Genomic DNA, 136,274 nt, shown 5'->3' on the forward strand with positions numbered 1-136,274 from the left:
TGTATTTTTATAGCCCTGTTGCCTGAGATATTTAACTCAAATTTCTATTGTCGGCTGCAAATTGGGGCTCTGGAGAAGCCAAGTGAGCAATTATTATGTATGCCTTTATTTTGCCTGTTTTAGAAAGACTTTCAATTACATACCAAGATCACAACTTATTTGTAGATCTATTCTAATTCACAAAAGCTACATTCACTAGCCTGGCTCAAAAATGAGCAGGATAATCATGAGCATAAAATATTATCCAACTATTATCCACAGTGGACCAGAAATGCTCAATGGGCCTCTTCACACTTTAATTGAGTCAATTAAAAATCTGCCAATGTTTTCCATTGCAATTTTTTAGACATTCCACTTAATTGTATAGAAAATAAACATATAAATACATTTGTTTTTTGATGAAACATTTTTAGGAGGGGTTCAAGGTGCATGCACTTACATTATGAGACAGTCAAGTGATAGCCAAATGATATGTGAAGCAGTGCTTGTCATTCATTATTCAATTATCTTTCCATCAGTGTACAGCCTCCAGGCTTTCCACAACTCATTTAAAACCCAAAGAAAGACATGAGATAATTCATGTTTCATGTTCTTAGTTCAGAAGCGATGGAAGCAAGGGCAGCCTAGGAGGCTGCAGAATGATGGAAAAGTATGGGGGTGGAAATCCAACAACAAGGGCATCCTTGGCCAAATTGCAACTCTAGGTAAGCAAAAACCATGTCAAAATAAATTCTAAACCAAAGCTTGATCTTGAGTATCAAATGGGAAAGCAGAAGCCTTTTTCACAAGGGGGGGGCAACATTTTGCAGAATTGGAGGACTAGATTTCAAAACCATGACCATAAAGTGATCCAACTGTGTTGATGAATATATGCTTATCAGAGCCTGTGTTCCTGTTAGCGGACGGTTAAATAGAAAGCAAAATCATATCTAATTTAAAATCTCAGAATCTACTTTACATATAGGCTTCATAAACATTAAATATAGAAGTTTTTCATTTGTGTCCAATAAACTTGTACTAAAAGTCTGGAGTAGATTGATGAAAATATTTTGTTGTTAAGACAGATTTTTCTTGATTTAAAAATCTACAATAAAACAATACAAGTGAGCCAGGCAAAGACAATAATCCTAACTTTGAGTGATGTATACTCATTTTTTTCACTAAGATTCTTTATTTTAATTAGAAACTGATGAGCCTCCTCTTAGCAAGGCGGGAGAAGATATTATTCTTCAATTACCTGTTGACTGGGTTATTCTGGATGGCAGAGAAAGTGTGGATGACCATGGAATCATACGATATGAGTGGACATTACTTCAAGGTGCATCTTCTGTTGATATGCAGGTACATTATATTTTGCAATACAAGGTATATTCTGCACTTTTTGTGGAATTCTAGAAACAACAGAGCTGAGAAATATTCACTGTTCTTTCAGAATAAAGCAAAGTAAAGAAATATTAGAGACAGTCACTTGTTTTGTTGATATTTGTTTCTTGAAGCATGCATTCGTGAAACTGGGTTTACAGATGAATGCATGCACTGATCCTTGCACACATAGACAGAAAACATTTGAATTCAGATTCAGTGATGTTCATACTAAATATATTAAAATCAGTGGAATTACTAAACTCATATCCAACTAAGTTCCTTTTTTAAATAGGTCTGAGTCTTAGTTTATGCATCTTCATTAAACTATGGTCTATGTACTGACAATTTACTGAATAAATCACAGTTGGTTTCACACATGTTAAGCCATAAATCATGATTTATAAACCACAGTGACTAAGAACAAACAAAATTCAAGTCCACCCTCAGTCATGAAAATCTATTGTATGATTTGGGATTAGTCATTCAATCTTTTGAGCAGATTGACATGTTGTTTTATTGTAACTGATCTGTCTGGAGGCAAAATGATTCTATTCTCTAAGCCTTCAGAATGAGGGGCAAAACAAACAGTCCACACTAAAGGAAGGCATTGATATGATAGTTAGAAGTCAATGTGTGGGTCATGACTATCTAAGTGATAGCAAACAAATTGCAATAGGAGGAGTTGCCCACACAAACCAGATTACTCTGCAAATGTGGTTCTACCTTGCCTAGATGAATTAGTGGTTGGCTAATTCAACTCTAGTCCTGCTGTGATGGGAAAAGTAGTTGGCTTCTCCTATCACAGCAGGATCAAGTTTTCTCCAGTTTTACATGCGTAAAAGAAATAAAGAATCCCAATTTTGCATGTGTTATGGAATGTCCTAAGTGCACTTTCCTTCCACTCTGGGTACCTGGTAATGAGAAGATCAAGTCAGGATTGCTTCAGCTTTTCTCTTGCCTTGGTGAGCTACTGCTTGGTGTGGCATTGCAGAATATGAGTAATATATACTTGCTTGCATATTTAGGAAAATGCATGTTTTGGAAAGTGCAGGGCTCCAGCACTGTGCTCAAAGACAGGGGTGCCTTTTCTTTATTTTGAAGGCATGTGCAATGAGTGCAAAACTGAAAGAAGTTGGGGCAAGGGAAATGTGCACAAAGATAACTGACAGAAAAGGAAAGGATGGGTGCCTGGATGGCAGTGAAAATAGAAGGAATGAGGCACCTGTAGAGAATCCCCAGAAATCTGCCTTCTTTGTCCTTTTCCAGGCTTCATGATTCCAGGAGGAGAGGCTTGCAAAACAAGGTGTTTTTTATGTTGGATAGGGCACCAAGATCCCATCTGTGTGTTGGGGGGAGGTAGGGAGGTAGAAGGTATAAAATGCACAGAGAAGAAAATTGCCTGTTAGTGCTTTGCCTCAAGTACCTGCTTATGTCTCTTTTACTTCCTGCTTGTGTCCTGGAAAATTGTCGTTTGAATGGGGAGGCAGCAGGACTGAAGTCCAGCAGGGCTCCAGTTTTGCATGCATAAAAGGGATAATGAGTAAGGAACCATTTTGATGCTAAGCTGATCTCTGGCACTCATTATAACAGGGGAGACATTCCTTGCTTGATTACCTCACCATTTTAGGCCTAGGACCACAGATTTTGAGAACCCATGTTTAAACAAAGATTCATCAGGGAAATCTATGAGCAAAACAACTGCATCTATTAACATTACAAAATGTCACTTCCAGGAATTGATGTAGATACTCACATCGACAAAGTACGAAGTATTTATAGGAACCCAAAGGTGCTTTTTTCAAGAGGCAACTGGACTTTCTGTTTTTTTCTTTGAAGACGTTTCGCTTCTCATCCAAGAAGCTTCTTCAGCTCTCAGATGACTGAGAATCTCTGTAGATATTTATAGGAACACTTCCCAAAAATGTGTAGTTATTTATTGCATTCAGGACTTGCCTTATTGTCATCATATAGATGCAGCCGAAGGGGTACTACTACAGTAGTTATTACTTTATTATGTTATTATAAATAACAATGTACTGCAAATATGTACTGCAGTTGTATTTTGCTTAATCAAAGCAAACCCAATATTGCAACCCCTTATCTCTAAAGGGGTTGCAATATTGTTGCAATTCTACTGAAATATTAATATTAAAAGGGTATGCCTATGCTATATCTTAAACTATTTGGCTCTTTTATTGGTGTATCTTGTAAATTAAATTGCTACCTGGAAAAAAATCAGATGGCAAACCCCAAGCATAAATAAAAATATTTCACTTTAAATTTAGCAGATTTCCCCCCCAAACCGAATGACCTTCAGTTTGCTTAAATTACCTAAAACGTTTTAGACCTGAGATGCAGAGAGTGGTTGCCTCCTAGAAGCCAACACATAAAGCCTGATTACAGTTATTGTTAACATAATTGGGGTCAGTTGCTGATTATATTTGCTCACCGTAACGTTGATATTAATGAGTTAATTTTCTATTCTTCAGCTCACAATGGTGAATAGAACTGTATGTTTGAACAAGATAAAATATGGATGCTTTGTTCAAGTCACCTGAATTCTGAGTAAGCAGTGGTATAAAGAGAAATTAAACATATCACAGTGCCCTTTTGGAAAGACCTACAGCATTTAGATCAGGGACAGCTGGCTGGAATAAGGGCAACTTGTATTGTTTCAGTACGCCCGATGCCAAGGCAAATGACATTTTATTTTGTTCGGTTGATTCATTTATTTATGTGATTTATATAGCTGCCCACTCAGCACATGATTCAGAGTAGCATATCACCAATAAACAAATCACAATTGAGTGCATATAAAAACAACACAATGATCAAAGAATCAGAAACCCAACAGGACGTAAAATGCTTGGAAAAGCTTCAGCCAATGGGAGCATACCTGACTTAGTACCTGGGGAAAGAGCCAGGTTAATAATGGTTTTTGAAAAGCAGGTAGGGTCAGGCCGACCATATCTTATGGGGATGCTGTCCCAAAGGGCAAGAGTGGCAACTAAGAAGGCACATCCTCTACATTCTGCCAGATGACACTGTCTAAGTGACAGGCATGCCAAGATGTTACTGGACAGACTGAAGTAATCAGAGGTAACAGTTGTACAAATAACATGGCCCTCCTCCATGAAGAGTTTAATACATGAGAACCAACATCTTAATTTGTACTCCAAAGCACAGAGAAGCAGTGTAGCTCACAAAGTAGACATTAAGTGGGTATATTGAGATACCCCCATAACTATCTGTAATGCCACATTTTGGACCAGCTACAGCTTCCAAGTGGTCTTCAGGGACAACTTCACAATACAGCCCATTGCTATAATCCAAGAGGTGATCAAGGCATCAGTGATTATGAACAGGACCTCCTGATCCAAAGTGGGTTCAGTATAATTGTAGCTGTGCAAAGGCCTTCTGAGCCATGGCTGCCACCTGCTGTTGAAAACTGACAGAATAGATCAGGATTTCTCAACCTTGGCAACTTTAAGACACGTGAAATACAATTCACATTTACTGGCTGAGGAATTCTGGGATTTGAAGTCCACATGTCTTAAAAATTGCTAAGGTTGAGAAATGTTGGAATAGATTCATCCCCTGTAGAAGAAACAATATTGTTTTGTGATTTAGTCGTAACAGGGGAAAAATAATGCATTTCTTTCTGTAATAATCTTTTCAGTAGAACTTGTTTTTCTTATATAAAGCCTGCAAAGATTTCCCTGCCCTTTCTCTGGAGTGCTCTTCTTAAAATGCCAGTGAGGTGCTAAGATTCTAATGCTTCAGTCTTATGCACAACTATTCAGCATAGTTGAAGTTACTCTTAGTGACAAGGGAAGATGGATGTGGGGATCTGTAGAATAGGAAGATTGGTTTAGTTGAATCATACGCAGTGAGGATTGAATACACAAAGCTTGCATTGTTAGCCAAACTGAATTCTCAGATCTAAAAAAACTTCTGGAAACAACAGAATAGAATCTAAGATAAAAGAATCAGAGTAGAATCAGTGATAAAAGCTATGAAGAAATAGCTTCTCTGTGCCAAATATCAGATGCCTGGTTATATGGAGTCCTGCTTCATGGGATTCTCATCCATTCATGTGTACACACCCAATCACACAAACTGCTTTTATTTTCTACTTTTGTGAGGATGATAATTTAAGTGAGGTTTGTCACATATTTTCTGAGCCAAAAATAAAATGATGCTGCTTCCCTCCAGTTGACAAGACTGGCAAGTGAAACATATTTCATTGCTAAATCACTTATTTTATCTTCCATCATACCGGAATGTGGACTTGTGGCTTACAGTGTTCTTCATTGTGAAAATGTCTTAGGGGCTTGAAAGAATACCTTCCTGCTCTCTGCTACTTGAGAAAGTTGGCTGATTCACTGAGATGTAAACTATGAATTTCCTCTTTATATTTTGAGATTTAAGATTTTAAAACGAACAACATGACAGCAATCCTGGAGAATTTCAAACACGTTGCTCTTTTATGATAGCACTGCACTGAAATGTGTACTTTCTCAAATCTGTATTTTTTGCTACACCATCTTGAAATCTAAGGATGCATTGATCCAATGTGGTGCAGGGTGGGGGACTTACAAATGATCACTGTATTTGTTTCCAATATCTATTTTACCAATAAACCCTAGACTTTTTTTGATTTGCTTTACCTGTGTTCAGGCAACCTAGGCAGGAATAAAAAGGCATGATGCCTTTAATTTTACACTCTCCTATGTATATTATAGAATGTGTGTGTATGCATGCATCTCAATCCTCTCATGATTGTATGAGAGTTGTACCTTGGTAGCTATAATATGAAGGATGGGATTCCATCAATGCCCTATTTTTTTGGCTCAGGTACCTCAGCCAGGAACACTGAAGCTCTCTCATATGCAAGAAGGAAAATATACACTGCAGCTGACCGTGACTGACACAGCTGGCCAAAGGAGTTCAGATAACGTCTCAGTGACAGTACTTCCAATGATTCATTCTGAATTAGGTGAGAAAACTGCTGAAATAACCGTTTTCTTGTTCTGTGGTATAGTTGAGAATGAGACTGTGTATGTCTGTAATTAAAATCACAACAGAACATGCTTTAAATACATTGCAAATAGGGTACAGGTCTTACAGTTTAAACTACCTTAAAGAGGCAATTTGCACAATGTACAATATCCACCACATTTCCTTCTACACCAGTGCTTTTTAATTCGGGCAACTTTAAGATGTGTGGACTTCAACTCCCATAATTTCTAATTGCCAAGGTTGAAAAACACGGTGCAAAAGCCTGTTCTCTTTTTCATTTGACTCTCCTGGCATGCTATTCCCTTCATTCCAGTAAACTGTATTACAGATGTAGTCTCCAAGACATAATTTTGCCATTATATGTGACACCCACTATAGCAGGACCCACAATACTAACCTGGGCAGAGATCTTGCAATTGAGCAACATGTTTAAGCAACTTTATCTCAAAAGAAAGTAGTTTTTCCTTCTATATACAATACCAAGAATGCTTCATTCCTTTTGACATAATGCACAATCACTCCAATCATCTAGTTAAATGAATCCCATATGGTATTTACTCCAATTGACTCTGGGTGGTTTACAAATAGTAACATGAAAACCAATGCCAGCCAAAAACAAGATGACATCTGGGCACAATATACAAACAGAAAATAAAAATAACAAATATGCAAAGCATTTGTTCCAGCACTGTTCCTGCATGCCAACTTTGTTCATAATTCCTACATTTCAATCCTGTCTTAAATGAGCTCCTAGAGAACTCAAGACACCATACGCAGTCCTCCATTTTTTCCCAACAAGCAATCCTGTGAGGTAGATCAGGAGCTAGCAATGGAACTGTCCAAAGTCATCTAGTGAGCAACCATGGTTGAGGGTGAACTTGAATATGGATCTGGCTACTCTTAGTCCTATACCTTAGCAATTACATGCTCTGGCTCTGTAATGGTCAGTAGGAATATCCTTGAAAGACAGAAGGCAGAAGAGCTGGAAGCAGGGCAGTGGTGAGATAAGAGACATCTCAGCCTACAGAAAGAATGTGGAAAGTGTCTCAGAAGGGACCCTCCCTAGTTCCCTGGAAAGTAAAAGTGGGGGAGAGGAGAAGCATTTTCAGATTTTGCCAAGATTTTGTTATTGGACTCTTACAAGAAAGGTAGTGTTAGTTTCTTCTCTGGATTACCTTGAAAGGCTGACAAGCTTTTACTTCCTACTTCTGAATCTCTCCCAAGTATATAACCAATTCCAGTAGGAACCGTCTCATCCTTGAGTCACAACCAATGGTCAGATTCAGATGTTGGGAACCAGATTCAGGAACCATGACTTACAAGGTGCCAAGATCAAAGGATACCACAGCCTATCTGTTCTGCAGATACTGCATCTCCCTTCTCCTCCCCACATTCCTCCTGTCTCTACCAGCCTAGGTTGCCCCAGTCTTTGGAGAAAGACTCCATTGTTGCACCTTGGGCCTGGCTCATTGCTTTTACCTTCTCGGCTTTGCTCCATTTTCCCTTTCTTTCCCTCCAGGTTTTTACAACCTCTCCAGCTCAGCTGTATTTTTTCCCAACATTCTAATCACCATAGCAACCATTGCTGGGAAGTATCCTTGCTCTCCTGACCCTTCTTTCTCCTATTATTTATTTATCAGAATTATGTTCTCCACTTTTATTCAGGAGCTTAGTCTAAATATTTATTTTGGGTTGCATGAGGGAGATGGAGCTGTACTAAAAATTCAAGAGAATTACCAAAAGGAATCTGGTCTCCTAAGGTACCAGTTGCTGGCAGATATTCTAGGGTTGCTCTGATGCTTATAAAGAGAATTACAAGCTTGATATACAGGTGGCCCTTGACTTACAACAGTTCGTTTAGTGACCATTCAAAGTTACAACGGCACTGAAACAAATGACTTATGACCGCTTTTCACACTTAAAACCTTTGCAGCATCCCCATAGTCACGTGATCAAAGTTCAGATGCCAACTGACTCATATTTATGTGCCGTGTCCTGAGGTCACCTTTTGTGACCTTAAGAGCTGTAGTGGCGCAGTGGTTAGAATGCAGTACTGCAGGCTACTTCTGCTGGCTGCTGGCTGCCTGCAATTTGGCAGTTTGAATCTCACCAGGCTCAAGGTTGACTCAGCCTTCCATCCTTCCGAGGTCGGTAAAATGAGGACCCAGATTGTTGGGGGCAATATACTGACTCTGTAAACCTCTTAGAGAGTGTAAAGCACTATGAAGCGGTATGTAAGTCTAAATGCTATTGCTATTCTGACAAGCAAAGCCAATGGGGAAGCTAGATTCACTTAACCGGGTTACTAATTTAACAACTATAATGATTCACTTAACTGTGGCAAGAAAGGTTGTAAAATGGGGCAAAACTCACGTAACCATCTCAACGTTGGGTATAAATATGGTTGTAAGTTGAGAACTGCTACCCTATTTATGAAGCATTCAAAAGGCCTAACCACAGACCAAGAAAGGAGGAAATGTTGCTGAGCACGTCCTCCCTTATCAAAATACCAGAACCCAGAGAAGGAGGAACCGATATCTAATCATCACATTAAGCAGCAATGAAAGAAGAACAATACCACTAATCATCACATCCTGCCCAAATCCAACAAGGCTGGTACTCTAGACTACTATATCTAAACAGACAACAAAGCTCACTCCTAACCCGATAATGAAAGAGTTGCACAAAGCAAACCAAGCTCAGAGAACACCAAGAATCCCAAAATTCAGCCCTGAGCTACATATAGACTTTCCCCTTGTTTAGCAACTGAGTCCCATTCCAACTACCAGGAAAGTTAAGTATTAAGCAAAATGAAATGATTGTTATGTGAACACATGAGATGGGGGAGGGAAGGAGAGAGAGAAAATGCAAAATCACTAGTTGCTGTCATCTCATTCATATGGTTCTCTTACACAGCTACACCAGCATTACTCTCACTTCAGCATGTACTGTTGTTAGATGCCCAAAATTTGGTCATAAAGGCGCATATTGGTTGGAAAATGATTTTTATTACCATTCATTATCATTATGTATGCAAATGGTTATTAGCTGAGATAATTGCTAAATGGGGAGTGGGTGTAATCTCTATTGTTAAATATTTATAATTTCTCCAGGAAGAAATAGGAGGGCTACATACACTGCCTTCAGCTTTCAAACAATAGGCAGGATATAAATCCAATAAATAAATGTAAGGCAATAAAGGTCATATAAAATTCAACAATTATGAGCAATTAACTCAGAACAGCAGCTTCTAATAATAGAATAGAATAGAATAACAGAGTTGGAAGGGACCTTGGAGCTCTTCAAGTCCAACCCCCTGCTTAGCAGGAAACCCTATACCATTTCAGATAAATGGTTGTCCAATCTCTTCTTAAAAACTACCACTGTTGGAGAATTCACAACTTCTGGAGGCAAGTTGTTCCACTGATTAATTGTTCTGTCAGAAAGTTTTAGGTTGCTTCTCTCCTTGATTAGTTTCCATCCATTGCTTCTTGTCCTGCCTTCAGGTGCTTTGGAGAATAAATTGACCCCCTCTTCTTTGTTTCAACCCCTGGTTGAAACACTGCTATCATGTCACCCCTTATCCTTCTTTTCATTAAACTAGACATACCCAATTCCAGCAACCGTTATTTATATATTTTAGCCTCCAGTTCCCTAATCATCTTTGTTGCTCTTCTCTGCACTCTTTCTAGAGTCTCAACATCTTTTTTACATCTTGGCGACCAAAACTGGATGCAGTATTCCAACTGCGGCCTTACCAAGGCATTATAAAGTGGTATTAACACTTCACATGATCTTCTGTTTATGCAGCCTAGAACTGTGTTGGCAGCTGTAGCACACTGCTGGCTGATATTTAAATGGTTGTCCACCAGAACGCCAAGATCCCTCTCACTACTATTTCTTACTATAGTTACTTAATAGTTACTACTATTGAGTGAGGTACCACATATACTGTACCTGTGCATTTTGTTTTTCTTGTCTAAATGTAGAGCCTTACTTTTTTCACTGTTGAATTTCATTTTGTTAGATAGCGCCCAATGTTCAAGTTTGTCAAGATCCTTCTGTTTCTTAAGCCTATCTTCTGGAGTGTTGGCTATTCCTGCCAGCATGGTGTCATCTGCAAATTTGATGAGTTCCCCATCTATTCCCTTGTCCAAATCATTGATGAAGATGTTGAAGAGTACTGGGCCTAAAACAGAGCCTTGGGGTGCCCCACTGCATACTTCTCTCCATGTAGATGCAGTTCCATTGAGGACTACATGCTGAGTGTGGTTGGTCAGCCAGTTATGAATCCATCTGGTGGTGATGCTGTCTAACCCATAGTTTTCTATCTTATCAAGTAGTAGATTATGGTCTATTTTATCAAATGCCTTACTGGAGTCCAAATAAATTATATCCACAGCATTCCTCTGGTCCACTAATTTTCTCAGCTCAGCAAGTAGAATACAGATTATGTCCCATGTATGCTGAATTGGTATAGCGGACAGAATTTAGTTTTAACTGGTTGCTTTTTCCCCTTTGTCCAGAGATAACATTTGTTGAATGGTTTTGCCTTATTCTTCTACCTGAAATATTCATAGAGTCATTTTATGAAGGACAGGGATGAAAGGATGCAAAACAGGAGGGCTTCCATTGCTGCAATATCCACAGTAAACAGCTGCTTTTTATATTTTGCAATTTAATTTGTCTTCTAACCTGAGCATTGGCCTATTGCAGGTTGTGTTGGGAAATGTTCCCGATACCAGTTCCTCTGTGATGACGGCTGCTGCATTGACATCACTTTTGCCTGTGATGGAGAGAACCACTGTCCTGATGGGTCAGATGAAGCTTTTTGCCATAAATGTGAGTAAACAGAATCTGTCCATTTAAACATTTAAAAAATAGCTCAACAATAATAATAGTTCAATAATAAGTGAAGGCATGTAGATTTGAAATCCTGCATTTGAATCTTAGGGTGAGGAAAATATCAATAGCAATAGTACTTAGACTTATATACCACTTTATATGTTTTACAGCCCTCTCTAAGCGGTTTACAGAATCAGCATATTGCCCAAAGCAGTCTGAGTCCTTTAAGTGTCTATGGAGATTCTCAGTCATCCAGGTCATGGTTGTCCCAAAGGTGCTTTTTCAAGAGGCAACTGGACTTTCTGGACCAGTTTTTCAAGTTGCCTCTTGAAAAAGCACCTTTTTCAAAAGGTGGGTCCTCATTTTACTAACCTTGAAAGGATGGAAGGCTGAGTCAACCTTAATTTGGACAAAATCAAACTCCTGGATGTGAGCAGTGAGTTAGCCTGCAATACTGCATTCTAACTACTGTAAACCCAGTTAAGCTTCATTTCCTTTTTTAAAATGCTATCATTTGCACACTAATATTGTATTGATTGTTTCTAGGTCAGTATTTCTCAACCTTAGCAGCTTTCAGAATTCCCCACCCATGCTGGTTGGGGAATTCTAGGAGTTGAAGTCCACACATCTTCAAGTTGCCAAAGGTTGAGAAACAGTGGTCTAGACATATCAGTGGCTTAAAAAGATTAGTTGCCTTGGGTCCCACAGGCACAGGAGGCTTCACCTGTCTCCCTTGCTCTTTCCTTGCCCCATGTTTTCAGCAAGGCTAATTTGTACGGTGTATAGCTACTATATTTCGACTGCAAGTTTCCAATTGGCCAGTAGATGCCAACAAAGATCTGGGGTTTTGACTATCACTATGCTATCCTCTAGCAATTGGGATCACCAACATGATCGCCAACGTCCGATGACAGATATGGCACAAGAAGAAGATGCTATCCTCTAGCAATTAGCTAGATTGCAGTCCAGGCATTTTGGGTCCACAAAAGAAAAATTTTGTGGCAGGTGTGTGGACTGGATTTTTGAGCAGGAAGGGGCGAAGGTATACTTTGAGTGAGTGAGAAAATGAAGATAGCCCATCACAAAATGACATGTGACTTTCATTTACTTTGTCTCACCTCAGTGGTATCTGGTTGATCACTATGAGAAGCTAAACAATGAATTAAGTTGGACTTTGGCCTAATCCAGTTGGGCTTTCCTTATGTTCTTGTGTGTTTTTTTTACACTCAGATAATTCAGGACAGAGTGCAATAACTCACATAGACACTATTCAACAAAAATCAGTTGAATTTATGAAAAAAGCCAATAAAGACCTTACATTTGAAATCACCCAGACAAGTACATTAAGCAGTCAAGTACTTGAACCAGAGAAAATCAAACAACCACCCTCTCAGGGACCAAAGAAACAAGTTACAGGGTTTATACCAGGTAAGATTAACAATATGATTGATTGATTGATTGATTGATTGATTGATTGATTGATTGATTTTTAAAATGTATTGGCCGCCCGTCTTGCCATAAAGTAACTTTGGTTGGATTACAGTTTTAAAAATATATCTACATTAAAACACAAATAAATTAAAACCAAAGATTAAAATCTAAGGACATGTGAGGAGCAGGGGAGGGTGGACTAGAAGGTGGGGGGAGGTGGGATCTGTTGTTACTCAATCGACCACCTCCACCTTTATATTTTGAATACATTGTTTTTTTCTACAATCCTATGAATTGGAAAAATGCTATTATAGTCCCCAGGGCACTGCAGTCTAAGCATTCATATGATGTATGAATACGTATATTAATGCATTACAGTACTAGAGTGTATATTAATAAATAGGCTTACTTACAAAGTTAAGTTTATTTTTGCTCAAATGTGGAGTTATTGTATATAGTCATGTATAAACCTATCCACAGAATAAGCTGACACTTAAAATTTTAACCAAAATGGCACTTTTGAAAAATGTGCCACTTGTGAATAAGCTGATCCTCAAAAAATTTTAAGGCTTAATTTTCACAATTGTTCCTTGAGTTGACTATAGAAATTTGTTAAAGAAATGCATGCAGTTAATTCAGCTACAGCTTTGGGAAAACAGGTGATTTCCACAATTTGATGAGTAATACTCATGTATACAATCAAGGTTGGGTAGAGATGGACGGAAGATAGATCATAATTTATATATGTACCTCAAAAACACCAGTGAATGAATCAATGTTTTCCCCTATATATTTTGCACAGACTTTGAAAACAAAAATATAGAGCAGCTATATTCAGTGCTATTCTTGTATTGGAGCATGCTTTCATGTGCTTATCTGGTTTCCTCCTATTCATGGCAGCCCTTTTGTCTCTGCAAAGCTGCTCCTGAAAATTAAAATTGAGATTGAGCAATATTGCATGAGAGAACATAGGATGGAATTCCTGAAAATGAGAGGCTTCATTTTATACAAGCAGAAGTGTTTTCTACTAGTAGTATACTACCGCTTGGATGGAATCAGTAGAGGTAGTCCTTGAATTACAACAATTCGTTTAGCGATTGTTCGAAGTTACAATGGCACTGAAAAAAAGTAAGTCATGGCCATTTCCGTCATGACAGCATCCCCATGGTCATGTGATCAAAATTCAGATGCTTGGCAACTGATTCATATTTATGACGGTTGCGGTGTCCCAAGGTCATGAGATTACTTTTTGAGACCTTTTGACAAAGTCAATGGTGAAGCAAGATTCACTTAACAATCGTGTTACTAACTTAACTAACAACTGCAATGATTCATTTAACAACTGTGGCAAGACAGGTCAAAAATGGGGCAAAATTCACTTAACTACTGTCTTGTTTAACAACAGAAATTTTGGGCTCAATTGTGGTCATAAATTGAGGACTATTTGTAATCTCCCTAGTTTGTTATATTTGAAGATAAATTACTATTATGGAATAGTAATAGCACATCATGCCATGCAACACATGAATAATGTTCTATCATGTATTCAAATTTCCCTTCACTCAAGGGAGAACCACGGGGACATTCTGTCATTAGACTACTTATGAACAAAGTGCCATCACCTCATCCTTCCTGCTGTGCTTCCATGGCTTCAGAATTAATTGACTGGAATATGCAAGGGATGAATGCCTTATGTAGGGAAGCAACTTCTTCAATATGAAGAACAGTGAATGAAGTGGGTAGAAATAGCTAGATACTTCCAGGTGTTGGATTCTGTTAAATATAAGGGGAAAAAGGCAACATACTTAAATGGATGCATTTGGGAACTGTGGCTGGAAAGATTCTTTTCAGGTCAACAAAAGGGACAAGGGCAAGATTCTGTATTCTGTTATAGCCCTTGTTTAAATTACGGTAATGTATTCCAAATATATTATAAAACCTAACTGCTGTCTGATTTTCATATGCTAATTACAAAGATTTAGAGTTAATCTATTTTTCTTCTTATAATTACAGAACAGTGCTTGCTCCCCCTAGCCACTGGCTCATGCAACAGACACCTCCCTCGCTGGCATTTTGATGCTTTTTCAGGCACTTGCATGCATTTCATCTATGGTGGTTGCAAAGGCAATGAAAACAACTTTCTTCAAGAATCTGACTGTCTTGCTGAATGTGTAAAAGTTCATGGTAATAATCAGTCACCTGGGGTAGGGAAGTGGCACAACATAACATAGCATAAGATAACACTTTGCTCTGTAGTCCCACTGGAATGCCAATTGTGTTTTAGCAATCCTTCTATTGATGGAGAAAGATTTGGTAAAAAGCTTAAGAATATACCGTAATCTCTTTGCAATCTGCTAAAGTGCAGATCTGGCTGTCATAAAATCTATCATAGTAATGGATAGATTTGCATGGCATGTAAATATTGGAATGGCATCAAATACTGATTATTTTTTTTTTGTACTTTATCTACATGGGCTTGGCAGTATTTGCCAACTTTAAAAATTTATCATTTAACATTACTAGTTTGAAAATGGTCATCTCACTCTCTGGGCCCCCAACATTTACTTTGTCTAAGGTGACCATTTTTCAGTATTTCCAATTTCCAAATTCTAAGAATAGAAAAAGAATATGTAGACCAGTCAGCAATCATTCTTAGGTGGAACTACTCAGTGGTAGGTTGCCCCCGGTTCGCACCGGTTCTATAGAACCGGTAGTAAAACCGGTGGGAGGCTCCGCCCACCAATCCCGACATCATCAAAATGCTTCTGCGCATGTGCAGAAGCTTCTGCGCATGCACAGAAGAGCACACATGTGACCCCGCTGTGAACCGGTAGTAAAAGTAAGTAGAACCCAGCCCTGGAACTACTTCTCCAAGCTTATTGGTCAAGTTTATTTGACTAAACTAAATTGTGCTGTACTCTGTTCATTTTGAAAGTGTTACTTTGAAGCCTCCCTACCAAAGCACTCATAATCAAGACAGTTGTTCTGGGCTAGTTTTCACATGTTAAATTATAATATAATCATTGCTTTAGGACTGAATATGTAAACTATGGCTTATTTAGTGAACAAATGTATGTGGTGTAGCTAAACAAATATATGTGGTGGGAGCTCAGCTGCATACAGTAAAACTAAGTTTCTGCTTTTGTGGCTGTGTTCTTAAGAACAACCAACTATTTTTTCCCATGTTAACTGGTTCAAGTTTCTTGTGTTGGCACAATTTATTCTAAGGTTTCTGTGTCCATCTCTCAATACCCATTTTTTAAATTTTTTAATTCAACCACTGTTAAATAAGTTATCATGCCACACCCTATGAATTTTACATTCCCCCCCTTTTGAAGAGTTTTTTAAAAAGTGGTGCATCCAGAGTCACTGCTACAATAGGCAATCAGATGGAGGTTCTTACTTCACACCTAACTCTGCCTTTTTCATGTTGGTGACATCCTAGTCTCAGAAGTGAGCATCAAGTAACTTCCCAATAAATAATTCATATCAAATGGAGGGATTTAGCTTAGCCCCAAGCAAGTCAATTTAGTTAAAAGCACCATGATCCAGTCAATTGGGGCATGCAAAAAGGATCATTTAGTTGTTAAAATCTCAGCCAGAAGAGGATCTCAGAGTGCAAATATGATAGTCCACAAGTAAGATATTTCTTTACAAGCTGTAAAGATACTAGTTTTATTACAGTAACTAGCGCAAGTCATAGTTCTTGAAGCACACTTGAATGTTGTGATGTAATTTATCTGCTATTCACAGGGTGTCAAATTGGCGACCCACAGGCCGGATACATCACGGGCAAGCCACACTCACCCCTGCTCTGCAAAGGCAAAAAACATCGTGATACGTCACGTGACACGATTGAGTTTGACGCCTGTGGGCTACTGAGATATATATTGATGATGCATTGTTTTGTTTTTACAGATTCTAGAATCTCAGGGAAAGACACAGATAAGAATGACAATGATATTGTCAGCTTCAAGAGCACTCAGATTGAAAAGAGCCTTCCAGTCCCAGAAACAGGTAAAGATGTGGGGGGTAGGGTGTTCAACTGATTTATTCTGTGTCAAGACACAGAAATATACAAAAGTGAATCATCACGAAGGAAAAGGTATCATCCACAGTATATGAACTATTGAAATGTCATATACCACTCTCATGACTATGACCTGATAGAGCAGATATGCTCATCTCCCCTTAAGTGGTTTTGTTTTGGGAAGACCTCAGAAATGTAAATTGTTTATTTGGATAATATGATGCTTCTGTCTTATCTATGAATTGGCTGCCTACTTAGGACATTCTGCTTCTTACTCTTTTTAGGTGCTGTACTTCCACTGGCTTTGGGGTTAGCCATCACCGCTTTGCTGCTACTCATGGTCGCTTGCCGTTTGCGGTTAGTCCGGCAGAAATTAAAGAAAGCGCGACCTACTACATCTGAGGAGTCAGATTACCTCATAAATGGAATGTATCTCTAGACTAGAGCAAGATTCAGGATACTTTTTTTGCTATCAAGCTTTCTCACAAAAGTGTGCCTCTTGCATCTCACAATTCTTTTTAAAAGTGAAAACTGTGTTACTAAAATAAGCAGCCATCTTCCCAAAATTTTCTTTCAAGGTCTATGATAGATGAACACCATGTTTTTCAAACTTGGCAACTTGAAGACATGGGGATTTCAACTCCTGGAGTTCCCCAGCCAATGTGGAATTTCAAGAGTTGAAGTTGACACCCCTTCAAATTACCAAGGGTAAGAAACACTGATGTACACAGTTGTAATGGCATGCGGTAGTTTTCACCAACATGGTGTCCTCCAAGTGTTTTGATCTACAATGCCTTTCATCCTCAAGCCAACTGAAGGCTCTAGTATGGAATTACTTTAAGAATAGCCTATAATGGAAGTATGAGCTAATCCGATTTATCTGTTGCAATCCCACAGAAACAAAATCACATTACTGGTGAACAAGTGCAATGCCACTATAGCTTAAAATACATTTAGTGTACAAAAGATTTTCTTTTAAACTTATTCTTGCTTTACACTGTTTAGCCATTTCTGTTTTGCAAATTGGTTTTGTATGGTGATAAAACCCAATTTAAAATACTGGAAGCTAGTGGTTAATCCATGCTCCTGCAATAGCATGATGTTCTGTTGCAGTGGCCCACATCACAGCAGATACCAATACAGTACTCACATCTAATTCAAGTATGTATTTTTATTAGAGCTTTGACTCATTATAGGGCATTACTTTCCAAACTCTTTCAAGTAGAGCTCGCTTTTCTTTTAATGCAACCTTATGATCTGATCAGAATATTTTCCCATGAAAAATTGCACTTGGGATATATAAATGAAGACTTGGAATTCACGCTTCAGCTTCCTTTTCTACAATGAATGCGGGCAGACACTATACACCTATAAACATCCTATTGGTTTCCACAGGCTGGGGTGAGAGGATGCAAGGGAGATTACATGATAGAAATGATGTACTGTGCATCATGTGTAACATGTTGAGAGTGATAAAAATGACACAATTTGCAACCTGTGTGCAATGTCATTACACCTGAAAAATCATGTTGACTTCAGTTGGATGGCTATGAAGCAACCCACTCCTCTTAATTAACTAGGAAATCAGGCATACAGTTCTCATTATGTCGCATGACAGTTCTGACATCCACAGTACTTTGCCTTGTTCTTCTCAGTGCAGCCAGACTCTGCTTGACTGTAATCAGACAGTACTAGATCTATGGGAAACTGCAGTCTTGACTTATGCATTGGAAATCTTTTGTTTGCAGAGGAGCACCAATTTTAGTCTCTCTTTTATCTCTGAGGAAGGCACGACAGTTTCACCATATTACTTAAATTAGTTGCTCTATTTTAAACTTCCAATGTTGGAAATAAATATAACCTTAGGCTTATATTTCTTTCTCCTTACAGGTTTTCAATCTTTTCTATTTTCATTTCTGCCTTTTTCAGACACTTTAAGAATATCTGTAACTCTAATCTTCAGAGTACACAGGCATGTGAATTAAGTACTGTATGCGTCCACAATTCTTTAAAGCAGCCATATGTAGGCTCATGGGAAGCTGCAAAGGAAACATACATGTTTTAAAGAGTTGCAGATAAATCCTTTATTCAATGCTTTTGCTTACTCCAAAGCACCTTATTGAAACTGAATCTGAAGCACTGCATATTCCTAATTAAAAGTAGCAGTACAAGTAAGCCATCAATAAATTAGCAGTACAATTTAGCCATCATTTTAAACTTGTTAGTAAAAAAAACCAATTGAGTTTATCTACTTATTTAGTTTATATAATTTCAAATGCTGAAATAGCCAAGTCAGAAATCTTTTGTTTACCTGCCTTGTTCTTTTAAAACACCTCCTTACCATTCTATGTGGGTATTTACCTTTTCCATTGAAATATATATGGTAAGTAGGCCAGGCTTGTATCGGCAATAGAATCTCAGATTACTAAGGGCAGATAGCAGACAACAGGAGAAAGGTACTCTATTTTAAAAGGTTCCTTTAAATACTAAATTCCTAAAACCTAGCATTTAGATAGGGAGCTGAAACTCTTCTCTATTCTGTAGTTATTCAGTTGTATGGAGTATTGCTTCTATCAATAAAATAATATGCCTGAAATTTGTAATACTGATATTAAACCTCAGGACTGTTAACTGTCACACAGAAGTAGCTCAGAGAATAACTTTAGCAACTTATTGCAGTTTCAACTAGTAAACTTTTCAAAAAGCTTTAAGTCCTGGTTATTGAATCCTTGTAACAAAATTGTAAAGTTTCATCAGTTAAAAAGTTAACCCAATTGTCTAAAGGACTAAAAGTATGCCTTGGCTTAAGCATATATTGCAAAGTATTTATTCTATGTATCAGTTATTGTAAGCTATATTTTCTCTTCACCAAACATATAAATATGTTATCAACTGAGGGACCAGGTACAAATCAGTTCAGGAAAGATGTTCAAGAATTTGGTATGTCTTATTTTAATGATCACATTACAGAGGTTGAGCTGAGAAACGTAAGAAATATATCTGTTTTAAGTCATAATACCTTTCATATCTAGGTTCAACTTCTTGAGAACTTTATTAATTTTGAGCATTTAATAAAAAGACTGATTTTGTATTTTTGAAGTCAGATGATTCATCTGGATTTGGAGATAAAGACAACATTAAATATGACAGCTACTTCCTAAATAATTAGGGTTGTAAAGCATTTCAGATTCAAAGGGAAAAAAACATTTAAGTATGCACAGGCCTGAATGTAACACTTGTTGACAACACATTAAGCTAAATGTGACTTTTCCCAGGATTGCAGTTATGAAAGACAATTGTACAGTTCCAGGAAAAGTCACAGCTGCTTTAAAAATTGTCAAGAGGTATTACATACATGTCTTTATGTGCTTTGAAGCCTTTTTCTTCCTCAGATCCAAAGTGCTGTTTAGTTCTATAAAGGTAGTATCTTTTCTTAAGTAATAAAAACATGTGCTTCCTAATTCATCTCCAATGGACTGGAGCATAAATGGAGGTATTTGAATAAAATGGAGTGACAGAATCATCAAAAAGTACTCTGACATGCTCAGTCAGGTTTTTCATTAAAACCTAACATGGAAAAGCTAGAATTGTAAGATAAAATCTTATATTTTTATTGATCCATATCAACACAAGTGTTGTTTGCTGCTTAATATATCATCACAGCTTCTGTTTTTTTCAAAGACATTGTCCATTTCAGTACTAAGACTCACTGCCCTTCTGTCAGGGTTTCAAGTCATCTTTTCACCTTTAAGCCTTCAGGCCTGCCACCTTCTCTATGTCAGCGCTCTCTACATTCAATACAATACTTTGTCAAATTATGCTGCACTGTGCACCAATCTTTTTGCAGAATAGTAGGAAAATAAGGAATCATTACACACTGAAACACTGATTAAAACTATAACTCTTTTAAGTCAATTTAAAGCAGAAAAATAATATATAATGAAGACTGGCTTGCCTAAAAGTATCTTTTTCTATTTTCATATATAACACAAAAAATCTTAGTAGGTCTATATGTAATGGAGAGTCCATCCTCTTCTATTTTCTGATGCTTTATATGTGCCACTAATTGAAAGCTGAGGATTTATACACCAAAACATGAAGAGTTCTTACAGAAACAATAATGCCAGTATATTCATCTCCAGATTTCAACATTCTGCACAATGATTCATATTATCTGTAAAACAATTAGTTCTTTATTTCCCTCAAAGGTTTTTTTTTTTTGCTTTTTTATTTCTGAGTGGCCATAGCAGATTTCTTCCCAGAACTGTGTAACAACATGAACTGTTTTAAATTTAAAATCTTTATAATGCTTATACCTAGCTATTTCCCCAAACCTGCATTAGCTCATGTTTTATAAAGGCCATATGAAGTCATGATTTCAATAATTCAAGTAATATTTTAAAGCTGACTCCTCTATAATTATCAAATATTTATTTATTTAGAATTAATTTATTATATGCAGGAGTAGTTCTAGAAAATTAAATAATGGATGCTACACCCAAAGTATTTCAGGTTACTTTTTACTACCGTATATGTCTATAAATGTTACATGGCTTCATAAATTACAGTCATTGACAACAAATCAACTGTTAAACAACTATGGTAAATTAAATGTATGAAACTATTTATAGAAGGTAATTGGGTTATTTAAATAAAATATATCTTTGTCACTCTAATTGATGATAATGAAAATGAGGGAGAATACGTTTTTTTTATTCAGTTAGGGAAAGAGCAGAATTTGCATCTCTTTCAGAAGATTTGAGGTTAAGGTTTTTTTTAAAAAGGCTTCCTTTTTCTCAAAGTTATTCTAGTCAAATCCCAAATAAATTAATTTGTCCAAAGCAATACACTAAAATGGCTTCCCAATTAGATCAGCAGTGATATAGTATTAACATTTTGGTGTATTCACATAGTTTTCAAATGACTATGAAGATGGCTTAAACTTGAATTGCTTTTTAAAATCAGAATCATTGGGCTTGCCTTGTATGATAAGTGTGTATACTCATTTTTCACTTAACTTAATAGACAAAAATCTTCAGAAATTGTTATAGAAATGTGTAGGCTTATTCCTCAATGTAATTGACATTGCTATCATATGGATAACAGTTGAATATAAAACACACACTTCTATCCCAGTATCTATTAAAAGTTGGTGGGGTTGGATTATTTATTCTTTGTAATATTTGTAGATGTTTTCTGGGACATTGCAGAAACTCTGAAGCTGGTTGATCAGTACAGTTTTTCCAATGCAAGATGAGTACCCTGGAGGAAAACTTCTATATTGGGGAAAGTGAACTATTGATAGAAACATTTTAGTAACCTCTCAACTACCCAAGATATCTCTATTGAAAACATTATTTGCCACACCTTTTTGCTTTTGATTTTATTTGGCAAAGCAGCACTGTGAACTGTTCAATGATTAGGACATAACTTACACAGTAATTGTTATATTACACTCAGATACTTCAAGTCTGTAAATCAGCTAGAAATAATACTCAGCTATGAATTTCTTAGCTATGCTACAAGGAAAGGAAGGGAACTATGTTAGTTATGTCCATCCTGAACAGCAACATAAAATAAATGTTATCCTTGTTGATGCTTCCAAGTGTATATACATGTCTGATTTCCTGTATGAGAAGAAAAGCTGCTGATTGTATATGCTACATGCTAGTCTATAAATACCACGTTGATAGCTTTGAAGAAATTCATCTCATTTTAGTAGGATCTAGGAATCAGCTGAACACAAATCTTAAGTGTGCAGATAGCATAAGAAAGTGCAGGTAAGCAGTTTGATGAACAAGCACTGGAGCTGAAATGGTTAGAAAGTTTCCAAATTGAAAAATAAAAGGAGATAAATTGCAGATACATCTGCTTATCTGCAGACATATATCACTAACATATGAAATTAAGGGCATATTAAAACGAAACAATTTGCCCAGGTTTAATTTTTTTCCATCAGTCCATTATCAAACTCGCATTAAACCTCTACAAAATTAAAAAAAACAAAACAAAACCACTTTTCCATGCTGATAACAGTGTAACACGGTCCAAAACAAGCCGCAATGCTGTTGGTTTGGAAAAAGCTTTTAAGAATTGGAGATGAGCAGTCCACTGTTAACACTATGTTTGGATCAGATGTTGTAGCTTTTATATTTCATCCCTGCAAAATTGAAAGAAAAAATTTTAAGTCTAGTTTTCACATATATTTCTTAAAATTCAGCTCACTTTCAGATACTGCTGAAAACTTAAGATTCACATACCGAACCAAATGGTCAGCATCAACATAATAGTCACATTAAACAAAGCAAAATATGATTTTTAAATGAAATACTCCCTATCCCTTCATATACTTCATGGAAATGTCAGTAAAAATGCCATCAATTAAAAAAATTACGTGGCTACCTTTGTTTTTCTGAAGACATGAATGTTGTAGCTATCTGCAGACCATTTACAGTAGAGATTCACTTGCAACTATTACTCGATACCTGTGCAAAAGGCTGCATAATGGGAAATCTGAGTTCAAAATGTTATTGCAGAATTTTGATAAAAGTATTTCCCTCTAGAGAAACTGGATTTTGCCTACACAAATGAAAACTATTATAAGATGAATTAGATTTAATATGGAAAAGGATCAGAAAACAGTAAGAAAAAAGGTTATCCCTCTCCCATCATTTGTACTACTCCCCCAATATCTTAAATAACATTAAATAGGATTGGTTGTCAAATTATTCATTAACACGGCCCAGTGTTTCTGCTTTGAAAATGTTAGTTCTAATTGCAGCCCCTCTGATTTGAAATGTTACTTGCCCTCTGTTACAGACACCTTTATTGGCAGGACAACAGCTTCTAAGCATGGACAGTTACACTGCATATATTTCAATGATAAAATATTATGAAATGTGGAAAATGGCTTTCTTATTCAAATATAAAGTATCAAACCAGTTTAAGTAACAACTATATTACTGATAAGATTTTAAAGCAAGGATGTGCAGCTTCTATAATAAGAGAGATTAAATACCATTTACAATAAAAAATGGAATAGTGACCAAAAACTTGTACTTGATTTTGTACTACTGCTGCCTTTAAGACTTTTCAAAATATAAATTAAATATATGATTACACAGTTTAGACCCCAATACCAAATATATAAAACAGCCCACGGAAGCAATTGGTACAGAGAGGCGTGTTTGTGTGCATGTGCGCGCATAACTGATACATACACATATGCATACACACCCAATACATTCCACAATCCAAAATGCATATACTTGTAAGTACAGTAAATTTATGCAGACTAACACATGTAAAACCGAACCAAAGGAGATAATTGAATGGACATGAAAGATGAGAAAACAGAATCCTAAACTATTACTGTTTTACAAAAGATTGAAAAATCACGTCAACTTTTATCAATGAAGTGCAAGGATGCTGTCCATGCTTTTGCATGAGGTCTCAATCAATTTTGAAATATGCCCATTGCAGTACATATAGAACAAAATTATACTCAGTAGACAGATACTTATATTTGCTGCAGATTCCCTACCACCCACCTTCCAAGATTTTTTTCTCTTTCCCAAATTCACATAAACTAGGATCACAATTTTTTGAGTAGTTGACACCATTGGATAAGTACATATGATACTATAGATTGCCAAAATAAAAAGTTTTAAGTCTAACATTTTAAAAATACCTCTCCCTCAAAATATAAATCTCAACAATAATATAGATTTACGGCAATTTTCTCTTTAGAAATAATACTGAAAGTCAGTGGTCAAAATCTGCCACTGTCAAAAGGAATAGTCTGGGATAATATTGAAAATTCAAAGAAACAATAATACAAATTACATCTGAATCTACTCAGCAGTAAATCCCAAAGGGCTTAATCTAGAGTTTGTGATCTGTCAAATGAAAGGACTCTTTTATCCACTAGAAGCAATGGATCACTGACAAAAAGATACATCCTTTGCTGATCTTCTTCCCCAAAGCATCTTAATTCACTTGTGATTGTATTTTAGAAAAAAAATTCAGAAAGCATCAAATGCCCAAAGGAAAAATAAAACCTTTTCATAAGTGGGAACAAAGACTGCATCCAATACACTGAATCTGATAATACTCACTCCAAGGAAAATGAGTATAAAATTACAATTTTAATTTCTCAAAATTGCATAAGATTCTTTCCCAAGGACCCTTAAATTTCAGCTATGAATCAAAAGTTCTCATATGGCTAAAGTATAATTCATAGCCATTTATTATAAACACAGATGGAGGTGCAATGAAGAGAAAAGGGCAGCATAAATTATGTAATATGTGGAAATTCCAGATTCCAATTTTAGGACAAAAAGGAAAAAAGGCAGACAGGGATACATGCAACATAATGATGACGAATGCTATCACAGAAAAAACAACAAGGGGAAGATAAAACAAGAGCAGAATGAAGGATTATGAATTTGAGGTTGTAACTTGTAGTCATGATTCTGTACAAATTGGTTTTTTTTAGTCACCACATACTGTATGCATTAGTTTTAAGTTTTGCTTTGCACAAGCAATGTATAATTCAGAAGCTGAAAACAAGAAGATACATTTTATTTCAATTCTCTTTGCTGTGGTTCAATTAAAATGTTTAAAAGTTTATGCTGAATCTAATAAAAAAATGTATGTTTCAAGTTTGTGAAATTATTCCAAACTATTTGATGACTAATGAAATGTACCATCGAAGTGGGACAGGTAAAGGCAATCTTAACATCTGTGTGTTTTGGGCTACAATTATATTTTCATAGTATCTTCCCATGGCTTTTCTAGCTGGCCTTTTGGGAGATACAGCCCAGAACACCTGAATGTCATCAGCTTCCCTACCACAAACTAGAATATTAGAGAAATTAATATGTGGACTAATCCAAACCTAGTAGGTCTTCTGACAAAGCTTTGAGCTGATACATGGCAGGAAGTTTGTTACTGGAAATTAAGAGACAAGAAACAATCTACTAACCAGTTTACCCATGCCATAATGAAATACTTTCATGAAATATTATAGTAAAGCTAAGCTATTTTCTTCACTACCTTGGTTGATAGTTTTTTTCTTCCATAGTATAAACTGATATTCTGTAAAGAGATCTTCTTCTACTTGGTTGGTTTCCAAGTTCTTTAAACAATATTTGAATTAATGGATGGTGTAGTATTTTTATAATTCAATCATCTCCAGATGCTTATCTATAAACATTTCGGTACTTAACTTCAAACCTGGACTTTCTGTTAGTCTTCAACAGGCTAAAAGGCTTCTGGCTCAAGTTTTCATGAAAATGAGGTATCTCTATTGCATGACTCAGAAAAGCTTTAGTTAAGCCACTTTTATAATTCCATAAAATAAAGCAATAATTTTGTGTATAAGAGATTAGACAGCAATCTCCCATATAACTACTAGAGTGAAAGACATTTGCTCTCTTTTTTCCATATTTTCCCTTATTAGCTACTGTTCCAAGTTACAATAGAATATTTCAAAAATGTCTATTCCTGTCTAAGACCAGTCGTGATATTATAAGCAGATATGCAACTGAGAGCAGAAGGATGAATGAGAGCACCATCTGTTATCAGTACTTATTTATAACGAAGTGAAGCACTTGTGTTACCTAAAATAGATATATATAGACTTGCCCCCTTCCCCCACCATACAGAAAATTAATTATAGCAACAATAAGAAAAATATACTTGGAAGTAATTGGTTATGAAAATATATTAAGCAAATGCTAAGATTTGAAATAAATAATATCTTACAAGCCTGCACTAGATATAAAAGCATGGAAGGACCAATACACATCAATGAGGATGGAATGTAATACCATATTAGTCATCTTCCACTATTGTCAAAGGATTGTAGCTTCAAGCACAGGATATGGATATATTTTATGCATAGAATAATGATTAATTAGCTTCACAGAATTTAGATCTCTGAGTCATGTAAAATGTACTGTAGTACATTTAGTATTAACAATTGCTGTATTTGTAGTAAATTCAACTGCTACACATTTCAAGAATTCATTGAGCACAGGTGCTTTACAACTGGTAAAAAGTCAGTATTATATAATTTCTAGGCCAGTAACAAAGTGACATTGCTGGTTTACTTATTTATAAACTAATAACTGACAAGTGTTTAATGCTGACTATACTTATGTCTGCTTTGTATTACTGGATAATTAGCAAGCTTGGACAAATCATCTGAATTATTAAAAAAAAGTTAAAAAGGAAGAACAATCTGTCAGTTTGAAGAAGACCACACAATATTTAATCACACTTAAAAATTTTGATACATGCTAATATAAAGAATTTGGCTCAGCAGTTTTTATAAGCATAACATGCTTCTCTAAAACCATCTTAGTTGAAATTAGAATGTATCATTTCTGTTGTTTCCTCTAGATTTCTGAACTGTGTTTCATTTTTTAATGACTGGGAAATAAATTGAGTTCATTATTTTCTGAACCTACTGAGGTTATCAAAGTCCATTTTACATTTTATTCTCTCTGTTGAAATCAGACCTAAGAAGGAAAAAGAGCTTTAAATTTAGGGAATACCTTTAAGCAATGGATATTATTATTTAGCTTTTACTACACAATTTTAAAAAATAATAAATTATACTGAAATAACATGCAATCCATGCAATTTTTTTTTTACCTTTTAATGTTGCACATTAAAAAATCTGCATGGTTATGCAGCAATGCAAAACTTCCAATGCATAATCAAGCACAAAGCAGTAGTGACAACAAATGATGCAGTGGCAAGCTACCCTCTTAAGAATCAAGACTGTTTCACCTTGTATATGCAAGTATGTGGAAGAAGAAAGTCGAACTGAAAATCACTTCCACCTGGACCACTGCTTCTCCTTATCTGTTAAAGGCACATATATCACTCCCATCAGAGGTTTCATTTTGACACTGCCATCTTCTAGCTTATCATATTGTTCCAGCATCTGGTTTCCTCCAGCAGGCCCAACAGGTAATATTAACCTTCCACCAGGTTTTAATTGATCTATAAGCTACAAATTTAAAAAATATTATTAATACCACAATGTAAAGCAACAGTCTTGCAATATATAGAACTGAAAAACAATAATACCTACTGCAATAATTACTGTACTGAAAAATTGACTGAAATGGTTTTCAGACCTAATAAGATTAGAAGAACAATTCCCTTTCTATTCTTTACCCCATTATAGTTGAAATATAAATTTGGGGAAATTAAAAAGGAAATGAAGTAGGAAGCAACTTGTAGAACCTTCATCTTATTCATGAACCTATATAAAAATGAATGGAATTTCAGCTGGGGCCGCTAAAAGCTCTTTAAAACTCAAACATATTATAGCCTCAAATTCCAGGAACATGATTTAATAAGCTTAGTATATCTAATTAAACTTCCATCTCTGCAATATATTTATGCTATTAAGAAATCAATTAAAACATATTTAAATCATGTGTAAGCAAATTCTTAACCCTCTTTACTTAAGAGATTTGGTGCAAAGTACACCTATCTCACATACATTCATACTTACTGCTTGTGGTACAACAGGTGCAGCAGCTCCAACATGAATAGCATCATATGGAGCTTCTTCTGGATATCCCAATCTTCCATCCCCCACTGAAAGAAAAATAGGACAAAGAATTTAATATCATTGGTCAAAGCACTAAATTTCTACTTAAATAGTTAAACATTTTTATGGAATATCAAAATTAGTTGACATGAAACTTCAAATGTAGTAAGAAAAATAGCCATTTAATTTTTGATAGTATTAGCAACTACAATTCATAGTGCAAATGATTAAGGTTGGAGAATAGCATAGTATAAATATTTCTAACATAATGCACGATTATGTTACATGGATAAATTTCATAAATAAATACAACTTACAATCTATAACTGCAGTCCTAGTCTGTTTTGGTTCACATTACCAGAAGGAATAAACAACCTTTTTAAATCTTTGTGAAAAAGAGAGATTTCAAGTGCTCTGGGAGATATGTCAGATTTGGAGGCCACAGAAGTTCATAATGATTGTTTGCTAATAGTTCGTTTCGAAAAAATGCTGTTTAACTCCACAATCTTTGAGATATCATCTGCTTTGACCAGTCTATGGTAAAGAACAGGGTCCCATTGTTTAAATAGTGTCATTTGGGAAAACATAGTTTTCTTTTTGTTGCTATGTCTGACTTAAATTTCCTGCAAAATTCAGATGGCCCCAAGCATTTAAAACTAGTTGTTCCCCTTCTCCCTTAGTCAGGATGTGTTATTTTCACTGATTATTCTGGCTGTCTTCGGTTTGTGTAATTGCCTTGTGTGATCATTTTTTGCTTTTTTTGAAAAAAATTATTAACATTCCTATGTTTCGGGGTTTTTTTTATCTGTATGCCATCCTGAATCTTTTTGATCAAGCAGTTATATAAATTTAGTTGATTAAAAAAACAAAGAACAAGAGAATGTAATCTAATTTATTAACACAAAATTTAAATGCTACACTATGCAATATAATCTGTATTTATTTCATTGTAATATTTTCTAGTACTTACCAATTAGTTTCACTCTTCCTGAAGACAGCAATAAAGGGTCATCCTTTTTGACGTTATTTATTGAGTCATCAACTAATTCTTTGATATGATCAATTCCTACAACTTGTCCTTTGGCACCAACCTGAAACAAAATCAAAAGGATTATTATTCATACAGGTAAAATATGTTGCCAGTTACATATATCCTTGCCAACTTTCTTTGCCCCCACACAGATGCTACTGAAACGATGTAATAAGGGTACCAATTGGCTTCCATCGATAAAAGAAACAGTTCTTATATTTTTACTAGAAAACAAACAGAAGACTAGGTAGAATTAAACATTTGAAATTATTACTAAAAATAAATGTTGCTAGTTGTACTTTCCAAGTCTAGAGATTACTGTCATAGGAGACGAACAGATGTTGCATGCCTCACAATGCACAGCATCCCAAATGCCTGCCTGATTTCTAGTTCTGAAATGTTTTGAATGAGACACTAGATACTACTTTAGTGTATAAATTACTTGGAATTTCTTACTATTCTTACTATTTATTTTTTAAGATTTTTCCCTTTCAAAATAGTGTAAACTATTAGGTGAGATTAACTTTTGAAAGTTAACCAATTTCGTTGTATACATGATGTACAATGACAATAAAGGCTATACTATTTGATTAGTTGGTTTTAGCTATTCCAGTTTTATGCATTTTCTTGAAGGAAATATTTTGTAGACCACATAACTTGGGTACAGCTAGTCAGAGTGCAAAAACACTTTATGCGTATAAAGGAATATTCTTAATTTAAAAAACTAAACCCTTGTAATCGTTTCCTAAAGTACTCTAAAAATTAAAACAGAGTAATTACTCTGTTGTTTAACAAAAGCAAAACATTTCATTTATTTGATAAAATAAATTTCTCACCATCCGGGCAAAGCATGAAGTAAGAATACCACTTCCAGATCCTACATCAAGGGCTTTGGCTCCTTCATGTAACTGTTCATATAGTAGTTCTAGAGCATATGCATGCTAACCAAAAAGAATAAAAAAACCTTATTTTACTTTGATTCTACCCACCATTAAATCAGTTTTTATAAAGATTTAAACATATTTTTAAATCCTAAAAAGAAAACAGTATTTAAACTGAAACAGACAGATGGATACCTCAAATATCATCATAGTTTTTACATTAAAATTTCAAGGCAAATTAATAAAATTCATTAAGTAAATGCAATTTAAAAATATATCAAATATAAGATCAGGGCTTAACTACTACATCTGAAATGGGTAATCTGAATACCCAACAGTTTATCAACTGAAAGAAAAGAGTACTTCTAAAATTCCCTTCCCCCTTTCCATCTAGAGCTACCCAATTTTAATCCATAAAGTAAAGGTAAAGGTTCCCCTCACACATATGTGCTAGTCATTCCCGACTCTAGGGGGCGGTGCTCATCTCTGTTTCCAAGCCAAAGAGCCAGTGCTGTCCAAAGACGTCTCCGTGGTCATGTGGCCGGCATGACTAAACGCCAAAGGTGCATGGAATACCGTTACCTTCCCACCAAAGGTGGTCCCTATTTTTCTACTTGCATTTTTTACGTGCTTTCGAACTGCTAGGTTGGCAAATGAGTACCATGGTACCATTTCATCCATAAGCTTGCAAAATACCAATGCCAAATGAACCTAGACCTAGAAAAAATGTTCTAAAGAAAGCTTAAAACACAAAAACCATCAATAAAGCATATTTCCAGAAGATAACCTTATAGTGCAAGGCAAGGCAAGGCAGCCAGGTAGCCAAGGGGGAGGCATTACCTCACTGCCCAGCAGGCAGATCACCCTGGCCAGCAGAAGTGTAAGATGCAGAGGCTTTGTGGTTCAGCACCTTCCCTTTCTAATAGAGCTCCTTCCTTTGTTCAGGGCAGTATACAAACTTCTTTGTGTGGGGTAGAAATGTACAGCATGTGCAGAACCCTCTTGACTGGCAGCAGGCTAACACTACTGAAGTGGAGTAGGCCTAAAAAGGAGCCTGACAACCAGGGAGGTGAGAAGACAACCAGCTGGGGGTTGCAGCAGCAGCAGCATACAGTGGTCTCTTCATCTGGACCATGCTGTGTAGGGCAGCCAAAAGGAAAGTGAAGGGGGGGGGGATAGGCAGATGAAGGGAGCTGAAGTAGATAGTTTGTGCAGGGCAGGAGAATGTGATCACAGGATGCTGTGACAATCGTAAATGCAGGCTGGTCACCAGGTGCCTGAATGTTTATTTATTTATTTATTGTTTATTGGTTCGATTTATATGCCGCCCTTGTCCTGAGACTCAGGGCGGCTTACAATGCATTAAGCAATAGCCTTCATACTTTTGTATATACCTGCTTAGTAGGGCTTTCGGACCCCCCTAAGCGGTGTTCTTTTTTATACAAAGTCAGTTTATTGCCCCCCCTCATTTTACCTACCTCGAAAGGATGGAAGGCTGAGTCAACCTTGAGCCTGGCGAGATTTGAACTTGCAGTAATTGCAGGCAGCTGGTGCTACTTAACAGCACTTTAGTCTGCTGCGCCACCAAGGCTCTTGCCTTGGTGTTGATCATGTAACCATAGGAATGCTACAAAATATACAAAAGTATGAAGGCTATTGCTTAACGCATTGTAAACCGCCCTGAGTCTCCGGAGAAGGGCGGCATATAAATCAAATTAAAAAAAAAAAAAGTACTAGTGAAATGTTAAAAGATATTTTTCTAGGCTATATTTTTGTCAATCTGTTTCACTCATGTAATTTTACAAGTAGTTTCAAATGACGTCTTCTATTTTTCTCATTTAATGTATTCCTACAGCTTTTTCTATTTTCTTTTTATTAAACAATAGAAAATTTGTTGAGGAATTATGTAATAACTGCACAATCCCTTTGGATGGTATCAATAGATGCTGTCCGCTTTGAAGCACCCAAGATCTTTTTAATTTTAGGTAATTAAGATGTGAATAAAGAACAGAATGACATAATGAAAAAGAAGTAGGCAGGTTACAGAAGAAGACACACTCCTCTAACTACATTTGTAAAGGCTTTCCAAACCAGGACAAAGAATATGCTATTCTGGAAATGGGTTGATTTGTGCTGAAATGAATAGATCTGTGGAATTTAGAGGATTAACACATACATTGCATTCCAATATTAAATGAATCCTCTCTCATAACATGAGACTTCTGTAACAATAAATTATTAATCTTTGAGGTTAACATAAGACCTTCATTACTTTAAAACCAATACATTGGCAATTAAAATGAGCATGCAAGATTTAAAGTATGGAATTGCAGTAGTTAGAAACCTAAGACTTACCATGTGTGGAGCACTGATTGTTGCTTGAAATCCTACAAGGCAAAGAACATTTTCTGAGTAATATCAAACATATTCAAGTAAATAGATTCAGCTAGCAGATGTGTTTCAGCCAGCTAACATATAACTAAATGAGTAAGAAAGAAAGAACAAACAAGTATCATTGGAGAACATGATCTCGAATTGGGAAATGTACTGATATTTCTTGTGCTAAATATTCATAAAGTATCAGAATCAAATTCAATTCCTAGTGACTTCATGTACATGAACATGTTGATATTCTTGGCAACTGCATCCTTTCCCTTACATTCTTTTTCAACTTTCTAAAATGAAAAATTATGTAACACTATTTCCATAGCTGTTATTTTCATTTCATCTTGTCTTATATCTATTTGATTACCATCAGATTTTAATTATTTATTTAAACGTATTCACAATGTCCACTTCAGCATACTTGTATTTTTAGCAATTGTATTATTTATTAGAAATTGCCTCAAGAAAAAATATCAAGACCTTTTTTCAACTAAACCTTTTGAATTGATTTAATAACAATTTTAGCTATTATTTTCACTAAAATAATATTTTAGCACAATTTTCCTAAGAATCCAGGCTGCTGAAAAGAAATTCTAGCATTGATATTTATAAAAAAATAATGTGCTTTCTACAGCAAAGAGCCAGCAACATTCAGAAAAAATATCAAACTCTGTAAAAAATAATAATTAACTGACTTGAAATGTAAACTAGCAGAAGTTTGAAATCAAAGACAGAAGCAGCTTCAACTTTTCTGGATGGAACAGTTAATTAATTCTGAGGCCATTTGTTAGCATTTTCCAATTATTTAAAATTAAAATAACTATATTTGCATCTATTCTTAGGCTTTTATTACAAACTATATCAAAATAATACATACATCATTACACAAATTATTATTACACAAATGATTATGTAACTGGATAGTAACTGATGCATCAATTATGCATTTTGTCATTTGTTAAACATCATGATGTGTTGTCATTTACCCTCACCTGTCACCCCATTGAAAGCTTATGTTTGTAGCATTAAAGAAATTTAAATTATGTATAAACTATCTACCACTACCAAATGCCAATACTAATAAAAGTTCATTTATATATTGGATTTATACATTTTATACACACACACAAACAGTCAAAATGCGGTTTGTTTGACTTAGTGTAATATATGAATATTGGGGTACTATGGCCCACCCAACTTTTGACTTTTTTTAAAAGACATAACTTTTTTTTTTAAAGTGAAAAGTTGGCTGGGCCATAGTATCCCAATATTCATATATTACTAAGCCAAACAAATCACATTTTGACTTAATACAATGTATGACTCCAGGCCAGGGGTGAAATGCTCCTGGTTCGGACCGGATCGCCTGATCTGGTAGTGATGGCAGCGGGTGGTTCGGAGAACCGGTAGCAAAAATCCCTGCCCCCCCCCATGCCCAGCTGAGCCCCGCGATCATCAGAGGCTTTTTTTTTTAAAGCATTTTTTCTACAACCTCTTCAGCCAAAAAAATGCTTTTAAAAGTAAAAAACAAAAAGCCTCTGATGATCGTATGGCTCAGCTGGGATCGTCAGAGGTTTTTAAAAGCATTTTTCTACAACCTCTTCGGCTGAAGAGATCGTAGAAAAAATGCTTTTAAAAGCCTCTGACGATCCCAGCTGAGTTGCCTGATCTTCAGAGGCTTTTAAAAGCATTTTTTTTACAACCTCTTCGGCTGAAGAGGTTGTAGAAAAAATGTTTTTAAAAGAAAAAAAAGCCTCTGACGATCAGGCAACTCAGCTGGGATCGTCAGAGGCTTTTAAAAGCATTTTTTTACAACCTCTTCAGCCGAAGAGGTTGTAGAAAAAATGGTTTTAAAAGTTTAAAAAAAAATTAGCCACGCCCACTCAGTCACATTACCCCACCACCACCAAGCCACGCCCACAGAACAGTAACAAATTTTACATTTCATCACTGCTCCAGGCATAGGCTTGTTGAATAATTCAAAGAAACAATTGCAATGAAGGAATGCAATCACTATTCTAATTCATACAGCAAAAACAGTTTATACCTCCGTTTAATCACTTTTCCATGATATATGTTCTTGGTGTTATGAAAAAAATCTTTCTGTAACTATTCTACTGTTCCCGTTTTGTGCAACAAAGGATTTGTCCAATACGACCTGATTTTGAAGAAGCAATCATCTTAAAATATTTTAAAATCTGTAAGTTTCTGGTTCTGTATGAGAAGGCACTAATTTTTGTTTCTTAATTTAAAAAAAAACCTCCATATATAGCCTCTGAAGTCTCCTTCAGAGACTTCAATGGAGAATATGAGTATGGGAAAAGGCTTTTCCTAAGGTATGCTGGTCAAGCCCATTACGAACATTATAAAGTTCACTGAACCAACCACTGTCTTGTCTTGACAGTTTTGCTCCTGAACTAGGTCCTGAATATTGAGAAAGTTTTTTCCTTTTGTTTCAGTATTGCAAACCCAAGCTGAAACCATACATTTTTGTTGGGAATATAAATATCTTCAAATTATTATCAAATTATAACTTTTATCATAATTAAAAAGTGATTATTAAAGAGAAGGTAGCGCTAGAGAATAATTATACTAACTATACTGATTTCCCAACTGCTTCATTTGTACATTGGGCAAGTACTATAAACCATAGTTACCACTATGTGGTAGCTTTATACCACACAGCTTTATATACACTAAATCAAAACCAAACAAATTACATTATAGCTAAGTGCAATACATTAATCCAGTCCATTTTTCATCCCTTAGTTTCAAAAGATGAATACCCAAGAACAAAGATTTTGCATCACAAAGAAATCAATATATAGGAATAAATGTGGGAGAGGTTTCTGATAAGTATTAGATTATGAATTTATTTTTCCAGCTTTTTGCTTCCAACAGCGACAGACAAAACATTCATGAATGAAAAAAAAATTCACAAGCAGAACATGAAGATAATGATTTGCTATATGTTCCACACATTCAGAAATATTCAGGGAGTTGGACTAGAAGACCTCCAACTCTGTAATTCTGTTCTATTCTATATTCTATATTGCCTCAGAACAGAGACTGAATTTGATCATTGTGACTAAATGCCATTGACAAATCTAGCATCTCATATAATTTTTATAACCATCTGGAAGCATGAATTCTAAATAATTAATTTGGGGGCTGGAAAAATGATTTCCAGTACTATCTGGAAAATACATTTCAGCACTTCTACAGTATAATATTAATTTCCACACATTTCTATTATGTTCCGTAGTTGTTTTTCCGCATTACTAATTTCTTGTAGTAAATACAGTATATTCTCTTATTTTAGCTTTTTTTGCACTTTTTCTAAAACCATGATACATTTTTGAAGCATACAGAAAGCAGACTCAGATTCAGAATCTTTAAGAAAATCAAACATTTAGATAGTTAATCTGACAGACTATATGTGGTTATACCTATTGACTGAGGTGAATCCATATATGGGTTGCATTTTGCATAATGGCTTCGGTCTGTTGTAAGCATTACTTCAAATACTTTATCCGATTTGATTATTCCGTTTTCTGAAAAAAGAAGATTTTAGTCAAAATGTAATTATATTAATGCTATTAAAATTGCAGCTTCATTCAAAGTTTATATACTATATGAAATGCTAAAATATATTTACACATACATTTATTCTTATAAAGCCTCTGGTGGATTTTAGGCAAATTACATTTTTATAATCATAGCCCTTGAAAATATAGCTAGCAGAAAATCTATTGATTATTTTTAAATCAATTTATGTGCAAAATAGAGAAAAGAAACTTCTGGTGTTTTGAAACTAATTTTTATAAAATAATCATGAATCAAGAAGAACCTTTGAGTTTGTGCCACTGTAGTAAACTACCTATTTTTTAAACACCAACATGTGTTGGTGTGCATACTGTACATACACACATATATATATATATATATATATATTTCACATTCAAATATTTCAAAATCAGTTCACAAATGACATCAACATTTATGAATATGGGAGGATTTTTCATCAGGTTCGCCTGATTCGCCAGTTGTGTCCCTTTCTGGATCGGGATTCCCTACACACAGTCACTCATGCCCTCGTCACTTCCCGCCTGGACTACTGTAACGCTCTCTACATGGGGCTCCCCTTGAGGAGCACCCGGAGGCTTCCAACTGGCACAGAGTGCGGCCGCGCGGGTGGTTATGGGAGCAACATGGCGCTCCCGTGCGACACCTCTCCTGCGCGAGCTGCACTGGCTCCCGGTGGTCTTCCGGGTGCGCTTCAAAGTTTTGGTCACCACCTTTAGAGCGCTCCATGGCTTAGGACCCGATTATTTACGGGACCGCCTACTACCACAAGCAGCCTCCCACCGGCCGGTACGCTCTCATAGAGAGGGGCTCCTCCGGGTGCCGTCAGCTAAACAATGTCGACTGGCGGCCCCCAGGGGGAGGGCCTTCTATGTGGGGGCATCCACTATCTGGAACGAGCTCCCCCCAGAGGTACGGAGAATCCCGGATCTGCGCACTTTCCGCCATGCTCTTAAACCTCTTCTATTCCAGCAAGCCGGCCTGGCCTAATTTTCTCCCCTATTTTAAAATTCTTTTAAATTAAAATTTTAATCTGTTTTAAATTATTGGGATTTTTAATTGTCTCGGGCTAAATTATTTAATCTGGTTTTAATTATGTTTTTTAACTTTTGTATCTATGTATTTTATTTTGTGCCTGTTCACCGCCCTGAGTCCTTCGGGAGTAGGGCGGTATATAAATCTAATAAAACAAACATAAAACAAACAAACATGAATTAAAGTACAAAAGAGAGAGAAATCAACATTCCTCCTACAAGACTAGGGAGGAGGGGAGCTCAGCTGGCTGGCTTCTTCCTTTGCTCTAATTTGCTCTTATTCTGGAATGAGGAAAAATAATATGGTCAAAACACATGAGGCCCTCAGACTTCTCTGAGAAGTTACTGTTTTCATTGCTGTTGTCAATCTGCCATTGATATTTGAAGGCCTCACATTGACAGAAACCCAGTATGATTTGCAGCTGCTTTCAGAGCAACACAGAGCAGAAGAGTTGGTGAAATGTTTTTCCGGTCTATGGCTTCATTTGTTCTTTGGAATCAGAGTGTCTGGCCTCTGAACAATGTATGATTTAGAGGAACAATGCCTGCCAGTTTTTCAACCTGCAGCTTTATTTGTTCTTTAAGGCATTTTAATAAATCTTCCTAGTTTTAACTCTTTGCTTTTGATCTAATGACTTTTATTTAGAAGTTTGCTGCTAGATTTCTGCAGCAGCATTACAATTTATTATTATTAAATTTATTTGCCACCCATCTTGTGGTTCCAGCTGACTCTGAGCAGCTGTGCGATAAAATATACAAATATACAAATAACTATAAATACAAAAACAGATGTTACAAAAATGAAAACAAACTAAAAAAATGGTTGATTCTAGCTTCTTAAACTGTCTATAATGCCTGCCCCCATTGTACCAGAATAACATTCTGATACAGTACATTCCATTTGCTAGCATAGTCTATTCTATTTTGATGCCCATTTGATTTCCTTGTTCTTGTTTTCTCCATATGTTCAGCTTTTCTGTTCAGCCTCCAGAATGTTTCAGTCTGCATTCTATTGCCCTCAGATTCTGAGAGCTGCAAATGACACAGACACAGCTGCAACTCAAAAAACAAAAAACAAAAATGATTTTATTAAGCAAACAAAATTCAAATACATAGAATAATAATGAAATGAAATAAATACATTAAGGAGAAAAAAATGCAAATAAATAATGTTGCTTTTACATACACCGATATAATATATATATATACGAAAACACATATTATTATTAATATCAAGCCAAGTAAATCTAATCTGTTATCACTGTTTTTTCAGTTTAGAAAAAGCAAAGAACAGCAAAGAATATGTTTCCAAAGAACAGCTGCTTTCATAAGCTGAGTGGCGATATAAATCAAATACATAAATGGCTCATTATCTCATTACAACATTCACTAAAAAAATGTCAACAGCATTCCCATTGAAGAAGATATACGGCAACTGATATAATTTATATTCTGTACTACAGAAGAAAAAATCAAATTATGTTGGTGTCTATCTAACTCAATTGTTGATATGAAACATTTTCCAGTTGCTACCCATCATTACTTTTTGGGAAATTTATAAAAATTCCAGATATAGTTGCAACATGAGGTGGTCTTTAAAATATGTTTGTGGCTATGTACAATAGCTATGCATGTCTTATTTAGAAAATACATCTTCATATTTGTTCCAGTGATTTGCCTCTTGAATTGGCTCCCACATTTAAGATTGATAAAAGTTTGCTTCTCCCTATAAACTATAGACCCATATTATTTAGGAAATAATGATTTCTCCAACATTTAAAACATAAGATGGTGTATATTGAAATTAAGTTTATAGTTATTTACTATAATACATGTCAGAGAACTTTTGCTATCTAGTCTTTACAGCTACTATGATAAGGAATGAAATGGAGAACTTTTGCCTGTAAAGAATATGGACTATATGAATATGAACTGAGCTATGGTCTGTCTTCTACAAATAATATTTGTTTCATATCTCACACAAGGACTCAGATTTCACTGAGTCTGAAGTTATGCCATTGGTTTCTTGGTACAATAGCAGCCATGTACAACATAAACTGCTCAGGAGAGAAAAAACAGAACGTTGATAAACATTAAAAACTACTCAAGGAAAGGAAAGCATTAAGCTTCTCCTTAAAATAATTAATTTATTATACCAATTTTATATTAATGCTGCAACGATTATAGCTATGTAACATATGATCCACATTACAGTACTGTTCTTTACTTTTAGTAGAACTTCCAACCCATTGTTATTACTATGAGTTTGGTACTTTGTACCAAAGGATTATTTAGGTTTGTTTTAATAAACATTCCTAAGCTTTTGTGAGATGTAAATAGGTAAGAGGAGTTAAAAAAATATTTTATGTAATGATTATCAGTTCCTAAAAAATATCTCAAGTCGTTTGCCTACGTATTTATAGTATAAGAACTTCCAAGATTTATATGATTACTACCAATATGTTCAAAATTAATAGAGTCCATAACCTTTAAATCTATATACTACTAAAACTTTTGTATTTGTAACATTTAACTGGGCAAAATGGTACACTGTAGGGCAAGACTTCTTGAACTAAGATACCTCAAACTGCTTACATCCAAAATCCTGAACCTAGAACCTCTGACTCTGATGGAATTGAAATTTGGTACATTTTATTTGGTAAATAAAAAAATTACAACATAAAATTATCATTAAACATTTTATGACATAATGCAAAATATCATAAAAATTTCTTGTGGTCAACTCCTGATGTTTGATTGTGCTATACAATTCAACATTGGCTATTTTCAAGGCAGATGCCTCTCTAAATATCTTCCTGAATTTTGAAGGACTTTTCCAATGAAGGCAGTACATTAGAAGCTCTATTTTTATTGAAGGTATTAAGGAATCTGGTAAGAAAATATATCTGAAACAATAATCCAGTTGATCATAGGGTGTCTATATATTTAAAGTACTTAAATCAGTTTTAAAAAGATGACAATGCCATTGAGAATCTGCAAAATAGCATTACTACTCTTGCAAACTTACAGACCACTAGAAGTGTGGGTTTATAAAATTCAAACCATTATCATGCTAGAGTCTGATCCAAGAACCTTACGTATTTATAGATGGTTCTCGACATAAGGCCATTTATTTGGTGATCATTCAAAGTTACAGAAGCAATGAACAAACTTATGACCCATAATCAAAGTTACAGCCACTGCAGTGCGCCCCCATGGTCACGTGATCAAAATTTGGGTGATTGGTAGAATGCCCACACCTACAATCACAAGAGTGCTGCAATTCCCATCACCCATCTCCCCTATTATCTCTGCCCTTTTGGCTACTGTGCATTCTGCTTTGCAGGTGGCAAGTAGCCCCAGAGCTACAGTGTACCCAAAAGCCATCTTGACTATATCCATAGTTCAGAACTGGCCAGGGATTGCAAGAAAAGGATCCAGCAGAACTGTTTCAAACTAGGATCTGGTTTTGCTACCTGCTTTTTCCTGTGCCTTTGAGTTCCTCTTCCCAACCCTCATTTGTCTATTGGGTTTTTCAAGGATAAAAGTAGTAGCATCCCCACTTCCCCAACCATATGGTTAGTCTACATCTGCAGACTTTAGGTTGCCCTCTTAAAAAAACCTGCTGCCAAAGGAAGATCCAAAGAAATGAGGCAAACTAAACTGGAATCAGAGTTCCACATCCTTCGGACATACACACATGTACACACAGCCATACAATCCTCCAATTTGGAAGAAAGACCTCAAAGAGGGTTCAAGTGATGGGCTCCTCACAGTCAATGAATGTGTGACTGGGGCTTGATAGCAAGACAAATGCAGCCTCCCATAGACCAACATTGCCACTATCTCCCAATCCAAGGGCAAAGTACCCATCCCTAAAAGGTCATGTTCAGGTTTGAACTGAACTCCTGCATCATGCTTCCCAGGGCAAATTCTTTTCGTGCTGCAAAGAAAAAGTAAAAGGCAGCAATGGCTCAGCTTCTCCAATTAACACTGGTTACATATGGCTTCCTGAGCCACCATACACACCCCGAGTTTTTCCATTGGGTGAAACCATTTTTGGCTTCCCCACTGCCTAACATTCTTACTTGCACTGCTCTGCTGGGTGGGGCGCAGGATGGTGAGGGCAACCAATCGGCTGGGGTGGCTATGCAGCTCTGGAGCTGCTTGTTGCCCCACAAGAACAGTCAAAAGGGCAGGGATGGGGGGAAGATAAAAAGATAGGGGGAATTGGAGGCAGTTCCTTACCTTACTGAAGCTCAGAATGGTTTGGATTGGGGTGAGTCCTCAGCTAATGACTGGTAAAATTTGCTTAACAACAGCAACGAAGATTGTGGTTGCTAAGCAATGTGGTCAAGTGATTTCTCATTGCATTTAGAAATGCAATCGCATTGTTTAATGACCAACATTTTGGTCCCAATTGGGGTCATAAGTCGAGGACTACAAATACTTCACTAGATACTGAAGCAAATATTAAGCTCAATTTAGCAACTGCAAACCCCATTAATACCAGAAAGAGCTTTTAGCTTTTTATTCCTGCAGCACCAAGGGGAAAAGTAAAAAATAAAATAATACCCACTACTACTTCTGTATTGTGAAAAATGCAGATATTTGAATATAAAGTATCATAGCCTTTCCCAACTTCAAAAGACAGGGAGTGAGATCTAGAAGGTTACATATGTTAGAAAGTAAAATATTTATATTTGACTAGTAACATAGGGCTTTTAAATTATTTCTATACTGGGCCAAGAAACAATGAATAGCCCAAAGTTTCTATGACTAAGACTTCCCCAGTGCTAGTCCCAAACCTGAAGCACTATACTGCATAAACCTTAAGTCCACTATACTCTTTTTTTAAAAATTAAGAAATGGGATAAAATATAATACACAAATCATTTCCTCCTATTCTTGCCATTACTTGCCTGCATTTCTACCCTATTCATTTACAATATCTTCACAAATGAGACAGTACAACCAGATTGGAAGCCAAATGAAGAGAGCAAACTAGATTTGTTGTAAATGATATTTTTCCATTTTATGAAAAAGGATGCATATTATTACGCCAAATTTATTTGTACTGAATATCCCACTGAATGGAAGGGCCAGAATCTTAATTGGCAACATAAACTTCAATGTTTCATAAAGAATTACACCAAAACACTATTTATTCAAGGCAGATCTGGAAGGCCAGGAACTTTATATGTGCACCTTCCGATGACCCTCTCTCTCTCTCTGAAAAATGCCCTGAACAATAAGGAAGTTCACAGAACTCCCAGATAAAATTATATTATAGTTGTATTACCTATTCTGTTTAGCTCTTCTTATTATAGGACAACGTGCAACATGTTTATTCCCAACAAGCTGGCAGCTCAAGCCAACGAAGTTCATTAAAATAACTGATAAGACTCACTCTAAGAGACGAAACGTTGCATAATAAGCAAGTGACAGAAGAGACAGGCCAACTGCCAGGCTTTCCGAAAAGCACTTTTTTTCCTCCTTACTCGGCAACCTGACGGACTAGAAACTTAAATCTGCCTAAAGAGATACCACCAGGAACCCTTCCGTTTTTAAGAGGCACGCATTAACAAGCGGACCAGAGTTCAGGAAACTACGTATGCGCAGCCTTCACCGCCCATGCAGCCCTAAAGATCCCTAGACCTGTATATAGAAAGAAGAGCCGAACGCCCGGCGAAGAAGAAATCCCACGAGAGGAGCAAAGAAAGCAAGGCTTGTGGGGAGGCAGGCTCCGGGAGCTACTCCCACCGCCGGGCCTGGCAGCGAAGCTATGCGGACACTGCCCTCAAAACAGGCTTTCCCCGCAGCAAGAGACACGCCCGACTAGCAAGCGAGTACAGCGAGTACAATTGCTCCTGCCATCCTCGCCCCGCAAAGAAGCCGCGAGCGGGAAAGTTCACCCCGCCCCCCACCCCCCGCTTTAAGTCTCCAGAGGTCGCCGAGTGACAGTTGGCTTTTTTCTCTTCCTCTCCCCCCGCCGCCGCGCGCGCCCCCCACCCCCAACCCCAGCGCGCGACGCGGAGGGCCAACAGGAATCCTAGCGGTCACTCCCTAGCAACGGTCGGGAGCTAAGGGTGGGTGGGTGAGTGCATGCCTGCGTCGGGTTTCAAGAATGGGCAGCACGCGCCCTGGCCCCTCCCTCTGCCTCCTCCCACTCCTTTCTTTCTTCCCCCGAGCCGGGCGCGCACACATACTGCGGAGGTTGTGGATGAGCTCCGAGTGGCTCGCGCCTCCAGACTTCCAGGCCATGGTTAGACAGACTCTGCGGAGCAGGTAGAGAGCCGCCTTCAGTGCCGCGACTGCGCACAGGAGTTTCCCCAGGAAGGACACAACCTCCAGCGCCGACACAGGCGCCGCCTCCTCCCCTCCCGCAGCAGCGGCTGCTGCTGCGCGTCCGCCGGAGGGAGGGACTGCTCCCCCGCCTCCTGGCGCCCTCGACATTCTGAACGGCCGCTGCCGCCGCCGGGCAACCGCGACCGGTATGCGCAAGCGCAGTTAACCGAATAAAGGGGACACTGGCGACCCAGTGAGGGAGGGGCTAGAGGTGCTTACTGAGGAGGAGGAGGAGGAGGAGGAGGATGATAAAGGTGGGGTCGTCGTAGGGAGGAAGATGTCTCCTTTAAACGGAAGCATGTGACTGACAATTCTATATATAACTAAACAGCAGCTTGGGATGCGAGGTGGAGTTTACAAAAAAGATTTTCAAACACTTGAAATAGGGTGATGCTAAATTAAACACTGCTTGTAGGCATATACACAGCCATGTGCGTCTTATGTGTGCACTAAAGCAGTGCACCTGCTTTGTATAAATAGTGCGCTGTGTTCACACTATGCAGTCTTGGATCAGTGTGTTGTGTGGACTTCACCAGTGTGTTAGTGGATGGCTCAAAGTGGGCAAAACACAGGCAATTGGAATACATGTGTCAGCTGAACATGGATTGTGTAAAACACCAAAGAAATGCTTTACAAGCATCTCATGGCAGGATCATAGCTGCTTCTCAAATTAATGTTGACCCAGGCATTTTTTTCCTCAGAATTATCACCTTTCCCACTCTCTTGTATTTCTTGCATCTCCACTTACATAATATAAAGATTGAGTGAAAAATAATGACTCCGATGTTGTCAATTGCCATGAAAGGTAGTAATGACATGTTAGAAATGCTGAAATATTATTTTATTTTGGTTGTTGGGAAATAGTTTTGAAAAAATGTTGGGTTGCTATTGTTTGTGAAATGGAAGGCTGTGACAGGTACTCAAGCACACTTTAAGCAATGTGCCATGACTGAATTTGTCAGTGCTGAAGAAGTCCCTTCAATTGAAATTCACTGCTGAAAGCAGCTTCTTTATGGTGGTGATTATATTGCCATAAGTATAATTATTGCTAGGCCAAAAATATAAATATGGTGAACCAGAAAGAGCTGATTTGTATGATCAGAAATGAAGTGAATGATGCAATAACATCATCAAGCTGCTGAACTGATTCAGGGCAATTAAATCACTTAACGGGAGATGCTGTCAATGCTGGTATTTCACAGGAATATGTGAGACACAGTATTCTTCAATATCAGCAGTACAGTTGTGTTCACAGTGACAAAATATTCTTACTGACAATGACAAACTGCTTTATTATGTCATTTTGTGATTTTCAAACATTTTGTACATTTTTCTGTGTTATCCAAGTACTCATATATTTGTTTTTTAAAAGGGTCTTGTTAGGAGGGCTATATCATTAATTTTGGAGGATGACTTGCTTTTAAATACTTCAAAATAGTCTTATGTCTTTCATTAGTAAATATTTAAAATTTCTATGTAAGTCCCTCCACCACAGTATGTATATTATATTCTAATGAGATACAAGTAACAAATCTAGTATTAATGTTTGCCATGCCATGGAAATTAAATATGTATTGTCTGATGAAATTAATTTCATATTACTTGTCACTTTAAATAAACAAAAATAAACACATTATGCAGTATTATTGTTCTTATTGGAGTTCTAATAAAAAAAATCTCTAGTATTTCAATCCTGTGTATATTTTCTTGAAAATGGCACCAATTAGCAAAATTGATTTAGTTAACCAGTAGGCCTGTTTGCCATGATAGTGAAGCTCCACAGAATCATTCACCGAAAGCTTGTTTAATTCTGTAGTGATTAGAATTTTACAAAATGCATTGTAGAGCAATTTTATAAACTTAATTTTTGAATAAAAATATTTTAAAGCAGTCATTGATATATGCTTGGTATTCTGAAGTTTCCAGATTTAATATTGGTGGTTCAATGAGCTGAGTAAGTGCAACCTGAGACATTGGAAAGCCACTGTCACTCAGGCAATATGAAGAAATAAAATGTAATGTCATTTAACTACCAACCCACTCCAGATGCCAGTCATTAAGTCTCAATCTAGTTCCAAGGGAATGTTGCAGTGAAAGGGAGTACAGTACAAGTTCCTCTGCCTTGGGTAATAAGCATAATAATTAGTAAGATTTATGTCTATATAAATAGTCATAAAACCTAATTATATGAATTAAATGCAATCTTATTCAAGGATACAAATTATTGGCAATTTTTTAAATTAAATGTAATACAGGTAGTCCTCAACTGACAACAGTTCATTTAGTGACAGTTCAAAGTTACAATGGCACCAAAAAAGGACTTTTGACTGTTTTTCACACTTATGACCATTGCAGCATCCCCATGGTCATATGATTTACATTTGGATGCTTGGCAACTGACACACATTTATGACGGTTGCAGTCCTGGAGTCATGTGATCCCCTTTTGCGGCCTTCTGACAAGCAAAGTCAATGGAGAAAGCAGATTCACTTAACAACCATGTTACTAATTTAACAACTGCAGTGATTCACTTAACAAATGTGGCAAGAAAAATTGTAAAATGGGGCAAAACCAGTGGTGGGATTCAAATAATTTAACAACCGGTTCTTTGCCCTAATGATTTCTTCCAACAACCAGTTCACCAAACTGCTCAGAAAGTTAACAACCGGTTCTCCCCAAGGGGTGCGAACTGGCTGAATCCCACCACTGGGCAAAACTCACTTAACAAATTTCTCACATAGCAACATTTGTGGCTCAATTGTGGTCATACGTTGAGGACTACCTGCATTTGTCTTCAGTGTTACCTCATGCTGCTGTAGCATTAAATTTCATATATAACAAGCTTCTTTCAGAATTGTGCAATTGTAATATACAGGTAACTGTCTACCTTTGGAAGTTTCTCTTTAGTTAAACTCAGCTCCTATAATTTCATTGATATGTCATTGTAATTTTCTTAGCAGTAGTATGGAAATTGTCATTGTTGCTTTGGGAGAATTTTTAACATTTTCCTATTAAATATACAGTAGTGAGATTCCCCAGTGGGTTCCTCTCCAGTTATTAGCCAGGTTCAACCCTCCTCATCTTTTTTGAGATCAGACAAAAGACAGCCAGGTGTACATCCCTACAAACTGAAAGCTAAATGGGAAAAACAGAAGAGTTTCAAAAATAATGTGATATAGTTTTTGAATATGTTCATTATTTCTCCAGGAACTGGACTCAAGGGAGATTATATCTTTTAAAAGGGAAAACAAAACACTGAAATAGTTTAATCAGCAAAAACATGTCTGCTTGATTCAGCAACAAGTATTATTAAATTCAGTGAAGCTCCTGTTGTCTTCTAGCCTCCTTCAAGCCGATTCGCTTAAGATCTGCACCACTCTATTGAGACTTCAATTCCCCAAATTCTCATCCAGGCATTTAAATCTGTTGTTTAGGAATTCTGGGCGCTGTAGTCTCCATTCTGCCAGGTTGGAAAATGCATTGCATGGATACTACTCCTGAATGTATTTACTGTAGGCTCCAATCATGCAATGCAGAGCTGTGCATATTGTATATAGATGTAAAACCATGTGCAATTCAGTAAGGCTTACTCCTTAATACATTAGTTCAGGATTTATAGTTTAATGACGTCGGTTTTTTCATATATCTTTTCAATTTGCTCGTGCAAAGCGACGTTGTGAGCTATAGTGCAGAATGTCATTCATACCAATCGCGTTGAGACAAATATTGAATCAATTCGATACTTTCGGAAAGCAGAAGCCTGGATAGTCAAGGGAAGACGCATCCTATTCGCGACACCATCGGAATTCTCATTCCTACAGAGATGGCTGTTCTTTAGGCGCAGGTACAGCGATTTTTGTCCTCCCTCGGAAGCCGTCTCCCGTGACGTTTGCGAGCCAATCAAGAGTGCGGGTTTGAAAGCCTGCGGCGTGATCTTGCTGCGCGGGAGCGAGTGTCTCTCTCCGAATATGGAGGACGTAGTGGGCAAGTATGTATCCCAGAAAATCAGTAAGACCCGCTGGCGGCCCGTATCGGCCACTGCCTTGCAGCCTCCCGAGATTTTCGCCACCGGCTCGTGGGATAATGAGGTAATTCGGACGCCTGAGTGACCGGCGACCCTCCTTTCTCAGGTCTTTCGACTTTCCTCCCTAACCATTTTTTCGACTTTTTCCCCCCAGTCGCCTTCTGTGCCCTCCCAACTGTCATGCTCGCGAAAACTTGGTGCGCTTGCTGTGGAGTCTTCCTGAACCACGGCCGTGACTTCCCCCTAGTTGTTGAGAGTTTAATCCTAAAGCTAATCCCTATTAGTTTGTGCACTACTGTTTTTGTCGTCGGTGAATCGACCCCTTTGTTTTACCCCTTTTAGTGAAGCACCGCGTGGCTAAGAATTAAGAATGCTTAGCAATTTTAAGCTTAAATGCTATTGCGTTCTTTTTAAATTTTGCCTCAGGGTTCAAAAATTGTCAACTGAACTAAATTACTCCTACTTTACTGAAATTTAAATAGTGGCAGACAGGGTGGATTTGATTTAAATCATGATTTAAATTGTGATTTAAATCAACTCGATTTAAATCACTAGTAAAAAGGCTTGATTTAAATCAACTCGATTTAAATCATAATTTTTAAAGAGCAACTCTGCTCTCTGCTACTCCTTTGACCCACTGTTGACTCACCGATAGTCCCAGTGTTGCAGAATATACAGCCTCATGCTACATAACTAAGCTCTATTTCATGCTGAATAAACTAAATTATTTATGTATCTTAAATAGAAAACTACCTTACGATTGATTTTTACCCCAAAAGTTTTTTATTAAAATAAATTCAATAAAAATCAAAAAAATCCGATTTAAATCAAAAAAATCTGTTTTTTTAAAAAAAATCGTTGATTTTTATCCACCCTGGTGGCAGATATACTGGAGATAACGGAACTATGTATTAATGCAAATTTATTTATTTATTTATTTATTGGTTCGATTTATATGCCGCCCTTCTCCAGAGACTCAGGGCGGCTTACAATGTGTTAAGCAATAGCCTTCATACTTTTGTATATACCTGCTTAGTAGGGCTTTTGCCCCCCCCAAAGAGGTGTTCTTTTTTATACAAAGTCAGCTTATTGCCCCCACAATCCGGGTCCTCATTTTACCTACCTCGGAAGAATGGAAGGCTGAGTCAACCTTGAGCCTGGTGAGATTTGAACTCGCAGTAATTGCAGGCAGCTGGTGCTACTTCATTCATTCATTAATTAATATCTGCTTTTGTTTTGGAAATGTAGCATTAAAACAACTTTTTTCAGAGCTACATATATGACTTCTGAAAATGTTTATAGAGTATCTTAATTGATAACCTGACATAACAAAACATTTCAGTAATTATGTATTTAGATATACAATAAAAGATATAGTACTTTGTATACATCATTATTTTAGATACTTTTCTAGATTATTTGAAAATGAGAAAATAGCAGGGCCACTGTAGAATAATAGTTAAAGCATTGGACTAAGAGTAGGGAGCTGCTATCTGTCTTGTCTGATAAAATATATTCTACATCTGACATTTCTTCAATAACATCTTTTGGACAAAATCTATACATAGAAGCATATGTCATTAGTGATCTTGTTGATATTGTAGCTACTATTTTCTGATAGTACCTACAGCCACAGAAACTCACTTGGTGGCTTTGGCATTGTCCTCCTTTCAACCCAACTTACTTCCCTGGATTGTCGTTATGAGTAAAATAGAAAATAGGAAGAAAAATGGGATGCTTTGAGCTCCTGTACAAAAGGTATATAAATCTAATAAATTACAAAATAATAATTTGTTAAATGATGAATACATTTTGTTTCATTAACATTGTACAAGAATATATATTTCTTATAATTTTACAGGAAAATAAGATTTCCATTTGGTCTGTTGGAGATTTTGCAGGCTTGGTCCCAAACGGTGAATATCATGGAGAACCACATTTGCTTTGTGATATCCAACATAGTGGTGATGTTATGGATATGCAGGTAAAAATTGTTTAAATACTTTTTAAGACATGCATTATCTTTGCTTTAGAAGCTTCAAGATATTATGTTGTATTAAGTATGTTCCACACTTATGAAAGTAGGTTTCCAAATTCTTTTTTGCCATTATAATTAATATATACACACACATAAAAATACAAACATGTATTACCATGCTAAATGTCTTTTCACTAAAGATGAAATCATTTATTGTATTAACATGTTAGATTTCCCCCCTAGTTTTTGGATCAGGAGAGAATTGTTGCTGCTTCATCTACTGGGAGTGTGGCCATTTTCCGGCATCATCAAAATAATCAGGTAAATGGTATTTGTTTTCATTATCAGATAAATGGCACAAAGACTACCTATGCAAGCAAACTTGAATTTAAACTAGATAAGCACTATCTGAATTGTGAAACCTAGATCTTTCCTCCTTGGTCTCTTTGGCAAAATACTTTGTTCAAAAAATATTAAGGAATCCTGTCTTTCACAGCTTTATTTTGTACATTCATTATTTATTTTGCAATTCATTAGTTCATCTAAAACCTTATGGAAGCAAAGCTGAATTTCTGTCTAGAAAAATTGGGTAGTCTGGTATTATTATTTTGTACACTGCCATGGAGCTATTTTTTTCTAAAATAAAGTTTTCCTGTCTTTGAAATTTGCTGTATAAAGGATTTATTTAAATCTGTAGCCAAGTTGTTCTGAATCCTTAAAGAATAACACAGACATATAAAATTTCTAATAGGGCAATCTTAATATAACTCTAAAAGAGCAAGGGTGAATATAAACTGTTTTACAGTTGATCCCACTGTAAATAAAAGGCTTTGTCAGCAAAGGTAAGACTCTTGAGTTGACTACATAGACAAATTTTCTACCACTGATAGAAAGTGAATTACAGTTAATTGTTTTACAGTATTTTGTGTGTGTGCTTTGGGTTTTTTTAGTTCCTTGTCTTGCCCACTGCTTTGGGATTTCAAAGTGCATTGCAGGTGTCTAGAATTGAATTGTACAACACTTATTAAGATTGTACTGATAGTAGGTTGCAAGATATTTTCACAATATAAATCTGAGTCTAAGTGAACAGTCTGAAATACTTAGTTATTAGAAAAAGGAAATTCTGGCTTTGTATAAGTTTATTGACCCAAGCAGAATAATTGAGAGCTACACAGTGAAAATCATTATTGTAGTTGTAATAATGCAATAAATCTCCCATATATATTATTTTTCATATAATATACAGATTGTATTTTTATGAATCTTATATTCTATAATTTCAAATATTGCATAATTTTATATTACCAGTAATTTGTATATAATACATTATTGTGCTTAAGTCTAGTCTGAAGTAGTACTTTGCTTGAAGCAACCTTGTAATTGAACTTTTTGTGCAATTAATGGGTAGTTTGATTCTTTTTTCTTATATTTTAGACTCTTTCCATAAATCAGAAATGGGAACAAGCACATTATTATGATCACTCCTGGGGAAGTACATCATGCACTGGGATCATTTGCAATAGCCCTGAAATTTTTAGTATTGGAGAAGATGGTAGGATAAACATGTTCACCACTGACCGTAAGGAAGCTGTACGTACTATAGGTAGGCAGATAAGTCTAATAATGAAGACGTAAATATATGCCAGCATATTGCTATAAGGTATCTGACAGGTTTTTGCAAATGGCTCAGAATAGAGAAAGTATCAGTTTGCTTACTTATCTTCCTCTTTTAGCAGGAATTCAATTTTCACTGTATAAATTTGGAAACCAGAGTTATTTTATTGGGATAACAATAATCATCGTATTTTAAAATACTAGGGGTCTTTACTAAATGGAATGATTTGTAGCACATTCCCAAGAAAATTAGATGACAACAGCTTCCATGAATAGAATTTCAACTGTGGAAACTACTTCCACCTAAATTTCAAATAATTCTGTACTGGTGCCCACCACATTCTAAATCCACTTAGTAGGGTGTCCTGTGCATAAGGGGAAGTATTTTCCTGTGGAAGGTAGCTTTCTATTTTTCAGTATTATATTCTCATTGGACAGACAATACTGTATCTCAAATCTTCATGCTAAAGAATACTGTATAGTTGCATTGACAAAGATTATATGAGAAGAATATACCAATACTTTAAAGTTTTGTGAATTGCCGTTATTGGCAATGTAAAGCTAATATTTCTAGTATGCAGAAATTTTGAAGGTAGCATTGTTTTCTCAACTGAGCAGTCACTGCAATATTGTGATTTATTGGAAAGAATGCTATGTAATGTACACTTTAAAATGTTTGCTCTTAGTTTAGGGCAATTGATTTCTACCTGAATCCTTTGTTGCATTAAAATTCACATGTAGAGTTGGTGCACAAGAAATGGAGATAGTGCTCAAATTTGAGACAATATGTGCAGTGCTGTACTTGCTAAGCAATTTCATTCTATAATATGGCCGTGTCACCAAATCTTGATAATTTTTTAAAGAGGCATTGTTAAATATGAGTGTTTCTTTTAATTTTTCATAGATAATGCTGATAGCAGTACACTCCAAGCAGTGACTCGACTTCGTACAACAGAGATTCTGACAGTCAATTCCATTGGTCAGCTAAAAATATGGGATTTCAGACAGCAAGGAAATGAACCTTCACAAATATTTTCATTGTAAGCATTTTGCTTTCATATAAAAAGCTCTGATGAAGCGAAATAGTTATACGATAGGGATGTGCAAAATGCCTGCACAGATAATATTAGGCAGTCTATTTAAACTGAAATATGTGTTTTGGATGTTTTGTTCTAGATGCAAATGAAATAAGATTGTTTTAATCTGGGTAACACCTATTTAGATGAGAGTGAGAAAAAGACAAGGATGTCAGATTTGGCTATGGAGAAGTGAAGGAGAGAAAGGAAAACGCTGGTAAGAGTTAGGCAGATCAGGCATATATTGCAAGCCTGTTCCTTGTTGTCACAATAAGGAAAAGGGATACAAATCACGCCAGTAGCAGCCCAGAAGACAAGAGCAGAGGAAAATATTGGGAAAATCTCACAGGCTGGAAATATACCAGATTGAAAGCTCTCAAGGGGGAGAGGTGGTACAGACCAACTTTGCCTGTTTAAAACTACTCTGGGGTCCTTCTGGATTTTACTTCAGCTAAAACTCAGAACAACCAAAAACTTCTGGTTTTATTTCTGCCAAAATGTGGCAGTCTGATACTTTTCAGCAGAAATTTGGAGGACATGACAGTTTGTATATATTTCCAGGGTTTTAAATAGTGTTTGACTACAACCTTTGTGATTTTTTAATGTTTTTTCTATGCAGGACAGGGGAAAGAGTACCACTACATTGTGTCGATAGGCATCCCAATCAACAACATATTGTTGCTACAGGTAGTCAAGATGGAATGTTGAGTATTTGGGATGTAAGACAAGGCAGCATGCCAGTTTCCTTACTAAATGCTCATCAATCAGAATGTAAGTGCCTAAACAAATAGGATCATAATTCTAATGTAGTAGTAACAACTAGGAGTACAATCTTTCATCACCAGTGCTTGAAAAAAATATCTTGTTTACCGTCCTTCTCACTACAAGGCAATTCTGGAGAAGCTTACATTAAAAGCACTAAAACTGTGTGTGTGTGCATACATACACGCTAAGAATAAAAAATTATGATTGATGGGAGTGAGCAGGATGCACAGCGGGTAGGTGGGATCTACTTTTGGTCCATTGGAGCCCCAGCCAACTGGCAGAGCCTGGTTTTCAGGCTCTTATGGATGGTTAAGAGGGTGAATATAGACTTGGGGCAAGATGTTCCAAAGAACTGGTGCCATAGCAAAGAAGGCTCTTATGGACTCTGCCAGCCAGAAATCCTTGACAGACAGGACCAATAGCATGCCTCCTCTGCTGACATGGATGGGGTGGATTTGTCACATTGGGATGAGATGATTTCTCCAGTAACTTGGTCCCATGCCATGCAGGGATTCAAAATTAACAATCCATACCTTGTATTGCACCTGGGAGGAAACTGGCAGTCAGTGTTGTTCACAAACAATGGTAACATGGGCCAGTCTAGGGGCCACAAAGATTGCTCATGCTGTTGCAGTTTACACAGGTTAAAGCTTCAGAATGCTCTTCAAGGGTACCCCGATGTGATTGCAGTAGTCCAAGAGTTAGACAATCAGGAGTTCAGTGACTGAGTGCAGGGACTCCTGATCCAGGAAAGTACACAACAAAGTTGTAGAAAGGCTGCAATTGCCATCTGCTCACAGGAGTCGTGAGTCCAGGAGAACCCCCAAGTGGCAAACAAGATCTATCTGGGGTATGACCGCATCCTGAACTAAAGATGTCAAAGTCCCAGATCTTGAATCTTCTTGCACCCAAAGCTATTCTGTCTTGCCAGGATTCAGCCATAGACTATTTTGTCCTTTTTACCATGGACCATGATATTGAAGACTGCTGAGGGGTTAAGGAGAGTAAGGATGATTGCACTACCCCCATCCCACTGTCGTTACTCTCTTCCCACCAGTGCTGTTTCTGTTGTTTCTTGAGCTTTTCCCAGAAAAGCTCAAGTGAATAGTGTATATACTAGGCAGAATCCACTGGATGAAAAAGTCAGAAAAAAAGACAAAGAATTGGGATTCAGATTTAATCCGATTATGGCTAGGTTCACAAATATGCTTTGATGGCTTATTTAGAATTTTAATTCCAAGGTGGTCAAAAATTGCTGATTTAGTTGGCATACTGACCTGAGTCTGGTTTGTTTAAACCCATTTAAATGTGGTTTATTTAACAATCTGTTAAGGACTACACCAAACAAATCAGTACCATATTTGGAAGTGATTGTTATTCTTAGTCTAAAGCAGGGATCCCCAACTCCCTGGCCACAGATCAGTACTGGTCAGTGGCTTGTTAGAAACTGGTTCATGCAAGCGGTGGGTGAGCAAGAATCTATGCAGAATCTAAGTTGTGTGTGAACCCCCACCCCCCATCTGTGGAAGCCAGTTTTTCTTCCAAAACAGATCCCTTGTATATACTGTAAGCATTAAACAATTTCAAGATGTCCTATGCTAACATAGAATATAGAAATATGCTAATATAATATAGAAATATGCTAATAGAATAACTTCTTGGATGTTTCATGTGTTGCTACTTCACCTTTCTGTACAAAATTACTTTTAAACATTTGCTACCATATTGTTGAAATGTAAATAACTTTTTAAAAATGTTCTACCTTTGCATATTATATTTTGCATGTATTTACTTTTACAGTATGGGAAGTACACTTTCATCCTTCCAATCCTGATCATTTGTTCACTTGTTCAGAAGATGGATCTCTTTGGCATTGGGATGCTTCCTCTGATGTGACTGAAAGAAAATCTTTTCTTCATACAAGTAAGATTTATCCAAACTTTTGATTAATGAAATAATTCTTTCATGCTGCTTGCAGACTAGCATAAAAATAGCAACTTTTCTGGGTCCATTGTTGGCCAGTAGTTAACTTAAACATCTCTTGTATTTCTAATGTAAAATGCTTTCATGTACTGTATAGTATTTTTCCATGCTGCCCACATTCACCACTACAGATTTTTGCAAGTGGAGAATAGAGGAAATGCACATAAATATTAGAATAATTGCTTTTAGATTAGCAACTAGTATGGCTGTGCATTTTGTGCACACAAATTGCAGAAATTCAGATTCAAAGGGCAAATGTACGGTAATTTGAAATTTGCATCTGTTGGGAACATCTTGTGTATCTTCCTGCAATTGTGCACCAATTGCGCAAACCAAGATGAGGCTGCTTGAAAATGCTATATACATACCCACTTGCTATATGCACACGCACATTTTGCAAGGAGCCCTGGCAATGCAGTAGTTAAATGTAGTATTGCAGGCAAATTCTGCCCACAGCCTGGAGTTCAATCCTGACAGGGCTCAAGGTTGACTCAGCCTTCCATCTTTTCAAGATGGGTAAAATGAGGACCCATATTGTTAGGAACACTAGGCTGACATTATAAACCACCCAGAGAGTGCTATAAAGCACTATGGTGTGGTATATAAATCTAAGCGCTATTGCTGTTTTAGCCTTCAATTCCAGATATCTACATAGTTTTAATAATAGCCTAACTTGAAAGGAAAAGACAGCGAACATGATTAAAATTATTCTAGAGCAGCAAAATGTAAACCTTTTTCACAAATAGCAAACCCAAGTTCTTTAACAATATGTATACTTTGATATTTGCCTTACATTTAAATAATTCTCATTTTTTTATCTGAAGATAACAAAAATTATTTCTGTGTTTTATTTTAGGCGGAAGAAATACCTCATTTCTACCTCATTCTACAGCTAATCAGTCCATAATTAGTGCATGGTTGAATAATGATCCTACTAAAGATCGCATTGAGATTACAAATTTAAGTTCAAATTCAACTTTATCGATAAACAGTTTAGATGTGTTAGGATCATTTCTTGTGTATGGAACTGACACAGAATCTATTTATGTTAAGAAGGACCTCTTTGTATAGCCTTATTTTTCCCAAAACAATGCTGTTCTGTAAATTTAGAATTCTTTTTCTAAAAACTGTAATCTATAACATTCTCTAGAATCATAGTTAAACTAGGATCAATTTGGAATACAACTGAATGTAATTCATGTTACAGCTCAAGCTTTTTAACAGTACATTTCTGTAGTTCTTCAACAGTACTATGTTTATATTAAAATATCCATTTATGCATTGTTTATTTTAATTAAATTACATTGTCTTTATTTTTAAAATATTATTTCAACTATTCTCCAATACAGATGAATTAATTGCAAGTTCTTTAGTACTCATACTAAGTATGGTATTGCCAAACTAGCTTGTAGAAGTATTTCCCTTGGGATTTTTTTGTGACGTTTAAGACTGCATTTTTATTTGAAATATTTGTCACTGATACTGGAAAAAATTGAAAAAAGCAAAAAACCCCCACCCCTTATTCAATTGTCATGGTTCTCTGTTGTTTTACTGTATACAGAATAGCCCTCCACTTACAATGGCAATTAGACTGGAATGGCTGTCACTAAGCGATGTAATTGTAAAGTATAACATGTGGCAGCATTGCGTACTGATGGTAGTCCTGGTTGTCATAACCCCAGGACTGTGTGGGTTAAATGGGAACAGGTGGGAAGTACGGTGGGTGCATTTGGGGTGTTGCAGGTAGGTGCTATGGAGCCTAGTGGACCAGCAGATCAGAGGTGGGTTTCAGCAGGTTCTGACCAATTCTAGAGAACCGGTAGTAAAAATTCTGACTGGCCCCACCCCATCTGTTCTCTGCCTCCCAAGTCCCAGCTGATGGGGAGGAAATGGGGATTTTACAGTATCCTTCCCCTGCCACGCCCACCAAGCCACGCCCACAGAACAGATAGTAAAAAGTTTTGAAACTCACCACTGCAGCAGATGCCACAGGTGGGCCAGGGGAGGGTTAACACTGGCTGCACACAGGTTGCTGCAGTCACACACAACGGAGGATTGCTTGCTACAGAATACAAGCTCATTGGGTCTTATACTCCATAATGGCTTTCTTATGAGAAAAAAGCAACAAGAATGGCTTACTGGGGTGACCTGAAAGCTTCCCTGCCAGCTTCCCCCATTGACTTTGCTTGTGGGAAACTGGCAGGTAAGATCATAAATGACAATTGTGTAACTATGGCTCACTGTAATATTCACAAGTCAGGCACCTCACGGGAATGCTGCAATAGTCAGAACTTGTATGCTCCATCAAAAGCTGCTTTCTGTGAGATGGGTCATATAAATTTGATGAATAAACTTTGCAAGAACCAGTTGTAAAACCATCCAGTTGCAAAAGCATCTTTTTCAGTGTCACCTTAATGTGGAATGGACAAGGATTACTTAAAATAACAGGCATACTTTAGGGAATAATGAAGAGTTTCCCTCTAAGGAGTGAAAGAGGTACTTAAAGAGGGGAAGGGGAAGATTCCTTACAAATATACTGCAGGAACACACAAAAAACGTGACCTGGATCTAAATTGTAATTTCCTTGTTGAAACCTTGGGGATAAATTAAAAGGACAAATATGCCCCAGGATTAAAAAAGGGAAGGTTGTTGGAGCTAGCCATGCTTGGCCCGCTGAACAGTAAATTTGGCTCATTTCAACGTAACAATCGGCCAACCTCTCCCATAAGCAACGTCCAATCTCCGGTCCTCTTCGCTTATTCCTCTGACGGGATACACGCCGGCAGTCCCATCTTTAAAAGAGCTACTTTACAACTCGGTGAAAAGCAACAAGAAAGGAAATAAGTTTCCCCTCGACGTATCTTTTTTTTGCTGCGCATTGTCCTGAGACGTGGTAGGTTTCATTAGCCAGAGTAGGAGATTAGGGACGCAGCACCGATGCGGGAGGACCGTAACACGCCGAGTTTATCGCATGGAGCCGAAGTACAATCCTAGCCTTTCTCCGCATTTGGCAAAGGTTTCTTAGAATTGCTATTCCCGGAGCCCTTTTCGGTCCGACGGTGCAGACGCGCCTCTCCCACGAAGCGCATCAAAGGGGGCAGAAAAGCCTGCAAGGCCGGCGTCCTCCAGAAGAGAGAGAGTGAAAGATCCCCTCGCCAAGCGCTGCCGGGTTCTCGCATTCCGGGCTGCGGGGTGTGGAGGGGGGGGCGAGGAGGAGGAGAAAGAAGAAGCCGGCGGAACACGCAAAGGAAGTCGGGAAAAGGTTTTATATCCGGGAATCTTGGGCGACAAACCCACCGACAAAATGGCGGCCCGGAATTGAACCCCCCTCAAAAAAAAAAAAAAAAAGGGTAGAAATTGAGGGGGGAGGGGAGCCGGAACGTTTTAGGCTAAACCGCGTAGCTATCGCTGGGAAATCCCGTCGTCGTGTCGTCGTCGTCATCTTCCTCCGGTTTGCTGGGGCTTGAGGCGCTGTCACCACCGCCTTTCCCCCAGGCAGGTGGGTAGATGGGTTTGCTTTGGCTCCGCCTCAGGGAAAGGAAAATTGGTGGCTAGTTAATGAGGAAGGCCTCGGAGACGGGGCACGCCTTGGCCTAAGGTTTTATGACACTCCGCCGCTTTGACGGGAATCGTCCCGTCTCCTTTGTGTTTCCCACTCGCCCATCGCTCGGGTCGCCTAAGATTACTTCGTTTGAAGGTCCCCCACTTACGTCGAGCGCCTGGCCTCTGCGTGTCTTATGCTTCCCCTCACTGCCCCTTAAGCCTAAATCGCATCTCTTGTAGGGTTTTAAAGGAGCTTTTTCTTTTTAAACGTGCACCGGTTTTCTTTATTTGCTTATTGCGGTTTATTTGGTTTTTAAACAATGGGAGGCATATCCCAATTTGGGGGAGGGGAATCATCTGATGTTCTAAGTTACAGTGAATTGTTTTTTAGAGTTTTATAATTTTTTTTGTATAGTTGTCCTTAGCGTAGTAAAGATAACACGAAAAGTGTTTATTGTTTATATAAGGCTTCTGAGGTGCTTGTTTAGTTATGAATTTTACCAAATTCCAGAATTAATAGCATGTTCTTTGAATATTATAAAGGTTCAATTCTTGTCTTTATAATAAAATAGACCATTGTATCCCCTATAGAAAAAAGATGTGAAAGAAAAGGGGAAGTGAAATGAATTCAGGTATATCAGCCCTATTAAAAAGAGAATAAAAGTAACATTTACAAAACGTGGTCCTCAGTTGCTTTAGTTCATGTTATTTCTGGCTACTTAAATATGTCTAAAGAATACTAGCTTTAAAGGACATAATGATTGTTTTAGAACAGGTTTTAACAACTCTTGCAAAAGCAAACTAACAGTATTAGTTTTGTTCTCCAGATTCATAATATTCCATTGACATAAATTTTTCAACTTTTGTCATTGCTTCGTATTTTCTTTTTAACAATTCAGTCTTCAGCTTATTTATTCATAAGTGCCTCATTGTATTAACTACAAATAGACTGAGAGCACAAATAATTTTAAAAAACTAACACATTAATGCATAATAATATATTTATGGTTCACTTCATCAGCTATATGGTTGCAGAAGATTAAATGATCATTATATGAGTTAGGCAGCCATATAAATCATGTGAATAAATAAATTAATGAATAAAATTATGTGAGATGTTCTACCAAATTATGTTTATAGGATTGTTGATTGAACTATTCTGTAGATGATGCATTATTACCATTTTGATTTTAATGCTGCCAAAGTCCAACTGACTGGGTGATTTTCAGTGCAGGTAAATAATACACAAATAACTCTGGATAGGCACAGTGTGAATCGTTTATCTAATTCCAACATGATTCAGAGTAGGAAGCACTAAGTTGTATTCAATATTGCTTACCAATATGGAGGCAGATGTGACTTTCTTCCTTGTTTCCTATCTATTTGCTCTCTTTATATGTGGCGAGTTTGCATGCTGAAACCCAGGGAGAAATTCTGTCTTCCTTCTTCTTGCCACTACTACTCATTCCAGCCACTATTTGTTCACTCTGAAGACAAATTAATATATATTAACAAAGGAAAAGAAACAGCTGAGCATCCTGTTTTTATAAAATAGAGAAAAACATGTTTTACTAAGCAGCTTTTAGATTTACAATATATGGTACAGAGGTTTATCTTAAAAATACAGTAATTTAATTATAGAGATGTGATGCAATAGAAAGTAAGGCCTCAGTACACCTGATATCTGAGATGTGAACTAGATGGTATTTGATATTCTGCCTGTTTCATTCTATCATTTTATTCATGTTTTTAATTAGTAACCTTCTATAAGAGTTTAGCCAATTTCAGCTAAAAATAAAAGAACTTTAAAATACTACCCGTGTTTCCCCAAAAATAAGACCCTGTCTTATATTTTTTTGAACCCCTAAATAAGCGCGTAACCTTATTGCCATGCACTCAAAAAGCCCAATTGGGCTTACTATCAAGGGATGTCTTATTTTGGGGAAAACAGGGTACATATGTTTTTGTGAAACAAAAAGAGGTCAAAATAATCTTCATTAGAAATTTATCTGATTTATTTATGTAACCATTTAAGATAAAACCATTTATCTTAAAGTTTTTGCATTATAATAAGATAAGGTGCATTCAAGAAAATTTTTGATATATTAAGGATTGCATTTTGAGAAAGCAGTTTTTTTATACCCTGGTTTTCAGTACAGTTAAGGCAGGGGTGTCAAACTCATAGCCCATGGGCTGGATGCGTCATGTGCTGGCCGTGGCCACCCCCATTTTAGCGAGGGGGGGAAAGTTGCGATACATCATGTGATGATGTGTCGTCACAAGTTTGACACCCCTGGATAAGGTAAAAATACTCTTATAGTTAAAACCTGAATTGACCTCTGAATCACCCCAGAGTTTTGTTACAATTTTTGATGGAGGATGGGCAGAAACATGACCATTATATTGAATCATAAGTTATCTCTTTTAAGAACTTCCATTGAGTTTTTTAATTAAACTATTAGTTCATGGGAATCTCTGCAATGTAGATTTGATACATTGGGGTTTACTGGTACATTTATTTTTATGATCTAAATCTCCCCTTTCTGTCCATAGAGCATGCAGGAAAACTAAAAATATAAATAAAACAAACAGTTAAAATATCATAAAATTTGTTTAAACTATTAAAAATAATACAAACTGAAAACGTTTTCTCTTAAGAGAATAAGAGGTAGATAGATACATACAGACTATATATATCATTAAAGTGTCCTTACTCTCTAAGCGTAATGGTGAAGGCCTTCTCTTATATTTCTTTCAAGTAATGGAATGACTCTTTTAGGAATTATATTTTTCCCATCTCTTTTGGAAAACGAATGAAAACTTTTTTCTTTTCTCTCTTTACCTTTACCTTTAATAATAATAAATTACAATGCACTGAACTGTATTTACTGTTACAAAATTCTGATGGTTAGAAAGGAACATTTTAGCTGTTGGCACTATCTCCCAGAACTAAAATGAAAGAGTTATATCAGAAGGAGAATGCTTCCTAATATAATTGTTGCAGCTGGCTAGTAGTTAGGGATGGAGATGGATGGAAACAGAGAAACTGATTGTTGGCTTTCTAAAGTGATTAATCAAAGTAGCAGTAAAATTTATGCAATATAATTACTATGCTCGCAGTAATAAAATAAGTTGCAATTGCTAATGCTTTGCTATCTAAGTTTAATTTTTATGCTATCTATTTTAAGAAACAAGCAAACAAAAGCAAACATATATTGAAATTGACAATTCCTCTAATTTGAATATTTATATAACTTTTAAGAATTAAATAAATACTTTCTTGTTTGAGTAATAGTGTGTAAAACAGAGAAGTCAAGAACTAGTTTCTTAAACATAACCAATTTCTTGCAAGAAGAGACCTGGCTTGCTAAAAGCAATCAATAGCTATGCATAAATGGATCTGACTTCTTTTGGGAATCTTTAACCAGGTATGGAAAGATTAAAATGATACTTCAACAGAAGCAAGTGTCTAATGAATTTGGATGGGTATCTGAAGGGTGTCATAATAAGTTCGGAGACAGTCTTAATAACCAATTCTTTTATTATTCTAGATTTGGATTGTAAAAGTGGGTTATTTTCTTCAGATTGTAAACACCAAATATTAAGTAGAAGGAAATTTGTTTTCATACCAAATATTCATAAGAATGTGATAAAAATAAGAGTTGAATAAAACATTTTCCAGTAATGTAACAGTGTTTTATTATTTTATTTAGAATGACTATTATTCTATTCTCTTAGACTTGAATGGATGTATGTACTACTGGAATCAAGATCAACTGTGTTTTGAGGTTGCCATCCAACTGATTACAGTATTAAGCATATTGAAAATCTTGGTTAGAAGTTATACGAGTTCATGAAGAGAAGCGAGAAACCAGAGGGATATAGACAAATGAGGCCTAAAACATTTCCTGCCAGTAATTACACTAGCAGCAGTCGGCAGATGTTACAAGAAATACGAGAGAGCCTTAGAAATTTACCAAAGCCTTCGGATGCTGCAAAAGTTGAACAAAATATGGGTAAAATACCAACTGAAGATCCCAGACAAGGTCGAAATCCCCCTAAGTTTGTTACCTACCATAAAGCTTTGCAAGAAATTAGAAATTCTCTACTTCCTTTTGCAAATGAAACAAGTTCTTCAACCAGAGGAACATCAGAAGTTAATCGTCAGATGTTTCAAGATCTGCAAGCTGCTGGATTTGATGAGGTAAAATATAATTCCTAGTGGGATATTAAATTGGTAATAGCAGAAATATGATGATTTATTGGGGAAGTACGTTCAAAAAATGTGTTTTGATTAGGATTCTGTTGCTTCCTGTGCACATTATTTGAATTTGCTTATTACTCCCAAATTACATTTCTTGTTTGTCATATTCATATAGACGCCTATCTCACAGGCAAGTAACTGGATGGCATACAATAAACTCTGAGTAGACCCTTCTTGAAGAATAAATGCAACTGACACATAATACAAAGTTGAGCAAAAGTCCTTCTAGCCACTACTGCTACTTGCTCCTTGAACAGGAGTTGTGAGTTTAGAAAAATCCCCAGATTGCACACAGGGCCTGATTGGAGTAGTGTGACCTCCATCCAGTAGCAAAGAAGATAGAGTCTTAGAACCTATGGGACCAAAACCCCAAGTCACTTAGTCTTGCCAGAGTTCAATTACTGTAAAGCCTACTGTTTTCCATCAAGACCCTTACATCTTCTATGCACTAGAATAAGATGTCCATAGCATTGCTTAATTCAACAGCAGTGGAGATGTATAATTGGGTACCATCAGTGTACCGATGGTACCCAATTAGTGATGATATCTCACTCCATGGTGATAGATGAGTTCACCTAGCAGTCTTGGAGAGATGTTGAATAGAGGGGGAGGAAGCTCCAACTCCTTAATATAGTAGTGTCAAAGGCAGGATCTCCCCCCACTCCAATCATGGCCAGCTGGAATTGACCACAAAGAAAGGCAAACCAGCAAAACACCTCCAATCCTCTCTGTTGATCCAGAAAGATACCATGGTAAAAAGTATTGAAAACCACCCAGAGATCAATTAGCTGAACAGATTTGTATTCTGTCCTTATTTTAAAGTTACTTCTGTGAATTAACAAGGATTATTCTACTGCCACATTATGGAAGAAAACCTGTCACATAAAATTAAAATAATGAGACATCAGAAGTAGGAATCAGTTTTAGCAAATTTGAATGGATTTTATGCAAATACCATAACAATATATTATAATATAGTATACTTTAGATATACAGTAAATTTCTACATATGGAGCATCTATTTACATTATAAATAGATACAGAAATAGAATACATGTAGTAGAATACATATTCCAGTAGTTTTTTCTTGTATTTTCTATATCTTTTTTATTTGCTTCTTGGATTTATGTTAATGTAGTTACCTGATATTGTTTGTTAATCGGCATTTAATAAAAATTGTGGAGAAAAACTGTCTCAAATATGTTAATAGGATTTGCTTTTGGGGGTGCAAGGTGGAGGTAAAGCACCTGATCTTGGAGTTTAGAAAAAAAAATGTTTTTCTGTATAATTTGAAATTCACCCCAGCATGCTAATGTCATCTTGTTTTGTAATGACCACATTTCCAATGCCATTGATGCTCAGATTATATCAATATTGCATTGTTAGGAATAATAGCACTAAGTCTTTACATTTTCAATCTAATATTAAATACAGTGTTTTTGACATTTTTTTGTTATGAATGATTAAGTATCTTATTGGGAAATTGTTTTTTGTATACTCTTCCCATCAATAGGATATGGTTGTGCAAGCTCTAAGACAAACCAATAGCCGCAGCATAGAAGCAGCCATTGAATTTATAAGTAAAATGAGTTATCAAGATTCTCGTCGAGAACAAATGGCAGCAGCTGCATCTAGACCCCTTACTGCTGGCCCCAAGCCCCCAGGTATGCACATCCATATATACCCTTGGGAAGGAGAAATGGAAATTTTATGTTTTCAAAACTGATGAGAAATAATTTGAAATAAGAGATACTGACTGAAAAATAAACAGTGTTTTTAACATTTGTAGTTAAAATGAAGTTTTTAGTTGCAACGTCATTGGCAAATATAGTATACTGAAGGGTGAACACCAGCAGGATACAGTAGCATAAAGATATAAAGGCATGCCTCTGCCTTGTTCTTTACTCTTCATTTAACCTCTGTTTCTCATTATTTATGTAAAAGAGGTAGAAAAAAGGCAGAAAGGTGAGAAGATTGCCAAAGATATTGTGTGGGCAAGCTCCACAATTAAAGGCCAGTGGCACATATATATTAACATAAAAGTAAGGCCTGTTGTTTTCCTTTCCTAATTAAAAAATACTTATGGAAAAGAACCTAGAATAGAGGAGAAAAGAGGCACTTCTTTATTCAAGCTGTATCAAAAACATGCTTATCTTACTGAATGTACTAATGAATTTTTAAAAAAAGCAATTTGAAAAGGGCCAATTTGCCACAAAGAATTAATAGGAAGAAGACAATTAACAGAATCCTTTTGGAGCTTTTTTACTGCAAAAACTATTTAGGGTCAATGTTACAGTCCTCTATCCAGATCATTTAGGAGTACCACAGGATGTCTGGGTCCAGGGACTTTACATTGTCATATGAGTACAGATAGTCTTTGACTTATGACCACAATTGAACCCAAAATTTCTCTTGTTAACCAAGACACTTGTTAAGTGAATTTTGCCCCATTTTACAATCTTTCTTGCTACATCTGTTATTTGAATCACTGTAGTTACTAAGTTAGTAACACGGTAGTTAAGTGAAACTTAATTTTGCTTAATCAATGCTGACAAGCATTGATATTACTTATCAGAAGGCCACAAAAGGTGGTCACATGACCTCAGGACACTGCAACCATCATAAACGCAAGCCAGTTGCCAAGTGTCCAAATTTTGATCACATGATGAGAATGCTGCAACGATTGTAAATGTAAAAATGGTCATAAGTCACTTTTTTCAGTGCTGTTGTAATTTCAAACCAGCACTAAACAAATGGTTGTCAGTCAAGGACTACCTATATGCACTTAGATTAATTGTTTCAAACATTAATTAGTCTGTATCCTTTTTTGTAATAAATTCATATGAAATTTGATTTAAATTGTTTCTCATCTTATTTTTATATCAGTTCATTCTGGTGTGTTTTTATGTCAGAAATGCTTGCTTCCAATCTTTTATATAATGACTATTCCAGAATTTTAAAATGAGTAGTAAAAAAATTGTCTTTTTACTTTTTTAAAAAAGCAGGAGGAACAGTACAGCAGTCAGTTATCCGTAGACAAAGCTGGAAAGGTTCTAAAGAATCTTTGGTACCCCAGAGACATGCTTCTGCACTGGGAGATGGCCTTACTTTTCATTCAGAAAGCCCTATTTCTCAGGGTGAAGTAGGAAGACCATTATCTGGATCTGGAATAGCTGCATTTGCTCAGGCTCACCCTGGTAATGGACAAAGAGTGAACCCACCACCTCCACCTCAAGTCAGAAGTGTTACTCCACCACCACCCCCTCCCAGAGGAACACCACCTCCTTCCTGGGAAGCAAATTCTCAAACAAAACGGTATTCGGGGAACATGGAATATATGATATCTCGCATTTCTCCAGTGCCTCCAGGATCATGGCAGGATGGTTATCCTCCCCAAACTATGAATTCGTCATCTATGAATCCTTCTGTGCAGGGACAAAGAGGTATTAGTTCGGTTCCTGTTGGTAGACAACCAATAATCATGCAAAGTTCAGTTAATAGCAAATTTAGCTTTTCATCGGGAAGGAGTGGAATACAAAATGGCAATTGTCAGGCTGAATATATTGTTCATCAAAATATTGTGCCTGGTAACTCAGCAAGTCGCCAACCACCTCCTCCTTATCCAATATCTCCAACAAGCCGACAAAGTCCTACACCTTTGCAGATGCAAACAGGAGGTCCTGCTCCCCTTTCAGCATACCCTAATGGGAACATTTCTCAATCTATGATGGTGCCAAATAGAAACAGCCATAATATGGAATTATATAACATAAATGTTCCAGGAATTCCAACAACCTGGTCACAATCATCCTCTGGAAATGGACATGACATCCCAGTATGGCAATCCAATATTCCAGTAAGGTCAAATTCTTTCAATAATCATGTTGGAAACAGACAAAACCATACTGCAAATTCACAATCTTCTGCTACAACAGTTACAGCCGTTACTCCAGCTCCTATACAGCAGCCAGTAAAAAGTATGCGTGTATTGAAACCAGAACTGCAAACTGCCTTAGCTCCTACTCACCCTTCTTGGATTTCTCAACCAATGCAAACGGTCCAGCCCGCGTCCTTTTCTGAGGGACCATGTACAATTGTTCCAGTCATTTCACCTGCAGCAGAAGGTGGAAATTATCAAGGGCCACCCCCTCCTTATCCAAAGCATTTATTACATCCAAATCTATCTGCAACCCCATATGAAGCTATAACAAAGCCTGGCAAAGAAGATCAGCCTGGGTTTCCTAAAGAAGAGGATGCTGAAAAGAATGAGAACAGTGAGACAATCGATAGAGAGAAGAAGCAAATAACAACTTCCCCTGTTCCTGTTAGGAAGAATAAAAGAGATGAAGAACGGAGGGAATCCCGCATTCAAAGCTATTCTCCTCAAGCCTTTAAATTCTTTATGGAGCAGCATGTTGAAAACATACTCAAATCTCATCAACAGCGACTGCATCGTAAGAAACAGCTTGAAAATGAAATGATGAGGGTAATTTTTAAAATTATTTCTATTTAAGTTTTGATTTGCATGGAATATACTTTGAAATTGTAATATTACCATTGCCTTAGACCTAATCAGTAATTGCTCAGGATGTGATAGCAGGTTAAAGACTGGAAAGGTGACAGCTCAGGTTCAAGACCTGAGCGCTGTGTGATGGGGTGAACTCTCATTAGTTGCCTCGGCTCCTGCCAACCTAGCAGTCCAAAAGGATGCAAATGCGAGTAGATAAATAGGTACTACTTTGGTGGTAAGGTAAAAGCATTCCGTGAACCTTGGCATATAGTCATGCTGGCCACATGACCATGGAAATGTCTATGGACAATACTGGCTCCCTCAGCTAAGAAATGAAGATGAGCATTGCCTCCTAGAGTCGGACATGACTAGATAGGGGAAACTTTTACCTTTATTAAAATGGTAATAGTTTACCAATTTTTATAGTGCAATCCTATTCAGGTTAGTCAGATTAAGTTCTTAAATATCTTTAGGACTGTGTGATTGATTGCATTATAGTCCAAGAAATTGTAAACATAAAACAGCCTAACAGGAAGCAGAAACAAATCAGCCATTAAAAAACAAATCACTAAATGCATTTCATTTTTATTTTATTGCTCATAACAGAAAGTGCTTATGGGAGTGTGGATGGGGAGATAGATAACAATATTTAGACATCACCGAGAACATAGAACAGAAGTGCATCAGAAATTGGCTGCTTCGATAAAACTGGGCCAGGAAGATTAAGGATTTAATACCCAAGCACTGCCATGGGCCTGGCACCACCAGAAAGTGCTTCCCAAATCTGATACTTGCAACTAATTGTCTGTGCACATAAGTTGTCCTGATTCAAATAAAAACTGCTATGAACAGGCACAGTCTATAATATAGTTATAGATAAAGTTTAATAAAACTGGGAGTTTGTGGGACCTTGTACATATTCGGTAGTTAAATAGAAAAGGTATTTTGCTTGATTTCACTATAAATAAGGGTATGTTTAGTGCTGTTTGTTATAATATAGAATGACTCTTGTTGGATATTTTTAAAAAAGATTTAACAATTGATTTTCCAATAAAAATAAGCTGCTTCAAAATTCTTACCTTTTAGACGTTGGAAATGTAGTGAAATTGCCTCTATTTTTTGAATGCACTAGAATTTCATTTCAACCTCAATTATTTTTTATTTATATTATATATCTGCTGGGTTTGAAGTTCTCATGTCATCTGTAGAAGTGCCATTTTAAGTATTTTCAAAAATTCTTTGGTAAATTTCATCCTTATGAACAGGAAGCTAGCTGATGTCTGAGTTAGTTAAATTTCTTGTTCTTTCTACATGTTCATTCTTAGTCTCTTTCCTTTTCACTTTCACTAACAGCTGGTTTAAACTATTAAGGTGTTGGAAGCTTTCCTGACATCTGTAGCCTTCGTTACTGGGTAGGCAAGTAATATTTTGGAGACAAGTATTCTATTTAAAGAATAGCATGGATCCTTTCTTATGGGACTCTGCATGCTTACATGCATTTAAATTAAGCATGCTTTGTTTCACTGTACTTGAATGTATTTATATTAGATCACTAATATTGTATACCATATTTATTTTTATGTTCTACAGTCGCACAAGGACAACGATACATATACACTTTTTTATTTAGTTTACATTGTTCAAAGTGGCTGAATTGTTTAGTACTGTACTCATTCTGCCAGATATTTGTTTATGTAGATGTTTATTTTAAGATTGTGTTAAATGTAATTAAAAATAAGATTTTTGAATGAAAGCTAGAAGCTGGAAAATCATATGGGAAGAATTTAAGTGCATTTTTCTAATAAATAGATAGTATATGTCTGGCCTAACTGACAATGTAAAAGTATTTGTTGGAATGTCAGTCAAAGCATCACTTTGTGACTTTTAAGAATAATAGAATCTTCTAATTAGTTTATCTAGTTTCATTGATGGAATTTCATGCTAAAAAGTTGTCCTTGAATTTCGAGCCTTATTGTGCATGGCTCTTGTGTATGATTGTTTATAATATCTCATTTTAACATTTTGTTGTATATTGTTCTGAAGTGTTTTGTTTCCTAATATGTTGCAATAAAATAAACTGAAATAATAAAATGGGAGTATTATTCCCTAAGGACCAATATGGTTTACTTTTCTTAAATTGTTTTTTTTTTTTCACTATCTTTTTTTTTTTTTTTTTTTACATTTGTTGCATAGGTTGGGTTATCCCAAGAGGCCCAAGATCAAATGAGGAAAATGCTTTGCCAAAAGGAGTCCAACTACATCCGTCTCAAAAGAGCTAAAATGGATAAATCAATGTTTGTTAAAATTAAGACTCTTGGAATTGGGGCATTTGGAGAAGTCTGTTTGGCCAGAAAGGTAGATACAAATGCCTTATATGCAAAAAAAACACTTCGAAAAAAGGATGTACTACTTCGAAACCAGGTTGCTCATGTTAAAGCTGAACGGGATATTCTTGCAGAGGCTGATAATGAATGGGTAGTTCGTCTGTACTATTCGTTCCAAGATAAGGACAATTTGTACTTTATAATGGACTATATTCCAGGAGGAGACATGATGAGCTTATTAATTCGAATGGGAGTCTTTCCCGAAAATATGGCTCGATTCTACATAGCAGAACTGACCTGTGCTGTTGAAAGTGTTCACAAGATGGGCTTCATTCATAGAGACATAAAACCTGATAACATTTTGATTGATCGTGACGGCCATATCAAATTGACAGACTTTGGACTTTGTACTGGCTTTCGGTGGACACACGATTCCAAATACTATCAGAGTGGTAAGGCAAGCAGTTTGTCTCAAAATTGTCTTTATGTGTTAGATTATTATCACACAGAACAACAAGATGTTGGTTTGTATTATATTTTCTACCAGATGATTTGGCTGGATATCATAACATGCTGTTAAGTAATTATAAATGTAGTTATTCATAGGAAACTCTTTGTAAGTGAATTTGGAATTAGAATCTTCCAGAGCAGCAGCAGCATGATAAAATCCTTTTTCAAAACATATTGAATATTGCTTTTTTAAAAAATCACATGAGATATCTTTAGTACAAACTAGTAAATAAGACATCTTAACTTCCATCATACCATTGCAAACTTCATACAAAAATAGTCAAAAGAATATTACACTGAGAATAGAAAGAAACTGTGTATTTGTATGTATCATATTTTAAAACATTATAATTTCCGAAAATCAGCTAGTTTAGTGCATGTTTGAATATATTTAATTTCAGGCTTTTTGCCAACAATAACTAGAATTATAATAGTACAGGTGGGGGTTTCTTTCCCATCAAAATTAAACCATTAGTAACTATCTTTTGAAACTTAGAAATTATTCTCCTATTATAAATTATATAACTTTGTCTACTTAATTCTTAAATACTGAAAGTTTGCATAAGAAAACATAGAGAACTTCTTTTCCTGTTTTTAAAAGTTGCAAAATGTAATGGAGAAATTATTTTGTTGAAAGTAAGGAATAGAAAGGTGGAAAAGGATATATAGTCTCATATTTTGTCTTTCAGTGTCTCTTTATGTTATACAGAACATTAAAAAAGTCCGGAAGAAAACCAGGGTTATTCAAAAATAAGGATGTGATTTCTACATCTACTGGGCACTCACTCATGGCTACCAGATCTGAATTGCAAAAAGATCCAGACAACCCCTAGAAATCAGGAAAAAGAAACTGAAAACACTCTCTTAATTTTTCCTACCATCTACTTGCCATTTTACAACTGGTAGCCCTTGACCTGATTGGTGTCTAGATTGGTGTCTAGATCATAGATTGGTGTCTAGATTGGTGTCTAGATCATAGAATTAAAATAATTTGAAAAGGCTAACTAAATCTGGCATTGACAACCTGTGAGCCTTCAACTTCCAAAAAGTCAAAATTAGAATTAAGAAAATTACAAGGATTTTTAAACTATATTAAGAGAAAACTTCCAGGTTTATGTTGGAGACCATGAATAGAAATTTAAGGATTGCTGAACGTCTTTTATTTAGTCAGTTACAAATATTCTTGTGTTATTATTATTATTATTAATTTTGCCTTTTCCTGGCTAGGTAGTTCTTTCTTTGACCTTAAGGTGAGAGAAAAAGAATCCAGATGATACCTAATAAATTTTAAAAATCTAGTATTGCCTGGGAATTGGAGGAGGTTTTCTACTTATGGGAAGTTTCTGCTAGGAGGCAATTTCTCTTCTTATTTTGCTCCTCTTTTTTTTACATTGCTTTAATGTAAAGAAAAGAAAAACAAAAATCTACAGTATCACATTAGTAATGTTCCTTTACCCGTTTTATTCTTACAACCTAATGAAACTAATAGTCACCACTTTTTTAAACATTCACTGATAAATAGAAAATTGTACCACTTTAAAATGATAGAAAATGTTCTTTAAAGTTTTCTATAGCTATCATCTTAAGTTAGCTATTGATTTGCTAATATTTAATTTTTTTATTCCAGAGTTCTTGTAAAGAACAGCTATCTACCAACAATATTTTTCAATTGATTAAAAGATAGCTAGAATAATCCAAAGCATGTTCTAGTGCTTATAATAATTAGGAAAGTTTAGATACTATTAATATAGATAAACTCAATTGAAGCTTTAATTAAATATATTGCCATTTTGAAATGTTAGGCAATTGAAATGCCACTAAAATAATTCAGGCGGTTTAAAATTTTGATTGGCAATAATTGGTAAATATCTGGTCTCCATTATCAGCTATTTTCAGACTTGTCCCAAAGTATATCATGTAAATACAGATCATCATACTTCCATCCCAACATCCCAACATCATACTTCCATATATGCCTTGCAGTCTTTAATGCCTAAAATACAGTAGGCTTTGCTAAAAAAAATAAATCCAATCTCCTAGTATCGGAAGGGTGATTTTCTAATTGTGCCCATAATATTTTTTTTTTTTTTTGCTTGATCATTAACATTTCATAAAGGAACTAAGGTCAGAATATATGCTAAATGATAAAACTTTTTTGTAATAATTAATTAATTGATTAGACTTATGACCATATCAGAGAAAATAAAAGTAAAATACAGGATCTAATTTCAGGATAAAATAAATAAAAGAAAATACAGTAATAAAATAATAAAATATATATGTGGTAAATACAGGGAATCAGCATTCAGATAAATATATCACCTTTATGTGATAATCCAGTCTGTTCATTATAATGGATTGTTAGCTGAGCTGTCTTAACTATAAACTTAGCAGTTCTGCTCACAGTGTATACAGCTAGTCCTCAATTTATGTCCACAGTTGAGCCCAGAATCTCAATCATTGACCAAAGCAGGTGTTGAGGACCCAGTTTGTGGGGGCAATAAGCTGACTTTATATAAATATACAAAAGTATGAAGGCTATTGCTTAACGCATTGTAAGCCGCCCTGAATCTCCGGAGAACTCCCAGGGGGAGTGAGGGCCCTTCTCTGTGAGGGCTCCAACCCTTTGGAATGAACTGCCCCCGGAGCTACGGAATATCCCTAATCTCCGTGCTTTCCGCCGTGCCCTCAAGACCCTGATGTTCCAACAGGCGGGACTAAACATATGAACATATGAATGAGTTTTTAAATGTTATCTAATTCTGGGTTAATTTAATTGACCAAACTAAGTAATAATTTTAATTAGCAATTTTATGATGTTTGTATGTCTATATTCTTCTTGGTTGTACACCGCCCTGAGTCCTACGGGAGAAAGGCAGTATAGAAATATAATAATTAATAAATAAATAAATAAATATAAATCAAATTTAAAAAAAAGTGAGACATCACATGACTGCTTCATTTGACTGCAATTCTGGAACTCCTAGTTGTGGTTGTTAAGTGATTGTATGGGTTGGGAGAGACTCTGGGAGTCTCCAATGGATTTCCATTCAGGGCCTGAAAATCCTCCCTGCCAAAATCCAGTTGTCAGTTATGCATGTTCGTACAGATAAATAATAAATTGTAATATTTTTAATTATTGAGGCTGCATGCTCACAACATGACATTTTATTCAAGAGTTCTTCCAATTCATTATATTCTTCTTGGGTAGCTCCCAATAATTGTTTATCAAAGTAAAAATCCTCATAAATCCCCGCTTGCTTTTAATCAAAGTGCTGTAATTCAATATATTGAGATGCTATACTGTAATTAGATACTTTTTAAAAAAGTCTCATACTTTTTAAAATAGATTCTGTGAAACTTGATTGATAACTGAAGGTTAAACTTAATAGTAATGTTTGGGCTTTTGCATGTTAGGTGACCATCCCCGTCAGGACAGCATGGATTTCAGTAATGAATGGGGAGATCCAGCAAGCTGTAGATGTGGAGATAGACTAAAGCCTCTTGAACGTAGAGCAGCACGTCAACATCAGCGCTGTCTAGCACATTCACTTGTTGGGACACCAAATTACATTGCACCAGAAGTATTATTACGGACAGGTAAACCTTTCCTTTTTTCCTATAGCTGGGATTGCTAAATTGATGGGTAGTTTTTGAAAATTGCTCCTGAAAACAATCTAACTACAAGGAAGTTCAACTATGCTGCAGGTCTGTTGCCAATAACTCTTAATAATGCTGAGCACAAAAATTATAAATTAAATTAAGTTGTAAGAAACAAAACATAATATATTAATATGTAACAAGTGCAGTTGTAAGGCCTAAAAGTCAGATGTGCTAGATCAGGGGTGTCAAATTTACCGCATCACATCTGGCCCACAGGCCGCCAGCTTGATACCCTTGTGCTAGATGTTTGGGAAATACTGTACTGGCATAAATAGCTAGTACTTTATCAGAAATAAATTTAGAATTATTATTGTTCTGTGTAATTACTGGGTTTTCTTTTGCTTCAGGATATACACAGCTATGTGACTGGTGGAGTGTTGGAGTGATTCTTTTTGAAATGCTAGTAGGTCAACCTCCCTTCTTAGCACAAACACCATTGGAAACGCAAATGAAGGTATTTGGAGAAAAAAATACCAGTTGCCTCTGTGTATAAGTAATGTGTAGAAACCAGATAAGCTTTGGTCTGCATTTAACTTAGAGTAATGTATATGTAATATGTTTTCCCTATATTTCAAAATGCTTATACACAATTTTAGTTGTAACTAGAAATTGTAGTTTGATACTATTTCTTCCCAAAATTTTAATAGAGTGGGCTACCAGCCTACTTTGTTTTCTTTTTATAGAACTGTGAAATTATTCTAATATAAAAATGTGAAATTATCCTAATCAAAGAGAGGAAGTAATATGTTTTCACTATAAGGCCTCCTAGTAGACTAGTATTGTTGTCTTGTTTCATCTGCAGGACATGTTTTTATTGATTTCTTTATGTATTTTGCCGCTTTTTTGAAATAGAAGTCATAGAAAATGAAGAATAGTGTAGTGATGGTTTGCTCCAGTTTTTCTTTTTTAATTGTAATTTTATTAAAAATTACTATTGGAAAAATTAAAACTAATACAAACTAAAAAAGAAAAGAAAAAGAGCAACAGAAAATGCAGGAAAAAGTAGAAAAAATAGAACAGAAATAAAAATAATATAGTAAAGAAAAAGAAAAGATTTCCCAATTCATCACAATTTTAGTAATTTATTTTCATTCTCTTAAAATACAAGAAATAATCTCATCTTCTGATGTTCCATCTCTTCCCTATAAACGAATCCTTAAAGTCTTGTCATTTCAGACCTGATCAGCATTAAGAATTATCAGAGATTTTAAAAAAAACATTTTATTAAATAAATCAATTTTATATTCTTTCCTTTTATTTTTAACTATCTTGATATTTAGGTAATCCCTTCAAATAATGTCCTAGAATTTTATTTCTTTTTAATTTCTTTGGTCCTTCTCACAAAATTCTTCAAAATATAGCACGCCTCTTTTGCAAATCCAATATAGGAAAATTATCCAGTTCAGTATCTTAGTTTGTTATTGTACATCCTTTTTAAGACATCAAATGATTTCTTTCTTATGTCCAGTATAGCATCTTTTTCCATTCTTGGAGCCTATCATTTTTAAATTCGCTTTCAAATCAGTCTGAAAGCTGTCAGGTAAAACTTGTTCCTCTTCCACAACATCTAGGTACACTTGAAATTGACTTTTAGGTCCATTGTTCAAAAATATTCTTCAATATCTCCAGTGCTAAAATATTTTATTTCATTCTATATTAGTTAGTTAAATTTGAGTGCTCTTCTCCTTTAATTCTAACTTTTTGTTCCTTCTATCTAGTGTACAATCTTCAAAGTCCCACCCTACCATATTTTTTGTAAACGAAGCATTTTCCTACAGGAAAGACTCCTACAATTTATTGAAAAATCTTATTTCAAATTCATTTGGATTCTTAGTCAATTTGTAATTTTCAAAATCAAAAGTTCTAATTTTTGCTGTTTATGTCTTTCTGTGAGAATTGAATTAAACTCACCTGGTGTTTTCAGATTTGTGGATCCAAAGTTTCCTAATAGATAAAAACCATAGTTTACAAGTATTATGGCAGTTAAGAAGCCATTTCTGATACTGATAAGAAATGTAAATCGAGTGTCCCTGAGCACCAAACGTGGTTTGAGTAAGATGGCTATTCCTTTGTTTCACATAGACTGCTGTCTTGTAGACTCCTCATGAGGAACAACTGTCTGGAATACTTGTCGGCGATTTTAAGTCCTCTCCTGGTCTGGAGAGGAATTGGAGCTGGTTTACTTGCTTACTTTTCATTCTATCACAGATGTTGGCTCCATTCTGCAGTTTGCAATTTCTTCCCCAGAAATCATTTTGCTCCAGTCTTTCAGTGAAAGCCTGAATTAGAATTTTAAAACACAGTGAAGATAGAACAAAAATGTTTGATGTGTACAGTTAATAATAATGGATTTCTATTATACAGAGTTCACTAAAATTGAAATATTTTTATTTTACATTTAATTATGAAGCAAAGCAGATCCTCAAAGGTGACAAAATAATCCTGTTCTTCTATGAAAATATTTACACATACTAACTTAGATTTTGCCTTCCACTAGGTATTAATCCAGAGTCATCTGTAGGAGGAGTCAAAAAGCCAAGATGGCAATTATGCAATCAATGGCCCACCTCTTTTTTACATGCATCACAAACACAACACAAAAAAGGGGCAGGACCACCATCTTGACTTTTTGACTCCCCATGCAAACTGCCCCAGCATAAATCTTTGCTGTGATGCAAGTTTTTAGGCTCTTTCCCTGAACAGGGCAGTAGTAGTTCAGAAATATTTGCTTTTCGTTTTTTGAATGAGTTAGTTCCTGAAGAAAAATGTGTATGAGTGTGTGTTTAATTTGAAACTTTAACTTTGTGTTTAAATAAAGGTTATCAATTGGAAAACATCACTGCACATACCACTGCAAGCAAAACTAACTCCAGAGGCATCAGATCTTATTATTAAGCTCTGCCGAGGACCAGATGATCGCTTAGGCAAGAATGGTGCGGATGAAATAAAAGCACACCCATTTTTTAAATCTATTGATTTTTCAAGTGACCTACGGCAGCAACCTGCTTTTTATATTCCTAAAATTACACATCCCACTGATACATCAAATTTTGATCCAATTGATCCAGATAAATTATGGAGTGAAGATAAAGAAGGGAATGTAAATGACACACTTAATGGGTGGTATAAAAACGGTAAACATCCTGAGCATGCTTTTTATGAATTCACGTTTCGAAGGTTTTTTGATGACAATGGGTATCCATATAGCTATCCAAAGCCTATTGAATATGAATACACTAATTCTTGTAGATTAGAATCGCAGTCTGATGAAGATGATGAGAGGACCAATAGAGAGGTCCAAAATCGTGATCTAGTTTACATTTAATAGAGAAGATAAACTGTGTTTCTGAATTTTTCAAATCATGTGGGGGGAAAAAACCTGAGATACTATTAGAAAGCTGACTTTGTACTCTCTTGGATTGGAAAATGCTAATTCCCATTTTTTTCACATTAATTTTTTTCTCATAAGTAGCCCTTTTTCATCTTTAATTTATTCCATCATTGTTAGTGCTTAATGTAGAAAATAATAATATTAGGAAAAATAAATTATAAATTTAAGCTTTTTGTAAACAGAATATAGTGATTTCTTTTAGGAAATGAGATGCCTATTTTTTTATAAACCACAATCATTACTTTCTTCCAGAATTTTGCAGTCATTGCCTGTCTTGCATTAGCTAATTCTTAGTAAACTCACAGACACTTTGTCTAGTTAGCCATATTATCAAATACAATATATATAAAGCAAAGTATAAGATCATTAGTTATTATGAGCTCTGGCTGTAGAACAAGGCTGCAATCTAACATTCATGAAATGACTAAATCCATTGAAAATAGTATCTTCATTATATATAAAAAAGATTGCACTTCAAACTGTCTGTATCCTTACAATAAACAAAATTTATATCAGATTATAATTATTTTGACTTTGCATAACAGATTGTAATTGGTGATCCTATGCAGCAACTCAAAATGTCAGCTGCTTTAGATAGCTAACAGAAACTGTTTATCACAAAATTAATGTTAAAATTTTGATTTTAGTTTTTTGCAATTCTGCAAATGTTGACACAATTTAAAATGTTTGAACCCCCATGATATCTAATTGCAAAATCTGTTTTAATATCTATTTTACACGGCCTAGTATTCCCAAGTTACTAGGTTGGAATAATTCTGGTCCATGCTTAACAGGGATTAAATATAATTTACACCATTGTTCTATTCTGAATCAACACCCTGAAATTAAAGAAAAAAGCTGCATCTTTTGCCATTGCAGCTTTTTTTCCTTCTACTAGCAATACTCTGCTTTTTTAAAATATTCTGCTTTTTTATCTACAGATATATAGCATAGCACTGTAAATATTTCAAGCTCCCTGTGCTAGTACTGTATTCCTGTATCTGAAGAATCTCCAAGCACATTTTGTGCTTTCTAATGTCATACATTAAAATATGTATGTACTGAGTCTTTTTTTAAAAAAATTTTTAGAAAATAAATCTTTTTTTCCAGCCAGTTATTTATTGTTTATTATATTTATGGTTATTATTTCATTTAAAAGAAGTGTGGCTTACAAGTAACTTCTCAATAAGTTTTTATCTGGCCTGTTTTTCAGGCCAAACACATTTAGTTTCAGCAATAGAAGTACAACTTGTCCCTTTGCAGCAATGTCTGTTACTTACCTTTGATTCTCTTTTGAGCAGATATATTAAAACATCAGTAGAGTTTAGACAAATGGAAAATGCCTATCTTCTAAAAATGTTTTCCAACATATCTACTGCTTCAATTCCGATCCACACTTCAGCTTTGTACTTCTTACATGAGTGAGCATAATAAACACGTTATGTACCTTTTTTCAATTAGTATACTCAGCCCTCCTATTCACACACCATTCTGCAGACAATCACATAATCCTGCTCCAAGCTACCACCAAAACAATAGGTTCTATATATGGAGCCAGAGTGCAGACAATGCAGTGTACAGTTATAATTTTTGAGATTCGTTTGCTTTGTAAAATAATTCATAGTATAAAGAGAATTGACCATGGTTTAATATTTAGGATTTCCAGTTAAACTGGCAAATTATTATTATATTTGTCTTTCAATGAAATATAATATATTTCTGGTTTATCTGGTTAAAACCAGATAAATCTAATCTGCTATTGGAAAACTGCTTTGTAAATTTGAAAACAGAATTTTCATTGATTAACTTATTGAATACAATCAAAAGTTAAGCATATACTATACTGAAATTGATAGATATTTAACTACACAGATAAACATCAAAGAAACATTCATTTTCATTGGAAATTGAGGAAAAGTGATCTTTGAGATATGTTATTTTCAGCTAAGGTGTAATAGCACAATGTTTGTGTATTTTACATTAATTGTTTTAATTAAGCTTGTTAGTATTTGTATGCTGAAAAATACATGTATTATAATTCTAATGATTTGGAACATATAACAATAAAATTCTGCCTTACAGGCCATCCCATCCCAATGAAGGACAGTGTTAAATTAGGACAGCTAAAATTCATATCCTGAAAAACTTCATGTAATATGTTGATGTGAATTTAATGTATTGCAAACCTTTTTTGGAATAATTCTTTTTCACTGAATGTAAAAACTATTGTATTCTAACATATCTATAAATTGTTTTGGAAAACAAATATTCTCTATGAATTGTGACATCACAATTATTCTTGCCTATCATAATTCATTTTGTGTATTTCTAGGATTTCTCACGTGCAGGATTTCTTACACTTTGTTTTAGAGTTATCTCTAGTATGAATCCAGGGTATATTGTAGTGTGTCTTGCCACATTTATCTTTGCATATATTTCAGTTGTTCTGGCTTTTTTCACATTTCAGTTTTTCAGTATGTCCAAATTCATTTTTGCATTTGAATTCAACAAAACACAAATAATAGCTCCACATTTTGGTTTTGAATAAAATGTCTTCAATTAAACATAAAATGTCAATGCTTTGCTTTTTTACATATATACATAAGCACTGTATTTATAAAATATTCTATTATATTGTACTGTAAATATTGGCATACTGTTCTCTTACATTCCATCTTAGAGCAGGCCCTTTTTCTGGAGCTATTCTACCATATTTGTAGCAGAAGCAGTAGAACATATAATTAAAGTTAATTTGAAACTTAAAAGCAAATCTGCATTTCCAGTGTGCAAAGCTGTGATAGAAAATATGTTCTTGGGACATTGTTGATACATCTAGATTCTAGAAAATGCAATGTGAGTGGAATAATAGATACTGCTGTTATCCCAAAGTACTGTTAAATTCTCTCTGCAATATATGTTTTTTGAAATGAAACATTTGTTGTAACATATTTGAATCTAATAGTAAATAGAGTGCCTTGCTCTAAAAGCTGCTGTTCAAAATTAACTTTTATATTGCATTTTTATGTATGCTTTTTATACTATAAATACTCCGCTGATAAAATTTTTATTTTTAGAAAAGTAGTGTCTTGACATCCTGTATACATACATCAACTTTGCAAATTTCTGCTTGTAATACCTGATAGTAGATTAAATTTCTGGAGTGTTGTACAGATATATTTATGTTTTGAAATCAGTTTTATTTAGTGTACTATACGTTAGGATAATAAAGTTTAAATTCAGTGACTTAAGTTGACATAATTTGTAATGTTGAAAAATATGATTGCTTGATTTTCTGTAATAACGGGGAATACAAAATTCCTATTAATTTCATGGTATGTTATTTTTTCATTATTGCCTGACTCATTCATATTTTCTAATTACATTTAGAGGAAATTCACAAGGTGATATAAACAACTCAATTATCTCAGAAAAATAGAATAGTGTATTTAATTTTAATTAAATTTAATTTTAATTTTAATGGATTTAATTTTAATGGAGTTTCCATTCAAAAATGGTTTTAGTTGGCAGTTTTATGATCATATTTACCATAAATGAGTACAGTATTTCTGTAGAGAAATATAAATTATAGCATATAAATACTTCCTAAGATTTTTATTTATTTATTTTTTGGCAGTTGAGTGGCAAAATTTAGGCATAATAAACCATGGTCTCGTTTACATGAACAGACCTCAACAATATTGGCTCCTTCATCTGCAATCAAGGAATTTTCATCTTTTTTTCCTAAAAGTTAACTAAATTTGGATACAGCTAAACTTTGGATAAAGACAGATTTCTGGTATTAATAGAAATGTTCTTTATAATCTCTGTAGAGTATACATATATGATTTGCACATAAGTACAGATTAAACAATAGGAGTCTGCCCCTCTATCTTCACCATATATGTAAAAATGTCATTGCTGCTTAAATGACTTTTCAGCTACTGTAATTGAACTCAGCAAGGTAAGAATTTTGATCCTATTTTCTTTGTACTGCCTTGATTTATCTTGCTTTTATTCCGTTTACAATCTCAAAAATAGCTGTTTCGTTTAACTGCTCGGATTCTACAAATAAAAGCCTGACATGTTTCTCTAAGAAGGGTAGCACTCTCACCAAAAGTCATTCATTTATTTCGCAGTCTTCTCATTCTTTACTACAGCCAGACATGATTGGGCATAATAGGATGACTTTTTTTTTTCATATGAATCTCAATTTCCTGTTTCAATCCTGAAGTTGCTTTAGTTTGTATTTACAGTGTAACAGATAGTTACAAATTTAATAGGTTCAAGTAACTGTTATGTAGGTCTGACACACTATGTGTCTGCAGTGAAGAACATGTTCTTAAGAATTTTCTTAAATTCAGTGCAAGAAAAGAAAGGAGACTCCCAATTTCTATTATGAATCTACCCGCTGCTGGCTAACCAACTACAATGGTACCAGTTATCACTTCCTCTTACATTAATATTCTTAATGTTGAGTTGTGCCAGAATTTCATAAATATTTTATTTAACAAATGTTATATAGGCAGAAATTACAGACAATTGATAGTGCCCTTATTAATTGACCACCATAAACTCTTAAGTGCAGATTTTGTTTAGGTATTTCTGATTTAGGTTACAACTATTTTCTCCTCAGAACAGAGACTACAAAAATGAAAGTGGTTTGGTCTTTTGGGGCACAGCCTTTTGACCACTGTTTTGATAAAGCAAATAGGTTAAATAGCAAATATATTTTGATATAAAAGACCCTGTCTATGTCTGCAGCTTATGCTTACTGAAATCCTGTATAAAATGCAACTCTTATTAGATCACTATTCTGCCACAGATGCAGGTTTTCTTTCTATTTTAATGTTTTTTCTTCATATCTTTATTAATTGCTTCTCATTATTTTGAACTGTTCTTTGAACATTTTAAAAAACAAAGTAAACCTGGAAAACATGTATGTACATCTGAATATTTTGAATCCGTGCACTTGATAATGGCCATTTGGAATATCACTAGTTTACCCCATGGAATTGGCAGTTAGGTTCATTCAACATACCACAGTGAAATATGGCTGATTATCCCTCAGTATGTTGTGTAAACCCAAACACTATGGTAATTTTGGCATGGTCTTGTGTGCAAAGCCAGACAATTTAATAAATAGGTAAATAAGTACTCAATTTTTTTAAAAAAGGTTGAGCTAGCGATGAGTTACCTACTTTCAACATAGCTTATGACTGAATGACAATCACAATATAAGCAATCACATTTAGCCTAGAATGTTCTGCAAGCTGTGCCCCTGTGATTTATGATTCATTGTGTGTAGCCAGCAAATGAGGTTGGGTAAAATAATTATATACTGCCCAACTCCCAGCAACTGGTTAATTCCCAGGAATACTGGAATACATAAGAGTCCATGTAAAATTGATTATGGAAAAATACATGGATAAAAATACCCGACTTGCTCAACAGAATTTGAATATAACTTCCTCTGGCTCTCTTTAATTATATACTGTCCTTTGTTGTGTTGCATTAAGCTCTTAAAATATAACACCTTATTGTTCCTGTATAAAGGATTCTATTTCAATCAAAAGAATTTTTCGAGTCCCTATTCCAAGCCAGGCTACTTGGTTGTGCTATTGTCAGTTGATAGTGTTGGAAGAAACATCCTTCTGGGTTCTGCTCCAAGTGGGGAAAAAGAGACTGGAAACATGGAGACTGTTTGGAAAGATGGTTTAATGTTGGACAGGATCACACAGCTTGAGTTCCTGAACAGAAAATGGCAGATACAGCAGATTCTTGGGTTTTTATGCTCTCTCTGGCTTTGAATTTCCTGGGGCCCAGAAAGAGTATCCTGATTGGTTGGCAGACTCCCAGGGGGTGGGGTCTTAGCCTTGCTGGCTGATGTAATCTTCCCAGGTGCCATGTGGTGAGTTTCATCCTAGATGGGTCCCATTGTCTTGCAGATGAGATCCATTGGCAAAGATTGAGTTTCTGCCTCTAGCCCATTAACAAAGGGTGGAGGGCAGGAAGGTGGGAGCTGTAAAACATGCTTCTCCATTTTTCATACAGGGAAACATAATATTCTGCCTTTTTAATATTTCCCAAAATATTTCATTCTCCTAGGAAAGGGGTGTGTGCTAACCTCCTACAATAGCATAGCAGAGGTGCAGGTTAGCTATTTATTGTTTCAATGTATTTTCCTAGTTTCCCGTCTGTGAATCATGGATTTGTGTTAATGGTTAAGGGATAGCTGAGACAGTGAGAAAAAGTTAATTTGGAATAATAGTAATTTGGAATAAAGAAAAAAATCGAATCATTATTATTGTAAAATAAAATACTGTCCACAAATCCAAAACTGGATAAATCTCATTCCAAATCAATTGGATAGAAAGCGTGGGCTCCGTTTTACTCTCCTCTGAGTCCATCTGGTTTTACCAAAGATACGATGTGTGTTATCTCTTCCTCTTCCCCATCACCGCGATCTGGTTTTGCACGTCCGCATCTCCAGTTCCAGGGTTAGCGGGCAGGCAGCACACTTAACGTGCACACTCGGATTTCCGTGGTCTATTCTCCTCATTTCTTGGTTTCAGTAAAGATCCGCAGAGCGAGTCAGAGGTTAACGGAAGAGAAGCGGGCGATAAGCTTCAGCGAGGAAGCATCTCTTGCCATTTTTCTTTTCTCTGGGACGCTGAGCCGGGCACGCTGTGGGGGAACTTGCGAAGGGCACCGCTTTGCATCCCGGCCGCCGTCAACTCGCTCGCGCCGGGCAAATCGGCGGCAATACCCGTCACCGAGGCAACGCGGGAGCTCCTCCTCCTCCTCCGCTCTCCCGTTAGCCTTCGGGGCCAGATCTCGCGAGGCTTGCCAACTGGAGGGGCCGCCATATTGTGTGACACTATTTTGATTTGGACTTGGCTGGCTGAGACACGCAGCGAGCGGAGGAGGAGGAGGAGGAGGGACGGGAGCGACTGGGAAGCCGGAGCGGTTCCAGGCGAGATCGGGAGAGGCGGCGTCGGCAGCGCCTGGAAATACCTCCCCCCCGCTTTGCCCGCCACAGCAGCAGCAGCGCCGGCACGAATCCCTCCCCCTTGCTCCTTCCCACGGTGGCGGCGGGAGGAGGCGACGGCGACGGCTCCGGAGTGGCTCGGAAGGGTCGCCTGTCCGGTTGGAGGCGGCGGTGGCGGCGAGTGCCGCTGGTGCAGAGGACGAAGGAGGAGCCCACGCGGAGGAAGGGTGAGCGAAGTCGGCTCTGGTGGGGCTCTGGCGGCCGCTCCCCCGAAGGGGCTGTCCGCGGGGTCCCCGCTGCCTGTCTGGGCCCGGGTGGCCGCGGTGCCCGGGAGCAGGAGGGGCGGAGGGGGGGGGCGTGTGCAGGCAGGGCCGGGCGGCGGTGGCCCCGCTGGGGGGAGGAGGAGCCGGGCTGAGCTTCCGTGGTCTGCCGGGGAGCTGCGCCGTTCGGTCCGAGGGCTGGAAAAAGCTCCTGCTCATCCGCCGACCCGACTCCTCCTCGGAGCCCCTTTGGAGGAGGCGTCCCGGGAGGCAAGTTTCCTCTTGGGCGTCGGATCTGCTTGTCTCTGTGCTTCTCCTTCTCCCTTAAGAAAAAAAAGAGAGTCCCGCTCTTGATTCCCAACTGTCCCAGTTTAATGGATGTAAGAAATTTGGACTGACTGTATGTATACGTTTAGGTGTGTTTCGTTCTGTTTTAAGAAATATTTAGGCTATCTAGGGTGCTTATGATAAATACTAAAAATGTGCCATTTTTAAGATTCAAACATAGCATGAGCAAAACCTCATTTTTAAAGGGAGATAAAGGAATATTTTATTTGTTAGATTGATATCCTGCATATATTTTTTTTAAAGGGGCTGGTGTTGATGCACATAGCACTCAGTCATCACATTCTTTTCCCCCATATTAACCCCCCTGGGATAGGTTGAGGTAGGAAAAGAGAATGACTGGTGAGCTTCCTTGGCTGAGGGGGGGAATTGAAGCAGGGTCTTCCCATTGTTAGTTTCTTCAGCTTAATCGCTGTAAGATAGTGTCTATTCAGATCTGTGGTCTAAAAGCTCTACCAAACAAAATAAAGCTTTCAGATGCTGGGATGAGCAGAAAGGCAGGTTATTGAAGTAGGAAATTCCAAAATTTTGGCTAAGATGGCCATGTTTAGTCAGCAGTCTACCAGGCAGGATCTGATAGTAGATCTTAGTGATTAATTGGGACATCTGGGAGAGATTGAGTTGAGGTGTATCCTTGTCTTAATATATACTATGTCCCTTAATTTCAAATCTTGGTTGGGCAGTATTTACCTGGTAAAGTTTTAGGTATTGCTCATTTTATTAGACTACTAATGCTCCTGGATGTGAGTAAGGTGTACGTGATGATGACTAAATCTCCAAAACTCTAAACTGAATGAAAACATCCCTGTGCATAATTGTTACATCAGCATCAGAAGCAAAGTACTCTTAGATCTTGAGCCTAATTTTCAATAAGAACGCAGCTTTGCCAAGGCTATACCTACATTTTGTGGCTGCATTTCTGCTGAGCAGTAGTTCATTCCCAAATTTAAGAGGCTTTGTTTTTCTGTTCTCAATTACTGGTTGAGAACATATCCAGGTTTCCTAAACTTTGATGATAATGATAATAAGAATTAATAATGTGAGCAAAGATTATGGGATGTCTTCCAAAGGTTTTGTGCTCAAGTCAGGTTCAGCCAGCATGGTCTCAGATCCAAAAATGTGGGTGGAACAAAGTACAGTATCTACTTCTATAGTAAGAACTTTCAGTAGCTGTTTTTGTTGCTATTTCTTGCAATATAACTTTCTTGAAAGAATCACAAATAGTGTTGCTAATATCTCACTTGATCACAATGTAGCTGTCTGAAAATTGATTCTGATTTTAAAAATCAATATGAACATGTTAAGGTTTATCTTCAGCAAAATGTAATAGTGTTCTTTTGAGATACATAACTGGTTTTTTTTCACTATATGGCTTTAAACTTTTTATTGGGCTCAAGTAAAGTAAAAAAATGGTACTGTCAGTGTTGCTCATCTCTTCATCATTGTTAAATTTCCAACTAAAAAAGTTTATTATTTATTTTAACAGCATGTTAAGTATATTTTATCAGATTTTCCGTTGTATAGGTATTCTGCTTAGTACAGTTACTTATAGATGAAATTCTTATTACATACAGGTAATCCTCGGTTTACCAGCATTTATTAATTGAACATTCAAAAAATTACAGTGGCATTTAATGAGCAGATTATGGCCAGTCCTCAAAATTGTGGCCATCCTCTGTATTACCTGATTGCAGTTTGGGCATTTGGCAGCCAGCTCACAATTATGATAGTTGCAGCATTCCGCAGTCCCATGATCACCATTTATAACCTTCACTGCCAGCTTCTAATAAGCAATGTCAGTAGGGAAGCTAGCAGGAGATTGCAAATGGTGATCACATGACTTCATGCTTAACAACCACATGGGATTCACCTAACTGCAACTAGTTGGAACTGCCATTGTAAGTCAGCACAGTCACCTTACATCACACTTTACAACCATGACACTTATTGACTCAGTTTAGTCCCAGTAGTCCCCAATAGGGATTATACACTCTCTGTATAGACGAGGCCTGTCAAACTGGTGGTCTGCGGGCCATATGTGTCACTCGCAGGCCACACCCATCCCAGCTCTGCAAAGGCAAAAACCGTCGGGATACGTCACAATATGTAATGCGATGTGATCAAGTTTGACACCCATGGCATAGACTTTCATTCTTACATTTTGGAGTGATTAGTTGATTTAATTTTATCTAGCTAAAAGTGTTTTTATTTATATAAACATGATTTTTTATTATGTTATTAGAATAAAGGTTTGTGCGCAGTAGTTTTGTACCTGTTGGGAGTCTTGCAAAGTAAAATACTCAACAATTAATATTGACATACCACAATTAAGATGTGACTTCTTGAATTTGACATAGAATGTGTGAAGCTGAAATAGCATTACAGCAAAGTCTGAAATCTGATTTTCTTTAAATAATATGCAAAATATTCTGGACTCATTTATATAGGGGAATGTTTGTTTAACATAAATCAGCAAGGGGTGAGATATTCTATGTACAATTGGGTATCTCAAAATAATATAAAGTAACAGACAAGAGTTCTCCAGCCTTTTAGTGGGCATATTTGACATTTGAAAAACATACTGCACATTCAAAATATTTGCTAGGAGTTTAACCATTTATGAATTGTCTATTGAATCACATCAGAAAGCTCCATTTTACTAAAATATTGCCTGTCACCCTCTCTCGCTCCTTGTCCTACAGGATGTCTGTATTATTTATTTTCTTTTTCTGGGTAAATGAACATACTTTAGAGTCAGTCCATCATCATTACCCCCCCCCCAAAAAAAAAGTCTGGGGTTAGAGACATTTTTAGAAACATGTATTGAGTTTGATCCCAAGCGGGGTCAAGGCTGGTAACCACTTGTATAAAACTGCTATGCTATTAGATTTGAAAGTCAGAAAATATCCTGGAAGAAAGCAATGACAATCATCACATATTGCTGTCCAGAAGACTACATGGATATAGGCCATGTAATCTCTAATAGTCATGTTCAATATAAATGAATTTTCCTTTTACTTAACCATTCCAAATAACTTAGTTATCTTGGAATCTCTTGTTTTTGGAGATATGACTTTGTGGCAGAATGAAACTATTCTAAAGTATTGAAACTATTGTTTCTCAATAGAATATCTATCAAAGTGGATTAACAATAAGCGGATTTATTCCTTCCACTATCTTTTAAAGTGGTAGATATACCTCTTCTTTTGAATTTTATACCCTGACATCTTTGTTATCTTGAAGTTACAGAAGGTCTTCATGTTTTTTTTCTAGCTTTATGTTGACCATGAGTCTTGTGATGATAAGTGAGAATGTGAAGCTAGCACGTGAATATGCGTTGCTTGGGAATTATGATTCTGCAATGGTTTACTATCAGGGAGTACTTGACCAAATGAGCAAATACCTCTCTTCTGTCAAGGATACGTATCTTCAGCAGAAATGGCAACAGGTGAGCTTTCATTTTCTGGTTTTGTTCCTTTACGTTCATGTATTAAATAGGATTATCAACTAAAACATTTCAATTAGTCCTCACTTTAAAAGATGAGCTAAGTTGAATAAACATGCCTATTGCTGAACAATAGTGTTCAGCAATTACAAGACTGAGTATAAAAATAATAACAAAAGCTGCTATTTGTGTTTGGAGAGAACTGTTTAAAAAGTAAAATAAAAGTGGCTTGAAAAACACCTCCACCTTCTGCATCCTGTTTGATTAAAAATGTTACTTGGTTAATCTAAAACTAGCTGCTATCTTGAGCTGGTGTACTTAATTTGGAAATGTGCCATGTACATGTGTGAGCATTTCTTAGACTGTGCCACTTCAAATTGTGTTATTTTTAAAAGCATTCATATATTATACTTTTTTCTAAAATCCATTAAAGGTTTCCTACAAGAATCATCAGCACAATTGCTTCTCTGTAATAGGTTTCATCAGTTTTCTATAATGTCTTACAGAGTTAACAACTTGTTCGTGTATCTCAGCCACAAACATTTCATTAGGTACTTAAAGTTGACAAGTTTCTACAAGCTAACATGCTGCTTTGTATTTCATGTTTTTAATCAGGTTAGGCAGGAGATAAGTATAGAAGCTAAGCATGTGAAGGATATCATGAAGACACTAGAAAGTTTTAAATTAGACAACACTCCTTTAAAAGCGGCACATCAGGAATTACCAGCTCATGATGGAGAAGTTTGGTCATTGCCTGTACCTGCAGAACGTAGGTAAGAGACACCATGAGGGGAATGGAGATTAGGGTGTTCGAATATAAAATATTTAAAAAGTATGTTACATGTTGTTTTAAGCTTCTAACCTGTAACCCCAGAAGCATTCAATGCTGTCTCCTACTCCCGTTAATGGAGCTCCAATGAACAATTGATTGAATCTGTTTACTAAAAACAACTAGTATGTGCAAAAACAATGATATGCAATTATAACACATTTGTACAAAACATAGATTCTGGGAGATTGAGGGAAGGTGTAATCTTTACTATATTCAAATATTCTAGGATAAGAATACTTTGCCATATTTACAGTTTTCCCCATTTTGTATTCATTCAGATCTTCACCAGGGCCTAGGAAACGTCAGTCAGCTCAGTGCAGTGATTGCAGAAACCAAAATAACCGAGCCGGAGCAGCTGCTAGAGTCCTTCATCGGCCTTCTTCCCGAAATACTAATGAGAAAGGCAAAGTTGTTCGTGGTCGGGAAAAGAAAGATCCATTAAATAAAGGAAAAGAGGAAAAAGTAAGTTTCATGAATGTGAAACCAATACCTCCAAATCAAGCTTGATTTCATTGAGGGCCACATCAGGGTTGTGTTTGACCTCCGGGTGTGTGTGGCCAGCTTGACGTCACATCGGACGCCTGTGGTGGTCCAAGCACTCGACAGTGAAAATGGGCTTCCGAGCTCTGCTTTTGGCTGAGATGGCCTCCTGCAACCCTCTGCCAGCGAAAACGGAGCTCAGGAGGGCCTCCTGCTGCCCTCCTGAGCTCCATTTTCCCTGGCAGAGGCACCACGGGTCGGTCCTTTGCTGTTTCCAGGGCGGCCCCGTGGGCCAGATCTAAGCACCCTGCAGGCCGAATCTGGCCCCTGGGCCTTGAGTTTGACACCCCTGTTATAAAGCATCCCTCTTATCATTTGACACTCTCTTTGGTCTTTCACCTATCAGCATTTCTAATGGAGAGAACTTGATGAAGATGTTTTAAAAGAGAAACCACAAATAATAGTACAATGTTCTGTTTACTCAGATTAGGGTGTATCTTACTTATTTTTACTTAAAAGATTTATATACCTGTAGTTACTCATCTTACCCATGAGATGGAGGAAGTCATGGCATCACTATGCAAACTCTACATTTGCTAGCACATTGCCATCACAATCAGTGCTTGGGGAAAGAGCTAGGTCTTTATGGCCTTCCAGAAAGCTAAGAGGGTAGCAGTTCTTCAGATGTCAGTGAGGAAACTGTTTTAAATTGTTGGGGAAGATACGGAGAAGGCATACCCCTTAGGACCCTCCAGGTAAACACATTTTAAGCGGAGAGTCTAGAGCATGCTCACCCTATCAAACCCAGTGGGATAGGCAGACACCCTTAGTAAGAGACAGTCCTGCAAATAATCTTACCTTGTATCATTCAGGGTTTAAAAAATGACAACCAGCATTTTGAATTTTACATGGAAAGAAAGTGGAAGCAGTGTAGCTCACAAAGCAATGTAACATGGGCAAATCATGGAGTGCACAGGACTGTGCGTACTGCTGCATTCTGGATCAGTTATAGAGCACATTGAGTAATCCAGTGGAGAAGTAACTGAAACATGAGGGACTGTAAGCAAGTCCTTGCTGTCCAGTGCAGAAGATGATTGCATTTCACAAAGGCCTTCTAGCAATGATTGACACCTGCTCTTTGGGCAGGAGCCATAGTCTAGGAACATCCCCAAACTGCACATCAATTTTCTCTAGGAGAATACTATCCTGTCAAGAGTCAAAACTGACAATTTGGGATAGGGGCAAAAACCCAAAGCCAAAGACTCAACCTCAGCAAGAGGTTGAGTCCAAGCCAGTTTCTTCCCATCCAGGCCTTTATGGCCTCAAGTGACTGGGCAAGCACTTGAAATAGCACGAACTGTCTGATGAGGAGTGGAAATATATAACGGACTATCATTGCATGCTGATGATACTGTTCCTCATGCCATCTGCTTACTTTACCAAGTGGCTTCAGGTAGATATTTCAAAAGTTAGAGATATGAGCTATCAGAACTATACATTACAGGAATTTGAGTCTAGGCTTCTCGCCAACTACCAACCTTAACTGGAACTAGCCATGGAGAAAAGAAAACTACTAGAAAGAAAGACACTCCCAACCCTCAAAGTAGCTCCAGAAAGTTACCATGCCCAAAAAGTGATTTTCCAACACCAGATCATATTACCACTGGCCCAAGACAAAAAGATGATGATCTGTATGACCTGTGATTGAATCACAACAATGACATATTTACAGTAGAACAAAGCTGGCTTTCATGCAGTGTTGGAGACAGTTTGGAGGAAATGCAAGCTGCCTATCCTTATTTTCAGATGCCTGTAAAAAAAGTTTTTTGCCTGTTTCTGATTCCTGAAGAATTGCTGGGAAACTTGTACTGCTTTCCTATGGTGGGAGAAAAGCTGACAACGATTACTTTGGAAAGTTCATGTATTTTAGTAATATTTGCTTATCAAAAGCATTTTAGCAAATGTTTTAAAAGCAATTGTACAAAAAGTTGTAAACACCAGAGGTTTTAATTGTACGTTTTATACAATTATGTCTTTGTTTGAAAGTTTATCCTTTTATTGTTGTGTAACTTATGTTAAACAAGTTACTGGAATAATTATGAGCAATATTAATATAATGTTTGATAAGCATTTTTATGTAATGCAGAATAAGTCCTCAACTGATATTTCAGAACCTGAGCCAAAGAAATTTGATGGCACTGGATATGATAAAGATTTAGTAGAAGCTCTAGAAAGAGATATCATTTCCCAAAATCCCAATGTTCGATGGTAAGTATAAACCGTCTCTATTCTTTTAAGTTGTGAGGTTTGTGTATAAGCTTCATGGGTTTTTAGATAAATTCATACATTCATTCAATTTCTGTTGCCACCCATCTCAGTCAATGATTCTGAGTAGCTTACAATTGAAATTTCAATTATAATTTTAAATACATAATGCTGCCTCTAGAGAAAATTAAATCTGGCTATAATTGATTGAGGCAGTAATTTATGAAAATGATGAAGTAAACCTTGCTTACTGAGACATCTTACACGCTGGGATTTTACAAATCTCTCTAGTACTCAACTGAGTTAAGTAAAAGCCTTTTAATTGGCAGACAATGATCAATGAGCAGTTTATCCTGAAACCAAAAATAGCAACATGATAGAGCTACACCTACAGTTTACAAGGAACATAGAACAGCATTACAAATGCATTCATAATAATTACTATTGAGGAAAAAAAACCATTAATCAGTCCACCTGCCTACACTTTGTTATTTTATTGCTGAAAGAAGGAAAGTTCATTATCAGAATTGGGTGGTGTTTTAATGGAAAGACACTATATTATTCTTATTTGGCAAATGGAAAAGTAAAGATGGCTATAGTCCTGTATGTGCTTAGGATAGTCTGTAACTATAAGCAAAGGTTTATAAGACCTTTTTATTTCATATACCTTGGCCAAGAATGCTAACATTTTCTTGAAAATTGGTTATAGTTATTATATAACAATAACTGAAATTCACTTTATATTCATTTTCCAGAAACAGATTATGAATTATGCCAGAGTTTTTCAAAAGATTACATAAATCACTTTCGATATGGAACAGGACAGGTCTGCAAGAATTACAATAATATTAGCATGCCTTAATGTCCTCCCTACACCAGTTCTAGAGGGCAGCTACAAAAAAAGAAAAATAATCCCTTATGAACTAAGATTTTTTTTTAATATTTTTTTTCCCCAACATAAACATAAAATATATCTTTTAAGAACGAAGTCTTGATCCAGTCATAAATGGGTACAATCACATTTTTTAACAAACTCCATTCAAAATTTCCTCATTGCATCTTTTAAAATTACAAATCAAAACAAAATTTTTTAACATAAATTCTAACATCTTAATTTAGGCCATACTATTATATCACCACAAATCTTAATTCCCAAATAAATTCCACTCATTTTTATAGTATATCCAAATATAAATCAAAGTTCATTCTAACGCTTTCCTAAATTTCCTCCATTACTTCTTCTAACATCAATATCAAAACACAAATTTAAGAAATATTATAACCTCTTAATCTAAGTATTTACCTTACTATTTTATCACCACAAATCTTAATTTCCAATATATACAACTCTATTTTTATTTCAATTTATAAATCAAAATTCTACCTGTACTTCTAATGTCTGGACCCATTTCCTCCAATCATTAGATCTTAAACTTTGTCAATTTACACTTAATTTTCTTGAGCTTATCATCTATTACACATTTCATTTTACACAGAATAATTAATTTGACTATTTTCCAGTATATTCTCCTCTATAGCTCCAGCTATTGTATAGCTGATTTCCAGCAAATTTTATTTTAGCTGAATTTCAGCATATTCTCCTCCATAACTCCAACTGTTGTTTGGCTGGTTTTGAGCATTTTTTTTATTTTGGCTGATTTCCAGCATATTTTCCTCCCTACCTCCAACTATCGTTTGGCTGATTTCCAGCATATTCTCCTCCACATCTCCACCTCTTGTTTGGCTGATACCCATCATATCTTGTTTTGAGTGTTTTCTTTTCAGTATATTTATCTATTATTTAATTATTTCCAAATATACTTTTCCAGGGTGTTTCCCAACCTATTTCTTAATGTTAATCATTTCCAGCATAAATTAAATTCAATCGCAATTTGTTACTTAAGTCTGCGTTTCTTATTTTATCATCCAATAATTCATTAATCATTCACATTTAATCATATTTACCATTCTCAACTTTGTTTACCGTTTAAAATTAAAACATGTTACATGAAACATATTCTCCACTTGTTCTCCCATAATCTAATAAATTTTACAATTTAAAATTACAACATATTGCATCAGACATATTCTCCACTTATTCTCCCATAGTCTTAATAAATTTTCTTAAGTTTGTCTCATATTAATATATACTCTTATGCTTTTGTAAAAATATCATTTTAACCACCTTAACATCAAATTTCTATTTTAGTTACCTTCTTTTATTTTCCATCTTTATTTCTCCATAGACACCTCCTGCTTATATTTAAAACTCATTTAAACATTTAAACATTACATTTTAAGTTTATCTATTTTATTTCTTCATTTCCCTATCTGTCCATAAGTATTCCACTTCAAAAAGTATATACATGTTTGAAACTCTATATATCATTTTACTTCTATTGTAAAGTCTGTTCCATGTAGAATCCATCAGTTTCCTTATTTTGTTCCTGCGCCACTTCTTTTGTCCCTGTGCCAGTTAGTTTCGATTTTATTAATTCCATTATATTTCTTCTTTCTTTATAAAACCACCCATAGGCAGAATAGGAAACTCCAAAATCCAATAATCCATAGTTATTTTCTCCCGGGTAAATAGCCAGTCAAAATAGTTCTTTTTCAAGTAGAAGGCGAGTCTCCGCAATTTACACTTTCGTTTAGTCACAGCAATCTCCATTTTGTAGCAATTATGTAACCATCCGTTTGCCTTGCTTCGTCTAACTTTTAAAGGTATTAAATCCTTATTTATCGCTTTTTTCTTTTTCCAAAGATCAAATCTGTTCCAATTTGAAGGAAAACTCAGTTTTCTAATTTGTTAATAGCCAACTCATCCAAAACAATCAGTACTAAAGTAAATTCCTTAATGGGTCGTTATCCCCTATTGTTATTTTACAAAATCTTCAAGCCCCACAAATCTACAGCCGCTGTTTAAGGCTGGGGTCTTATTAGTAAAAGTCCATAGTCTAACGTTGTTTCTCGCCTGGGTTGGTGTCACTCACCCGGCTTCAAAGCACATCGTTCTTTCTTTCTTCTTTCCTCCTGCACAATTCTTTCCCAGTTTGTCCCAGCTTTGTGGCAGCTGCCATGGCTGCCTCCCCTCCGCTGCCAACTCAGAGGGTTCCCTCCGGCCTCCAAGGAACTTGCCTGTTCCTCTCTGCTGTCCGAGACGCCCCTCCCCTTCTCCTTTCCCTACAAGACAGGTTCGGTCCAAAGACCCATCGGCAGCGGCTCCTCAGGGTTTTCACGGAGCTCATCAGAGCCCACTATTTCCCTGACTGCATCGCTGGGACGCCAAACCAGAAGTCCCCCTTATGAACTAAGATTGTGCTATTGCGAAGAAGGATCCATTGTTTCCATAGTCAATGTCATTTTATATTATGTTTTTACAAGAATATATAATTATTTGGCAAAGTACTGCAAGCACAAAAGCAATTGGTAGTACAGTGGTCTAAGGCACCCTGTTATTAAGCTGGTTATTAAGACCAGATGCCTGCAATTACTGCAGGTTCGAATCTCGCCAAGGCTCAAGGTTGACTCAGCCTTCCATCCTTTCTAAGGTAGGTAAATTGAGGACCCAGTTGTGGGGGCAATAAGCTGACTTTGTATAAATATACAAAAGAATGAAGGCTATTGCTTAGCACATTGTAAGCCGCCCTGAGTCTCCGGAGAAGGGTGGCATATAAATCAAATTAAAAAAAAAATTGGATTTATTCTGTGCACAAGTATTGCCATCAGACCAAAATGATTCAGTTTTATGAATATTGCCAAATTTTATGGTTTGTAAATACAGAGTCTACTGTTTGTACATACACTTTAATTGCATTGATGAGCTAGCTGTAAACTATACTGTTTTATTCACTTCCATCTCATGTGACTATAATAAAGTACTGAACTGAACAATTTTCACTGAACAAATTAGCAGCTTACTTTGTGGGTGTATTAATAGGCCCGCCTTCTGCCATTGTTCAGATGATATCCGCAGAAAATGATCCTTAATGTATGTATACACAAACATTCAATCCATTAATGTCTACAGGAGAAAGATGTCAGCAGTGAACAACGTTGGGATGGAAATGAGTATTCAAGTGATGAACATTCTGGTTTTTGTAAACGGAAAAAGATGGAATTCTAAAATAAAGAACATAATTGAATGTTGAATCTTTCCTGTGGAGTGAATTTGAATAGAAAATATTAATATTCTACTCTGAAAAATCATGTATTCAGCCAAGATTACAGTGAAAATTTAATAGGGATGCAGTGCTTGTGGCAAGTCATAATCTGCTCATTTCTTTTTTCATCAGGGATGATATAGCTGATTTAGTGGATGCTAAAAAATTACTCAAGGAGGCAGTAGTTTTACCCATGTGGATGCCAGAATTTTTTAAAGGAATCAGAAGGCCCTGGAAGGTAAAGTCAATTCAATTATTGTTGGAACATCAAAACAGTTTTCATTGTATTCAGTGTTAGGCCAGGGTGAAAAAAATCAAGGATATGCAGTCCCATTAATGATTACTCAAGCACTAGGTGGAAACATAATGCAAATATCATAAGCCAGAGTGGATTCCAGTTATGGAATCTTGACATCTGTACAACTACATAATGCAAGGGTTTTACAGAAGAATGATAATACAAACCATATAAAGTATTTTGCTTATATAATATTAAAGTAAATTTATATAACCTAAAGGTACAAAGCCATTACACTATGGCTAGAGTTTTTCCGTTGTCATTTGCTATGTAAGTAAAATAGTATCTGGTGATACAGTTCCCTTTTAACAATTAGAATTCCTTTCAGTTTGGAAACATGATTATGTTCTGACAACCTTTTGGTTCTGGAATTGTATCATAACATTGGTCCACAATAGAATAAAATCTATTTAATTTGGTGTAACATGGATAATTAAACAAGAGTTGCTACTTGCTAAAAGATACTAAATGCACACTAGTTTCCTTTGTTTTTATTTAAAATGCTTATTTTAAGTGAAATTATATAGTATTTCTTAAATTGTGATAGAAAATGAATTGTAGATATTTTTAAATGAATATTCTTTTCAGTGCTGTTTTCTGGATCTCTTTGTAAACAGGGTGTATTGATGGTTGGTCCTCCTGGCACTGGAAAAACGCTGCTTGCAAAAGCCGTAGCTACTGAATGCAAAACTACCTTTTTCAACATATCATCATCAACACTCACTTCAAAATACAGAGGAGAATCTGAAAAGCTTGTTCGCCTTTTATTTGAAATGGTGATTTACTGATTTATCTAAGATTTGATACAGGAATATTATTATTACTAGTGTTTTATCCTGGCTTTTTAATATATGATTCAGGGCACTGAGCATGCCTAATATGCCTTCCTCCTCCTAAATGTCTATGGAAATTCTCAGTCACCCAGGTCATGGTGATCCCAAAGGTGCTTTTTCAAGAAACAAATGGACTTTCTGGTTTATCTTTGAAGATGTTTCACTTCTCATCCAAGCAGCTTCTTCAGCTCTGACTGAAGCTTCTTGGGTAAGAAGCAAAACATCTTCAAAGAAAAACCAGAAAGTCCAATTGCCTCTTGAAAAAGCACCTTTGGACTTCTTTCTCCTACTTTACCCACAACAACCACCCTGGGGTGGGGTGGACTGACAAAAAGCGATTGTTCTCAAAGTCACCCAGCCTGCGTATTTTCCCCTTTGGAGAGGATGCTAGCACAGAACAGAGTAGGCAAAGTTTATGGACTAGCACACATTTGGAATTTTAAATTCATGTGATTGTGCTCACAAACTCATGGTTATGGGGAAATTATTCACAATATAGTCATCAGATTGAGTGTGATCAGTTATAAAATACAGATTTACCAGAAGATTAAATAGTTTCCTGCTGTGCTCTTTCAGCCCAGTGGACAGCTGATTTAATAAGATGCTGTGCTTGCACTCCTGTGTGTTTTCAAGGCTCCCTCTTGCCCCTGGGGGATGGCTGAAAGAGCTGCCTTCCAGAGGCTTTCACCTCCATACCAAGCTGAATCTCTCTGGCAGGCAGCTCTTTTACTCCATCCACCTACCAACCCAGCTGATTGTTAATGAGGAGTTCCAGATTGTGGTCATTGAACAAAGTCACATGAGATCTTGCTTACTGACCACTTAATTCAATGACCAAGATTCCGATCCTGATTTTAATTTGAGACTACCTGCAGTAGAAGTTAACATTCTGGCAATTTATTTTGCCTTGCACTAATTTATTCTATTGTGATAGTGTATCATACACAGCTATTATTATAGTATAATAGTGTAGTCTGTTACTTAGAAGATTCCAAGCCAAATCACACATAACCCTAATTGTAATTTTTACAAGGTACATTTGCCCTGTCATATTGCTTGTTTGAAGTCAAAATGTGTCAATGAGGGAGTGTAATCTAGGTTACTGCAGTGGATAAAAGAGATCAGCTTTTCGTATTGAAAATAATTCCAGAATCAATTTACTGGTAACGTTACTGTAAATAATACTGTTTTGGAACAGGAGTAGTTTGTTGGAATCATTTTTAGTTAAATGTTCCTTCACCATCTTATATTTCCAGGCTCGGTTCTATGCACCAACAACAATATTTATTGATGAAATTGACTCCATTTGTAGCCGTCGAGGAACTTCTGAGGAACACGAGGCCAGCCGAAGGGTGAAGTCAGAATTACTTGTTCAGATGGATGGTAAACAAGCTTAGTTGAAAGTGTATTAAGAAAAAAGTAGGAACTTCAATATTATAGTAGCAGTTGAGCATTAGTAATTACGCACTGCTCACTAAGACATTAAAATCCATTCAAATGTGTGCTTTGTTGTTATTCCAAGAAGCTCAGTGATAAGTTGATTTCAACTTTCATTCAGTCTGACATGCTGCTACTCAAGGCCACCTTAACTCCAATTCTAGTTGGTTCCATTTATGGATAAATGGCCTATTTGAGTACTTTAATTTTCATTATTTAAAATTCAAAAATATATATTTTCAGAACAGTAGAAGAATTTATGAGCAAAACTGAAAAGAGAAAGGCTTAGCAAGGAAATTGGTTCTTGGAAATGCCACACATATTTTACAAATCCCAAGTTCTAGTTTAATTTGTTAAATTAGAGTTTTTCAGATTGTGTAAACAAATTTGATTTCCTATTATTTAAATGTTTGAAATAACACCTGCAACTTGATTGCCTCTAGTATTAGAATCTACACATGGGTTTTTCAAATTCTCTCTTGTAAAATCACACTTGTAGAAGGTTTAAAACGAGTCAATTGGATTGAAATGGACAGTGGTTGAAACTGTATGAGCAAATAAAATGTATAATGTATATACTGAGATATTTGTCCAGCAAAAAAACAACACACCAATCCAGAAACCAGAATGTCTCAGGTATTTTGACACTAGTCTGCCTAGATGATTTGGCTTGCAATAGCTTTGTCTTTTTACTTGCACTTGAATAATAGAGGGATGGTATCTGTAATTACATACATATCAAATATTATTGCAAATTATAAACAATTGAATACTTTAATTAGTATAAAGCATTTGAATTAAAATTTATGCCTGTTTCCATGAAAGTGGGTGATTAAAATTCAGCTTGAATGTAATATGACAGAACTTCCTGACTTGCACTCTTGAACATATATTAGTTTGTACTCCTTTTAATATATTTTTTTCTTATCTTCTAATAGGAGTGGGAGGTGCTTCTGAAAATGATGATCCTTCAAAAATGGTGATGGTACTTGCTGCTACTAATTTTCCATGGGATATTGATGAAGCATTACGTCGCCGCCTAGAAAAAAGAATTTATATTCCTTTGCCATCAGGTATAAACCCTTCCATTTCAAAAAAAAATCCAATATATCGGTAGTTGGCACACCCTGAATTTTTAATATCAAATGCATATTTGATCATTGCCATTTCTAGGAGGCAGGAACAGTGATTTTGATGATGAATATTTCCAGGTGTAGTTTAGACAAAATATCCTTAGTCCTTACCCTTGCATTCACATGCAAAGTCTTAAGTAGCAGGTTAAGAACCTGGGATAACAAACGAAGTATATTTGGGTGGTTCTGTTTAAAGATGTTGGTATTTTAATTAAAATTAAGAATTATGTAATTGAAACAATTTTAACCATGTTATTCAAGGGTTAAAGGATGTTTTTTCTGTGTTTCGTTGTGGTTACTTTTGTTTGTTAAGCCAAAGGCAGAGAGGAGCTACTCAGAATAAATCTACAGGAGTTGGAACTTGCTGATGATGTTGACCTTGTCACTATTGCACAGAATATGGAAGGTTATTCTGGAGCTGACATTACCAATGTGTGCAGGTATGTTAAAACTGCACAGCTTTTGTTTTATTTATTTTATTTATATTTTATTTTAAAGGGCACCGGCTCTAATCTTATACCATAGAAAAGGACTCCCAATTACAGTACAAATACTGTTACTGTAAAAGATCTAAAGAAAGCATAAAAAAAAAGAGAAGGATAAGATTTTTTAAAAAACTTGTTTGATTTTGATTGAGTGATTAAGCCATCCTGAAACAATTCATGTATATTTCATACTAAGCCAGTATTTCTCAACTGTGGCAATTTAAGGCTTCAACTCCCAGAGTTCCCTAGCCAGCATGATCAAGTAACATTGTGACTTCATGTGATGATATGGACAGGCCAGATTAGAGTTCCTTTTTCCACTTCAGGCTATTATAGTTTCATGGTACATTCATATAGTAATATGGACAGATTGGCTTAATCCTGAGTAGTAAAATGATATGCCAGGATCAATAAAGATACTTTGCTGCCTGGCAAGGAAACCCTCTAAGAAAAGCATCCTATCCTTACCTCAGTGTAAGTCCCTAGTCACATTTTGAAGCTGATCCTAAAACTTGCTACGCTGGCTGGCTTTGGTTCAGTGCTTGTGTTCCCATTACTCCTTTTTTGTTGGGTTATTGCTCCTCATTTTGCATCTCCTTTTACTTTTCTGCTCGTTCCTTTTCATCAGGATACTTATTTACTCTTTAATCTTTTTTGATTACCCATCATTCTATACCCTACAAATTGCATTCTGCTTAGCCCTTTTTTTTTAATCCCCACATTACCTATTTTGTTATTCATAATTCTCTATCCCTTCTATTTCATTCTTTTCCTTTGCATAGTCATTATTTCCTCTCCTTAAACCATTTCAGTTATTTTCTCACTTTGCTTCCTGCTTCTCTTGATTTTTGCTTACTTGTTCCATTTACTGCCTCATTTTTATTTTGGGATGAGAAATCTTTGACTCCCCTAGATGCTGCTGAACAACTGCTAGTAGTACAACCCATGCTTAATGATGGTGGGGGTTGGAGAAAAACGTCTGGTCCATCATAGATTCTGCATATCCAGACTTCTACATTTCAGCTCTTTTCACTTTGTGACTCTTATCAAGGTATACAGAGTAATGGGGGTCAAGAAATCCAACTCAGTATATTGAAAACATGCCATTACTTTCTCTCTATCTTCAAATTGCTGTATCTTCATTTCATCTTCCTTCAACTTTCTATTTGTTGCTTGGAGCACTAACTCATGCAGGGAGATCACAGGTATGCTTGTTGGTGCCTTCTTAGAGAACCAGCATCTTTTTCTACACTCCTACGGCAGCCATGTAGTCCCCAGGAAAATAAGTGTTTTAGTAACAGAACACCCCTCCAAAGGTACTTAGAATCCAGTTCCAAAACGCCCTTCCAGGACACATAACTGCATTTTGGGTGCTTAGCAACCAACCCACGTTTACAGCCGTTAGCAGCATTCAATCACAATTTACAATGTTTTTGCCAAAAATCAGCATTTGAAAAGCTGAAGCTATGCTTTATGTTTGCCATTAAAGAACTTATTTTGCGTAAAGAGCTGGCTCTTCTCATTATTATATACCATGTTATCCAGATATTTCCAATAGTATTACTAAAAGCCAAAGCAACCATTCACAATTCACTTGATTTGACTTTTAAGCTCTGTCATGGCACCTGTCATCTGGAATGAGGTTCCCTGAGATTTGGGTGGTTCCCACCTTAATGGCATTTGAGAAGGACCTGGGTTTTTCTCCCAGGCTTTGGGCTAGGTGATCGGAAGCCTTTGTCATATATGTGATATGTTGTGTTGCCTGGCTCTGCATCTGTTTATTGCGAAGTTTTTATCTGGATTGTGAGTTCGTTGTTGTTTTTATGGTGTAAGAGACTCCGGATTGGGTAGATTTTAAGTGGAAATAACAAATAAGCAAGCAAGTATTGAAGGTTTTGGCTAGGGCTAAAGCAGCTTTTTAGTGTTAATTGTTTGGCATTTCTGCATTCTCATTAAAGACACACTTCTTTATCAACAGAGATGCTTCACTGATGGCTATGAGAAGGCGTATTGAAGGCTTGACGCCAGAAGAAATCAGAAATCTTTCCAGAGATGAAATGCACATGCCAACTACAATGGAAGATTTTGAAATGGCCTTAAAAAAAGTTTCAAAATCAGTCTCTGCTGCGGACATTGAGAAATACGAGAAATGGATTTTTGAATTTGGATCATGTTAAGCCTTTCTACCATGAGAAATCTGCCTTAAGTATTCAAAGTTCCAAAAGTAATGAAATAGTAGTACTCCTGGGTGCTCAGTGCTATTTTTTAACTTTTTGTAACAACCATATATAATAAAGTTAGTTTTTTAAAGTGCAGCTCATTTTTTCCCTCTTAGTCCAGTTGTCTACATGAGAATAGGTTCTTGCAGCCATACTTCTTCTGTTTCTTGGCATACTAGACTATCACTTGCAACATTTCTACATATAACACATATTTCCATTTTGTTGGTTATATTTTTAAAAGTAGTCACTGTTAAAATATACAGTTCCATTTTTTTTTAGGAAATTAGTACACATAGCCATCTGTGCAAAAAATTCTTGTCTTTAGTCCTTTATCAAGGAAAAAGTTGTTCCTCTTTTTCTGTAAAGGTAAATTCTTCACTTTATGTCATATTTAGAGATCACAAAACAAGTATTTTAAAGCTAATTCACAATTAGAGCTTAACACTGATTCAACACATACCTCACATTTAATGTGGTGGAACTGAACAGAAAGGAAAGGGCACTAGATTTAACTCTTAATGAAACCTAAGTGTTCAATCAATTAAGAAAAGCATTGTTAAATCCGATGTAAATAAAATACTTCCAAAAATAAATTCCATTAAGTTTCCAAGAGATTTGTTAAGGGGAAATTGTACCAGGAGAAGCAGGAATTTTAAATCTCTTTGAGATTAGTCTTTGAGATTTTTCATTAATCTTCCAGTAATGAGAACTTGGACGGAAAGAATACCACAGCTTAGTAGAGGCACTAGCTAGATGAAAAGGGTGCCAGCATAGCTAAAAGGCAGAGGCAAGAAAATGATAAAAGACCAGAAGACATTTTTCAGGAAAATGCCACTGCATCACTTGACGTTTATATATTCTACTTCATGGTTTCAAATATGTACAGCTGCAAAAACAAACATCTAAATGACGAACACTGGGAAGAAAAGATACCTTGGAGGTTTCCTTTATAATGAAAAAAAATAAGTTTTATCTCATAAAACTTAACCTGGGAATCATTCAGAGAAATAGACAGGAGTAGAGGTTGGAAGTATAAACTAGGAAAATTTACTGCCAGAATGTATATGACTTTAAAAAGAACGAACAAATATATGCAAGTCAGTCCATCAATGGGGCTTTGACAGGGTGATAGATTTATTTGAACAGGAATTGCACAAGAGCACAGTAAGTGACAGCTGCTGTTTTCAAGCTTAAAGCTGCTTAAGGGGCATCTAGATGTCCCATACAGAAAAAAAGACATTTGAAGTAAGTACTGTAGATTAGCAATCCCCACCTTTTTGACACTAGGGACCAATTTCATGGAAAACAGTTTTTCCATGGAGTGAAGTGGTGGTGATGGTTTTGGTTTTACGTGCTTGCCCGTAAAACCACAGCTGCTTGCCTCCAGCTATGCAGCCCAGTTCCTAACAGGCTACCGGCTGATAATGATCCATGGCCTAGGGTTGGGAACCCCTGCTAAAGATCTTCCATCTGCCCAACTAATACTCTATTTTTTAAAAAACGCTTTGGAAGTTTTCAATTTTTAGAATGTTCACCTAAATGTTTTATATTACTCATTTTGCTTGCTTCAAGTCCTGAACTCCCATCTGGTAACCTATAGCTTAACCAGTACTTAGTTTAAGTGCTCTGTGTCTGCTGAGATCACGGCACATTCCTCCATATTTGTTTGCTCTGGCCCAGCTGTTTCTTTTATTGAGTCTGTTAGAACTTCTGCATGCTCCAGCCCAGTTTCTTTAAGAGCTGACCATGTACTTTTCCAACCCACAGCATGATTTCCAGAATAATAAGAAAGTGGGCATTAAGTTATGCAGATGTGCCCAAACGATTGCATCCAATGCTCCAGAACCTCATCAGCTGTCATGGATGGGTTGCAGCATCTGTTTCGTGTAACCTTTTGTCATAAACTGAAGTTCCCAATATACAGTAATAGAAACGGTAGGCAGCACATTTGGAAAACTTCCAAAAAAAATTCAAATTAGTTTGAAGCAAGACTCTGCACCATATACAACAACATTGTCACTATTACATGAATTGCATTTTGGCTTTTTCACCAGGGTAACGTAATGGCACACTGAAGGCTGAGGCAGTCTGGCTTATTTGATGACTGATATCAACTGTGGCAACAATTTTCTGTTCTTGGACAACTTATTTAAATTACCGAAGTTGCTCAAGCTGAGCTCTATCAAAGTTGATGGTTGCCCAAGAATCATTAGTTGTAAATACCTTGCAAAATGTATGGTTAAGCCACATGGCTAAACCACAGAGGTTCATATAGTGGTTAAAGGCACTGGGCTTGAAACCATGGATTCTAGTTCTGCCTTAGGTGCAAAACCAGCTGTTGACGGAGTCAAATCCCTCTTTCAGTCCTAGGAAAAAGGCTCTTCAAAAAAAAAATGGCACTTATTTCCTATTTTAGTATTAGATACAGTCTAATGTATCGCCACCAACTGGCTGGTGACATCAACTGTTTGAGTAGCTTTCACACTTTTTAACTAATGGATGACAGCCTTTATTTGAGATTCTGTGCTCACCTTTTTCAATGTTACTATTGGGATTATCAACAATTGGTTGAACTGAAATGTCTTATAGAACAGTTTTAAAGCAGTTGAATATATTTGCATCCACAACTCAGTTATTCAATTCCAAAGCACACAATAGTGCTATTTGCCCTCCTGAGGTATCTTCCATTGAAATGTACCACTAAGGCAGCATAGTATGATGCAGCGACTGCAATATTCTTGGTGATGTTCTTCTACAATGTTATTTCAATATTCTTGGTTGCTGATGAAATAAATGCCTGTGTTGGTAGCAATCAGGAAAGCTGAAAAAATGCCCCAGGTAAATTTAGTTTTGGAACGATGAACTTCAATGGACTGTGCCTCTCATTTAGCAAATGTGCTAACAACTTGAAACACCTTATTTCAGCATTCACCAAAACATCAATTAACAGTGTTCACATACACAGGAAAAGAAACATGAGCTCTACAGTATTTCCTGATCAGCAGCATTTTCAAACACCAATTATGGATTTTTATAAATGAGAAACAGTGACTTACAACTCAGTTGAAACAAACTGCTTGTAATTATAGTCATACCCAAACATTATGGACAGTTGAAGCCACAAGATACTACTTAATATTTATCTACAACTAGAAGATGATAAGAGTACTTGGCAAATGCAATGGACTGGATCCAGATTTGCTCCCTGTTCAAATTTGAAAAAAGATGGTTCTCAAGATGCAAATTTGCAATAAGATCTGATGATCTTACAAATTGGTATATAAAAATGCTCTGGATTTATACAGTACTTTTAGACATTTTGTACTCCTGGATAAAAGACATTAGTAATGTGTAGTGTAAGTGTTTAAGAAGCACATTTTTACAAATGTTCATAAATTCAGTAGGAAAGACCCTGAAAGTGCTTACAATATGAAGATTATTTTTGGAAAATCCAAACAAAAATTGCACCAATGTTTACTATCAGAGCAGTATGAAAACTCTTTTGCTTTTGACTTCCCCCGTAAGGCACACTTAAAGGCCTAAAATAGCTTTTAATATTATCACAAGTCTATGCTCCTGTTGATGCTACTTAATCTGTTCCATTAGTCTGAGTCAAATTTCCTGGATTAGCCTTGTGTGTCCTGCAGCCAGTATAGCTGGGAAGATACAAGGAAGGTATCATTTCAGGGAGCAGGAAATTACTTCACAGAACCTAGAACTTACCGAAGTCCTTATGCAAGAAAACTGCTTTTTTTCCAGTCAAGAATACATTATAATCGTTGAAATGAAAAAAAATCCAAAAATTATTCTGGGCCTCAGCCTTAATTGCCCTTTAAATATGAATCATTCATAAATTTAATAAAAACGGCAAGCTGAGAACTGCTGTGAAATCAGCAGTTCCCAAACTAGAGTCCTCTAGATATATCAGAAATGCAATTATTTATGAATACTGGGAGTTGTAGTCCCGAAGTCTAGAGGACAGTACATTCGGAAGGCTGAATTAATATATTAAGATCCAAGTGCCAAGTTCATAGGTCAACAAACTGAAATAATTACAGTACTCATGTTTTTTAAATATATTTCTCCTCTACATTGCTTATCTTCTCTGGAATTGCTGGAAGTAAACTTATTGCAGCCACAGGTATGACATTGGCATCAAGTTGAAGGATTCCCCTAGGGGAAAAAAATCAATTAAAATACTAACTTCAGAAATATGATCATATATAAACATTTCAACTTCACAGTTAAAACAATTATGGAAAAGAGCTTCAGCCTCTAAAACCAGATCATTGGTTTCTGAAAATGGCCTATATATACTGCAAAGATTAAAATGTAATTAAATCTTGTTTCAAAGAATTCTCAGGATGAATGTTATATAGAAAAAAAAGATTTTCATTCATCTGTCTCTTCTAGTATCAGTACTCCCAGAGGACTAACATTTTCATATAAATGATTTATGACAGGGGTGTCAAACTCAATTTCATTGAGGGCCACATCAGGGTTGCGTTTGACCACGGGAGCTGGGGTGGGCGTGGCCAGGGTGGGCGTGGCCAGCTTGACGTCACTCATGTTGTGGGAGTTTGTGGAGGTCCAAGTGCTCTGCCAGCGGAAACAGGCTCCTGAGATCCGTTTTCAGCCGTGATGGTCTCTTGCCGCCCTCTGCCAGTTAAAACGGAGCTCGGGGAGCCCATATGCATGCCCCAAGCTCCATTTTCGCTGACAGGGAGTGGCAGGAATCTCCGTTTTTGCCGACAGAGGCACCGTGGGCCGGTCCTTTGCAGTTTCTAGGGCAGCCCCGTCGGCCATATCTAAGCACCCCATGGGCCGAATCTGGCCCCCGGGCCTTGAGTTTGACACCCCTGATTTATAAGAACTGGTGCTAGGGTTTTCCTTTTCTTCATTTATTTCCTCATCTTTTTTTCTAGTGTGCAATGAGCAATTAGTACCTGAGACAATCTGGTACTTGCCACAAAGTATTTCTAAAGAAAGCAGTCACGACTCACCTATGTATATATGAATGGGTAGCATTGTGAATGGGCCTTCCACAGGTAGGACTTCTTCAGACATTAGAGGTTTCAAAACCATGAGAGGGATGCTAATAGCAATGCTAATTGTCCCCCTAAGTCTGAGCAAGCAGGAGATACTGATAGCTTTCAGGATGATTTATCATAAATCTTTCAGAGCGTTTCTGAGGCTCCATAACCTGACCTGTCTGAGCTAATTGCTAATCTGTGGACGCTAGTGTTCCTCATTTCTTCCAATGCCTATTATGTTGAAATGTGTATGAAAAGGTAGAGATGAGACCTATGGGGCACTGAGAAGGACTCCTCTGGACTATTACTGTGTATCTGGCTCCTGTTTATAATTATTGGAAGAACAAAATCAATTCTGTCAACTAAAGCATTTCCTCTTTATCTGATGCTGCTTTTGTAGGGCTACAGAGGGATGTGGAGGAACCAACCCCGAGTATCTTTCCGTCCCTTCCCACTTAGTGGGAAGAGCTCTTGCCGGAGGGGGAAAAGATAAAAGAGAGAAATCCATTTAGCATCCTCACTTTTTGAACCCTCTGGTGATCATTTCCCATTAATAATTAATATTTATAATTTATTGATTGATTTTATAAGGTCATCAAATCAAGACCTCAGGTGGGGTACATTAGTTCCTTAATAGGCTGTAAATCCTGCAGATTAGTTTAGTTTATCAATTTAAATAGCCTAGCTTGAATAAATAAATTATATGAAACCTCTATTACCCAAAGAAATTTGTTTTAAGGATAAAAAAATAAAATAAAAGATCCTTACCTGGTGTCACATGAGGGACAAAACACTTTTAATACTTTTATGATTAAAGTTGCTCCTACAATTCCAACCACAATGACCTCCATAAAATTAAAAAATACAGGAAAAGAATTGAGCCAAAATGTACAAAGCTCCTTTCTCAGATCTTCTACCCATTGGCACATCACCTGCAAAGATAATAACACAGCCAATGAAATCCAAGAAGGACACCTACAAAAGCCCTTTTTGTTCTTGTTGTTTGTTGCATCAATTTATAATTTACACTTCTGTCATGATGTGGGAACTTCACAAATACGTTGCACCTATATATCTTTTCAAACATTACTCTTTTTTCTCTTGAACATTCCTTGGCATCTTTTCCCACATTTTCTATTGTTTGAAGTAATCTCCTAGTGTCAATTGTTCAACTTTTTTTTAAACTAAGCCCCTAATTTCATTTTATTTTTTTCATTTATTTCTGTTTGCTTTTCTGAAGTTAACTTTGACCCAGCTCAGACTTTATAGCCCTTTCACACATGCTTAACTGGGGACAATGTCATGAAAACAGAGAAACCCAAGTCCCTGAAGCTGAAATAACTTTTCCTGGTAAACTACATTGATCACCTTCTATGTAGCTTCTAGGGAATAAATAACTCTAGGGGAAATGGGGCTGGTTTATGAATTCTGTGGTCTTTTGTTTCAATAATACCATACTCAATGGGTTCAGTTGTCTGGCTTAGTAGACAGGAAATGGTTCTGCATACCACCAGCGGTACAAACACTGTCCAATTCCAGATCCTGCCTCTCTTCACCTGACTGTGGTTTACCTAGGTCATGCTGAGTTCGACCCAGTCATCCTTTTGCCTTCTTTTTCTCTCCCTCCCTCTCTCTCTTTCCCTCTCCCTCCCTCCTTGCATCTCTAGGGCAAAGAGGAGAAGCTGCACTTGCCACCAGTCCATCAGGGCCCAAAACAATGCTGCAATGGGTTTGGGCCAGGGGTGAAACGCTCCCGGTTTGGACCGGATCACCCGATCCGGTAGCGATGGCAGCGGGTGGTTCGGAGAACCGGTAGCAAAAATCCCTGCCCCCCACCCCCCAATGCCCAGCTGAGCTCTGCAATCATCAGAGGCTTTTTTTTTTAATTTTTAAAAGCATTTTTTCTACAACCTCTTCAGCTGAAAAAATGCTTTTAAAAGTAAAAAAAAAAGCCTCTGATGATCGTGCAGCTCAGCTGGGATCGTCAGAGGCTTTTAAAAGCATTTTTTCTACAACCTCTTCGGCCGAAGAGATTGTAGAAAAAATCTTTTAAAAGTAAAAGAAAAAAAAGTTGGCCACGCCCACCCAATCACATTACCACCACCACCACCACCACCACCAAGCCACGCCCACAGAACCGGTAGTAACAAATTTTACATTTCACCACTGGTTTGGGCTAGTAGCCAGTTAACGTATACTCATTCAGCAACTGTCTGAAGTTACAACAGCAGTGAATGAGGGTACTTATGCCAGGTCCTCATAATTGCAACCGCCCCATGTAATCATAACTCAGGTGCTCAGTTACAAGCTCATAATTGCAACATTGTGGCATCCTGCAGTCATGTGATTGTCACTTGCAACCTTCACTGCTGGCTTCTAACGAGTAAAATTGATGGAGAAGCTGACAAGAGGTTACTAATGGCAATCACATGACTGCAGCACTATGTGACCATGAGGGATTCACTAACAATGGCAACTAGGACTGCTGGAACTGCCATCATCACAGTCATGTGACATCATGCCTTACGACTGCGTTGCTTAGTGAGGGAGTTCCTGGTCCCAATTACTATCAGTGAGACCATCTGTACTAGCTTTTGAGAGGAGCCGATCAGGAGAAAATCAAGCTAATAACCTGTCAGCCACCTCCATGAGCTTCAGGAAAATTGGGAGACTAATGCTTGAGGCACAAAGCAAGGTAGGTAACCTTGGGCCAGTCACTCCCTCTCAGCCGTAGATAGGAAGCAAGTCCATTTCTATAATCTTGACAAGAAAACTGCAGGGATTAGTTGAGGTACCAATAAAGGAGAATATTTGTATCCCAGGATTGGAAATGAGGGGTTCCTGCTGCTCCCTGATTTTGGTTGTTTTCTTGCAGATGGTAACATCATCAGCTGTTGCATTGATGATGTTACCTAGTTGGAGGTAATCTTCAAAAAAACAACCAAGCTCAGAGAGCACCTCATTAGTTGAGATAGTCACTAGGAGTCAACACTGACTCAAAGGCACAGCACACACACATACCCATGGGAAGATCAGGCAAAGGGGGAATTGGAGGAGATGCCATAATCTGGACATGAGGGTCATGTCTGTACGATTGAAGCTGCACTCCTTAGTATCTATACCATATGCATGTAGAAAGGAGGACTTCAAGCACACAGTTGCAACCCCATCTGTACTTTTTTTAGCTCCCTTCTAGTTACCACCTTGTTTCCATGCCTTTTTATTTTTGTTGGACTTAGTTTTTTTGATAGAGTGACTGAAGGGATACCAGATACATGAGGCACCAGTAATTCCCTTACGTATCCATTAGCTCAAATTAGGTGACCATGATATTTACCTTTCACAATCATTGTGACAAAAAAAAAATACCTTATAAGATGATGGTGGCTCTGTTCTGAGTGGAGTCTCTGGCAATTTGCCAGGCATTATCTGTTCATCCACAGTAGTTTCTACTTGCCTGAGAAGATAGTGACTGGTTGTTTGTAGAGGACTTTCAACATCTATTTTTCACAAAAATCAAAAAGATAGGTTGAGCAGTTGGTGTGTTATTTTAAAAAACACACTTTGAGCCAGTAAAAAAAAGCAGAGTAAGGACAAGAAATAAAAGTCCAAAAGTGCAAACCTATTTAAATCTTTTATAGAATTATGGAGTTGGTATAGATTTTTGGTCATCTGTTCCAACCCCCTTCTTGGTGTGGGTTCCATTAGAAAATCTCTGATAGAAATCACCCAGCCATTGTTTGAAGTCCTCCAGCAAAAGAAAATTCAGTTTTATGTGGCAGCCTGTTGCACTAGCTGACAACTTGTGTAGAGGAGATGTTCAGGGGTGGGTTCTACTTACCTTTACTACTGGTTCGCAATGGGGCCGCACGCTCTCCTGCGCATGTGCAGAAGCATTCTGATGACGTCAGGGTCGGTGGGCAGAGCCTCCCTCCGGTTTTACTACCGGTTCTATAGAACCGGTCCTCACCAGGGGCAACCCACCACTGGAGATGTTCCTCCTAAAAGCAAGTCTGAACCTACTTCCTTGCAGTTTTAACCCTTTGGTTCTGGTCTGTTCTCTGGGGCACAAAGACTAAGTGAATACATCCAGTCACTCTTATTGAAGACTATCACATCTCCCTCAATTTTCTCTTCTGTATGCTAAGCATATCCAGATTTGCTAACTGTTCCTCATAGGGTATCCTTTCCAGACCCAGCACTACCTTGCAAGTGACCAGGGAGGAATGGAAGAACAATTACTCCTTGTGATCTAGACTGGTGCTCTTTAAGTATCTCAAATAATTGACAAGGGCATTTTTCACAAGACTGCCTAAGCCAGGTTTCCTCCATCCCATGCTAAGGCTTTACATTTTTCCTATCAAGATGTAGAATTTTACATATTTCCATTCTATTCATTTTGGCCTACTGCCTAAATCTTTTTTTAATCTTCTTTCATCTAACGTTTTAACCAAATCCCCCAGTTTTATGATATCTGCAAATTTGATAAGAATCCCCCATCCAAGTCATTGATAAAAGTGTTGAACAATACAGGGACTAGGACAGATCCCTCTGGCCCTTAGCTTGATGCTTCCTTCAAGCTAAAGTGGAAGTATTAAATGAGCACTCTTTGGATAGGTTGGCCAACTGTGCTATCATCTAGTCCAAGAAGGTCTCTCAACCTCAGCCACTTTCAGATGTGTGGATTTTAATTATCACAATTCCCCTAGGAATTGAAGTCCACACACATCTGAATCTTGATAGTAGAGGAACAAAGATCTAGTCCACGTTTTAATTTTTCCTAACAACATTATGAGAGAATACAAAGCCAGTTGTAACCATGTTAATTTGACCTGCCTATAAAAGAGAGGCCAATTTATGGCTGTTGGTGTGACCTTTTTTTGAGTGGTAAAGGTAAAGGTGCCCCTCGCACATATGTGCTAGTTGTTCCTGACTCTAGGGGGCGGTGCTCATCTCCATTTCAAAGCCGAAGAGCCAGCGTTGTCCGAAGACAACTCCATGGTCATGTGGCCAGCATGACTAAACGCCAAAGGCACATGGAACGCTGTTACCTTCCCACCAAAGGTGGTCTCTATTTTTCTACTTGCATTTTTTACATGCTTTCGAACTGCTAGGTTGGCAGAAGCTGGGACAAGTAATGGGAGCTCACCCCATTATGTGGCACTAGGGATTCGAACCGCTGAACTGCCGACCTTTCAATCGACAAGCTCAGCATCTTAGCCACTGAGCCACCGCGTCCCTTTTAAGTGGTGGAGTCATTAAATCTGAGGTAAGAACTTTTTGAACATTGCCTGCCTCAGATTTAATGACTTAAAAAGTCCATGAACACTGAAAGAGTCCAGATAAAGTTAACATTGAATTTAATCGACTCCCTTCTTATGAAGAAGTCTTAAAAAAAAGTCAGAACCCTTAAGTGAAATGGCAAGAAACAAACTCAATAGCATCTTTTTAAAGAAAAAAATAAAGAACCACATACATGAGATGGGTGAGTATAGAAACTGAATGAATAAATAAATAAAACAAAATCCAATTCTTGCAACTCAACAAGACCAAGTACCTTTTCCTGCAAAGTTTGGAAGTGTAAACAAAATATCATTGTTCCTCGGGCTGGAATACAGCATACTTTCCTCCAGAGGAACGGTGTAGTTTGTATGTCTCAGGACTTGCTGATCCTTTACCAATAGGTCTATTTCTATCACTTCGTCTTGTTTAACCTGCAAAAGAAGTGTAACAATGGGAGCCATTTTTTTTAATCCACACATGTTGGGAATGTTGTGGAAAACAGTCAAGCTTTTTTTAAAGCTGGACACAAAAGAGTAAGTATTGCAAGAAGTGATTTCCAAGATGAAAAGTTGCTTTTGTTTTAAGTGACTGCTAAATGTATTCCTACCCATTTACCTCATGAAGTACATGAAATACTAGAAGGAAATGCTCTCCGTTTGTTATTCATCAACATCATATTCATATCATGTACATTGTGTATCGTATCAAGAGGGAAAGCAAATGGCTCCATTTCTAGCATCAGTATCGATTATATTTTCTCAATGAGAAACAATGTAAGAAAAAAGTAGAATGCTGCCTTTCAAAACAATCGATCAAGAGAATTACAGATGAATTCTGAACCCAAAGATTAATGTCTACATTTGTACTGTTTTGAGTGAATGATCTGAATTCTGAATATTTTAGAGGCAAAATAATCTATAACCCAAGAGTTACTATTGTATTATTTACTTAGAAACGTATAAGTAAATTGTGACTAAAGATGCGACTTCTGAAGACACATAAATCTGTATTCCCCAGTTTACAATATTTAACAATGTTAACTTTTGCTCATATTGGGAAGCTTTCTTTTTATTTGGGGGCTATTATTTATTTTATGATAATTTTGTATCTTTGGAAATGAGCAGCATACAAATTATGTAGATAAATAAATATTCCATCTTCATTCTAGGGGGTGGAAATAATATTTTCTCCCTTTATTTTTTTTCCTTCGCAGCAAAAACCTCATGTCAGATCAGTTGATCTGAAAACAGGGGACTGACCCTCAGACACCTAGTGATTTTTTCCCGTGAAGGGTTCACTTGCACCTGGATCTTCCTAGTCCTACTCTATCACCTCAAAGGAATGATTGTAATTCTCCTTAACTCAGACAAGGACTACAGGTAGTCTCGACTTACAACAGTTCATTTAGTGACCGTTCAAAGTTACAACAGCACTGAAAAAATGACTTATGACCATTTTTCACACTTATGACCATTGCAGCATCCCCATGATCACATAATCAAAATTCAGACGCTTGGCAACTGACTCATATTTATGACCGTTGCAGTGTCCTGGGCTCATGCGATCCGCTTTTGCGACCTTCTGACAAGCAAAGTCAATGGGGAAGTCAGATTCACTTAACAACCATGTTGCTAACTTAAAAACTGCAGTGACTGACTTAACAACAGTGGCAAGAAAAGTGGTAAAATGGGGCAAACTCACTTAACAAATGTTCCATGTAGCAAAATAAATTTTGGCCTCAATTGTGGTCGTAACTAGAGGACTACCTGTACTCAATATTCAACTCCAACAGCATTTTATTTTCAGTTTGTTTCCTAATTATCACTAGTCCTTGCTTAGCGCCCAGAATAGGGACCAGCAACTTTGTTGCCAAATACCACAGTCACTAAGCGAAAAATCATGTGACCACAACAGGCTTACAACAATACTTCCCACTCAGTCATTAAGCAAGACATCATACGATTGCAACTTCCAATTTTACTTTTGTCTTCATTACCCTGTTTGTTAGAAACCTGTTGTGAAGTATACAAATAACAATCACAAGACCCCAGGATGCTGCAACGGTCATAAACGCAAGCACTGGTTGCAAAATTTTTCTTTATATCATCATAACTTCCAATGGTTGTTAAATGAGACAGTAAGCAAGAACTATCTTGTTTTCATAAAATGAATTTTGTTTTTTGCTTCCGATCGGCCAAAAATAAGACTCATGGCTATTTTGCTGTTGTGACTTTTCTGTAATGAGAAGTTTGCAGCCCAGTGGTCCAAATACCATCCCAAATAATGAAATTGATTAACTGGAAGCAAATGAACCAATGGGGCAGGTATCTGAATAAAGATACCTAGGAACTTTGGTTGGAGTGACCGTCGGAAATTCCTAATACTAGGAATATCAGATGGAGAGCTTGACTGATCCTATTCAATGCTGGCAGAAGAGCAAAATGTGTATTAATTCCAAAAATAAATGGGTGCTAGCAGGATTTTCAAATGTAACTATTCCCACATTTCACAAGTAAAAACAAATGAATAATAACATCCAGCAGCAAATCTTAGAATCATCTTTGATATTAAAAATTATTCTGAGGAAGTCTATGCCAATGAGGTCTGAGCATCTGGCACTAGCCAGATCTTTCCTGAATTTGAAAGCTAAGCAGGGGCAGTCCTGGTTAATAATCAAATGAGAGATCATCATGAAATACCATCACTGTACATTAGATTGGGAAGTTGGAAAAAAAATCCCACTGCATGTTGTTGACAAGAAAACTACAAGGATATCTCCATGAGGGCACCAAGAATTAAGCTCAATGCATGGCCAATTTACCCTTTACCCTTATACAACAAAAAAACTCACATACTATACAAAGTAGCTGCTTTTAAAAAGTTAGCCATTTCCTTGCCTCCATTTCCTGGAGATACGTAATATATATAAACATTCTTAAAATATGATTGTATAGATACTATCAAAATTCCTGTAAAAAATTACAAAAATATATAAAGGGTGTTGACTTTGAGGACTTTTTAATTTAAAAAGTACATATTCTGATACAAAAGAGGACATAGAACTATATAACATTAGACAGTATTCTTGGTTTACTGTGTTTACTTGATAAAACACAGAACTAAAATATGTAATAATTCTGCAAAAACAATCTTCCACTATGGATTTATACCCAAGCTAGTAAATACAATGATTTAGAAAAAGAATACTTGCCTTCTTTTCATCTATGTCCGTCACTTCTTCTTGAACAACAATCAATTGTAAGTTGGAGCTGGATGCCAATGGCCACTCATGAATCATAATGCGAACGCTGACAATTCCTAAGGTATCATGGTTTCCACTCTTCACTATCAACAAATAACTGTGTGTCATATAGAGGCCACACGGAGAAACAAAATCTCTAGAAACAAGTTACACATTAAAATAGTGTTGCAAACTGGATTGGACGCCATATTGCAATTCAGTATGGAACTAACATAACTAGCTGACTAGATTTCAGAGTTACTGTATTTTTGGGAGAAATGACAGAGGGCTAAATAGATTATTAAAATGGAAACAGGAATATTTTCTACTTTCTAGATTGTCTTCTACAAATATCATCTTTTGCACAATTACACTTTCCCACTCTCTCTTCTTCCCTCCTGCCCTGAGGGCAGTTCCTTTCTTCCCAAATCTGCTCTGTAGGTTCTTCAACTCATTGAATAAAGTCAAATACCCCTCTCCATACTATTTGATGAAAGCTACTGAATTACTAGGATAAACTAACTTTATATAACCACTCTTACACCTAAAGGGAACATTAGAAAATCAAGCAGTTCTACTTATACTAGGTGGGCCCCAGAAATCAGTGAACAAAAGAGTTGACAGAAGATATTTAGATTTAGATTTAACGTGTTCAATCCAAACTAAAGCATCCATAATCCAATCCACTATACAACATATGGAATAGAACATAAAGTGACAAGCTCTTGGACTATTTTCTCCTCATTGTCAAATGGAAGCTGTCCTCCTATAATGTAGGTTTCTCTCAATTATGTAGCTCGCTGCTACTATGCTAACCCCCAACTTCTTTTCCTCTCCAGCTATGTACCCTTACATTGATTTCAGTAGAAGAATAGTAATTACTGCTGTCACAGTATTAAATTAAATTTGCGTAGAATACAACTATCATCAAGATGTTTGTGTGGCACAGAAGCCTTGGCATTTATTATGCATCACTGAACTGAGATCCAGTTTTGCAGTGTCAAGGACTTGTTCCCATGGCTTTCTGTATTATGAGTCCTTTATTTCCCTAATCTAACTTCCTCCCATTCCATTTAATCCAGTAAAGTCAGTGATGATTTGCAGGCAAACATTCTGCTTCTTATATCTGGAGAAAAACATAATGCATTGCATCATGAGTTCTCAAACTCACGTGATTCTCCTCAGAATTTAATAGAAATTCAGAGAACTAAAGGTAATTTAGTTATTATATTACAGCAAATGAAATGTTGTTTGAGAACTAAATGAAATGCATACTTTTCCACAGTAAAACCCCATCAATCAAGAAGGACTTTGTCTTTTTAGATCAGGGGTGTCAAACTTGCGTCGTCACGTGACATATTATTTTTTTTCCCCCTTCACTAAACTGGGTGTGGGTGTGGCCAGCATGTGACGCATCCAGCCCGCGGGTCACAAGTTTGATAGTCCTGCTTTAGATTATGTCTATTCTGGTAGTCCTTGATTTATGATCACAATTGGGACCAGAATGTCTGTTGCTAAGGAAAGTGATTGTTAAGTCAGTCACACCCATTTTTATGACCTTTTTTTTGCCAGGGTTAAGCGAATCTCTGCAGTTATTAAATGAATCATGCAGTCATTATGTGAGTTCAGTTTCCCCCACTGACTTTATTTGTCAGAAGCCAGCTAGGAAGATTACAAATGACAATTCATGTGATAACAGGATGCTGCAAGCATTGTAAATACATGCCGGTTACCAAGCACCCAGATTTTGATCATGTAAACCTGAGGGTGTTACAACAGTTAAGTATGAGGACCAGCTGTGAGTCACTTTTTTCAATGCCATTGTAACTTTGAATGGTAGTTAAATGAATGGTTGTAAATTGAGGATTACCTGTATTAGAGCTAGTTTAATGCTAGAAAACACAGGAGGGATTCCCTCTAAAAAGCCACAATGAACCACTGTTGGCATTCACTTCTGCAGCATCTTTTTATGCATATTGCTCTAAAGAACCAGTTTTAAAGTATACTACCATGTCCTTGAGTAGAGTAGATTATCTTAAAAGCTAACCTTGAAACTTGCCCCAACCAGTATATCAAGTAAATACTTAGTGTATAAAAAATTCGTAAATAGCAAGTAACTGCTGTGGCTTCATAAATTATGCTTATGTATCCAATCAGGATCTTTAGTTTCAATGTAAGACACATAACAGCAAAAAAGTAAACAAACCAGAATGTTTGCTTAAGTATCATTTTAAATTTGTATGTGTTGGGTAATTCTTTTATCCTTACAAGAAAAATCCCCATTTTTTATTTTCAGAAAATATGAATTAGGAAAGTCTCATTAAAAAGTGTTTTGCTAAGATTATCTGAAACCACGCTGTTTTTCTCCTTCACCAACTCGGCTGGATGTGTGCTGGGCGTGAGAGGAGACAGACAGGACTTATCAGGGTGGAGTCACATCCTTGAGTTTCTACAGCTCAGCCTGCGACACAATTAAATTAACCAAACAGGAACTTGCTGAAGGCTTTCCTAAAATCAGCTTTTAATCTCCATTTGTATTTGGTTATGGACGCAATAATGAACTACCCTGAATTAATTCAAAACTATAAACAATCACCAATAAATAATCTTGAATTATTTAGAAATGAAAACAATCTATTGTTACTAATTTATATACAGAGGTGTTTTTTTTTTGTTAGTGATGGAAGTTATTTATTTATCAAATGTATATGCCTGCCCAACTCACAAAAAGTGGCTCTGGGGATGCAAACAACAATTAAAGGTATTCCTCACCTTACAATTATTAATTTAATGACCATTCAAAGTTACACTGGTGCTAAAAAAAAGTGATTCATGTTCAGTTCTTACACTTACCACTGTCGCAACATCCCTGGAAGTCATGTGATCAAACTAGCATCATAAATGTATGCAACTAGCATACATTTATGATGACTGTAGCATCCTAGGATTGCATGATTGCCATTGGTGACCTTCCAGGCGGCTTCAGAGAAGCAAAGCCAAAAGGGGAGCCAGATTTGCTTAATGACCATAGTGATTCTCTCAATGAATGCAGCAAACATGTCATAAAATTGGCATGACTCACTTAGTGACTACATCACTTAGCAACTGAAGTCCCAGTCCCAATCAAAGTCATAAGCCGAGGAGTGCCTCTATAGAGTTACAGAGGAACATACAATCCAGATAGTGAATTAAGAAATACTCACAGATTAAAGTTTGACATTTTATCCGCGTGACTCCGCTCTTCAGTGGAAAGTCATTTACATACACCTGACCGTTCACGTAAGTAATATTAAGGACAACCTAAAAAAAATCCACAGAATAATATATATATATTGAATGTACAGGATCATAAAAAGGGAGTTTTATACATTTCAAAACACAAGGCTGACCAAGTTTGGTTATATTTACACAATCACAAAAGCAATTATCAAAATAAGTCATAAATATAAGAGATTCAAAATTAGTTACCATCCAAATATGCTGATAAAATTGCTATCACTGTGCTTTCATGCTTTAAAAGAATTAAAGGCCATCCCATACTGATCCATCACTTGTTTGTTTTTCTTTTTGGTCCCTTTGAGTCAATGTTAGATTCCTGGTGACTGCCTAGGCAAATCCTTGCACAGTCGTAACAGTGAGAACAGTCAATCAGTGGAACGGCTTGCCTTTAGAAGTTGTGGGTGCTCCATTGCTGGAGGCTTTTAAGAAGAGACTGGACAGTCATTTGTCTGAAATGGGCCTCCTGTTCGAGCAGAGGGTTGGACTAGATCCGTGATGGCGAACCTATGGCACGTGTACCACAAGTGGCATGCAGAGCCATCTCTGTGGGCACGCGAGCCGACGCCTAGGTCAGCTCCACCACGCATGCCTCCTGTCGGCCAGCTGACTTTTGGGTCTCTGCTGGGAGAGGCACGTGCATGTGTGGGCGGGGGGGTTCGCACGCACATGCATGGGGATGGAGTGGAGGTCCAGGAGACTTCAGGAAGGCCTGCTAGGACAAAAACGGGGTGTGGAGGGGTGCGGCGTGCCCCTTCACCCCCTTTTTTTGTTCCAGGAGGCTTTAGGGAGGCCTGCTAGCACCAAAACAGGGGTCGTGCACGCATGCATGGGGGGGGGGAGCGCGGGACGTCGCACGTTTGAGTGGGGTGGGGGTAGTGCAGGGGGCGCATGCACATGAGCAGGGGGTGGAGCTTGGGGTGGGCATTGCATTATGGGTGTTGGCACGCACACATGTGCTGTTGCACAAGCGCACGCGCTTTCAGCACCCAAGGTAAAAAAGGTTCACCATCACTGGATTAAATGATCTCCAATATCCCTTCCAACTCTATTATTCTGTTGTGTTCTTCTTGGTAAGATTTCAGATGCAGTGTGTCATTATCTTCTTCATAGGGCTGAGATGAGATAGATCCAGCTAGCTTTGTGCTTAAGATAAGACTAGAAGTCCTCATCTCCTAGTTTCTAGCCTGAGGCCTTAACCCACTCCACCAAACTGGCTTGATCTCTTACTATATTGCCACTGATTTTAATGATTTTGGATTAAAAATATAACCTGTGAAGTATATCTGTGTGGAAAAACTGAGGTCTTGCAAGAGGAGCAAAAGCAGAATGTAACACTGACAGGAAGTCATTGAAACCTTTTAAAAAACTAATTTCTGGCTGTAACTTAGATACTCATGCCACTGCTTCTCAGTTTTGCTTACCACCATTAACAGAACAGTTATCTAGTTTGAGTAATGAAATGTCCAACCAAGCTCAGAGAGCACCAAGGACCCTCACTTTATTAATTATTCTGTTAAGTTAAACCAGTCCTTTAACTCAGACTCATACCTTGGACTTCTAGCCAGCAGTGGAAAACCATGTCCTCAGTTTCTCCATAGACTCTGTAAACTAAGGGTTGGGAACTATGAACAGTATATCTTAGGAACAGCCAGTGAAAAACAGCTAGGCCTGTGGTCACCATCAACTGAGAGAAGCTGAACAAGAGTCCACATATTATCCACAGGACTTCATAATCTGTCAGTTCATAGTATAAAACTATGTACTATTGGCAATTATTATGGTTGAAAGTAGCACACATCCAAAATGTATACATTCAGGCACATTGCTATGTATATAGAATAATGCCAATTAAGCACCAAATTTGGAACCCAACAAATGATCTTCCAACTTTTATAAACCCATAGAAGGTAGTACAAACATAACAAACTATTTATTGGAAGGAATTATTGAGTATCCCTCAAATGTTAATCAACAACTCGGTGTATTTACTGTGCTACCATGTTTCCCTGAAAATAAGACCGGATCTTACATTAATTTTTGCTCCAAAAGATACATTTTCCAGTTAGGTCTTATTTTCGGGGAAATACGGTACTAAATGTGTCCAACTGGCTTAACCTCTTAACTTAGGTTTATTTTTGGGATAGGGCTTATATTACGAGCATCCTGAAAAATCATGCTAGGAGTTATTTTCCGGTTGGGTCCTATTTTCAGGGAAACACGGTATTATAGTAACTAGAAAGACCCTTAAGCTGATGAGTCACAATAGCAAAAAGAAAAGACTTTGCTAAAGAAAGTACAGGAAGTGGAACATACAATACCTGTCTTTCCTGAATATCCCCAGTGGTTTCCAGTATATTTACTTTAATCTTGATGTTTTCCTGAAATAATGGAATGACAAAAAAAGAAAGAAGAGAAAAAGAAATATTCAATACAGTTTATAAACTAAGTAAGGTGCTTAATTCAATTTTTAGTTTGTGAGAAAGATTTATGTTTCCATCCACAATGTGATCTGTCAGGATCTAGCATTTCTAAAGTCTGTGTCTAAGTAACTAGAGTAAAAAAACTGAAGGAGGAACAAAATACCATAAACAGGTTCAGTGACCACAGAATAATAGGGGCCAGTGTAGTACATATAACTATCAAGATCCCAAAGTGCCTTTTATATCTAATTGTGCATACTATGCTGGCCATAAATACAAATTGTATAATCAGATGATTTTATGTAATGAAATATTTAACAGGCCCTGGGAAAGCGCAGGACAGAGGTAATAGTTATAGATGGAAACAGGACTATTACAGAAAATCTAACTTCAGGGGAAGGGAAAAATGTGGGAAATAGGTTCAGAATAACTTTGCCTTAATTACATTAGCTGAAGAATTGTTTTCATATGCTTTCTATTATAATACTTTGCTAGCAATAAAGTATATTCCAAAACCAAAGTGTTTTTATTTATTGCATTTGCCTACCACTAAAGGCTTGACCATTTGCAGTCAAATTACCCATACATTCTGGATTGAACTCTAAATAAGGAGAAGTTATGTTCATGTAAATCTTATGTGATCCAACATATACTCACTCTAATTTTTTTTTTTTAATTTGATTTATATGCCGCCCTTCTCCAGAGACTCAGGGTGGCTTACAGTGCGTTAAGCAATAGCCTTCATACTTTTGTATATTTATACAAAGTCAGCTTATTGCCCCCACAAACTGGGTCCTCATTTCACCTACCTTAGAAAGGATGGAAGGCTGAGTCAACCTTGAGCCTTGGAGAGATTCGAACCAGCAGTAAATTGCAGGCAGCTGTGTTAATAACAGGGTGCGTAGACCCCTGTACCATCAAGGCCATCAAGGCAATTGATGCCATAATCCTCACAATAGTTGCAATATGTGCAACCAAACATTTTACTATGTATATTTGACTGAGCCACCTTACTTCCTAAAAGAGACTTACTGAAATCAACAGGATTGAAATTTGATAGGTTATTAATGGGTTTCTCTGAAGTCTTGCTTTGCTGCTTTATTATGGAGGGAGGAGGCATGTTCCTGTAAGGGATGAGCAAAGATAGCTGGGAGAGAAGGCCAAAAGCATATAATCTCTCAAGACTTGAGCATCATTCCAGCTGCCCAGCTAACACACGTAGGCACCTATATTGGACAGCAGCAATATTGGAAGATACTAAAGGCGGATAATTGCTTTAGTGACAATGTCAAAGTCATTGTTTCATATTGTGCTGGAGGACACAATGGAAAATAATTCCTGTATTACCAAGAGAGCCATATAGATATATAATAAAAACTGACTGACACTATAATGCCAGATGACAAACCCTTTAGGTCATGCTAGAGAAATCACTGAGAATCTTTCAGAATACCAATCTGTTTATGACGTGACTAAATTAAGAAATGTAGGGTGCTTAGTTGCCAACTCACCACTCAGGAAAAGAAAACCCAAAATTGCAGAGACAGAATTACAGTGGGAACATGGAACGTAAGAATTACGAATATGAAAAGCTCAACACAGTGGGATATGAAATTAATCAACTACATTGACATTTTAGGCATCAATGAACTGAAATTGTCTGGAACTGGATATTTTCCCTGGGAAGATCATACGATTTACTACTTAGGACTAAGAAGGAATTGTCTTCTTTCATAGGCAATTCAGGAACAAAATATAGCAAGGCCAGTACTTGGATATGGTGCAATCAGTAACTGAATAATATCAATTAGGCTTCACAGACAATCCTTCAACATGACAATTATTCCAGTTGTATTAACTAATGGCTGCAATGTTATTTTATGTTATTTTTATTGTTTTAAACTTTGATTCTTATTATGTTTTATCCAGTTTTATCCAGGGTTATAAATACAAAATGGGTTACCATATATATATATATATATATATATATATATATATATATATATATATATATATATATAACACAAATAAATAAATATGCCCACCATTTTTAAAGAGACCATCAGAAATCACTTTGAAGCAGGGTGGATAAAAATCAATGATTTTTTTAAAAAAATCAAAAAAATCAGATTTTTTTTATTTAAATCGGATTTTTTTTATTTAAATCGGATTTTTTTTTTATTTTTATCGAATTTATTTTAATAAAAAACTTTTGGGGTAAAAATCTATTGTAAGATAGTTTTCTATTTAAGATACATAAATAATTTAGTTTATTCAGCATGAAATGGAGCTTAGTTATGTAGCACAAGGCTGTATATTCTGCAACACTGGGACTATCAGTGAATCAACAGCAGGTCAAAGGAGTAGCAGAGATGACAGTTGCTCTTTAAAAATTATAATTTAAATCGAGTTGATTTAAATCAAGCCTTTTTACTAGTGATTTAAATCATGATTTAAATCAACTCGATTTAAATCAAATCCACCCTGCTTTGAAGTCCTCAACCTCATTGATCAAGACCCAGAGGAACTATGGAAGGAAATCTAACAAGTTGCTAACCCTGAAAAGTTAAAAGGACCAAAATCAGAAGAAAACAACCAGATGACCATCAGCAGATATTGCCAAGAAAAGAAGAGTAGGAAAAGAAAAGGAAGATAAAGATCTCAGAAAGGAATTTAACTTCAATTTTGGAGAGCTATTAGAAGAGACAAGCAGTAGTATTATAATGTCATCTATAAAGATATCAAATATGAAAACAAATACAGAAAAACAAGGTCTTCCAAAAGATCTCCATTGTAGGAATCTTCTTCTGGGTTACAGAAGAAGGTTCCTACAATTGGTTAATGTATGTCAAGGGACAGATAATAAGTGATTCAAATAGGATCAAACAAATAAGAAATGAGTACCCTGAAATACTGTACAATAGAGATATCAACATCCAAGATATCTTAGAAAAAAATTCCGTATTTATAGGAATCTTTAGTATTAGAGGATGATGTTAGTTTAGCATGGCAGTCATTAATAAGTCATTACAGATAGAATAGAATAGAATTCTTTATTGGCCAAGTGTGACTGGACACACAAGGAATTTGTCTTTGGTGCATATGCTCTCAGTGTACATAAGGAGAATAAAATACATTCATCAAGAATCATAACACTTAGTGATAGTCATAGGTTACTATCAAATCATACTAGGAAACAAATAAAACAATATAAATCGTAAAGATACAAGCAACATGGTTATAGTCATAAGTGGGAGGAGATAGGTAATAGGAAGGATGAGAAGAATAATAGTAATATAGTCTTAGTAAATAATTTGACAGTGTTGAAGGAATTAGTTGTTTAGCAGAGTGATGGCATTCAGGAAAAAACTATCCTTGAGTCTAGTTGTTCTGGTGTGCAGTGCTCTATAGCGTCGTTTTGAGGGTAGAGGTTGAAACAATTTATGTCCAGGATGTGAGGAGTCTGTAGATATTTTCAATGTTCTCTTTTTGACTCGTGCAGTATACAGGTCCTCAATGGAAGGCAGGTTGGTAGCAATTGCTTTTTTCTGCAGTTCTAATTATCCTCTGAAGTCTGTGTCTGTCTTGTTTGGTTGCAGAGCCAAACCAGACAGTTCTAGAGGTGCAGATGACAGACTCAATAATTCCTCTGTAGAACTGAATCAGCAGTTCCTTGGGCAGTTTGAGCTTTCTGAGTTGGCTCAGAAAGAATATTCTTTGTTGTGCTTTTTTGATGACGTTTTTGATGTTAGGTGTCCATTTTAAGTCTTGAGATTTGATAGAACCTAGGAACTTGAAGGTCTCTACTGTTGATACTGTGTTGTCTAGCATTGTAAGAGGTAGTAGTATAGGAGGGTTTCTCTACCCTCCTATATCTACCACCATTTCTACGGTTTTGAGTGTGTTTAGTTCAAATTGTTCTGGTTGCACAAGGCTAGTTGATCAACCTTCAGTCTGTATGCAGATTTATCGTTGTCTCGAATGAGACCAATCACTGTTAAATCATCTGCAAACTTCAGTACTTTAACAGAGGGATCTTTTGAGATGCAGTCATTGGTATATATAGAGAAGTGAAGAGAGCCCACAGCCCCAGGGGGTTCCTGTACTAATTTTACAGGTATCTGATGTGATTTTGCCTAGCTTCACCGGCTGCTTCCTGTCTGTTAGGAAGCTTATGATCCATTTACAAGTGTGGTCAGGTACAGCTAGCTGATTTAGTTTAGTTAGAAGAATATCTGGAATGATGATATTGAATGCTGAGCTGAAGTCTACAAAGACGACCTTTGCATAGGATTTTGGAGTTTTAAGATGTTGTAGGATGTAGTGCAGAGACATATTAACAGCATCATTTGTCGATCTATTTGCTCAGTAGGCAAATTTGCAAGGGGTCTAACAGCGGATCCATGATGGTTTTCAGGTGGGCCAGCACTAGCCTTTCAAAAGTTTTCATAACTACAGATGTTAGAGATGTTAGTCTGAAGTCATTCAGTTCCTTGATGTAGGGTTTCTTCGGCACTGGGATAATAATAGAGTGTTTGAAGCAAGGAGGACCATAGCACATCTCTAGTTATTTATTAAAGATGTGGGTGAAGTTGGTCAGCACAAGCTTTTAAGGAAGAAGGAGTTATCTTGTCTGTGCCAGGTGCTTTTCCTGGCTTTTGCCTGTGAAATAGATCTTGCACCTCATTTTCTATAATCAACAGAGGTAGTGGGCCTAATAGGATGGGTCAGTTGTAGTAACTGGTGATATTTTTAAGAGTTTTCCACGTGTTTTCTGGTTCATCTGTTGAGAACTGATTCCTTAGCTTTTCAGAGTAGCTTCTTTTTGCTGCTCTGATCTTTGTTGTTAATATGTTTCTGGCCTGATTGTACAGCATTCTATCAGCTTTTCTGTAGGCTTCCTCTTTGGTACGACATAGCTGCTTAAGTTTAGCTGTGGACCAAGGTTTATTGTTACTGTATATTCATAGGTTTCTGGTCGGCACACATAGGTCTTCACAAAAACTGACATTACAGTAACTGTGAGTTCATCCAAGTCTGCAGAGGTATCTTCGAAAGCATTCCAATCAATGCAGTCAAGGCAAGCCTGTAGCTTTAGTTTTGCCTCCTCAGTCCAAGTCCTCACTGATTTAATTGTTGGTTTCATGGTTTTAAGTCTTTGTCTGTAAGCAGGTACAAGGTAAATCATGCAATGATCAAAGTGTCCTACAGCTGCTCATGGTAAAGACTGATAAGCACCTATTATCCAATAAGATAGTCCTTGACTTACAACAGTTCATTTAGTGACCAAGTTATAATGGTACTGAAAAAAGTGACTTATCATTGTTTTTCACACTTACAACCATTGCAACTTTTTGTGACCTTCTGACCAGCAAAATCAATGGAGAAGCACTTAACAACCATGTTACTAACTTAACAATTACAGTGATTCACTTAATAACTGAGGCAAGAAAGGTCGTAAAATGGGGTAAAATAGGGCAAAATTCAAAATTGAATAACTGTCTCACTTAGCAACAGAAATTTTGGGCATTGTGGTCGTAAGTCAAGGGCTACCTGTTTTAAATCAGAAAACAAGAGATATTGATGGAATATCTACAGAAATATAGCAAGCAAAAGAGGAAGATTCAATAAAAACTGTAACCAATTATGCCAATAAATCATAATTCAAGGTGTTAGTTATCACCTTTAAAGCGCTCCATGGCTTAGGACCTGGGTACCTACGAGACCGTCTTTTGCCACCAATAGCCTCCCACCGACCAGTTCGTTCTCACAGGGAGGGACTACTCAGGGTACCGTCAGTCAAATTATGTCGACTGGCGACTCCCAGGGGGAGAGCCTTCTCTGTGAGGGCTCCAACCCTTTGGAATGAACTGCCCCCGGAGATACGGAATATCCCTGATCTCCGTGCTTTCCGCCGTGCCCTCAAGACCCTGATGTTCCAACAGGCGGGGCTAAACATACGAACATGTGAATGATTTTTTAAATGTTATCTAATTCTGGGTTTTATTTAATTGACCAAACTAAGTAATAATTTTAATTAGCAATTTTATGATGTTTGTGTGTCTATATTTTTCTTGACTGTACACTGCCTTGAGTCCTATGGGAGAAAGGCGGTATAGAAATATAATAAATAAATAAATAAATAATAATGGCCAACAGATTGGAAGAAGTCAGTCTATATACCTACAACAACAAAAAAGAAAGTTAACAGGGTGTGCAAACTATTATATTTAATTTCACGTTAGCAAAATAATACTTAGCATCATCCAACACAGGTTAGAATCTTACATGGAAAGGAAGATACAAAATGTTCCACCTCACTTTAGACAGGCCAAGGAACAAGAAAAATTATTGCTGATGCATTACTGGATAAAAAAAAAACAGAATCATGCAGTCAATAGTTTCCCTTACTCCATGAAACTTCGACTGTGAGGAAGCAGGCTAGCAAGAATATTGGCACTTGAATATTGATGCACAGAGGAGACTCCCAAAAATACCCTGGATAACCAAGAGAACAAATGTACAGGTTTATATTTGGGGGGAACGAGCTCCCCCCAGAGATACGGAGGATCCTGGATCTGCGCACGTTTCGTCGTGCTCTCAAAACTTTTTTATTTCAGCAGGCTGGCCTGGCCTAACTCTCCTTTTTAAATTTTTAATTCGTTTGATTTGTTTTATAAATTGGGTGTTTTAATCTGTGTTTCGGCCAAAATATTTAATAATTTTAAGGGATTTTTTTAATGTTTGTATTATCTGTATTTTATCTTGGCTGTTCACCGCCCTGAGTCCTCCGGGAGTAGGGCGGTATAGAAATTTGATTAATAAATAAATAAATATATATATATATTTGGGGGGGTGCCATAGTATGACTGACTGTACTTTTATGTACTTTTATGGTTTTATGATTTTGTGTATGCATGATTAAATAGAACAGCTGCTCCCCAAAGACCAAGACCATGGAAGATTTTTTTTGCATTTTTTTAACTATGTGCAAATATATTTACAGGAATTGGGGAAAAACAGAACTATTTACAGCACTGTTTCCAAACTTGCCCGTTTCTTCCTCTCTCCTGTTTCTCGAAAATCTTAAATTTTCTCTTTCTGCTTTCCACAAGTATTTGCCAGCAAACATTCACTCACTGCTTAACTGCCAACTCCCTTCTTTTTCCTTCTCCCTCTCCCACAGCTTTTCAAGGAGAGAGAGAGAGAAAGAGAGAATTAGCTGATTTACTTTGTGGTGCACTTAAAAGTGTTTCTTCCAGCTTTTTCAGACCTTGACAGTCATCAAGCTGCATTAATGTTGCATGATGCATCTCCCACTGGATCTTCTGCCCAACCTATCCTGCTCTCAGGCTTCCTCCAGGTGTCCTTTTTGCAGGTAGCCATCCATCTGCCTCTGCCTCCATCTACTTTGAGTTTGGGATAAAACACATTCCTCTCTCTGGTTTTACATTTCTTCTCTCTGTCGCCTGTATCCAATATCTTCATCCTTCTGGGGCCAGAAAATAGAAACTGCCCATTTCCAATGTTCCAGCACACACATCTCTCTCCAGCTATCAATTTCCCACACAGTGACTCCAAAGACACTTATTATCCCAATGCCCAGCGTAGCACAGACTATATTTCTCCATCTTTCTTCATTCTGTCTCTCCGTCTTTTATGACCCAAACTGACAATATCTCCCCCAACAATTGAACACTGAGACTCTTTCAGCAGCAATCTTAAGAAAAAGGATTGTTTCATCTTTCCTATATAAACCATTTTTGCAAACAAAAAATCTCTAGACTCCTTTTCCACGATAAGGGGGAAAAAATAGCCAGAAGATGGAAAGTAGGGAGACGATTCTGAGTACGGAGTAATTCCATAAAAAAAGGTAAAGCAGGACTTTCTCCTCAGCTTTCACTACGATGATTCAGACCATCCCCAACCAACCTGCTATATTTTACATACATGACTTTCGATCATCACCTTTTAGGGAGAAATACTTGAGCTTGCTAGTATGTGTGTTTGTGTGTGTGCTGAGTCATGGGACCATCTGAATTGTCATTCCAAGGAAAATAAAGTATTATTCTGAAAATAAAACTATGGAAGAAGGTACTTAGAAGCTGGGAAGACAAAGGACAACCAGCCATAGTACAAACTCAATCCTGCCAAGGGTAATATCAGAGCAGAGCTCCAGTCAGGCTATGCTTTTACTAGTGGGACCAAATCATAAAAGAAGACATTCTTTTTTTTTCCTTTTTTCTTTTTCCATTCAGTTGTTTTTTATTCTTGGAGATTGCCTGAACAAGTCCCTGCAGTTCTCTTGACATGGTTTTTCAAAAGTGGTTTGACATTGCTTCTGACAGAAAGTAACTGGCACCCAGCTGGCTTTGTGCCTAGGGACAGACTAGAACCCCTGGTCACCTGGTTTCTAGTTTGATACCTTAATGATATCAGTAGACCAAACTCATCCTCAGATCAATATATCTATTTTTAAGAAGGGTTGTGCATATTGTTTCATAATTCACACTGATACATTGTTTTCCATTCTTAGAAATCAAATTTAAATGAGCAATTTTATGTACATTTTCTAGCTTGTACATGTATATTTTTCTACTCTGCTTTATTTGGTAGGAAAACAAACGTTCTAAGTAATTTCTAACATAAACAACACTTGTAAAGTGGCTGCATGCATTAGGGCAACACAATCTTGCTTGCTAAATAGGTAGTTACACTATTAAAATTTCAGCTTCCAATCTTATTAATTTCTCTCAGAGAATTTAAAAAACCTACGGTATACACGAGACAAAACATAAGCATTAAAGAAATTTAACTTGGATCTGAAAGCTTCTTGCCTTAATCAGTAAATACCACATTATCTTCTTTTTTACACTTTATAGATATGGAACAATGACTATTAAACTCTTTTCCCTTGTGGCTTCCCAGCATCCCTTGTGCTGCCAAATATATACTATCTATATTGTATGACACAAGGAAGTATTTCCTTAGTGCATTTAATCACCTTTCATTTCAAAACTCTCTGGGCTTTTCCACAATAATTCTGAGTATTAGATTACACTGTGATTTCTCTGACTCAAATGAAAAAAAATGACCAGCTCATTTCAACAGACCAAAGAAGATGTGACAGCTGTGAAGCACATTTCATCTTAGAAAAATCAGAGGGGGGAGAAAGTTCATATTGCGTAAATATTTGGAGAGACCCAGGAATTGTGCAATAATGGACTTGCATGACAATTGCATGAATCAATTTACCACACATATTTTTTTATCTTTTCATATTTTTAACTTGTCCTATTAACAACTGGTTGAAGTTCCCTTCTAAAAATAATTGCCTTCTGAAAAGAAATTATACCAGGAGGTTTTGTGATCAAACTAATCAATCAGATATTTGGAGCCTTCACATTTGGGAAAGGCAAATTACATGCATTTGTCATTAGTCAGCAGAAGCATCCTCATCTGACTGAAACAAGAGATCTAATTCTCATTTGCTACAAAATGAATAACTCAGGCATGAAATGAATACAATGCCTAGAAGATATGATACAGTAGATGTGGAGAGAGAATTTGCTGTCAGTCTTTCTCTTGGCAACAGTCTGATAGAGGTTTTCATTGTCTTCCTTTAGCATATTTTTTGATTGTCCCAATCTAATATAAAGTTCTGGTATTTCCTGGACATTTCCCATACAAGTACTAACCAGGCCCAAGCCTGCCAACAGATGCTGCCACCTTTGAAGACTGAGGTAAAGTTGCTATCTCTTCATTTACATCAATGAATAGTATATTTTAAAGAATAAAGTATTTACATATTTTGTTTAGAACAAAGGTTTCTTGTTTGTTGACTGAGTGGAGGTGTGAAGGAAAACCCTTCGGCATTGAGCTTGACTCCTGATGCCTTCAAAACACATCCATGTAGTTTTCTTGGCAACAGTCTGGAAGCAGTTTTTCATTGTCTTCCTTCAGCATACTCTATTTTTATGTTGTGTGTCTTCTACATCTTCATTCTCTGAGGTTGAAGAGGAAGGAAGGAAGGAAGGAAGGAAGGAAGGAAGGAAGGAAGGAAGGAAGGAAGGAAGGAAGGAAGGAGGGAGGCAAGCAGGCAGGCAGGCAGGCAGGCAGGCAGGTAGAAGAATCCTAACATGGTCTGCTATTTCATTTCCTGCATATAATCATCTTCTTTTTTGCATGTAATTATCATCTTTCTTGCATGTAATCATCTTCTCTGTAGTGAAGAGAATTACCCTGGGCAAAGAAATGGGTCAGGACTAAGGATGTAGGGAGGTTCTCTGCTTTTCAAGAATGATCCTCAAATTCATATTTTTGTCCTTCTGTAAAATACAGAGGACCTCCCATATGGCTTGGCTTTGAAAAACAACCTACAGCTATGAAAGTACGGCTAATAATCAAGGTCTAGCTCAGCTAAGTAAATATAGACCTGTAATCTTTGTTCTGACAGCTCTCCATAAAGTCAATTCTTTCTTATACTCCATGGTAAACCAGAAGTAAAATTAAGCAAATCGAATTGTTTTATGTGTGTGATAGTTTGTGGGCTCTTTAATCAATTAACATTATCATGACAGTTAACCACATCAAATATTTAGAAATGTCTAAAACCACTACTATGATGTTTAAACCTCAAACTAAGACAAATATAGCAGGTGACTGCTTTAGCTATGGCAATAGGATAACAAATGCATCACATGCCTGAAATATTTAATTCATGTTTTACAAGGACATAAATACCGAAACAGACTTCCTTAGAACATACTGTTCTTTCCATAAAGAGAGGGTTTATTACTCAAAGTACTCAATCACCCAAATCAAATTGCATTACAACAAAGATTAAAATCTAACATGGTAGCAAGTTACCGGCATATATCTAAAAGGACAAGATGCTGGGTATTGTATTCAAGACACACATACAGAGGTACACAAGGCCCTGGATCACACCTTTTTGTAAAAACCATTAACTCACAAATCACTCCTTCCAAACAGTCGGGAAAAGAAGAATTCCCATATACAAACTGCACAATTCTTAGCCTGTTACCCCGACACATACAACAGAACTCCAGTTTTGCAAATGGGACTTGGCAGACAAACCACCAGCATGGCAACATTGCGGGTCCCTACTTTAGTAGATCTCTCTTCTAAACCACCATGACCCGATACTCATACAAAGCGGGGTGCCGAATCACACCTTCAGCTTCCCCATTTAGGGCTTTGAAGGGAGACCCGATCTTTTCTCTTCTCCCCTTGCCCTACAACACACACACGCACGCACGCAAACACGTTTTCGGGGCCAGAAACCGAGGCTTCGCAGGAAACTTTCCCTTGCCTACCTGGTTTACCACCCGGGAGAAGGCGGCTGTCGGATTCGGGGCGAAAAGGCTTGGAGGCAGCAGAAGGAGCCCTGCCACCAGCCCGAGCAACTCGCGTGGCCCCAGCGCTGCCTCCATCTTGGGAACTGCGCATTAAAACTAAGTGAAACATCAACAAAGCAAGAGGCGGCGACGAGCCGAGCAGAAGCTGGGAGGAGTCCGGCGGGCCCAGGAGGAGGAAATAGCCGGGAAGGATGCAATACAAGCCGAGATGTCGAGCGGGGACGAGGCGCTTCCAGGGTCGGGGCACGGAAAAGGCGGCGTAGCAGTGATTTCCCTTCGGTGGACGCCTCTGAAGAGTTGAAGACAAGGAAAATCAAGGCGGGAGGGCGAGCGTCGTCCGCATCCCGGCCCCGCTCTGACCAAATGCAAAAGCTTTCTGGCCTTAAAACAAGGATCGGCAAGAGCGCGTCACAATAAGACCCCTTTCATTTAGTTGGACGCGATGAACCAGTGACAGTTCCCGTCAGTGCTTTGTCAGAGGGACTAAACAAAAACTTGGTGGTAATTAAAAAATAAAAATAAAATTCGTATTAAGGCCAATCCATGTTTGACAAAATAGTGCTATACTTTTACAACTTTCTATGGAGATTCTCAGTCATCCAGGTCATGGTTATCCCAGAGGTTCTTGAACTTGCCTCTTGAAAAAGCACCTTTGGGTTTGCAACTTTCATTCAGCACTGGGCAGTTTGCTCCCCAACTGCAATTGAGATTCTCCCCCCCTCTTTTTTTTTTCCTTCTTTTTAATCCTTTTTCTTTAATCACTTGGCCTGTTAAAATTTCTTGAAACTCAAGATCTTGTTAATCATACCATAGCGCTCCATGGCATAAGACCTGGGTACTTACGAGACCGCCTTCTGCCTACGATAGCCTCCCATTGACCAGTACGCTCCCACAGAGAGGGTCTCCTCAGGGTGCAGTCAGTTAGGCAGTGTCGACTGGCGACCCCCAGGGGGAGAGCCTTCTCTATGGGGGCAGCTACCCTCTGGAATGAGCTGCCCTCAGAGATTCGTAGGATTCCTGACCTTCGTACCTTTCGCCGCGCCCTTAAAACACTATTATTCCATCAAGCAGGGCTGGCCTAAAATATTATTTTAATGGGTTATTTTATTTTAGATTATTGGCCAAACTATTTAATAATTTTAAATTGTTTTTAACTTTTATATTGTTGGTTTTTTATCTTCGCTATACACCGCCCTGAGTCCTTCGGGAGAAGGGCGGTATAAAAATTTAATTAATTAACTAATTAATTAATAAAAATTATTAGCATTCTCCCTCCTTTTCCCATTCAGTTGCAGTTTTGTTTTGTTTGGTTCAAAATACTGTATAGGGCAGTGGTGGGTTTCACTTACCTTTACTACTGGTTTGCTCTGCGCATGCGCAAAGCATATTTGATGACATCCGGGTGGGTGGGTGGAGCCTCCCACCGCCGCTACTACCGGTTCGCACAAACCAGAACGAACCAGTAGCAACCCACTACTGGTGTAGGGGCTCATAAAAACCTTAACCTTCCCATTTTGTGTAGTGAGGCCAACTTCAATTATATTATATACAGTACACATGTGGTTTTGTTTATTTTTTTTTAAAAAATATCAATTTGACCATTGCAAGATGGCTGGGACATTAACAAGGGAATACTGTAGACAGCAGCAATTTGCAAATAAACTGGCAGAGCATCCATGTATATTTCTCTCCCTCAGAGGTAACTAAATCTGTCATGATGGACAGAGGTAAACCTTCTGTTTACCTGGCAGCTCAAGAGGAAGGAATGATAAAAAAAACACATGAGATAGGGGGAAGAGCTGAATTGCATCCTCTTGAGATATGAATTGCCTTTCACATCTACTACTAGCCTTTAATTCAGTAATCACTGATCAGGAGAATATTTCCTAGGGCTGATGTCAAGAGTCTCATGTTCAGGTCCAAGCATCTGAAATGATTTGTGGGCTATAAAAAAAAATCTCAATCCTTGAAGTCACTGAGTCATTACTGAATAAATGGGAGATTGGTCTGATACAGTATATGGAAGCTTCTAGACTCTCCAAGAGAGGAAATGGAACTACTTTAATGTATGATATATAAGAGGATGCTGTGGTTTAATCATGGCTTATTCAATAAACCATAAATGGTTGGCTTGGCACACTAAGCCTTTTTGCCTGCTGGTGGGAATTGTTGTGCCACTGCTACTCAGACTCTGGATTTTTGTTGGATGGTTTTATAAAGAGATAATACTATGACATACCAAATGCTAAATGAATATTTAAACCATTTTTTTCTTTAAACATCTCTAGAATTATGCAAATTAATGAACTTTTAGAGACCTCCCAATTTAAATAGTAAAAAGAATAATCAAAAGGCTATGAAGAATGAAGAATGAAATTGATCCTGAGGAAGAAAATAACGTGTAAAAAAGATCAGCATTCTACTACTAGGATTTGAAAGGCAGCATAATGTCTTTTATCTGTTTATCCTTAGTGAATCTTACTCAAAGGTAGGCTATTTTCTTAAATATGGATCCTTAGGCAATGAAGAAAAAGTATTTTGGGTAAAACATTAATTCTGAACCAGTTTTCATTAACACTAAATCAAGAGGTTAATCAAGGCTGACAAGGCATATATAATTTCAACCTGTTTTATTTTCTTGTTTGCTTGTTTAAAATCTCTGCACATGAAAAAAACGACATGTTCTCAGGAAAAAACATTATAGTGTGATCTCAACATAATATTCTTTCTAAATAGTTTCTTAGGTTTATCTATGCAAAAAGTCAACAACTGCCGCCTTAAAAAAGCCCACAAAAATTATGTATTGATTGACACAGAAAGCCAATTGTTTGGAAGAAAAGAAAGAGGATTTTTGAAGTCAGCTGTCTTCGGAATTGCAAAACAAGCTGATCCTCAGAGATGCCAGACAGAGGAAGTTTGCCTGCCAGAAGTTTGCCTGCCTTCCTAGTAAAAGTACAAGTGACTGGTGGATAGAAATCAAGGTAGCATCCAAGCAAGAAAGTAAATCTTGAGATGTTTGTTTGGCCAAACTGCCAAATAGCACCTGTTTGGTGGAGTATTTAAGGCAGGAGATTAGAAACTAGGAGACTGTGAGTTCTAGTCACCTTAGACATGAAAGCTGGCTGGGTGATCTCCCTCCCTCCCTCCCTCCCTCCTTCCTTCCTTCCTTCTTTCTTTCTTCTTTCTCTCTCTCTCTCTCTCTCTCTCTCCCTCTCTCCCTTCCTTCCTCCCCTCCCCTCCCCTCCCTCAGCCCAACTCACCGCCCAGGGTAACTG

At 36.8% G+C, this 136,274-nt stretch overlaps 6 protein-coding genes across 8 annotated transcripts in view; 4 read left to right on the forward strand and 2 right to left on the reverse strand.

Annotated features, from left to right (window-relative positions):
- Positions 1-17,265, forward strand: part of LRP11 (LDL receptor related protein 11) — a 19,350-nt gene extending 2,085 nt beyond the window's left edge. Inside the window, exons 2-8 of the mRNA XM_070951936.1 lie at positions 1,184-1,341; positions 6,223-6,364; positions 11,104-11,229; positions 12,463-12,660; positions 14,677-14,847; positions 16,582-16,680; positions 16,978-17,265. Coding sequence (XP_070808037.1) covers positions 1,184-1,341; positions 6,223-6,364; positions 11,104-11,229; positions 12,463-12,660; positions 14,677-14,847; positions 16,582-16,680; positions 16,978-17,132 — 1,049 coding nt within the window. The 3' untranslated portion in view covers positions 17,133-17,265. The remainder of the gene's footprint in view (positions 1-1,183; positions 1,342-6,222; positions 6,365-11,103; positions 11,230-12,462; positions 12,661-14,676; positions 14,848-16,581; positions 16,681-16,977) is intronic.
- Positions 17,266-21,197: 3,932 nt separating this feature from the next.
- On the reverse strand, positions 21,198-43,665 carry PCMT1 (protein-L-isoaspartate (D-aspartate) O-methyltransferase). The gene is made up of 8 exons (XM_070932649.1): positions 43,393-43,665; positions 36,014-36,118; positions 32,535-32,566; positions 30,135-30,239; positions 29,239-29,359; positions 28,230-28,315; positions 27,494-27,716; positions 21,198-22,853 (listed from the first exon to the last, which is right to left on the reverse strand). Exons 1-7 carry the CDS (start codon positions 43,637-43,639, stop codon positions 27,537-27,539), a joined length of 876 nt encoding a protein of 291 aa, XP_070788750.1. The 5' UTR covers positions 43,640-43,665; the 3' UTR covers positions 21,198-22,853; positions 27,494-27,536.
- Positions 43,666-47,499: 3,834 nt separating this feature from the next.
- NUP43 (nucleoporin 43) lies at positions 47,500-56,042 on the forward strand. Its single transcript, XM_070951949.1, has 8 exons — positions 47,500-47,619; positions 49,417-49,539; positions 49,777-49,854; positions 50,968-51,136; positions 52,052-52,187; positions 52,843-52,994; positions 54,789-54,911; positions 55,828-56,042. Exons 1-8 carry the CDS (start codon positions 47,500-47,502, stop codon positions 56,040-56,042), a joined length of 1,116 nt encoding a protein of 371 aa, XP_070808050.1.
- Positions 56,043-58,200: 2,158 nt separating this feature from the next.
- Positions 58,201-77,570, forward strand: LATS1 (large tumor suppressor kinase 1). The gene is made up of 8 exons (XM_070951959.1): positions 58,201-58,470; positions 62,253-62,718; positions 64,292-64,442; positions 65,787-67,264; positions 69,482-70,064; positions 73,540-73,722; positions 74,133-74,239; positions 76,604-77,570. The coding sequence occupies exons 2-8, from the start codon at positions 62,368-62,370 to the stop codon at positions 77,108-77,110; spliced, it is 3,360 nt and encodes a 1,119-aa protein (XP_070808060.1). The 5' UTR covers positions 58,201-58,470; positions 62,253-62,367; the 3' UTR covers positions 77,111-77,570.
- Positions 77,571-84,103: 6,533 nt separating this feature from the next.
- Positions 84,104-102,450, forward strand: KATNA1 (katanin catalytic subunit A1). Of its 3 annotated transcripts, none has more exons than XM_070932653.1 (11): positions 84,104-84,391; positions 88,043-88,217; positions 88,830-88,987; positions 89,325-89,508; positions 91,655-91,794; positions 96,087-96,192; positions 96,870-97,028; positions 98,342-98,468; positions 99,461-99,595; positions 99,969-100,095; positions 102,119-102,450. In XM_070932653.1, the coding sequence occupies exons 2-11, from the start codon at positions 88,047-88,049 to the stop codon at positions 102,315-102,317; spliced, it is 1,506 nt and encodes a 501-aa protein (XP_070788754.1). In that variant the 5' UTR covers positions 84,104-84,391; positions 88,043-88,046; the 3' UTR covers positions 102,318-102,450. The 3 variants fall into 3 exon arrangements, with proteins under 3 accessions (XP_070788754.1, XP_070788751.1, XP_070788753.1); XM_070932650.1 differs by lacking the exon at positions 84,104-84,391 and adding an exon at positions 84,754-84,840; XM_070932652.1 differs by lacking the exon at positions 84,104-84,391 and adding an exon at positions 84,755-84,840 and having other exon boundaries at positions 91,673-91,794.
- Positions 102,451-103,356: 906 nt separating this feature from the next.
- On the reverse strand, positions 103,357-133,374 carry GINM1 (glycosylated integral membrane protein 1). The gene is made up of 8 exons (XM_070932654.1): positions 132,958-133,374; positions 121,517-121,576; positions 119,123-119,219; positions 115,890-116,023; positions 112,953-113,109; positions 110,765-110,895; positions 108,164-108,327; positions 103,357-106,535 (listed from the first exon to the last, which is right to left on the reverse strand). Exons 1-8 carry the CDS (start codon positions 133,072-133,074, stop codon positions 106,433-106,435), a joined length of 963 nt encoding a protein of 320 aa, XP_070788755.1. The 5' UTR covers positions 133,075-133,374; the 3' UTR covers positions 103,357-106,432.
- Between the last annotated feature and the right edge of the window lie 2,900 nt (positions 133,375-136,274).

Source organism: Pituophis catenifer, unplaced genomic scaffold (genome assembly GCF_029215685.1).
Source record: "Pituophis catenifer annectens isolate HBS135680 unplaced genomic scaffold, rPitCat1.0.hap2 SCAF_1, whole genome shotgun sequence".
Lineage (NCBI taxonomy): Eukaryota > Metazoa > Chordata > Lepidosauria > Squamata > Colubridae > Pituophis > Pituophis catenifer.

Bases quoted from the DNA above. Each gene is read 5' to 3' on its own strand.
- PCMT1 (XM_070932649.1), bottom strand. From the start codon at position 43,639: ATGTCGAGGGCGCCAGGAGGCGGGGGAGCAGTCCCTCCCTCCGGCGGA. The intron at 32,567-36,013 runs GTATAACCACAT...TTTGCCTTGTAG, and splicing joins GGATTCACCTCAGTCAATAG to GATTTCAAGCAACAATCAGT. The intron at 27,717-28,229 runs GTAAGTATGAAT...TTAAATTTGTAG, and splicing joins CACCTGTTGTACCACAAGCA to CTTATAGATCAATTAAAACC.
- NUP43 (XM_070951949.1), top strand. From the start codon at position 47,500: ATGGAGGACGTAGTGGGCAAGTATGTATCCCAGAAAATCAGTAAGACC. The intron at 47,620-49,416 runs GTAATTCGGACG...ATAATTTTACAG, and splicing joins CCGGCTCGTGGGATAATGAG to GAAAATAAGATTTCCATTTG. The intron at 52,995-54,788 runs GTAAGTGCCTAA...TTACTTTTACAG, and splicing joins AAATGCTCATCAATCAGAAT to TATGGGAAGTACACTTTCAT.
- LATS1 (XM_070951959.1), top strand. From the start codon at position 62,368: ATGAAGAGAAGCGAGAAACCAGAGGGATATAGACAAATGAGGCCTAAA. The intron at 67,265-69,481 runs GTAATTTTTAAA...TTTGTTGCATAG, and splicing joins TTGAAAATGAAATGATGAGG to GTTGGGTTATCCCAAGAGGC. The intron at 73,723-74,132 runs GTAAACCTTTCC...CTTTTGCTTCAG, and splicing joins AGAAGTATTATTACGGACAG to GATATACACAGCTATGTGAC.
- KATNA1 (XM_070932650.1), top strand. The intron at 88,218-88,829 runs GTGAGCTTTCAT...GTTTTTAATCAG, and splicing joins TTCAGCAGAAATGGCAACAG to GTTAGGCAGGAGATAAGTAT. The intron at 100,096-102,118 runs GTATGTTAAAAC...CTTTATCAACAG, and splicing joins GACATTACCAATGTGTGCAG to AGATGCTTCACTGATGGCTA.
- GINM1 (XM_070932654.1), bottom strand. From the start codon at position 133,074: ATGGAGGCAGCGCTGGGGCCACGCGAGTTGCTCGGGCTGGTGGCAGGG. The intron at 119,220-121,516 runs GTATTGTATGTT...GATTTTTTTTAG, and splicing joins GGGATATTCAGGAAAGACAG to GTTGTCCTTAATATTACTTA. The intron at 110,896-112,952 runs GTACTTGGTCTT...TGTGAAAAATAG, and splicing joins TCCAAACTTTGCAGGAAAAG to ATGTTGAAAGTCCTCTACAA.